The 144,179-nt window shown below is 34.7% G+C and overlaps 1 protein-coding gene and 1 pseudogene across 10 annotated transcripts; one reads left to right on the forward strand and one right to left on the reverse strand.

Moving 5' to 3' along the window:
• Nucleotides 1-764: 764 nt before the first annotated feature.
• Nucleotides 765-119,575, reverse strand: PTPRC (protein tyrosine phosphatase receptor type C). Of its 10 annotated transcripts, none has more exons than XM_001141776.8 (33): nt 118,888-119,544; nt 118,684-118,799; nt 65,713-65,739; nt 61,180-61,377; nt 58,385-58,525; nt 55,564-55,707; nt 54,722-54,796; nt 53,597-53,623; nt 51,144-51,362; nt 49,835-49,963; nt 48,271-48,408; nt 44,995-45,114; nt 41,226-41,384; nt 39,765-39,973; nt 35,617-35,677; nt 29,599-29,707; nt 28,876-28,910; nt 26,325-26,434; nt 25,665-25,755; nt 25,499-25,575; nt 23,823-23,859; nt 23,630-23,727; nt 22,799-22,924; nt 16,008-16,165; nt 15,668-15,803; nt 13,833-13,982; nt 9,862-9,952; nt 8,508-8,641; nt 7,425-7,559; nt 5,680-5,802; nt 5,279-5,457; nt 3,641-3,776; nt 765-2,141 (listed from the first exon to the last, which is right to left on the reverse strand). In XM_001141776.8, exons 2-33 carry the CDS (start codon nt 118,754-118,756, stop codon nt 1,866-1,868), a joined length of 3,921 nt encoding a protein of 1,306 aa, XP_001141776.2. In that variant the 5' UTR covers nt 118,757-118,799; nt 118,888-119,544; the 3' UTR covers nt 765-1,865. The 10 variants fall into 10 exon arrangements, with proteins under 10 accessions (XP_001141776.2, XP_063650047.1, XP_009438667.1 ...); XM_063793977.1 differs by having other exon boundaries at nt 119,238-119,360; XM_009440392.5 differs by lacking the exon at nt 61,180-61,377.
• LOC104004692 (phosphatidylethanolamine-binding protein 1-like) lies at nt 77,237-79,007 on the forward strand (annotated as a pseudogene).
• Nucleotides 119,576-144,179: the final 24,604 nt, after the last annotated feature.

Below are 144,179 nucleotides of genomic sequence, written 5' to 3' on the forward strand. Positions count from 1 at the left end.
GAAGAAAAACTTTGCTTGTAGATTATTTAGACTTTCTGCTATTTGTATTTTGAAGCAATTAACAGATAAAGTAGGCATACATCATAATTTTCTATTGAACATGAGAACTGCAAATTTTAACTACATTATCTAGAAAATGGCAACTGATCAAGTTTCAATAAAAGAAAAGAATGCATAATAGTTTGAGTGACTGAAGAGGTAAGTGAAAGCAAACTTTATTTTTTGTGCCCATAATTGGTGATTCTAATCCCCTTTTCTCATTAATAAGTAAAGATGTAATAAGTAACCTTAATATAAATTAGAAACTGTGGCTTCATTGTAAAATTTACTTCTTTTCATCTGTTAAATAAGCATAAGGATCTATATACTACTATAAGGGTTAATTGTTAATTTTATATGTTACAATAGTGAAATAATTAGAAGTAGGGACACAAAATAAATGTGAGTTGAATGGACAATAATCGGTGCTGTATAGTTAAGACATATAAAATCAGACAAAAGAGTAAAGATATAGAAAACCAAACCAATCTAAAGGTTGTGTTTGACCTTCACAATAAGCTATTACAGAATTCACCAAAACGAGTTTTTATTACTTCATGAAAAATACCACTATTCTTGATTTTTTTTTCTAGATCTTAAACAATTATTAGACTATTGGATAATTGGGGCCTGTAAAAGTGTCCTGCAAATGTTAATAACTGCATTAAACATATTTCAATAGGTGCATACACATTTCATATTTGAACATATAACACAATGTATTATAAACAAGAAAAAAATAATGGTTGAATTTTATTATGATTAGCGACATCCATTCCTGGTAAAAACATTCTAAGCATTGGAGAAATTCAAAGTAAATGCTTTAATGAAAGTTATGAATGGGATTTAACATGGGAACTATGCATATGCAATATCATATTTTTCATATCAATGAAAAATTCCATAAAAATAGCTATATTAAATTTCATATGTAAATATTTAACAAATATGTTTGTATTCTTCTATTTTTATACAATGAATATTAATACATATTGCATTTATTTATTTTAATGATATTTATTTAAGTTCAATTGTACAAAACCTAATTTGTTGTCAAAAAAGTATCAAGCAATAAATTTTAAATATTGTACAGGGAATAATCGAGCATGCAAAATTGAAAACCCCATGTAAAGACAGCATGATAAGCTCACTGGAAAGTTTTTAATTAAATAAGCTTAAAAAGACATTGGACTAAATGCTAATATATGGAATATAAGATTTCCCAATGTTAATTTAGTTAACTTTTTTGTAGTAGCATACACACACATACCACCTTTATGTACTATCTATCTCTAGAAGTAAAATAGTAAACTATATAAGATAGATATATGTGAGTAGAACAAGGAGGACATCTTGAGGTCATTTCAGAAATGTACATGCTTTTATTGAGTCTGCACACAGTTTATGATTTTAAAAACAGATCCTTCAAGCTAAGTTAACACTTCTAATATAAAATGTATTTTTTCTTCATAAAAACAAAGGAAAAGCAAAAGCTTTTAGATTCACTTGAAAGAATTCTCTCTCTTTCTCTGTCTCTCACACAAACACACACCCATACACACATACATATACACACATAAAGATTACAAAGAAGTTGTTTTTTACTGAATAAGAGATAAAATTTTAAAATAAGCATACGTCTGTACAAACTGTTCTGGCAAAACTATCTTAAATATTTTTCCACAGTAGTAAAATAGAACCCTTCTACAAATATTGGTTCGCTGCATTTAATTAATCCACTGTATACCTATTTTCACTTCCTACTTCTACAAAAATAGAAATAACAGCTAACAGGAGGTTTGGAGTTTCCTCATTTATGTCTTTTCCTATGAACCTTGATTTAAAGCTGGACTTGCAGGACCATTGACAGAATGTTCTGGCCCCTCAGTGCCACTCGTGGGTTCAGAACCTTCAGCCTGTTCCTTTGCTTCAGGGAGCTTTTCTGGGGCACCAAGTGGATTAACACAATTAGCATCCTGCTTTACTTTGTCCACTTCATTATCAAATTCAATTTTATCTTCTTGATGGTTGTTTTTCTTTACTTGTCCATTCTGAGCAGGGTAGGTGCTGGCAATGACGTCATATAGGAATTGATATTGCTCCTAGTAAAGGAATTAAGTGGGAAATTACATGAAGAAAGTTGATGTCATTATTTTTATGCCAGATGAAGATTAGCAAGAACTAATGATTTATTTGTGGAAGTATTGGATGACAGAAAAGTACTTTGATATGTTCTCATAAAAACATCTAAATAATTTAGTTTCTTTATGGTGCTAAAGGGTTGACTGCAGGATACTTTTTGAACTTTACCTTGGAGCAACCCCAAACCGGTGTTCACTCCGCTCATGGGCCATTTCCATGCCTTTGCTCATGATGCCACGTTTTGTACTTATCCTCCTGTCTAATGCCTACACATTATTTAAGAATCAGGGCAGGAATCACTGCTTCGAGAAGCGTTTCTTGATTCCTAAAGTTTAAATTAAATGCCCTCATTCATGTTCTTCTTATAATTTTTCTGTCATTTTACTCGCTACATTGATTAGTAAATACCTGGCTTTCCCTCATACCAATTAGCTCTTTATAGCAAGAGCACATAGCAAGCATTTGATACATTTTTAAGTATCAAGATATGAAATCTCAATATCATACATGATTAAAAGCTTTATATATTTTAGTGAGTAATTAAGTTTACATTGTGAATAAGGATTAATTCCCAGATGACCATCTACAGTTACTACCACATAGAGGGTATACACGATAGATCGATTACAAGAATATAAAACTTATTTTCCTTCCTGTATCCACATTTCTTTGCAATGTGAATTTGCAGGCCCTCTCAAGAAGTGGAGTCTATTTCCCTACCCCTTGAATCTGGGCAGGCTTTATGACTTATTTATTTGGCTAATAACATACAGAAGAAGACATGTGTGTCACTTTTAAGCCTGGGCCTCAAGTGGTCTCACACAAGTCTTCTTTCCCTTGTGGAACTTGCTGCTTTAATGTGAATAGGCCTGGGCTGGTCTTCTGGATGAGGAGGGACATGTGGCCCACTCACTGTTGTTGCCATAGCTAAATGGCAGCCACATGCCAGCCTACTGGCAGTGTAGGTCACTTTAGACCAGCCAAACTCTAGGGCACACATCAGCTGAAGGCAGACACATGAGTCAGCCTGGTCTCTATTGGCTGAGCCTGAGGGCACCAGCAGAACATTCCAGCATATCATTAGACTACTGAACCATAATAAATGTTATTTGTTTAGGCTCCCAAATTTGGGGGTGGTTTGTTACACAACACAAATCGATACAGGAGTGAAGGAAAGAAAATTAAGAAATTCATGAGCATTTAGGGAAAGACTCTTCATGAACTGTCACAACAAAGTGCTAGTAAACTTTAGGCTCTTATTTAGACTTATAATAATTTAATATGAATTATCATGTAAAAGTAGAAAAGCTAAAAGAATAGGAAAGAAAATAGAGGAGAGAAAAGGAAAGGGGAAAAAAGAACAAACGAGAGGAAAGGAGAGGAGAAAAGAAAAAAGGAAACCGTCAAAAAGAAAAAAAAAATTCCGAGCATGTTAAAAGCAATGGTGAAGGATACTTACGAATGTGGAAACCATGCCTGGCCTAGCTTTGCGTAGAGCTTTTACCACTTGAAAAATATCCACTACCTCTTCTGTTTCCGCACTTTCTAAGAGATTTAACAAAGCACAAAATATTCCCGTTTGCTGAGATCCATCCCTATAAAAGAAAGAAAAGATAGAAAATAATCCTACTTCTCACCAAAAAGGGTGATATTACAATAAAAACAGGAAGAGAGAGAATATATTTTTTGCTTCATGTTTATCATAATTATCTTATTCCAACCTCTTTCAAGAACCAAATTATTTACGCTAAATGCATTTTTAGGCAAATTTTTCAATTTAAGAGTGTGATAATCCTGGAATTGAAAACTTATTTGTCTTAGACTTTACAAATATATTTTCTTTTATTTAGTATTTTATGGATTTTAATGCATTTTTATTTACATCTGAAGTTGTTGAAACCAATATCAGAATGCCAGTATGATAGATAAGGAAACCAAGATTTGGAGAAGAGAAAGGTATAGCTTGAAGCTGATGTAATCAGAAATATTAGACCTAATATTTTGTAAATTACTAGAACACATGCTCTTCTTCACTCTTCTGCCTCTCTACCACGTTTCACAAATGTTTTCACTTCTGCATCAGTAGAAAAGTAATACCTAGTAGAATTATTCACTAAAAAGAGGGCAATCAAATAGTTTACCAAACAATGAGAAGTATAAAGCATTATCATAAAGATTCAATTTAAACAATATGTTATCAGCAGGGCACTTTAGTTATTGTACATAAATCATATTCTAAGAAACATATATAGTTTTACAGTGTAAACTTCCCTTCCTCAGCTTTCTTTCCACATAAATGCTGAAAATTCATATATTTCTTAAGGCTTGATTCTAGTATATGCAATTCCAATAATAACAATTAGACTTTTTCAAAAATTCCAAAAGTTTTTCACTAGATAAACATTTCTCATTTTACTTTACTATTTTTCATTTCTCATTTACTTCAATATTCTTTTTCATGTAAACTTTTATATTATATATCTTTCTTTCAATTATATTGCTTATTTAAGGTGAATAAGCACCTATCACAGATGAAGAAACTAATAAAATCTAGTAGTATTGATATTATCACAATCTTTGCCTTTGGTTCAGTTTAGAAAATTAAATAATGAGTTTCAAATCAAAATTGCTAAGCTTTGTGATTTCAGTTAATATTTAACTTAAAATATGTTTAATAAACTTTGTGTTCATTAAACATATTAGGTGTCTTTGTGACACCTAATAGAGTAGATCAATGTATATGGGTATATGTGTAAGGTGATACCCATCTACCTATCTGTTCACACACCCTTCCATTCATTAATTCATTCACACAAATGACATTCCTGGCTCAATGTTAGCTACCAAGGAATCAAAGATGACATGACACCAAGTATTAAAAAACACAACTTAAAATTATTGCACTATAATATAATCACTTCTATTATATTTCTACAATAGTTGTGTTGTGGAAACAACCAAGAGAGTGACTGACTCCATAAGAAGTTTTTACTGTGGTTATGTGTTTCATATATGAGGATAACTAGATAAGACAACATGTGAACCGAGAAGTCAAGCATTCTGATTTTGAGAGCACATTCTACCAAATCCCACGCACCTGCAGTGAATGAGTAGAGGTGTACTCTTGTGATGCTTGTTCCCTTCAGAGGAATTCTTCTGGGGAAGTTTTTGTTTGACGACCTGAATCATAGAGATTAATTCCTTGGGTTCTGCAGGAAGCTGCTCCACACTCCAGTTAGTATATTGGTACTGGTACACAGTTCGAGAGTCTTTCCTCTAAAATCAGAATTGAAGAGAGCATTAACTGGAGTGAAGTTCAGCTTATTTTCTAATTTGATAGTCATATTTTCTTCACAGTTACTTCTATTTAAATAATTTTAAAATGTTATTCTGAAACATTATTTATATGATGGCCTTGCCTGCATAGAGTAATTTATATTCATTTTGCTACCAGATCCATTATATCAAAGAAACATACTCCCCAAATTGTTTCCATACCTTGGAATGTCTCAGTTCAAAGACACGAAGGGTATAAGTTGAAGATTTGTCTGTGTCTTTCAGGTCAACTTCGATATCTCCATATGTTTGCGTTCCTTCTCCCCAGTACTGAGCACAGATTTCCTAGATAAAAGAAGACAATGCAACAATTTGTTTCCTATTTGAAATATGCAAAGGATCAGTCTCCCTCTTTCTCCCTTTCTTTCTCTGTCTGTGCCTCTTTTCTATTAAATGAAAATTATTGTGTTCTAAAATTGAAACCTACTTATAAAAATCCAGAATCTATTTAAGTGCTGGGGACCCATTTAATAAATATGTGGTGTTTCCTTGTGTAAGAAAAGGGAAGCTGAGCACAATCGAGGTGACTGGGACACCCCCGGAACAGCTGTTTTCCTTAATGTAGGTCTTTGAGGTTTGCTCCTCTTTTCCACATGCTTATCATGACCTCTTCAGTATTTATGGCTGGCATGAGTCAATGTTATTCATGACCCTTTCAATAACTCAGGTCCCACTGTCCCTTCAGTGGTTCTTGAGGAAGGAGGCTGCATCTTTTGGAGCTTTGTCTCTGTCATCTTGTTGACCAACACCATGAGCAGCTTTATATATTTTGTCTGCATAGCTAAGGAAAGGGCCAGATTGAAGAGAAGATGAACCACAAAAGTGTTTCTTCTTACTACAAACTGTTGTCTACCAACTACAACCCCACAATTTCTGACAAAGACAGGGAGTCCTGCCGGTACTTCCATCCTGTTTCCCAGCTTTCACAATTTATATGAAGGAAAGGATTGTGGGAATTCCATGCTAGAAATCTGGACTTATATTCCTTTAAAACAAAAAACATAAAAAGCAACTTTCCATGTACAGGGGAAGGGGACCAGGTAAGGGTGAGAAAGAGTGAGATTTAGGGGAGAGAGAGGGGCATAAAAAAGCATAAATCTTTTGCATACTTATAAGGTTATTCACTGAATAGGCTTGAACATATGTCAGATAATGTGGTTGGTGCTAAAGCTGAGTGAGATCTACCACCAGGGAAATTTTAATAATAACTGAAGACATTAAGAAAAGGATAAAATATCTGTCACAAGCATTAAGTAAAAAAATCAAATTATAGCTTAGATTCACCTTCAACTATAGACTTTTATGGCAATAAATATTATATGGGAATAAAGAAAGGACGATATAGATACATTTTTCAGGAGTTTGGTCTTGTTAAAAGAATAGGGTCAAAACTGGAAGAGAGCACACATTTAGTTACATGGAATATCAATAAGTTTAGACTCAGTGATGACAATGCAAATGGTGTGTTTAGGCTTGGGCATGAAACCTGCTTGTCCAGAGTGGAGAGGATGGAAAACAGAAAAATGGGAGGAAGATGAAAGACACATGAGGGGGTGATTGTCCAGGGTGCTGGATATCACAAAAAGATCTTGGCTTTTATCTTGAGAAAATGAGGAAAACAGCGTGAAAATGCAGCTGTTATTTGCTGTGACGCTGACATTGCTGCATCCTGGCTAATCTGTGAGCAGCATGCAAGACTGGAGGGGGCAAACAGGAGAGACTGTCAGAATCCAGACACAGCTGATGGAGGCCAACACCAGGGTGAAAGGGGTAAGACTGAGCAGACAGAATTATGTGATGGAGGGATAAAAAAAGACGTGGGTGTGGCGATCAAGCAAGCAATCCAAGACTAGAGAATGACGTTTTATGACAGAAAGGCTTAAAAGAAAATCCTCAAAAGTACAAACCTGGTCTCCATGTTTCAGTTCTGTCAGCATAACAATAACTTTGACTTTTCTTTGGAAGATCATCTGCCAAAAGTCACCAATGGTCTCCTTCAGTGGTCCCTGAGCAGCAATCATCACTTCAGGTTTCCAGTAGCTCTTTTTAGACAAAAAAAGGGTGGGACTTCGTTACTACAGAAGAGAGCTCAGTAGATTCTTAAAGTAACCATTTGGAAATATAGTCACTTAGTTTGATATCAATGCTGTTACATACAAATAGTAATACTCTTATGTTTCTTACAAGAAACAATGTAATAGCTATATGTAAAATAATTATACAGATAATAGTAATTCTTAGCTAATAATGTGAAATCAAGATTACAACATATCTTGCGAAACAAGTTTTCCTTTCCACAAAAGACACACATTTTTGTTTCTCTATAAAGGTTAGTGTGATTGTAAAAAGGAATTACTTAAGCATTTCAAATTACCTTCATCGTGTCTATACTAATTTTAATTAGTGTCTTTACATTCTTATTATATTTCCTAATTAAACTAATATTCTATGAATGTGTGCTTTAGGAAACTTTGGAAAATAAGTAAATCCAACTTAGTGTATAAATAATAAATATTTAATAAATGACTAAAGTTTCATTGTTTGAATTCTCAGTTAATTAAAAAAGCGGGGGGATATGACACAGACTCACCTAATAATTCAGTTTATCTGAATGAAAAGTTTCTAACCATACAAATATACAAATTTGGCATTTCCTACAATTTGGGTATCTGAGTATGTATAAACATTTTCAAATACTTGTATTTGCTCAAATTTTACTATTTTTAAAATTGATGTGATTATAGCTATATTTGTCATAAAATATAACCAATAGCATTATCTTATTTTATCTCAGGTTATTAGGTTATAGTATTTTTAAATCTTTCATTAAGTTAAAATGTAGCATTGAAATTGAAACTCTCATGTCAATCTACATGTAGTTATGACCAAGCTCATTATTCTTTTATAAAATCGCTTAATGAATGGCCCTAATAACATAGATATTATTTTAAAATGTTTGGATCTTGGGTTTTGGCAATTTAAGTACCTACCATTATAAAAGATGCATTGATGTATTTGCTTGGTTCCTCTGAATCACTGTCATCATCAGAGGATTCATCTGAATCATGCTCACTCTCTTTACTCATTTCCAGCTCATGTTTAAGTGGCACTCTGTTATAGTCATCTATGTGAAATAAATCAGTAGTAAGTAAGTCTTCCTTGAAAAAATTAAATTTCTTCTTCATTGTCATGTGGAAATTTGAAAGTATTTAAAAAGGGACAGATTGTATTATGAAAACGTACTGATCTACATGAAATAAGATCCTATATAAAATTCAGTACTTGTTGATAAACAAATTATACAACAAAAGTCTAAGAAAAAGGATTCCAGGAAAAAACATGGAACATAATTCCATGTCAAACAACAAAGAGATATCATATCATTATATATGATTATTTAATCTTTGATACATATACTTTAATTTCCCATGGACTATTATAATTCTGCTTGATATAAGTTTACAAAATACATAGCGTAGATTTTTTCCCTCAATTATACTCCAGTAATATTAGATTAACAATCTTATATGGGTAGCTTTGATTAATTATTCAGCCCAGAAAATTATTTGACCTATAATTTCTCACTGTTTCTTAATTTCTATAATTTATAATAACTTGGTCAAATGATTTGATTAACCATATCACCATCAATTCCATATTTTAAACTACATTCATAAGGACTCCTGTGAAAATTAACTAGGTCAGCCATGCACTGATCTGATTTATTTGGTCGTCTAATTTATCAACTTGTGTTATATTTTATCCATGCTAATTTTAGTTTATGCAGCTGAATAAAATTACCATATGTGATCATTTTAATATGCTTAAATAGTAGAATTCAAGTATTGAAACTGTGCATATTTTGATCTGTTAAATTTGAAGATTTAGAATTTATAGAGTATTTTCCCCTTACTTTCAACCTCCCAGTTATAAGGGATAAAAAGGAAACATAAAGAGAACAAATGGATGTAATTTTTACTATTTGTCAATTACCCTGGAGTAAATAACTGAAATAAACTAAAAATGAAAGAAAATGGGTAAAAGAGACTTGTTCTTTTTTCTCCCAGCTTTAAATATTTCTCTTTTATGACAACCCATTTCTGAAATAATTGGTAAAAAGAAAACACTGAATACAGTCTACCCTCCAAAGCCCATTGTAAATGTTCAGGATTATAAGTTCTTGCAATAACTAGTATTTTAATACCTAGTAACTTCTTCCCTATTAACAACCAAATGTTGAAAACTTGCTTCAAGATAATTTATATGACTGTGTATCCCACATTAAACAAATCCAAAAGAGCTTAACTTTATCTGATACAAAAAATAAAAAAATAAACTACATACACGGGATGACATTAGAATTCCTGTTTTTACTTTTATTTTCTTCTTGATTTCCAATGTGCTGTGTCCTCCAGCTCCTATATGAAGGAAGTCTCTGAAAAAAAAAAAAACAGAAAAACTCCTTTAAAATGTAAATATTGGCTTATTGCATCATAAGATGCTCCCTAAGGAAAAGCATTTCATTAATTTTTGTGAAATTTGCATATGCTCCCTATAGGCCATAATTTTTCGGTTTGCCTCTGATTTTTTTTCTTTAAATTGCTCAGGCATTTAGTCCTTTTGACAGGGCTAGTATGCACTAAAGATATATATGTAACAGACTATGTCTCCTTCTTCAGAGCTGCTTGATAGAAAAATAATATAGTTTGTTCTTATATAAATTGAAACCACTAGACCGATGTTGATCTATATTGCAAAAGCAATGGTAAGTTATTTTAAATGATCAGAAATAAACTTTGGAGACAACACATTCATAGGAGACTTGGCACATGTTTTGAAAGTTGATTCTTAATTTGTTTACACCTTCCAGATTGCTTTCCTCTCACCCACAGTTCCTAATTAGTCAGAAAAGATCCATCATTTCTATACACAAATCCTTTTAGTTTTCTTTCTTCCTACTTAATCCAGTCTGCCTTCATTTCTCGCTTGTAAAACATCAACAATTTCCTAACTGGCCTCTTTGTCTTCAATCTCGCCTGCTCTAATCCTTCTAAAACACAAAACAGAAGATGCTCTTCTGAAGATGAACAGCTTTCCATCACTATAAGAAAACAACAAACCTCAAAATAGCATAAAAAGTCTTTAATGATATGCCCCTGACTATTTCTCCAGCCTTACACCTTACTGGGTCCCTCAATACTTCTACCAAACCAGCTTCCTCAATTCTTGGAAGGGCCAAGCTGTTCTTTAACTCTTGGCAGATAAACACTTTTTTTTTTTTTTCTTGCTTGAACTACCCTTTCCCCTTTTGGTTGCTCTAATAACTTTTCTTACCCTCTAGGTATCAGTTTAAATACCAATTTCTTCTGGAAGACCTCCCTGCCTACAGTCTTTCCACTAGTCCCTAAATAAGTATTTGTCAAGTGAATAATATTTAATGATAATAGATAATGTTACAAATAACTGAAACTGAGAAGGTTCCTCATGTACAATTCGGTAAGATTTTATATACACACACGCATGTAGATACGTGTGTGTATATAGACATATATTTTTTCAGCATAGTACCCTCATTCAAACTAATTATGGCACCCTGTTTCAAACCTCATTCTTAGCTACGTAATTGAGTGAAAGAAAATATCATCACTGAATTTTAAGCCACTTGAACACCACCATGAGCTGCATGAAGGACCAGATGTTTTGGAAACTATTACAACACCTTGTGCTCTTGTGAGTGTAGTCACCGAGGCAGCCTATGCCTTGTAGCAATACTCAGGATTATAGGTGGAATTAATGGCTCACCTTCATCTAAGACACAAAGGATCTGTCACTCTTAAATCTCTACCTGTTTCACTTGCCATCACAAGTCTAAGCTTCCCAGTGCATCCACATTCCCCAGATTTTTATTCCTGAATGGTTATTTGTATCCTCAGATACAACCCAGTCTCTTACATCTAACCCATCAGTGCCTTCCTCCCTGCCCTCTGATGCCCATCGTCTGTCATCTGTGAACTCCCATTTATCTTAATCATCTTCTCCCAACAGTCACTTCACCCTTTTTTTTTTCTTTCCACCAATTAAAACCTGGATGTCAGCTAAGGACACCACCAATAACTCAGCAGCCCTTTTAAGAAAAAGTTGACTTTCCTCCTCACATCCCATTTACCTCACAGCTTCAAGAAAAGATACGTGTTCTCCTTGATCCCTGATTCTACTTGCAAACCATTTCTACTCATTTGCTTTCAAATCAACCAAGCACTTTGATATTCCTGCCATCATACTATACTAGCTTCTATCCACCGGCTTCACTGGGAAGTGTCAGGTATTGATTTCTGAATCACTCCACCTCATTTAGTTTTAGGCTTGGCTAAGTATATTCTCTTCTTTCCAAGGTCTGTCATCATTTTTGGTTAATTCAACATTGACAAGAATAATCTATCCAACACTCTAGTCTCTTCATTTCTTAGCTTCTTCACCTCCCATGACTTTCCCTCCACTTCCCAGTCATCCACTTTCATCATTCCACCTTTGTAGGTTTCATTCCAAATATTACATCACCTCTAAAATCATAAGTTCAACTATCTGTGCTATTGAAAATTACCCCTATTATTCCTAGTCATTTATTCTGATATGTTCAACCTAGCAATCTGTAATTCTATCAAAGTCTCCAACTTATTATCCTTACTACTTTCTCTCACCTCCCTCATGTGGCCAATTTGCTTTTTATTTTCCACCTCAGTCATCATTCATTTGTAAACACCCTCAACTCATTTGCCTGTCACTTTTCAAAACCTAGATAGGTTTAACTCAACTATCTGCATACACAGCCTCTACCCCCAAAGAGCTCAATGCTGCCATAGAAAACAATACAACCAACCGACTAATTCCTCTTTAAACTCATAATCATAAATTTCAGGTGATCAAATGATAACTTCTGGCAATCTTACTGCCTCTGCCTAGGGAGATTGTTTTTATACTTTGAGATAACTAGTTTATACCCTTCAAGCATTGAGCTCTTCTTTGCCCTACTCGCCCTGTATCTCTCAACTCTCAACTGATGACCTAGCCTCACATTTTCTTGAAAAATGAAAGATCATCAGGCAAGAGCTGCCTCAACTTCCCAATACCAAATTTACCAACTGACTTGCATCTCTACTCTCATCTTCTGTCTTACTGTCTGCTTAAATGGAATAATTTCACAGCTTCCATCTGTGATCTGGATCACATCCTCTCATCCTTCTTCCCATGTCCACTTGCAGATCATTTTGACTCTTGTGCCTAGAATTGTACTTGGCACATAGCAGAAACTCAAGCACATTTATTTAGTGAAAAAATTGTCTGTCTTTTCTATAGTAAATAAACATTCATAAGAATGTTTAACTTAAATGTATAACTGTCTCTAACAGCTTATGTGTTTATGTGGATTAGTAGGGCAGGTATATTGAATAAGGTTAATTTATTAGCTAGAAAAGCAAGAAAACAACAATAAAACACTACTCTGTTTGAGACTACCCTGTGTCTGCTAGTTCTTCCATTATAAGTACAGGTCTTCTGGGGGATTGAGTCACTTGGTCATTATTGCATGCTCCACCTCCACCCCCACCTTAACCCCACTTTGATCCTAAACATTAAATGGTTCTGCATGTGATTAAAAGCACACTCCTGGTCTTTAGAAACTCTGAATTTACCAGTTTGGTAGATTATGGAATGACTCAGTAACCTGGAAATCATAGGTGGAACAAAAAAAACACAAAACATTTTTTTGACAACTGAGCAATTTGAGGACAGCTATGCAAACTCTCTGAAATTATAGTGAACTACATGCTAGGTTAGCTGTGAGAATAATTGCCTAATAAATAGGTTAAGACACATGTACTTATCCTTTACTGTGTGTCTACCAGCTCCAGCCAGTTCAACTTCCTAAGCAGTCATAAACTCTTCTAATGATTTCCTTTACAAACCAAAACCAGATACGATTTTTAAAGGTGATATGCTGTATTGCCTTTGGCAGACCAGTTTTGTGGCTATATACTGTTATTTTGACACATCATTTTATACCAGCTTAATGAGGAATGGCTAAAAGTATTAGCAATAGAATCAGATTTCTGGGTCTAAAGAAATCTCCTATGTAATAGTTGTGTAGATTCAGGCATTTCTTTTAACTCACTGTGTCCTAGTTTTCTCATCTGTGCTCCATTGGTTCTGGTGAAGACCAAATGCAAGCACTATGTCAAGTGCATAGCAAACACCTAGAAAGTAGATGACACTGAATAAAAGTTATCTGTAATTATTATTATTGTTGTCACTATCATTACCTGGAATTCAGCCTCTAGTGGAGACGGCTCACTGGGTGGATCCCTTTTCTTCATGTTATGTAGATATGGATGTAATTCAGACAAATTCACTTCTGTTTCTCCAAACTGATTGTATTCCACCAAAGCCTGATGGATCAAGATGTACTGGGCCTACAATTTCAAGAACAAATACAGATAGTTAACTGATAATCTAGAGTCCTCCAAGTCATATTTAAATAAAATATACATTCCCCATAAATTTGCTCATATTGGAACAATTCATGGCAAAGTAAATTGATATCTATAATATTTAAATATTCTGGAAGTTCACTCTCAGAGTTTCTGGAATATGAGCAAATTCTATTTTCAGATTATTTTTTCAGAAAAGAATTATTTTGCAAATAGATTGTCCATGTACTCTGTATTGCACAACTTTTATTCCTAAAAACTAAAGAACATTGTATGTTACTTCCTTTAGTGATTATTGGGTCAGTAAGCCAAATTACTGAATGTAAAACTATAATAAATTTCACAGTATATTCAAGAGATAAAAAAGCAAGTTGTTATTCCTTAGAAAACCTTTTTTTATAGTTTTTAGAACTTTTAAAATAAGAAAAGTATTCTTTTAATAAGAAAATTATTTTTTGTAATCCAATGAGCCAAACCCAGATTTAACCACTCTTTACTGCTTATTTTGTTTGAATCCAGTATTTTCAAGGAAATGGTATACTTCTGATAATCCTCTTTAACCGCCACCTTTAGTTCCCTGAGTTTGGCACTGTCTTTCCACTGTACTTTATTTTCCACTGTAAATAATTTCTTTTTACCTGGTTAACAATTTGTTTTTATGTTTCTACACTGCTATCTATGTATCTGTAATCACAAGCATTGTACATTTTCGTGTTTTTTTTTAAATCACATAAATTATATCTTGAATGTTTCGTATGGCAGCTTTACTCACTCATTGTTTTCATCTGAGCATCTCTCCAGACAGACACAAACCTAGATCATTGCTTTCTACCACAACATAGCATTTGTTGTACAGAGAGTTCACATGTCCACATTTTGTTTTCCTATTCCCCTATTGATACATATTTACGGTGTTTCCATTCTTTCATTGATATGTATTTCACTTTTTTTTTTTTTTTTTTTTGCTATTTTGACAATGCTGAATGCAATGCACATTCTTGCGAATGTTTCTAGTTGATGCTTCTCTTGGGTATATGCATATATGTGATTTTGCTGGGTCAAATACAGACATTTTCAGTAATTACCATCACTTACAATCACCAAATGCATAGCATGGGCCAGGGACTTGTTTAAGTGCTTTACTTGTATTACTTTTGTGGTTATAAGTCTGTGAGGTATTATCATTGTCTCCATTTTACAGATGACTTAACTGAGGCGCAGTCAGACTAAAAATACTTAATAAACAATACCACTCACCCTCGTATTAATAATTAAAAGCAAGATTTGAAACCTGTAAGTGTAGTTTCTAAAACCAGGCTGTTGACTACTATACTATTCTGTCTCTTCAGTTTAATTTTATGAGATGATGCCAAATCTATTTTCAGCATTTTTACTTTTTTTGCCAATCTGATATATGTTAACAGTAGTTCATTATTTTAAAAATTATATATTTTGTGGTCATCTTTCTTCCACAGTACTTTTAGGCACTAATGAAAAATGCTTCTAAGTATTTCTGGTGATTACCACATGTTTTAGTTTTCAGGAAATCATCTACTGTTTGAGGTTGTGAAGAATTTGGATTTTTTAAAAATATCATTATTATCACTTGGAAAAGATTTAAGTCCAAAAAACCAAAGTGAGAATAATCACTAAAGGTTAGAACATACCTCTACTTGAACCATCAGGCATCTCTGTCGCCTTAGCTTGACAACATAACCATAAACATCCACTTTGTTCTCGGCTTCCAGGCCTTCTAACATGGCATCAATTCCGATATAGGTTCCTGTGCGCCCAACACCAGCACTGGCAAACCAAGCAAAAAAAAAGCAGAGGCATGATCATGGAAAAGCTGTCAGGTGTGAAGCCAATATAAGAATCTAAACTTCTCCCATAGGTTGTTTCCCAAAATAGCAATTGCCAAAGGGAAAGATGTCTCTAACAGCCCTAGGCAGGTGGATTCTGTTGGAGTTTTTTTTTGTTGTGGTTTTTTTTGTTCGTTTTTCCTACCTGCAGTGCACCACAATGGGACCACTGAAGAAATTGCTGAAGGCATTCACTCTCCTTCTCAGTTTGAGGAGCAAGTGAGGATCCTCAGGCACCCCGTGGTCTGGCCAGCTGGTGAACTGAATGTGAGTCACCTCTCTTCCAGTTGCTTTTTCTTTTTTCTAGTCAAGAGATAATATTTTCTTTGAGATGATTTTTTAAAGCAAACTATGAAACATAAATAAGTGGAAGGGAGTACCAGTACAAAGTCTCCTCATGTAAACATAAACTACTCAAAAGAGTTCATAGTTTCCTCAGGTGTCTTATATATTTTCTCAACCATGGTTGTGTTTTCCTTTCTAATCAATAACTAGTAGTTAAGATATTGTGCAGGACTTGCATGTACTACCCTGTAAGCAATAACTTAACAGTAAGGTAAGTAAGGTAATACTTTCTTTAAAAGTATAACCAAAATTTCTAGGAACTTGCATGCTGTCAAGCAAAAAAAACCCAAAATAAACATACACCATAAAAGGGGGGTGCATGGGTGGAAGCTTTTTGGATTTGTGTTTAAAATGATTTGGTAAAGGTCATTCTCACAACTGTTTAAAATACTTCTGCTTGATAGGCCAGCAAACAGGACTAATTCATATGTGAGCAAAGTCTGATTAATTATTTGATGAACATTGTATTCCTTAGGCCTTCACATGGTAGCATTGTCAACACAGAACGTAGAGAGACGACTGAGGAAAGTCAGCCCCAGATTAGAGCTCAGGTTTGTTCTAATTTCAAGGTAACCACCATAAGATGCATAAGTCATAATTCTATGGCCAGGTATAAAGAACCATCTACATTTAGATAACAAAAGAAACACACAAACTGAGTTAATTAACAGCAGTAAACCCAGACTACAGAATGTAGCCAGATAGGCATCAATCTAGAAATATATCCTCATATCTATGGATCAGGTGCCTTTGTGGCTTAGTCAAACAAGTGTTTAGCCAGAAACTATTGATAGGATTGTTTCAAAGCACTCTATAGACATAACAATTAATACCATGGAAACCTAAGAAGACCTACGGAGATATATAGACTAAGTCTGTTTCTCCTGTAGAAAATATAGCTAGACTATACAAAAATAAAATTTAGATTACTAAAAGCCCTACAATAAATGAAATTAAGAGAAAATCTTAACCCCCATGTAAAGACTTGTAGTTTTTTAAACAGCTCTATCAAGAGACATTTTACAATCTTGATAGGTTGCATGTATCTAGGAATTTATCCATTTCTTCTAAGTTTTCCAATTCATTAGCATATAACTGCTCATAGTAGCATCTCATAATCTTTTAAATTTCTGCAGTATCAGTGGCAATGTCTCTTTTTTCATCTCTGACTGTACGCATTTGAGTCTCCAATCTTTTTTCCTTAGTCTGACTAAAGGTTTGTCAATTTTATCTTTTTTTTTGAGATAAAGTCTCACTGCAAAGCCCAGGCTTGAGTGTAATGATGCAATCTTGGCTCACTGCAACCTCGGCTTCCCAGGTTCAAGTGATTCTACTGCCTCAGTCTCCCAAGTAACTGGGATTACAGGTGCACGCCACCACACCTGGCTAATTTTTTTTGTATTTTTAGTAGAGACGGGGTTTCACCATATTGGCCAGGCTGGTCTCAAACTCCTGACCTCAAATGATACACCCGACTTGTCCTCTTAAAGTACTGGGATTACAGGCATGAGCCACTGCACCTGGCCTGTCAATTTTCTCTTTCTAAAAAACAACATTTTATTTCATTGATGCTTTGTATTTTTTTATTTCAGTTTCATTTATTTCTACTTTGATCTTTATTATTTTTTTCTTCTAATTTACAGTTCAGTTTGCTCTTGCTTTTCTAGTTCTTTGAAATGTATCATTATGTTGTTTATTTGAAATTTTTCTTTTTGAATGTAGGTGCTTACTCTTACAAACTTTTCTCTTAGTACTGCTTTCACTGTATCACACAGGATTTGGTTTGTTGTGTTTCCATTTTCATTTGTTTTGAAAAATTTTTAAATTTCCTTAGTGATTTCCTCATTGAATCAGTGGTCATTGAGGAATATATTGTTCACTCTCCATGAGTTTGTATAGTTTCCAAAATTATTCTTGTTATTGATTTCTAGTTCTACTGTAGTCAAAGAAAAGTTTCTATAATTTATTTTTTTTTAATTTTATAAGACTTGTTTTGTAGCATAACATAAGGTATGTCCCTGAGAATGATCCATGGGCTGAGGAGAAGAATGTGTATTCTTCAGCCATTGGTTGAAGTGTTCTATAAATGTCTATTAGGTTCATTTGGTCTACAATGCACATTAAGACCAATGTTTCTTTGTTGATTTTCTTCCTGGGTGATCTGCCTAATGCTGAAAGTAGGGTGTTGAAGTCTCCAACTATTATTGTATTGGAGTCTATCTCTCGCTTTAGCTCTAACAATATTTGCTTTATATATCTGTGTGCTCCAGTATTAGTTGCATATATATTTACAATTGTTATATCCTCTTGCTGAATTGACTCCTTTATCATTATGTACAGACAATCGGTGTCTCTTTTATTAGTTTTTGTGTTGAAATATACCTGTGTTATATAAGTATAGGTACTCCTTCTCTTTTTAGGTTTCCATTTACAAAGAATATAATTTTCCATCTCTTATTTTGAGTCTATTTGTGTCTTTACAGGTGAAGAATGTTTCTTGTAAGCAACAGATTGTTGGGTCTTGTTTTATTAATCTATTCAGCCACTCTATGTATTTTGTTTAGAGAGTTTAGTCTACTAATAATATTCAATGTTATTACTGATAAATAAAGACTTACTCCTGCCATTTTGTTATGTCTTTTATGGTTGTTTTGTGGCCTCCTCTTCCTTCTTTCTTTTCTTCCTGTCTTCCTTTAAGTGAAGGTGATTTTCTCTGGTGGTCTGTTTTAATTTCTTGCTTTTTATTTTTATGTATCTGTTGAATGCTTTTGGATTTGGGGTTATCATATCTTATAATGCATTATTTTACACTGAAGACAACAGACATTGTGTAAACAAACTAACAAGCAAAGTGTAATATAATGAAAATGCTATATTTTAACTTCATTCCTCCACATTTTGCCATTTTCTTGTTTCAATTCATGTGTTATTTTGCTCTCCATGTCTTGAAAAGTTGTTGTTGCCATTATTTTTGGTACCCAAAACCTGAACAGACAACAAGTAATGAAACGGAGGTTGTCATGAAAAGTTTCCCAGCAAAGAAAAGCCCGGGACCTAATGGCTTCATTACCACATTTTACCAAACATTTAAAGAAGAACTAGTACCAATTCTACTCTAACTAACTATTCCAAAAAATGGAAGAGAAGGAAATTCTTCCAAACTCATTCTGCAAGGCCAGTATTACTCTGATACCAAAACCAGACAAAGACACATCAAAAAAAAGAAAACTACCGGTCAATATCCCTGATGAATACTGATGCAAAAATCCTCAACAAAATACTAGCAAATTGAATTCAACAACACTTTAAAAAGATCATTCATCCTGATCAAGTGGCATTTATCCAAGGGATGCAAGGATGGTTCAACATACACGAATCAATTATTGTGATACATTATATCAACAGAATGAAGGACAAAAGACATGATCATTTCAATTGATGCTGAAAAATTATTCCATAAAATTCAACATCTCTTCATAATAAGAAACCTCAAAAAACAGGGTAACGAAGGAATATACCTCAACAGAACGAAAGTCATATATGACATACCCACAGCTAGCATCATACTAAATGAGAAAAAACTGAAAGCCTTTCTTCTAAGATCTGGATAAAGACAAGGATGCCCACTTTCACCACTGTTGTTCAACTGGAAGTCCCAGCTAGAGCCATCAGACAAGAGAAAGAAACACAAGGCATCCAAATTGGAAAGGAAGAAGTCAGATTATACTTGTTTGCACATTCCATGATCTTATATTTGGAAAAACCTAAATACTCACTCCACCAAAAAACTATTAGAACTGATTAACAAATTCAGTAAGGTCATGAGATATAAAATCAACATTAAAACAAGCAGTGTTTTTATATGCTAACATTGAACAATCTGAAAAAGAAATCAAGAAAGTAATCTCATTTGCAATAGACAAAAACAACATAAATACCTAGGAATAAACTTAACCAAAGAAGTGAAAGATCTCTACAATGAAAACTATGAAACATTGATGCAAGAAATTGAAGAGGACAGAAAAAAATGGAAAGCTATTCCATGTTCATGAATTGAAAGGCTCAGTATTGTTAAAATGTCCATACTACTCAAAACTATCTACAGATTCAATGCAATATCTATCAAAATACCAATAATGTTCTTTACAAATAGAAAAAATAATCCTAATATTTATATGAAACCACAAAAGACCCAGAATAGCCAAAGCCATCCTGAGTGAAAAGAACAAAACTAGAGGAATCACAATACCTAATTTGAAATTATACTTCAGAGCTATAGTAACCAGAACAGCATGGTACTGGCATAAAAACATACATAGAGCAATGAAACAAGTCTACAGTGGACTCATTTTTGACAAAGGTACCCAGAATATGCATTGGGGAAAGGACAGTCTCCACAATAGATTGTATTGTGAAAACTGGATATTCATATGTGGAAGAATGAAACTAAAGCCCTATCTCTTGCTGTATACAAACATTAAATAAAAAAATGGATTAGACTTAGATCTAAGACCTTAATCTATGAAACTACTAAAAGAAAATGTTGGGGAAACTCTCCAGGGCATTGGTTTGTGCAAAGTTTTATTCAACAATACCCCACAAGCACAGGCAACCATAGCAAAAATGAACAAGTAGAATTACATCAAGTTAGGAAGCTTCTGTATAGCAAAGAAAACAATCAACAAAGTGAAGAGACAAGCCACAGAATGAGGGAAAATATTTGCCAACTATCCATCTGACAAAGCATTAATATCCAGAATACATAAGAAGCTTACAGAACTTTATAATAAAAAATCTAATAATCTGATTTTTAAATAGGCAAAAGATCTGAATAGACATTTCTCAAAAGAAGACATACAAATGGTAAACAGATAAATAAAAAGGTGGTCAACATTATTTACTATCAGAGAAATGCAAATCAAAACTACATTAAGTTATCACCATGCTCCAGTTATAACAACTTATATATAAAAGATAGCCAAGAATGAATGCTTGCAAGGATGTGAAGGAAAGAAAACCCTCAGACAATGTTGGTGAGAAAGTAAATTAGTACAACAACTATGTAGAACTGTTTGGAGGTTTCTCAAAAAAAACTAAAAATAGCACTACCATATGATCCAGCAATCCCACTGCTAGGTATATACCGCAAAGAAAGGAAACAGTAGATTGAAGAGATAATCTGCACTCCCACGTTTATTGGAGCACTATTCATAGTAGTCAACTTTTGGAAACAACCTAAGCATCAGTTGACTGATGAATGGATAAACAAAATGTAGTACATATATACAATGAAGTATTATTCAGCCATAAAAACGGGTAAGATCTAGTCATTTGCAACAACATGGATGGACCTGGAGGACTTACGTTAAGTGAAATAAGCCAGACACAGAAATACAAACTTCATATGTTGTTACTTATTTGTGGGAGCCAAAATTTAAAATAACTGAACTCTTGGATATACAGAGTAGAATGATGGTTACCAAAGGATTGGAAGGGTATGGCAGGGGTGGAAATGGTGATGGTTAATGTGTACAAAAATATAATTAGATAAAATGAATAAGACCTTGTATTTGATAGCACAACAGGGTGACTATTCAACAATAATTTATTATACATTTCAAAATAACCAAAAGAGTATAACTGGGTTGTTTGTAACACAAAGAAAAGATAAATGCTTGGGATGATGGATGCCCCATTTACCCTGATGTGATTGTTATGCATTGTATGCCTCAATCAAAACATCTCATTTACCCCATAAATACACACACCTACCATGTACCCCAAAAAATTAAAAATAAAATTCATTTGTTGGAAATAAGAGATACACATTTTACATACCATAAAGTTCACCAGTTTAAAATGTACAATTTGGTATTCGTATTACATTCACTAAAGGGTACAACCATCACCAATATCTAATTATAGAACATTTTCGCCATCACAAAATGAAAGCCTGTTCTTATTTGCAGCCACTCCCCATTTCTGTTTGACCTCCTCAGCTCCAGGCAACCACTGATCTACTTTCTGTCTTTATTGGCTTGCCTATTGTGGATTTTTCATATAAATGGAATTATATAACATGCATGACAATCTCTATTTTAACTATTATCTAAGGCCACAATGACCTCCTTATTTTCTGAACTAAACATTCTATCTCTGCTGCATAGTTAGAACTTTATACTTCTTACAGTGTTCTCTAATGCTGTCATTTCTCTTATGGAAATAATATAATTTTTTTTCATAGAAGTAGGAACTCACTGACAATAAAGACAAATTGCTTATTCTTTTAATAATTTGATTATATTTTCAACACATTTAATGGACCTTCCCTCTTTTTTAAATAATTAAAACAAATAATTAATTAATAAATACAGTATAATTCTTTCGATTTGAGTTGGACAAAAATGTCTTGACCAGTGACTTAAATTTGACCCTATTGATTTTTGTCATTGTTCTAACCACAGCTTTCATCCTAAAGGTTATCAAAAATAATTTTTCCTGATATATTTTATTTTCTCACTTTTAATATTCCATAATTATATTTTTATAAAAACAGTATCAAAACAAAAATTATGTAAAAAGCAAACTCACATTTACAATGTTCAATTTCTGAATGATGTAATCTGGACATCTTTTGTGCTGGTTGATCTTTACAACAACATCTCCAAAAGCCCGAGTGCCCTCTTCCATTGATGGCCAGTATTCTGCACACTTGTTCTATATTTTAAAAAATTATTAAGTATTTCAATTTTTAATTTAAGCCAATTTTTTATCAAACTTTCTTTAAACAGTGAAAACAAAACCTATACTCATTTGAAATTCTCAAAACAGTTGTATAGTTTAAGCACATATAAACCTTAAGCTGTGATGCTTGAAATATATTCTATTTCCCACTAATATGTCCTGAAGAATTTCCTTCATACTTTTTAGCAGGATGATCTTTCCAGGCTTAGATGCATGTTAAGAGAGGACATAATCAGTTGTCAGCAAAAAGGATATGATTGCTTGTGGTTAATTTTAGGTAGGGGGACAGAGAGGCTTTTATTCCTAAAGTCACATTACATGACTCACCACCTATCTGCCCAAGGTCAGTTTTGTTTCGAGTATTAAGGTCTTGTGAAGTTAAAACAGTGAAATATACTGAACTTATAACAATACTGCAAAGAAACAGGAATCAAGTTAAGAGTCTAGCAATTAATCAGAAGCATTGAAATTTTATGCATATAGACATATATTTGTATGTTAAAAGTAAGTTTTAGTTTTCTACATGTATGAAAATTTTAAATTAAATGTTAACACTGATTAAAATAGAGAACTCTCTGTTTTAGTCATCAGGCAGATACATGTGGCTTTTCAAAATGCCATTCAACACCTTGTTTTCCTAACCCCAAGACCCACACTATGAATCTTCTTGGTTCTTACCCTGTTTCCTTCTTCACATCGAGTGACCATGACAATAACTGTGGCTTTCTGTTCCCAAATCATCCTCCAGAAATCATCAACGGTTTCATCCCTGGGACCTAGGAGGTAAACAAATAAAAGCTGATAAGAAAAATTTTCTTAAAAGTGCTATAAAAATTTTTCAAAAAGAATATTGGATTATCAAAGAAATTACCTTGTGCAGCAATGTATTTCCTGGGTTCTTTGAAACCCTATTGAAAACACATGCAAAGATATGTCATTTGCTGAACATTCAATTACTCATTAACAGGAAAAATTGTGAGTTAGAGGAATTGCTTCAGATCCATCATTTTGTGATTGTGAATTTCTCTGGGCAGTTTCAAAGTATTAAGGGAATCTTATTAATTGGTGGTCAGGCATTTAATTGTGCTAAACATGTTAGCATTTGCAAAGAATATTCATGACTTTCATGTATCTTTGCTGTAAACTTCAAACAATTTTAATACTAGGTTTCATCTTCATCTGTGATGCTGTGGTAATTTACAAGAGTGCTCTAGACATTTCAACATTTTATATCCTGCCAACTCTTATAGGATCATCTACCACTATTTAAACAAGCTCACCAGCCATGTAGTTACTTTTGGGAGTTTTACTCAATTTCTTTAAACAAATCATTCTTAGATTTTACCCACATTTTCACCTCTTAACTTCTGCTGGAATATGATTCCCTAGACTTCTTTGCCATTTAAGATAAGAGATATAATAACTTTCATTTCATTACCTACTATGTCTGCTTTCTCTGCTCCTGTTACCAAGATAAAGGAGTACAGAGGCAGATAAAATATTATACTGGCTTCTTCCAGAATTATCTCAGACTCCTAAATTCACCTCAGTAACTAAAGGAGCTCTTCAGAAAGGGATGACCTTTGCCATTGGATTAAATTTGAAACATGGGTCACAAGAATTCAACATTAATTTAAGTAACTTCCTGAAACTTCTATCTCATAACACATTATTGTGCATACATTCATTTATTTAGTAAGCATTTATTGAATAGCTACAATATGTCAATCACCTATCTAAAAGCAGAAGACACATGCTTTCAGGGAGCTCTAAGTTCCATTGGGGAAACATAAGTAACCTGATACCATAATTACCATATATATTTGAATAGAAAATATAGTTATTTCTGGTAGGTGAGAACACTGGGAAAATGGCAGATTTGGGGAGACAAAAAGAATTTTTTCAGTCTGTATATATTTTTATACTGTTTAAAATTATTTAACCTATGTAATACATTAATTAACATTTGTATAATAAATTAAATTTTAAAATATTTTAAATAAATTAACCACGTACAGACATTTACATTTCTGCATAAATCCAATGGATAGATGATCATGTTGATGAGGAATGTCTGCTGAAATTTAGTGTGATGAAATTAAAGCATAACATTTTGGAGTCAGTCAGACTCTGGTTGAATTTCAACTCAAATATTTACCAATTGTGTGAACAACAACAAGGTAATTAACTAAACTGAGCCTCCCAGTCCTCACCTATACGGCACATGGCTGAGGCAAATATGGACTTCTTGTGAGAAATATATGCATAGAATATTTAGTCTAATATCTAGCACATAATAGACACCAGAGTATATTAAATTAATTCTTAATATAATTTTGTTTGTAGAGGAAAATTCTATGTTATACCTAATACCAATAGTCACATAATAAATAACTATCCTTGCTAATATTGATAATTTTTTGTTTATATCAGTGACATATGGGCTCACTTCAAAATATTTTTAATAATATTTCTAAAATTTTACCAAGACAAACAAGGAGCTGAATGAAATATATAGGTATAAGAAAAATGCAAATTTTTACTCACATCAATATAGCTGGCATTTATGTAGTTTGACCCTGCATCTCCATTTATCTCAGAGAGTTCAACGCGGTTATAATCATCTGTTTAAGGAAAAGAAAAATAAACAAGTGAAATAGTGAATAATCAAGTAGCCTAATATATGGGAATTCAGCACTCAATAAATACTCACAAGGAAGAATGTCAACATAACGGTTTTTATTCTGGTTAAAGGGCTTTCGAGCTTCCTTTATAGGAAACTTGCTGAACACCCGCGGGATGCTCTGAAAGAAACAACGATTTCTTGGATCACAGCAGATTCAGGAAAAATAATTTCCCCCTTACCAATGACCGTTTTGAGTAAATGAGATATCCTGTAAAATATTTTCTTCATATTGATAAAAAATTTGCTTAGAGTAATCGAAATTAAGATCAGGAATTATGTTAAAAAAACTTTTTTCTTACAAATTAATGATTGACAACTTTCAGAACAAATCTCTTGAGTGGGGACAAATTTAGGATTAGTTGTTGTGTCACTATCAAATTCATTTAAAAACAGATACTTGGATGAGTATCTAGAGTACAACTACAAAATCAGCCAAATACATTTTGTGACACAACTTCATAATACAATAAAGCACTACATTAAAATATTTACTAGCTCTACACTATAATCCCATCAACCTCTATGAGTCTCTCTTCTGGTTCATAGAGATCTGCTAATAATATCTACTTTGCTTATGTTGCAATATCAAGTGGGATAAATTATAAAGGCAAATGGCAATATAAATACACTTAAAGTGGAACTATCTTGATGTCGAATTTATCATCATATAACAAAAGCAACACACACCTGAAATTCAGCCAGAAAAAGTCTTCCTTCATCAGCAATCTTCCTCTTATAAGTTTCCAACAAAATATCTGCATGGATTGGCTCCACATTCATCAGTTGTTTTTCATCATCTGGAAACATATTAACGATTCAATACTAGTTACATGTGTCTTTCAGGTGGGCATACACATTTCATTAAATTTACACCGTGTACTCAATCCTTTAGCTTCTTTCCTCCTCGTACACATTTCATCTGAGAAATCTCACTCACATACAAACATTTACCTATAAATCAATGACTTTTCAATCTTGTACTTCAGATCTCTTCTGTGCTTTATATTGTTCTCTCTACTAGAATGTTCTTCCCCATTTTCTATGCTTAAGAGAAGGGATCCCAGACCAAACATCACCATTATAAGGACATTCACGTTTGATTATATGCATTTTATAGCAATTACTATAATTATTTATTTATAATACAATATTATTTTTCTTTGTATTTTCATTTTCAACTTGTGAAATACTGTAAACATGCAAATGAAATAAGACAATATGATTAATACCCTTATACCCATGACTCAGCTTAATTTGATCATCTGTTTACACTAAATGGTGAAACAAGTTGTATTAATTTGTTATGCTTCAAGTCTATGAAACACATTATATACCATGTTTGTGAAATAACTTACTGAAGATTAAAAAGTATACTAACCATAAAAAGCTATAATTGCATATGGAACTTGAAAACCAACAGCTTTAGAAAGGTAAGAGAATTTAAGCTGTCGCATATGTAAAATTATGTTTCTCCTACTCTTCCATGTACTACTGATAGTGTTTCTTTCAGTAATCATATTAATTTTACCAGTTTATCAGATAAAGAAAGAAGTTATCCATGAGGGTGACCCATTTATCTTATTGCCCATGGAAACTTTCTATACAATCACAGCTCTCAAACTGGCTATGTGCAATTGTTTCTTTAGGTTGTTGGGAATACCTGGTATTCATTCATTCTGAACTGAGGGCCACATTCAGGGTTTCATGGGGTCTGAGTGAGTAAATTCTACTGCGTTCCCAGGTGCAATCAGTATCAATTTTGAGATAAAATATTTCATTGACACTTTCCAAGTCCACCTTAACTCCTTGAGATGGATTTTCCTGTTCTGCTCAGGTGTTTATTACTGATTGTACTCTTCATTCCTCCCTCAGCCTATCAAAATGAATCCTCATGATACCCTATGTCAGTGTTATTTATTCACTAATATTTATCAAATCCTAGGTACTCACTTTGGTACTGGGCATAAAGCAGTGAATAAGAAAAAAAGCCTCCACACTTTCACAAAGCTTACATTCTAGTTAGGAGAGGATAGTCAATGACCAAATGAATAAATATGTAATAAGGGATCAGATAGTGTTACATTCTGCAAAGAAAAATAAAGCCTTTTAAGGAGCTCCAAAGATTCAGCCCTAAAGTTTCTGCGTAGAGACCTGGTACCTGCTATTACCAGAGGGAAACACTTCCAACACAGATTAACACAGACAAAGGAGTTCTGAAATTATTCCTGTCTTAAGCATGAGAAAGCAAGTAAATTTCTTTATTGTAAACAAAGGTTCAATTTCTGTAACTGTCCCCTTTTACTGGATCAGAAATCACATTTTTAAAAAATTAAAGAATATAAATGTTGAAAAAAAAGATAAACAAATGTGTTTTCTTCTCCCAAGTCAAATTGCTGTTCTTTGTCCAATCCATAAATGTGTCTTTAGTGGGAGCAGCCACCATTCCACCCTGGCAGGGACTTGAGACATCCCATCTCCCCATCTCTGTGACTTCCATCCACTCGTCCCTCCACCACTTCCTCATTTGTCCATTGGTTCCCCACAATCTTAACAGACCAGATTTCTGCCCTTGCACACAGTTTTCTATCTTCCATATATCTATAGAACCATACACATTCAACTACCAGGGCATGTATCAAATTACCATCATATTTGTTGAGATATCTGCTTTCCTCTATTAGATTCTAAACCCTTTAAGGGCAGAGTCTGTGCCTGTCACTGTAGTACTCTCAGTACCTGGCACAATGCTTGGCGTACACTGGGAACTTCACAGGTGCTGAGTGAGTAAAGGAATTTAAGTTTTATCACTGTATCAACAAAAGTCCAAGTTAAACTAAAAATGCCCAATTCTTATTTAAAATGAACGGGGACGGGCGCAGTGGTTCATGCCTATAATCCCAGCACTTTGGGAGGCCAAGGTGGGTGGATTACTTGAGACCAGCAGTTCGAGACCAGCTTGGGCAGCATGGTGATATCCCATCTCTACTAAAAATACAAAAATTAGCTGGGCCTGGTGATGTGTGTCTGTAATCCCAGATACTTGGGAAGCTGAGGCACATGAGAATTGCTTCAACAGGGAGGCGGAGGCTGCAATAAGCAGAGATTGCACCACCACACTTCAGCCTGGGAGACAGAATGAGACTCTGTCTTAAAATAAATATAAATAAATAAATAAATAAAGTGAATGGATTCAAATGCAGGGGAAGGAATAGTCATCAGCAAAAATATAAATACTTACCCCTTTCAACAAGCTCCTGCTGTTCATCTAAATTGCTGTGAAAATAGGAAAAATAAGTTTCTATATTCTCAAGAAGCACAGAATTCAATTGGTATTTTACTTATATTTAATGAATATATTGAAGGAACAAAGGAAGGAAGTCAGGGATAAGAAAAGGGGAAGAGAGGAGAGGAGAAGAGGAAAGGAGGGAAGGGAGGAAGAGCCTTGAGCAGAGGGAGGACAGAAGGATGGGAGAAAGCAGAGTCAGAGAGGAGAGAGGAGGGTGAGGGAGGAAAGAAAACAACCAAGAATTGTCTGCTAAACTCACATAAGTAGCTAAATGATTTTATTTTAAATCTTCTGTTTTTCATAAGATGTGGTTGTTTCTGACCAAAGAAACACATTAACTTCCCCAGACATCTCCCTCCTTCCTTTTTCTTTTGACACTCCTAGATCCCTCTGACCCACTTTGTACTAAAAACCACACACATTCTTTTCACTGGTTATTATTAAACAAGTCCACAACATTATTAGTAAATTTAGAAAATAATATTAATGTTTAATTCAAACCAATAAAACCATACTAAAAGTTTTTGATTAAAAGTTGTGTCATGAAGTGGGCTGTATGCTGTCTTCTCTCTAGTTCACATATTTCATTTAACTGGTTCCATCACTGCCATATGGATAGGCGTTTGCACCATTACTAATACCATTATTATTTAAAAATTTATAATCAACTCTTACCAGGATCTTTTCTTATGTAGATCATAGATTTTGTAGAGAACAACAAGCAGGGCTATTGATGTCACAACAATCAGAAATGCCAGAAATGCTATCAGTGCCTTAGAATTATCTAGAAATGAAAAATAATACATTCAGAGAACGATTGTCAAATAACTTGCTAGACTGGTTGAATAATCACCTCCAAAGTATTTATATTTTAATATTTTTAAATTTATTGTGAGGTTTTAAAAAATAAACATTTTAGAATAAGGTCAAATACAATAAATTTCTAATTCTGTGATTTTGGCTATATTGTTCTGAACCAATGAAAACATTTTATATTTAAGGAGAGTAAGAATAGAAGAATAATTCTCTTTCTTTTGATTAAATAATGTTCTTTCATAAGACACATTTAAATTTAATTCTCTTTTTTTATCAGACACTTCATTTTGAAGGGATCAAGGAGGTAATCCAGTTATTATAAATTTTGGAGACAAACTCATATAGTTTAACTTTATATGCAGAAGTGGGTAGCCTCTTAAGGGGATGAGAAAGACTTCTACTTCACAAAGATAAACCCTCTTACCTGTTCACTGAGGTGTAAGATCCATTCACTAAGAGACAAAAATGGTTTCATTCTATAGTTAGGATAAGACTTACCCTGACTTAAATAGTCACTAAGTTTCATGTGAAATCCTGCCCTTTCCTAGGGAAAGGGCATAGAAGAGAGGGTGTGTTGGAAATATCTCCAGTATATTCACCTTTTCTTATGTAGTGAAAATGCAGCAAAATAATGCGGTGACTTAACAGCCTCAGCTCCAGAGCCCGACTGCTTAGCTTCCAATCCTAGCTCTAGCACTTCTTTGTTGGGAACTTGGCCAGATTCCTTATTATCTTTGTCCCTCCTTTCCCACAATCCTAAAATGTGGCTAAAGGTGTTGATTCACAGTAAACACGTAGCACGGTGGCTGGGAAGTAGTAAGTACTAATTATTCACTATTCACAAAAAAAATATTTTTGGCTTTTGGTCATCTGCCAAACTCAGCTCTAGGTACTTAGGATATCTACAAAAAGAAAAACAAGGGTCCTGTCCTCATGGAACTTACTCTCTAGTGAACAAAAATAGATAATTAATAATGAACAGAAGAAATAAGTAAATGGTCTTGTAGGTGAGAAGATAATAAGGGCTGTGAAGATAAAAAGGAAGACAGTCCATGGAAATGCTACAGAATATAAGGCAGAGATAATATTAGTTTTCAGGAAATTTGCATTCTCTTTGGGAGAAACAGACACTAGAAAGGTAACTGAACAGACAGGCGCAGTGGCTTACCCCTGTAACCCCAGCACTTTGGGAGGCCGAGGCATGTGGATCACTTGAGGCCAGGAGTTTGAGAGCAGCCTGGCCAACATGGTGAAACCTCATCTCTACTAAATATACAAAAAATTAGCCAGGCATGGTGTGTGTCTGTAATGCCAACTACTTGGGAGGCTAAGGGATGAGAATCACTTGAACCGAGGAGGCAGAGGTTGCAGTGAGCCAAGATTGCACCACTGTACTCCAACCTGGACAACAGAGCAAGACTCTGTCAAGAAAAAAAAAAAAGGAAAGAAAAGAAAAGAAAAAGAAGAAGAAAAGAAAAGAAAAAAGAAAGGTAAGTGAACAAATGAAATAATTATGCATTTTTTCATATACTCTGAAAAAAATAAGTAGGGTGATAAGGAAGTAGAGGGGATGTATTTTCTGTATGGCGAGTGGAGGCCTTGAGCATGAGACAGTTTTTCTACAACTGGAAAGAAGGAAATGACTCTATCAAGCAAACAGCTGCCAGAAACAGTTCATCTCATGATCAAAATTTCTGTAACTGGAAACTCATACAAACAGGAATATTGAAAGTAATTTCAGATACAGACTGTAAGACCTGAGCTTGAATTCAGGCTCTGTCATTTCTTTGACTCATAAGGCAAATAGATTAAATTATCCAAACTTGAGTTTCCTCATATATAAAATAGAAATAATTTTATCTCCTTTAAAGGGGTATTTATACTGCCGGCATATATAAAGATGGATGGGATAGATGAATGTGAATATATAGGTGGATTGCAGTGAACATTTTTAGGGAAGAAGTTCTTATTGCAATAGGCTCCTAAAATGACCCAAAATATCGCTATCTGAAATTCCTTTCACTGAAATTGTCAATCCATACCAGTGATTACTAGTATACATATATCAATCAGCATGATTGTTTCCAGATTTTGAGAATAAAAACCTCATCAGAGGCAACATCTAACTTCTAGAATACTCTGAAGTAAGATTTTGCAAGAAACTGCAAATGACTGTAAGTTAGCATTCCAATCCATAATAATTAGATTAAGTTCTACAAAAATATTAAGCAGCATCAGACTTTTCTCAACAAACTTAATAAAATAGCCAAGTCTTCAGATAAAGCTTGCATTCTAAGCACACATGTGTTTCCCCCTTCTTTCCAGGAACTCTGCTAATATTAAAAAACTGAAAATGCCATAGATTTATAATGACAGTGAAAATGAGAGAAGGGAAATTAGAAGTAGAGCAATTTCAAAAAGTTGTAGAAGGTAGAAAACAAAAGAAAGGAGGCCACAGCCTAAATCAAAGGAATAGATTCCATTTACTCAGAATGCCTGAGTCTCAGGTTTGAAAGTGACATATGCAGTAAATGTGAATCATGGGTCAGAATATGGAAGTCAAATGTCTATTTACAAAAACAATAACAACAACAACAACAATAACAAAAAATATCTTCTTGAAAAAATACTACCAGGGAGGAGAGGACAAAAGGAAAATTAAATGAAAGCAGTGAGAGACTCAGAATAAAGTCAGGCTCAGTACAGGGAAGGGATGAGGCGCAGGACTAAAATTAGGAGGACAATGTAATTGTCCACATATGCAATAGTTGGACACCTATCTTCCTGTCCTACTGTGAGAAGAACCACTTTTTCACACTTTACCATATGACAAGGAGTAGGGTAATTCTGGAGATTAATTTCTGGAGATTAATTAGTTTTTGGTGATAATGAATGATATCAGAAAAAAATAAATCAGCAATATCATAGGAAATCTCCTCAGTCACCAAGATCTTCTAAGGACCACAGAACATCTAATCAACCTTTCCTGTTGTCTCACTGTGACTATGACTAGACTACCAATAAGAACCAAGCTTTTAAGGAAAACATCAACACCAAAGGGGAATGCCAAAATAACACTTATGAGTGTTATGACTAATAGACTCAACCAAAGACTATGGGAAGAAAATGGAGCAAAGAATTCTCAGATATATAAATCTTCAGGTTACAAAGGTCAATAGCATCCAGAAAAAATGAATGAAAAAGATTCAGGGCCAGGCGCAGTGGATCACACCTGTAATCCCAGCACTTTGGGAGGCCAAGGCAGGTGGATCATTTGAGATCAAGAGTTCAAGACTAGCCTAACCAACATGGTGAAATCCCTTCTCTACTAAAAATACAAAAATTAGCCAGGTGTGGTGGTTCCTGCCTGTAATCCCAGCTACTCGGGAAGCTGAAGCAGGAGAATCACTTGAACCCAGGAGGCAGAAGTTGCAGTGAGCCGAGATTATGCCACTGCACTCCAGCCTGGGCAACAAGAGCGAAACTCCCTCTAAAAACAAAAACAAAAACAAACAAAACAAAACAAACAAAAGATTCAGGTAAGACCAAGAACAAAGACAGAAACCTAGTATTTCCAGGGGAGGAAAACTTGGGAACAGACCAAAAAAAAAAAAAAAAAAAAAAAAAAAAAAAAAAAAAAAGAGAGAGAGAGAGAATCAGGATGGAATTAGAAAGTAAAATTGGATTCAGGAAAATAAGACAGAAATAATTTTTAACTTCTAAAATTTTTAACTTAGAATTTTATACCTAGTTGATACACTGAACAAGTGCCAGAGTAGAATAAAATTTTTTTTTGTATGGGAGAATTAGAATTATTTTTCTTACACTAGAGAACATATATCAGTGAACTCAGACAGAAAAAAAAATAACTATGTGTGATACAGAAAATCTAAACCAGAAAACTGATGGGGGAATATTTCAAGATGGTATGTGAGAGTCCAGATCAGAGCAAGAAAAAAGGGTCCCCAGGAGTTCAATTGACAATGATGTCAAAATACAGGTGGTGGAATATTATGCCGGGGAAACCCAACAACACATCCCTAGTAGCTGTACCCTAGCAATTCACAGCCCAAGTCCTTTCCTGGAACAGATATCACTATTTTAAAAGAAACTATATTATTTATCTCTTAGGATAATGATATTGTGAGCAGAGAGTGAATACAATGTTGTCTCCTTTGCGGAAAAAGATGAGGGCTAATTTTTTGGCTCCATTGACCTGGAAACCTGATAAAAGTGGAATATTAGCTGGTTACCAGACAACATTGCTAATGGCAAAATGACCCTTGATTGCTAAACTACACCTGAACAGGGAGTGCTATATGTGAACTCTATTGTCCTCATGGGAAGTACCAGCTTTTGGTTTCCCTGAGTGCAGTGCCCGCTCATAACTGAGCACACCCCTGTTGGCATGTCTGGAAGCTATGCCCATGGAAATAGTATAAGAGCTACTGATTCCTTTGGGAATGCAGCTCCTACACCTACACATGTGGTCTCATTCTCTCATATCTCAGTTGTCTTTGAGAGTGTCATAAGAAAAGTAGCTGGATTGCTGTGTGCACTGCTGCAAGGATTCCCGCTGCAAGGATTCCCGCTGCAAGGATTCCCACTGCCAGGCTCCCTTGCTAGCATGCTGTGCTTTTTGTTCTGTGTCTTTCCAGGTGAAATGTTTCAGATCTGGCCTATTAAGATGTGAGTGTGAATGTTCAGCTGAGTCTATGACTGCTATAAATTATTTACAATTTAATAGGAAAGAGTCAATGAAGTCATTTTTATTATAAAGATATTATAAAAGAAAAAGTAATGTGGAAATAAAATCAAAGCTATCTTGCTGGACTTTTTTGACATTTAACACAGGGAGTTTTTATTTCATAAATCTGAGCAGAAAGAACTAAAATTTTGCAGAGGGCTTAGTAAAGCAGTTTGGAAAATAAGCTGTTTTTATATTTTCTCTTTTGACTTTGCATTCATACCAGTGATTGTGCACATGCATATGTGCATATGTAACGTATGTAAGAGAGGAAGAACTAGAAGTGGCAAAGAAAGAAAGACCTAGAAGTTGCTGACAACAAAGTACATACAGGCTTAAATAATTCTATTTACAATGTTAACCGGTAGAGAAAGCCCAAAGTAGAGTACTAGGTCTCCTTCCTCCATAGGCTCAGATCAATTGGTAATGTTAGTAACTCTAGAAAGAGCAGTATACAATATTGTGTGTATATATATATATATATATATATATGAAGGAAACTATAAGGAGACCCAAAAATAGAAATGGTTAAAAGTGGTTGCCTGGCAAACAGAATCGTGGGTGGGGAATGTAACATGCAGCTGTTATTTTCATTATTATAATGAAATTTAATTCTAAGTAATTTTTCATGTACACCTTTACTTTGATGAAAATATTTTAAATATCAGTGATAAATATTTACATAACTATATTGTTATTAGGGAGTGCTTATATTAGCTTCCATTAAGTAAATCAAGACAGATTTGTATCTAAGGCCCACTTCTGCTAAGCATATGCTGAAGAGACAGAATAAAATAGATAATCTAAAATAGTACACGAAAAATGTTACTAACATGACGATATTTCATAAACATAAACATAATTTAATAGTTTGGGTATATAAATCCTCTTATGAATTCAACAAACCTTTAATAATTGAATCTCCTAACTTGAATTTAAGATATTGTATTTAAATATATTTACATATATATATATATGGTTTTACTGACAATTAAAAATATTACATTTACAGAAGAGATATTATTTAAGCATTTAACAATCAAATGTGATTATAAGTGTAAAATAATATAGCTTTATAAGCATTAATATATATCTTAATATATATAATAAATAGCCCAGTGATAACTTACAAGATGTTGATTGATGTAAAATAAAGGGTTCTCCAGGATAGTCTCCATTGTGAAAATAGGCCTGAATTTCAGTAACAAAAAATAAAATAATTAGTTTGCTAATGTGAATTTATATATCACAATGTAAAACAATTATATTATCTTTCATACCATGCTGTTTATTTACAATAAAAGTATGCTGATTTGCTTTAAACTTCAAGGCTATGTCAGTATGTTGTCAAATATATTTGAAAAGACAATCAAAAAGATATCTTATCTCACTTAGCAATAAAAATATTTATAGTTATAAACAATTATTAAATAATTATTTAAAATAGTGAAACTGAAGAAATAAAATCCAATACATCAAAATATTCATAAAGTTAAAATTCCCTATTAATAGGCTAATATTTAATTAAAAAAGGAAATTCAACCATAAGCTGTTTACTAGAATTATGCATAAAATGCACATACATTTTTTTAAGGGCAAATGGATATATAGTAAAATTTACTATATAGGCATAATGCATAAACACCTGTGTCTCATAAAATGTAATACAAATGAAGTGAAAACAATTTATATATACAGGGAAAATGAAAAGAGCAAAAGAGCAGTAAGAATCCTTGACCAAAAAAATTTAAGTAAAATATATTTGAATAATATCATTAAAAGAGAATAATAAATATAATAAATCTGACAAATATATATCTAAGCTTTTATCCTATGGAGAATATATAATTTACCCAATATTCACAGAATATTCATAAATATCACACATAGAGCTGTAAAAATTATTCTACAAATCCTAAAAGGCAGAAATTGTAAAAGCCAATTAACTTTTATCAGCTAATAATTAGTAGCAATAAGAAATTAAAGCACCAGAAATGTAGAAAAACTCTCTTAAATAATGGATATATTAAAAACTCTCCCAAATTATAACTACAGACTCATTAGAAATCATCAATAATCAAAATGTTTTACTTTAAGAATCATTGATTACATTTCATGTGAAGGCCTTCAGAAATTAGTGAAAAACGATATAGACATGAGTTACAGTCAAAATTTTACCAAAGTACAATCCATAGCCTTTTTTTTCCCTTTAGTTTATAAAAATGAAAAAAAATTACAAGGAAGAAAACACTTTTAATCCGAAAGCCACCTGAAGAGCATCAAAATAAATCTATGGAAAAGTAATACTAATAAATCAACTTCATTAATTTATTAACCAGAGATCACAATGGTGAAAAAGCTGAAATGACTGCTCTCTCATGAAGGAGTGAACACAAAACATGACAGTGGAGACAGAAATAAGCAGAATAAGAAGGTATGGCAAGTATAATAAAGAAAACAAAAACCATCTTTTGAAGATTGGGGGAAGATAATTCGAAACTGAATAATTATCTCCTACTTTGAACGTTAAGGTTGTATTTTAATATGATGTACACCTATATTTTTCCCTAGTAACTTATACGATTTGAAGAGTGGGAGAGGCATATTCTAGGAAGTGGGAAGAGCGTGGAGGGAGGTGGCTAAAAAGAGTAACACCTAGGTGCCTCTGAGAAATTATAGAGAAACCAGTGCACCTGGAGCTTAATGGGCACTGGAGAAGCAGTGGGGAATGAAGTATAATACGCAATGATGTGACAATAAGAAAATATTTCTTTTAGGTTGACTATTCTTTGAAAAAATATATATAGCACACTCACTCAAAAAGAGTAAAATATCTGAAAAGACTAATCCTATTGAAAGAAGATATAAATGAGTCTCAAAGAATTTCTCTGCATGAAAGGAATGAAGACAAATTTTTCAGGAACAAATCACTCCTATACTATTTAAAGTTATATAATATAGGCCTGGCACAGTGGCTCACACCTGTAATCCCAGCACTTTGGGAGGTAAGGTGGGCAGATCACTTGAGATCAGGAGTTCTAGGCCAGCCTGGCCAACATGGTGAACCCCCGTCTCTACTAAAAATACAAAAATTAGCCAGGCATGGTGGTGCATGCCTGTAATCCCAGCTTCTTGGGAGGCTGAGGCAGGAGAATCGCTTGAACCTGGGAGGCGGAGGTTGCAGGAGCCGAGATCACGCCACTTCACTCCAGCCTGGGTGACAAAGCGAGACTCTTTCTCAAAAAATAATAATAAAAATTTTTAAAAAAGTTATATGATACAGAAAAACAGGAACATATAAGCAATGTGTTTTATCAGATCAGTGTAACCTTTATACCAAATTTAATAAGAATGATGTCATCCAACGCCTATGCCAACACCATCTCTACTCACTGAATGATCTCCTTTTTGAATATCTACTAATAAAGACAATAATACGCTGTTGATTTCAATAATACTCTGAGAGAATAACACACAATGACAGAGCAGGGGTTTTTCTCTTAGAATGTGACAATGGTTTTGCATCATATAAACTAATCACACCAGGGCATCACAACTATGGCATCATCTATCATAATGCCCTAAAAATCGATAAAATCCAACCTACATTTCCAGTTCAAAAACAAAATCAAAAAGTTTATAAATATGAAAACACTTCTTTAAGTGATAAAGAATATGGGCCGGGCACGGTGGCTCACACCTGTAATCCCAACAATTTGGGAGGCCGAGGCAGGCGGATTACTTGAGGTCAGGAGTTCCAGACCAGCCTGGCCAACATGGTGAAAACCTATCTCTACTGAAAATACAAAAATTTGCCAGGTGTGGTGGCAGGTGCCTGTAATCCCAGCTACTCAGGAGGCTGAGGCAGGAGAAACATTTGAACCCGGGAGGCGGAGGTTGCAGTGAGCCAAGATCACGCCACCACACTCCAGCCTGGGTGACAGAGCAGGACTCCCTCTCAAAACAAACAACAACAACAAAACAAACAAAACAAAACAAAAAAAGAATATGAGGCCGTTTGTCAACATCATATTAAAAAGTTAACTATGGAAATTTCTATTTAACAGGAATAAAAGTGACAGATACATTTGTTTAAAAATAAAAAGGGGAATTATGTAAGACAAAGTGCTGTGAAGAAAACTAAAAGGCAAATTATAAACTGATAACATTTTTACGCATGTGACAAAGAGTTTAATATCATTAATATTCAAGGCATTTCTCCAGAGAAAACTGGATAAAAGAGGCAAAGAATAACACAAAGAACAATAAGTAAAGAAACTTCATTAAAATAAAGATATCAATACCATATTTCAACCTCCAAATAAAGAAAAAGAAAGGCATATTCAGTGTTGGTGAGCCTCTCAAGAAGCAGTCATTTCATACACTGATACACAAGGGCAATTTGTTAAATTTTATAGAAAAAAAAGTTACATATCCAAAAAGTCTCAAAATACATTTTGACCCAATAAATGCATTTTTAGGAATTTATGAAACATAAATTATTAAAGACATTCAAAATTTTTGCTTTACCAATAAGTGTGTTATCGGAATGTTGTTTATATTAGAGACCAACATAGTTATAGTTAATAGAATGTGATAAAGCCATACATAGAATATTATACAGGCATTAAAAACTACATAGTAGTTAAATATTTAACATAGAAAGGTGTGTGTGATATAGTGATATATTAAAAATACAGTTTTAAAACTGTATTTTGAAAACTGTGTACTCAGAATGTTGATAATACATGTGTTAAATGCATATAAACGTGTATAATATATTATGAAGTTACATGTACAAAATACGATCAGTAGACAGTGAGATAATGAGTGTTTTAAATTCTGTATGCTCACTAGTATTTTCTAGTGTTTATTTCAAATATTTTCTAACCTCAAGGTACCTGTGAAATTTTGCAATTGAAAAATTCCACATTAATAAAGATAAAAAGCCAAAGTAAAGAAAAGGTAGATTTGGTAAGGTAATAATCTGTTGTGCATAAAGTGTTGTGCTTCTTAACACAGAAGCAATAATTTAGCTATAATTAAGTCATATTGAAGTTCTAAAATATTCCAATGAAACATTTGCTTTAAACCACTGACTTTAGCTATAGGAATAAAAATTTTAAAGTCAAATATTTGAGACTCTTTAAGTGTGATTCCATTACACATCAGAGCTTCTCAATCTCATGTGAGCAGTGGTCTTAAAGTTATTTAAGTACTATGAATCAATCATTATAATGTAGTTGGTACTATAGTAATGTAGAGAGCATACTTTTACCTTAAAAGTGTAGTCTGTTGAATATTGAAGATCTTTTACACGGAAATCGCAATTCTTATGTGACTCATTTCTAACCAGAGTATTTCCAGCTTCAACTTCCAAATGGTAACGTTCATGGGGGCCATTACGGTCCCTGGGAGGCCTACACTTGACATGCATACTATTATCTGATGTCATGGAGACAGTCATGTTCCAGACCTGGCTTGGAGCTATCAAAATGAAGAAAGATTTGTTATTAATAATTTAATAGATGCATATGTAAATTACTTGACAATACTTGGATATAGTATAAAGTATTTTAAGTGTTAGCTTGGGGGTTATAAATGAGGAAGTTATGATAGTACATAAATTAAAAAAAATATCAAAACCCTGAGGAATAAATCACTCATTTATTCAGTAAGTATTAGCATATAGGTTGTACATGAAGCCATGAGAGTTATTGCAATCCCTGAAGGAGAGTGTGTAGAATTAGAGAATAGAGAAAAAGGGAGGGTAGTGGGGAAGAGGGGGAAGTTTGGGGAGAGGAGAGGAAAAATGTTGTTGATTGGGAAACCTCCAAGTCCTATTACACAATCTAGACCCTCCTTTCCCGGAGTGCTAATGTTATCCTGGTAAACACCTAGATGGGTTCTTCAGGAACAGAAACAAATTGTCTTCTTTTTCTGTGATACAGAAACTCAGGAAAACAACAAAAGCCTAGAGCTCCAGGACCAGAACTTTTCAAACCAAAACCTAAATGACCTTAAAAGTGTCTTACATTCAGCCCCAAATAGCACAATATTTCTTTACAAGTCTAGTGCCCGTTAGGGTCTCTGGAGCTATAGATGCTGCCTTAAAACACGGCATTTCTTCTTCCCTGTCCTCGATGGAGGTTAACATGTGCCCCAGAAGCAGATCTAACTTTGGGCCTGGAAACTATGCAGAGATTATACTAGTGGCAAGAGCCAAATGCCATTGAAAGGAAACCTTAAATGGATAATGTGACATAAAATAGAATAGTAAGTAGTTGAGGGTAACGAAGAGAAGAAAATGCTAATAAAATCTTACATTTTATGAAATGTTTTATCAGATGAACAGAGGTTAGTAGGCTAATGCTTTATGAGACATTGTTAGGTTTCTGATTACAATTAATATTTCCAGATAGTAAAGACAACAGCAAACAGTGAATGTTTTAATCTAAGTTGGTTAAGTACTTAACTGCATGAAATTGTACAAACTGATGCCAATTAAGATGCTTTTATGCTTTGTCCTTAAAATTCTATGACTATATCTGAAGAAGAGAGAGAATCCAGGATAACGGTTTTTAAACTTTTAGATTTTACATGTTTATAAGCCCTAGATGTTAACAAATGTGCCAGGTAAATGTGCTTGCTAGAATAAAGATAGAAATATTGTAGGCTAAAAAGTTCATACTTTGCTTTTTACCATTTATGGAAAGAAGCATTAAAACATATAACTTACGAGCACTTTTAGTTGTGAAATGACACGTTGCAGCACTTCCATTACGTTGCACTTTTGCAACGATGTAGGCATGTAATGATAAAACATATTTCGTATAAGGTTTCAAATTTTGCAAATCATATTTGATCAGGTTTTTATCCAGATTGAGGCAATTTTTTTCTGAGGAAAAATGTGAAAAAAAATTAGTAAGTCGTTAAAAGTCAGTACTACCACATACCTAATTAATTTGGTCTCTACATCACATTGTTCCAAGTGAACTCCAAACTATTGAGTGATTGAAAAATAAGTACATCCTTGATACTCAAAAGTACCTACAATTATCAGCCAGTGTATTGAACAAACTCAATTATCATTGGTAAAATTAAATATTGAAAAATTATGGTTTTATATCATTAATTTGGTACATAAAATATTTAATAAGTTCAGATTCATTTGTGAAGATGATCTCTTTTGTTTCTGAGAAAACACAGCCCCCAGTGTATACTGTAAGTCTTGAGTTGCATGTTTCAGAATGATTCTTTTTTAGAAAACCTTTTCTGATATGTAACCTCCAAACTTTGAACATCGGTATTAGCTACTGTTTTGAATGTTAGATGCAGAATCCATTTGATCATCAGTCATTGGGTTGATTCTATCATAGTAATTTGGACACTACAGTAATTAATGGGAGCTGTGAGAATGAGGGAGTTTCATGCCGGAAGTGGAATTCAGCTGTTCATTGAAAGGTAAGTGGAACTGAATACATGTAAGGGAGAAAAGAAAATATTACAAACGGAAGAAGGAATGTTTTTGAGTTTAGTGACAAACCTGATCAGGACAACAGCTCTGGCTGGGGAGGCATATGAGAGGTAGGACAGTGTCTAAGTGTGTTTTCACACTCAGGCAGAAGACTTAGCACTTGTTAAGTAAAAAAATCACCAACTGCTGCTATTTTTGAGTAGCCAAGTGACATCAGGAAAGAGGATGATTAGAGTGGCAACATGTTTCTGGATAGCAGCTACAGTAATAATAATATCAATAACGATTTTTAAAAATAATAACTCACTGTATGTGCCAAGCACTGTTTCAAGGGGTATACATGAAATAATTAATTTAACCATCACTGCAACTATTAGTTGGTACTCACTATCATCTGATTTTACAGATGACAAAACTGAGCCACAGAGAGATTAAGCAATTTGTTCTGTTTTTTTTTTCTTAAAAAAATAAAAGGCATTACACAAAATAATTTCCAGCAACGTCATGGTGGTCTTGAAAGGTGCCTATTGCTTTCAGTAACTTTTGAAAAATAATCCTTTAAATCCAATAAAGCACAAAAGATCTCTTCCCCAATTCCCCAATTACCAAGAAGCTTCACTGTCACTTGCCATCATTAAGTTAATGAGATAAAACTGCAGTTCTCCAAAATATCTTAAGCTAAAAATGTGAGGAAAAATAAACAAACACACTTTGGGAGGCCAAGGCGGGCGGATCGGATCACGAGATCAGGAGATCCAGACTATCCTGGCTAACACAGTGAAACCCCGTCTCTACTAAAAATACAAAGAAATTAGCCGGGCGTGGTGGCGGGCGCCTGTAGTCCCAGCTACTAGGGAGGCTGAGGCAGGAGAATGGCGTGAACCCGGGAGGCGGAGCTTGCAGTGAGCTGAGATCGCATGACTGCACTCCAGCCTGGGCAACAGAGGGAGACTCCCTCTCAAACAAACAAACAAACAAAACCAAGAGCAGAAAGGAAACAGATCAAGCTACTGAACTTGAACATCTATCACATTTTCTGTTAACCTCAGTTTCATCATATGAACTATGAAGATATGTATGCACATCTCCACTGAGTTGTTAAAATAGTTGATAAAATCTTTAAATAATACATACTTTTAAAAACCTGCTAAACGAATAAAACTAAATTAATGTCAATTGCATTTTTTCTCCTCTTTTAATCCCTCTCTTTTAGAGACACTGAAAAAATTAAATTGTGAAGTAATGAAGTGAAATTTAATATCTGATTAAAAAGTAAACTGCAAATTTCATAGACTTTCTTCCTGTGGATTTTTAATAGTAATTTTATTTAAAATGGTGAGAAAAGTTAAATTGCCTTAACGATACTATAATCCTATCAACTCTCTTTGCCTTAGGTAACATGGGAGAGGAGACAGGTATATGTTTGAGATGAAGGAGAAAACAAAAGCGGAGCACGCTGTTTAGAGTAGAGCTGGCTCCAAAGAGCCCTTTATGCAGTGTCAGGGCATGGTCCAAAGCTGCATTCAGTCACCAATCGGCAGCTTTGGAGAAAAGAAAACACACAGCCTGATAGCTACCCTCCCCTTCTCAGCCATTCAATCCCGTTTAAGTGTTCTATGTGGACAGCTGTTAAATTTGGGTAACACTATTTAGTTGCCCAATAAGAAGGACCCATGCTAGTTGCTGTAATGAGTTGCTACTAACTCATTACATCCTTTTTACCCTAATTATGCAAATACAGTGGAAATACAGTTTAAAAAAAACAGTGTAAAAATATAAAAGAGCCATAAATGCATAAAATGTCTACCATATACTCTGACATCGACAATACTCCCTAGTAGAGAGAGTGTAGACATTGAAGAATGCAGCAAGGGATAGTGAATAGAAGATTCAGAGAAGAGAAAAAAAAAAACGAACAATGTGTTCCCATAGAAGCTACACAAAGTGTTTGTAAAAGAGGTGTCCAATGAGGCAGACAGTACCTCTGCTGTTTTATCTTCCTGGAATTTCCATTTTTCCTTCCACATAGACTTAACTTTTAAATTTATCATAACCTCAAATATATAGTATATATTTCTTTTCCTTGGCCTTTGAATGTTAATTTGAAAACTACATGCATATTTAACTTTGCTTTAGTAGTCTGATTATTAAGACCTAAAGACACTAGCAAGAAAAGGCCATTAAAATATAAAATAACATAATGAAGAAAAATAGCCTTTCACTTTTCAAGTTTTGAAGTGTATGTCTGGTTCCTTCCCCACAGCACAGAGTGACAGAATTCTATGAGGTTCACTTCATTCCTATTTTAACCTATGGATAAAAGAATAGAGAAAGGGCTATCCCAGGCATTGAGGCTGCTCTGAGATACTCCACTGATGTTACTTTCTACAAATAATTTAGATCCTTTAAATTGTCCAGAAGATATTTGTTCTCTTAAATAGCATCTCATTTGAACATTTCATGAGTGAACTAGTCATAGCACATTTCTTTCTTCTTCTTCTTTTTTTAATTGCATTACTTCTGCAGAAGTCTAATTCTAAACTTAGAACTATGCTCCCAAGATTACACCAAACTGGCCCCAGCGGCTACATGGGCCCATGTTCATTTTTATTCACCCAACATTTTGTCTGTATTATTAGCTGAAACAAGTTTTACAAGGGGTTTGCTTGTTTGTTGGTTTGTTTAGGAGGCTGAATGATGAGTTCAAAGTGAGTCAAATCACTTACATAATACTTGCAAGACAGAAATGAGTGTTGTCATCCAGAGGTTTTCTGTCTCTAGGCTTTGGAGCACAAAGATTTAAACTAAGACCAAGAAGGACAAGCCAATATTTAGAATGTTCTGGATTTTAGTCATTTCTGGGGCTGGAAAGCTTTGAATGAGTGGAAGCAATTCTAAGATCAGGGAGTATACTATGCCTATGCAGTCTCTAAGCAGAGAGCTTTGTGACTCACTGGCTCAATAAAAATTTCTAGTACTTTCAAATTCTTGATTTCTCTTTTCTGATGAAATTAAATTCTACACAAATTACCTGTCTCCTTCATATAACAGAGGGTAAAATTATGAAATGATCTTTGAGGGGGATTCCAGGTAATTACTCCTTGATGTGCAGCTTCACTTCTACAAGTAATATTCTGAGGCTGTCCTGGAGCTGTTAAAAGAATAAGAATGTTATGTAATATGAAAAATAAGACATGGATAAAGCATTCTTCATATTATAAGCATGCATTATTGATAACCATATTTTGACAAATGATGAATTCAAAATAAAATTTAAAGAAATGCATCTGGGCTTATTTAATTTGTTTTAGAGTAAATTCCTTTAACAAAGTAAATGTCACACCAGATTGGCACTGTGAAACCTAAGCATTCCACTGACTTGAAGATATCTAAGAACCCCCTCTTCCTTTCATATACATTATTCATATATATTCTTGCCCAGATACTGCCTAAAATTCCTGGAATTTGTAGGTTTTGCTGTGCTGAAAATCTGGCATTCATAGCACCAATAAATTTAGCAGTCATTGAGTAGCACTTGTCATTGCTTCCAGTAACTAGTCATTTGAAACTGAGAAAAACTGATAAATGTTTAAATAAAATGTATGAAGTAAAATTTACATTAAAATGTACCCATTTGAGGTACAGTTTAATGCGTTTTTAACAAATGTATACATCCACATAACCAACACCACAATCAAGATAAAGAAAATTTCTGTGATCCCAAAATGTCCTTCTGTGGTACTTCCCAGTCAACTCAGCTCCTTTGACCAGACTCACGTACCTTCTGATCAACTTTCTGTTAACTACAGATTAAATTTGTCTTTTTACCCATTGCATGTAAATAAAATTAAACAAACAGTAAGTACTTTTTCACTCCTAACATATTGCACTCAATGTAATGTTCTGAAGATTCATTCACTTAGTTGCATGTGTCATAGTTAGATTTTTTAAAAATTATCAGTAGTTATTGTAAAGATACACCACGTTTTACCTAGGATTCAACAGTGAATACACATTTGGGCTGTTTCCAGGTTTTGGCTACTATGAATGCATCTGCTTTGTCATGTTTCCTCTTTGGTAAATACCTGGAGTGAAATTCCTGGGTCACGGCTGCACATCCTGACCAATAGTTAGTAGTATCCATCTTCTTAAGTTTAGCCATTTTAATGGATGTATAGTATTATCATCTCAGTGTTGTTTTAATTTGTATTTCTCAGTTAACTAATGATGCTGAGCATCATTTAATGTGCTTATTAACCACCTGTATATCCTCTTTTGTGAAGTATATATTAAAAATGTTTGTCCATTTTCAATTGAGCTGTTTTATTCCTTATTTTGCAGCTGAAAGAGCTCTCTGTATATTCTGGAAAAACTTCTGTTGTTGAAAAAATTAATTTTGATTTTTTACAAACTATTTATTGCTTTTTTATTTCCTTAGTTGCCTCATCCAAAAAGCAGGAATATTCAATTTTTATGCACTCCAATTCATCAAAAAAATTTTATGTTTCTTGCTTTTGTGCCCTAGGAAATCTTTGCTAAAGCTACACATTTTCTCCTATGTCTTTGATTAGAATTTTTTAAATTATAGCTTTAGTATTTAGGTCTGGAATCCATTTTGAATTAATTTTTGTGTTTGTTGAGAGGTGAGAGCTGATGTTCATTTTTTTTTCTACAGAGATACCAGGATCATTAGTTGAAAAGACTATTTTTCCCCCACTGAAAACATTTTGTGCTGTTTTCAAATATAAAACATAGTTTTCTGGGATTTCTATTTTGTTGCATTGATTATAAAGAATGTAATAATTGTGGTACTAATAAAAATACATTAAAATTTTCTAGTTATGCTGAGGATATAGTTTTTACATAGTTTTATTTGCTGTTCTTGTAGCTATATATTATTTTGGAGAAGTATGAGGAGACAAGGATTTAGGCAGCCTCTTTAGCCTTCAACTATCCTTTTTACATAAAACTTAGAATCACGGGCTGGGCATGGTGGCTCACGCCTGTAATTCCAGCACTTTGGGAGGCCAAGGTGGGCGGATCATGAGGTCAGGAGATTGAGACCATCTTGGCTAACACGGTGAAACCTCGTCTCTACTAAAAATACAGAAAATTAGCAGGGCGTGGTGGCACGCACCTGTAGTCCCAGCTACTTGGGAGGCCGAGGCAGGAGAATTGCTTGAACCCAGGAGTCAGAGGTTGCAGTGAGCCGAGATCACGCTACTGCACTCCAGCCTGGGCAACAGAGCGAGACTCCGTCTCAAAATCAAAACAAAACAAAATTTAGAATTACATTTATAAGTTTTGTCAAAAATTTCTCAATATTATCATTAATAAACAAATTCAGTAATGTGACAGACTGCAAGATCAATACAGAAAAATCAATTGTACTTTTGTACATTAGTAACAAACCTGAAAATGTGATTAAGAAAACAACAGCATTATAACCAGGAATAAACTTAAACTAGAAATTAATTTAACAGAATTATAACACTAATGCACTGAAAACTACAAAACATTTTGAAAATAAATTAAAGAAGACATAAATTAATGGAAAGATATCTTGTGTTCATGAACTGGAAGACTAACACGGTTAAGATGGCAATATTTCCCAAATTGATCCACAGATTCAATGCAATCCCTGAAAGAATCCCAGATGGCTTCTTTATAAAAATTGAAAAGTTGATCCTAAAATTCATACAGAATTCCAAGTTCCCTTAGATATTCTAAACAATCTTGAGGAAAAGTAACAATTTGGGGGAACTTACAGTTTCCAGTTTCAAAATTTACTACAAAGCAGCAGTAATCGACAGTGTAAGCATGACATATAAATCAATAAAATAAAACTGAAAGTTCAGAAATAAACCCATCATTATGGTCAACTAATTTTTGATAAGAATGGCAAGACTATTCAGTGGGGGAATAAATAGTATTTTCAGCAAATGGCGCTGGAAAAATTAGATGGCCATATGCAACAAAATGAAATTAGACTGTTACCTCACACCATATACAAATATTAACTCAAAGTGGGTAACAGAGCTAAATTTAAGAGCCAATGCTATAAAATTTTTAGAACAAAACATATGGATAAATCTGCATGACTTGGCAATGGACTTTCATATATGACACCAAAAACATAAGCAAAAGAAGTAAAAATAGATAAATTGAGCTTCATTGAAATAAAAAGCATATGCTTAAAAAGTATCAAAAACAGCAAAAAGACAATTCATTTCCTATGATTCTCAAATAATTATAAGAACATGAAGAGGGAAGCAATTTTACATATAAATGCAAGTAACATACTCACTCCCAAAATCTGTTTTAATAATTTTACTTGCGTTAGTATACTTGTGGTTATTATAGAGTATTTCTGAGTCACACTTATACTCATGTTCGGGGTCAAGGTTTTGTAATTTAATTTCTTTATTATCAGATGTCGTATTACCTGAAATAAAGAAATATTTCGAATGAATATATCGATGCAATATTTCACGCACACATTTATTTTCTAATTTCACATTTATAATTCTCTATTTAATATTTATCAGATAGAAACATCTGTGGAAATTACCAAAATAATAAAAAACCCTAAAAATAATTTTTACATTCAACTTTTATGAAAATACAGGCTGAGTTTCCCTTATTCAAAATTCCTGGCACCAGAAGTGTTTTGGATTTAGTTTTTTTTTTTCAGATTTTGGAATATTTGCATATAGATGATACAATATATTGGGAATAGGACACAAGTTCAAATGCAAAATTCATTTATGTTTCATATATACCTCATATACATAGCTTGAGGTCATTTATTTTTCTCTGGGGATGCTGACTAAATTCTGTGTTATGTTTCTGCATTTTGACTATGACCAGTCACTTTAGGTCACGTGTAAAATTTTTCACTTGTTTGAGCCGCATCATGTTGGCACTCAAAAAGTACTGGATTCTGAGAACATTTTGGATTCTGGATTTTCAGATTAGGGACGCTCAATCTGTATATAGCAAATACAACTTAAAGTTGAGATTGCACCTCACCTAGTCTTTATGTAATAGATTGTCTAGAGAGAACATTTTATCATTGGTCTGTCATGATTGCTCTTCCTTTCCTTGTCTGCTTGCCTGATGGCCATGAATCTATACTATGATGATTAGGTGATGATTACACCCAGCGCAATGCTCCATCCTCTATGTGTGTAGCTGTGGATATGCGTGCATGCGCATGCACACCTGAGCACATCTGTCTGTCATGCCAGCTATGGCCTGGCAGATGGCTTTAAGTCAAAGGGTGGGAGAGTTCACCTCATTAAATTCAAATACACTTTAAAAATACTATCTCAATTATTAGTTGCCTCAATTCAAATCCAAACATATCCCTAGGTGCACTTGCTGTTCTTTTTCTGCTTTCTTCTTATTTAAGTGTTCTTGAACTTGTGTATGAATTTTGTTGATGCAGGATGGAAAAAGTAAACTCTTGAACCATACAATCCTGTATTTTTTTTCCTTACTTCATAACAGAGTTTGTGTATTATCATTTCCTTATAACACCCTTCTTTCATGATCTCTTCAACAATGCCCGTGTATAACAATTGCCAAGAAAATTATTGTAAATTAATTGACTTTCAATTTTTAGATATTTATTTTTCATGAAAAGTATTCATTTATTTTGTGAATTTGTTTGAATTGTATAGGTAATTTAATTATTTGACTCTAAGTATACCACAGACCAAGAAAAAGACAAGAAAGAAAAAAGACAAACAGAGGGAGAACAAGAGAGGCAGGGAGGAAGAGAGAAAGGGCAGAGAGTAAGATTAAATAATATCTAGAAGAACATTGTGCCACAAAAAAAAATTCTCTGGTCAATGTTATATTCTTACCACATTGAAATCTGTAGGTAATATTCTGTGTATCACAAGTAAAGGTTTCAATATTTTTCCATTTTAAACAAATAGTAGTATCTGCTTTTTCAACTTGTGTACAATCATGTAACTGAAACTTTTCAACCCCTGACAAGAAGATACAGAAATAAACTTGATTAGTATTTCATAATGTGTATCCTAAGCCCTCATTCATTCCTAACATGTCAGTTAAAGCCACTGAAATTATGCTAATGACATAGAATTTGGCAAGGATTGAGATTGCTATGGGAAAAGTCTAATAACTCTAGGGATTTGTTTCTTTTATTATTTACTTTATTATTTTTAGCACCATATATTTTGGTAGTGTTTCATTTATAAGTTATACCACGTTAAAAAATGAAATGCAAGCAAACATATTGATAAAATTGTAGCTTTCGCACATTTTAAAAAACACTCATTCCATTTTGTATTTTTGTTTTTATCTTAAATTTTTTGTTTACTCTTTACTTACTTTTAATTGAATGATTATTATAAAGTGTATTGGGAGTTTCCCTATTGGGAAATGCATTTTTAAGTATTGTCATCTTCTGTGTTTAATTGGTAATTTATCTCAGTAATATTTAGGGAAAATGAATAAATTAAACGGATTTTATTTTCAAAATACATTTGATGTTAACATATTTAAATGTTAACAAATTTATTAATAGTCTTGAATTATTAAATGATATGACTTTTTAAAAAAATTACACGGCTCTGGAATCCCTTTTCCAGAATGCATTTGGCTAAGAGATGCTTCCCCAGAGTCTGCCCGACGCCTGTCACCCCCTCCTCTTTCCAAGCAGTAGCTTAGCTGACAAAACCAACTTGATCTCACTAACATGACCATAACCTTCCTTTTTATTAATGTATTTTGGTTCTTCCCATACACATCAAATCCTTTATGTTTCTCCCTAATATATTTCAGATAAATTTGTACTTAAAAGAATAAATATATGTACATATATAATTAATACTTCATTTAAGTAGAGGAGAATAAAGAAAGCTTGCAGACAATCACTTAGCAGGATAAACTATATTTAGTGCACATAAACATCTCCCTGTTAAATAAGTAGAAGTGGTGATTAATGGATGTAAACAGAAGGCTTATTTGACTCTATCATTTTTACTTGGTTAAGACAGCGGAAAGTTCACCCACTTGTTTCCAAGGAATTTCCTTTCCCTCAGCCCTGTTCTCTCACCAGACCAGCTCCTGTGACCACTGGAGAACACCACACACAAAAGTGTACTGTTTTTATAAATTTATTAAAAGAAATAAATTGATATTTACCTGGTGGCACATCTAATAGTAATGTCTTATCAGGAGCAGTACATGAATTATGAGATATGGAAACAGACATATTTTTACATTCTGTAAGGTTATGCACCTCATTGTTTGTGCAAGTATTGTTTCCACATTCCACATTCTCATTAACATTTAGCTTTGCTGTAAATAATTTAGTTTCCTTGTTATATAAGTAATCCACAGTGATGTTTGCATATTTTTCATCTAAAAGAAAATAGAACATTGAGTGTTATTTTTCCAGAATAAATAAAACTACATTAATGCAAATGCCAAAATATCAAATCAACTAACCAAATATCCCCAAAAAACATGAAAAAGAAAAAACACATTAGGTGCCTCCATATCATTTTTTTCATAATTATCTGTGCTTTACTGCCCTATCAAGGACCTCAGCTTGTAAATTTATATTTGGATGATTACCAGATAAGTGTCTGTCTTCCTAGCTGGACTTGGAACTTCCATGAGAGCAAAGTCTAGGCTATTTTTATTATCACTGTAAATTCAGGAGTATGCATAATATTTATCATTAATGGGAACTCACTAGTTACTTGTTGACTTGATGCACAAATAAATGATGCATTTGAGAAATTTATTCTTGCTTTATAATTTTCTTGTTTTCTAAAATGTAGTTATTAACCACCTGTTTCTTTATATATGTGGGGCATTAATTACTCAGAGATCAGAAGCCCTCATTCTTTCCTTAACTTGGGTAAAATTATGATTGATAATATACCTCCAAAGCACCTTTGTTTAGTGTCAACAATTTCTGCTGACTGATAAAAATATCTTTACAACAAATATAAATTTATTCATTTGTTTTTATTCAACAAAAATTATTAAGCCCTTGTCATGTGTAAGACATGGTCACCAATACTAGGAATTCAAAGGCAAGTTAGATATAATCAGCTTTTAGAAATGTATAATCCAGTGTGGAGGCAGACACAAGCATGAATTGCAGGAGACATACAAACGTCTAAAATAAGATTATGCAGGAAATAATGTGGCACTAGAAAGAGAGAGATCTGTTCCATTTGGAGGTATAGGACAGGATTTCCAGAGAAAGTGACTTAGTTTGTGTTTTAAAATATGAGCAGGAAATAGAAAAATAGACATGGGGTTTGGGGGATGAGGTTGGAGCAGAATTCCAATTGTAGAGGAAGAGCAGGAGTGGCCACAGAGGCAGGAAGGAACAGTATGTGTTTAGAAATCTGTAAGTGGGCCAGGCATGGTGGCTCATGCCTGTAATCCTAGCATTTTGGAAGGCCGAGGCAGGTTGATCACCTGAGGTCAGGAGTTCAAGACCAGCGTGGGCAACATGGTGAATCCCAATCTCTACTAAAAATACAAAAATCAGCTGGGCTCGGTGGCATGTGCCTATAGTCCCAGCTACTTGGGAGGCTGAGGCAGGAGAATCACTTGAACCCAGGAGGCAGAGGTTGCAGTAAGCTGAGATTGTACCACTGCACTCCAGCCCGGGCAACAGAGTGAGAAAAAAAAAAAAAAAAAGAAAGAACTAACGAATGAAAGAAAGAAAGAAAAGAAAACTGAAAGTGGTTCCATATTACTTAAGTGAAGAACATAAGGAGGCAATGATGCAAGAGGCGGGGAGGAGAGATGAATGACAACCGGATTACAAAAGATCATATTAATTAAACAGACATATGAAGGCCACTCTTTACACTAAATGTATGGAAAGCTACTGAAGGCAGTGACTCCAGTGGTTAGACTTAGAAATGAATGGAGGAATAAGCCCTGACCATGAAGAACCGCTTTGCTTCAACTGAGAATCAAGGAAGAAAATGAGGAAAAAAAAAAAAAGAGACAAACTGTTTTCAAGTATCTGCTTTGAGCCAGCCCCTAACAAGCAAGACAGAAAGAGAGAGAAAAAGAGAGATTTTTCTTCTTGATAAGCTTTGAAGGTATTATCCACATTTTATATTTATCATCACACTGAATCCTTGTCCCCCTCCCCCTCACCAACAAACTTGCTGTCATTCCATTTTTTTTCCAAATACCTAAATTAAACTAAGTGGCTTTACCAAAGTTGTCTAACTGGAAAATTTAGTTTTCAACTTTTATTTTGGATTCCAGGGTTATATGTGCAAGTTTGTTACAAAGGTATATTGCAGGATGCTGAGGTTTGCAGTAAAATTGAATTCGACGCCCAGCAAGTAGGCACAGTTCCCAATATAGGTAGCTTCCCAACCCTTGTCTTCCTCCCTCCATCATCACTCTTGTATTTCCCAGAGTCTATCATTCCCAACTCTATGTCCATGTGTAGCTAGTAATTTTTTACTAATTTGAGACTAGTCATCGGTGAGAAATTAGAGCCAGTGAGTTTAGCTTACTAGTGGGTCCTGAAAGCTTGGAATAAAGAAAGATGTAATTAAAGTGCTATTCCAAAGTGAGGTATGCTGATTCTAAGTAAATAAACTTACCACATGTTGGCTTAGATGGAGTAGTAGCTGTAATGGAGAAAAAAATGTAAATTATTAAAATTTTGCTTTAGAATATCTGCCATGTCATTTTTGGGAAAGCTGATTTACAGTACTTCTACTTCATAAAGTCTATCTAGTTAGATTTAACAGAATATGAAGGATTTGCCTAGTACAGGTTTTCATTTCAAAACTTAAAGCATTATAAAGGAATGAGCTAATTCTATAAAATTTTTCATAAATATACCCAATAAATACAATTAACAATATTAAGACTTTTAGGTACGCATCTAATTGGCGGTATGGCAACATGGCTGAAGATTCACACAGCCAAAAATATTTTAAAGGTCTTCATTTTTTGATTAATCTCAATGTCAATTTATATAATTATAACCCCCATAGTACGAAGTTTATACTTTTCATTTACATAAAAAAAAGTCAGAGAAAATGCAAAGACAGCTTCATTCTCTAGATTAACTTTTGTAAGCTCTTTGCACATCTACCAGATCCAGGGTAACAAATTGCTCTTTCAACAAATTTAGCAGTATCTTGTGTGAGTGTAGGCATTTAAGTTGAATAATTGGGAGAACATGTGCTTTGTGTAAGCTAAGAGATCTCTGCTCATCCTGATTTTGGGTTGGAAGAATTTGAGGAGAATTGTGGGCTTGCAAGCTCTGATCAGCTTACTTGCTGATTCACAGATACCACCATTGCTGCAGCCATTCCTCAGTTTCTCTTTCCTTTATCTCCACGCCTTCTCACTGCTTAACGGGAACTCTGCCATCAGCCGTCTGATGCTCACCACTTGCAATGGACAGCCCCTTTGATGGGCTTGTTCTTTTCCTTACTAAGACCTAAACCCCTGTGAGAAAAAGTTCTAGTAGATGTGGTTGTTTCTCACACATGCTTTCTGATGGATTATGACAGTAACAATTACATCCTGATCTCATCAGCTGTTGCACTGCTAAGCAGAGAAATATCTTCCTGCTGTTCCATCACCCTCAGGATTCAAACACTTAATGCAACTTAAAGAAAGGAGCCTGAGGTAGAGTGGGTGGAAGGCCCTTGTGAGAGCACATCACCAGGCACATGGGGATGGTGTGGCTGCCTGACTGAGGGTAATATCACCTATTGTTGTGGTTGAAATGACAGCGCTTCCAGAAGGGCTCAGAGTGGTTGTTTCAGAGGCATTAAGGTAGGCATCTGCAAGAAAATGAATAGAAGAATAAAAGTTAATTCGTTTGTTATATTAAAAGGTGAAAGAAAAACTCTTTTGCAAAGATAATTTCCTATTGGCATCTTTGCTCTAGGAGTCCTCGTTTGATTTGACGTTCGCTTGTTTTTAAAATAATAAAGTGAATCAAAGATTTATTTCAAGTTATTTAAACTAAACATTGTATAAATTGAGGGAAAACTATTCATTCCTTGATATAATTCTTAGTTGATGATATGCAATCTTCCTCAAACTATTCATTTCCCTTTCATTCATGGCTTTCCATACTTGGATTCTAATAAGCGTCACAATTACTCTTTTAAAATATTTATTACATACCAGATTTTTACATATTCAGACATCACGTTAATTATTTTGACATAATTTAAAAAGGAGTGTTATTATGTCCATTTTTACAGAAAGCAAATCTGATATGCAGAAAGTATTAGTAATTTGCCCTGTAATCAGCTACGAAGTTGAAGAAACTGGATTTGATCCTAGAGCTATATGACATTAAGGCCTATTATTGATTCTTCTTTGCCATGGACTTTTATAATATTAATAGTAAAATAAAATACGCCCAGAAAAAGCTTACTGGCAAGTTTCTTTTGCATAATTTGGTGTTGATACGTGAACATTTGTAAAATGGGAAACCTACAAATAATATCTGGCACAAAATAAAAGAGCTGCATTAAAGTTTTGAGTTTCCATTTCATTATCTATAACTGAAGACACTACTAGAGCAGCATAGTCAGACCTGAGGTGTTCGCTGTGATGGTGGTGTTGGAGGTGCGTGCAGGTAAGGCAGCAGAGCTGTGGTGTGCAAGGCTGAGGGTGGTTGTCAATGGGGAAACTGGGTCTGTAGGAAAGGTGCTGGCTGTACTCCTCTCTCCTGGGACATCTGCAATCAGAAGGGCCATCAGCACTGTCACTTGTGTCTGTCACGCAAGGGCAATAGCCAGATAGCCAACATAAACACAATTACTAAAGATAAGGCAGAGAAACAAATCTTCAAGCACTTCTGCTACACCACGACACATGCATTCTACAGAACTGTACCAAAAATACCAGGGCTCATGGGAAAGATGCATTTAGGGGCAGACAACTGGAAACCTATGCAGCTTCATAATCAGAGCACAACTTAAAATATATATATAGTTTGGACAGCCCAAGAAGCCTAAGACTCTGGGCTGCAGGCTGCCTTAGGCAATATAAAAAATGCATCAAAGCAGTAGAGACTGGTGCTGTCTTAGTGGTGCTGAGACCATGTAGATGGAGGTAGAGCTCTGAGTGTAAAAGGTTGGCACAGGAGGAAGTGCAACTTGATACATGCTGAGAGCCTTGCAGGCACACACCTCTCTGGGGAGGGATCCCTGGGTGCAGGTGTTCAGTTTTAATTTTCTTAAAATAGAGCTGAATGGGATCCTGCCTGGGCCACAGCATGAGCTCAAAGGTTTTCTTTTTCTTCCTTTCCAGCTGAAGGTTACAATTCTACTTTCACAATTCAGGCTTCCCTGGCCAGGAAAAATCAAATTGGCTTGAAATCCAACAAACTCCACATTACAGTGGCATCATTCTCTTATTTTTCAATCACATAGTTGCTAATTGGTATAGAATCTAGTGTTGTAGCCAAAGAAACTGCACATTGTACTAGGTTAGAACTTTCCATTTTCAGGCTTCAAATTACCTAATGTATTTTACACCTTTGCCCAACATCACATCCAGAATTACAGCACAGGCAATCAATGTATATTCATTTAGTGCCTATTAGATGACTAGCACTATGCTAGTTGCCATGGAAAAAGCAAAAGAAATATGAGCTGCCCTCTATTCAAGAGCTTGTTGGATTATTTTCTGTCAAGATCCCTGGGGTCATCAGTTCAATGACGTGAGATTAGTCTCACATTTGCAGGCAGAGTCTGTATTTCTGCAGTGATACATGCATGCATGTTCTGAACATGGCTTTGATTTGAGCTTGCAGGTGTCTACCAATTACAAATGCAGTACAGTCTATAATTTCACACATACATTCCATTAGAATTGAAAATGCATCTTCCAAATAATTGAGCATGGGTTCTCAGCTCAGTCTTCAAAAGCCACTAAACCACGAAATTTAACTAAACCATAGAATAGAATAAACAACATAAACATGAGGTTTTCCACTCTGGATCCCCAGAGGAGGGCTCCAGCAGAATATGTAGAAGAGTGAGGAAAGCTCATTTATTCATCCTTTAAAAAACTCATTCAGACATAGAACTGGCCCTCTGCAGAGTTTTGAAATCAGCTTTTTTCCACCTTCTTTTCCACACTCCTCTCACTCACTTGATCTGTTCTCCCCTCTCTAGCAGACCCTGCTCCCAAGCTGTTTTGAGGCTTCCACTCTCAACCTCCCGAAACTTCCTACCTTCCCTCCTCCTCACTTGAAAACTTCGTTTCCCTTGTTATGTAGGTACTCTCAGTGGTGGTTATGGGTGGCATTTACAATTTTAATTAGGTTGATTAATCCTAATAGATTTTTCATCAGTGGAATTAGCCACTTTGAGAAGAATTCCTTGATCAGGACAGAGCAGACTAGTCTGTGTGACAACTAGCCCCAGGGGTCAGTCCCCTTTTGTTGTTTTACAGTTTCTGCCCCTCCACTATTTCTGGATCTGTGGGTTTGCTAAAAGCTCCAAATATTTTTATTGTGGTTCCCATGGCAGCTGGACGAGGTGGAATGAGGCAGGTGAGGGCGGCTCCTCTCCCACTTGTTTAAAGAGTGTGGATTGCCTGGAATGATTTTTATGCCAAGGGCACAGTTTTAATACTGCAAAATAATAATTATTCTATTTGATGTGTTTGATTCCTACCTAAAGCAAGACGATGTTCCTACCAGCTACATAGGTCTACCATTTATATCTTTAACTTTCAAGCACTCAGATCACTGAAATTATATATGAGACTGTGTGGATTTGTGATCTGACAAAAGACATACTTGTTTTTCTTGCATATAAAAGGACACCACGAAGTGATTTGGACACTAATTTTGAAAAGAAAAGGGAGGAAATATTCTGCATTGTTGTTATAAACACAGAGATGCCATCCTGAAAGATTCTTAATGTTTGAATGGGAAATAAACCCATTCCTTTCTTTTTTTCTCACTCTTTAAATAACAGTTTCATTGTGGTTACAATTTCTCACTGCCCTTCACTGATAATAGGAATCACTCTTCACCCTTTTCTTTGTTGGTACAAAGTCTTTAAGTAAAGATTTATGCATATTATTTCTTACTTCCAACAAAAAGTTTTCCCTGTAGAATGGTAATTGCCTGAAATATATAAAAAATAGACTATTCCGAATAACTCTTTCCTCCTGAGCAGATTTTTGCTGTAGTCCCGCAATTCTCACTATTATTTCATCTCTATTAAAAGGACATTTGTTCTGTGGTTTCATATTCCTAAGAGTGACTGAAATTCCAAATTCATCAACTAGCAATAGCTGCACATTGAATAAGTGGTTAGATTTCCTCACACCATTCTTAAATACAGGTAGTCGTCATGTACTTTTCATATTTGCACAAGTCTAAAGGACCCTCAAACCTGAGATAGCATTGCTGCCTGGAGTAGGGTTGAGTTTTGCATTGGCGGCGGAGCCGCTGAATGTCTGCGTGTCAGTTCCAGCAGAGGGCGTCTGCGAGTCTGCGTGCGTGGGAAGGTGAGGCGTCTGTACTGATGAAACACCTAAGGTAGGAAAGTGAGATCATTACATCAATCTTCCCCCACTGGAGATGAATAATTTACTAAGAGGTTATAAGGAGCAAATTGCGATTATAGTTTACCAAACTGTGAAGTGACTGAATCTGTTAAAATGTGTCTGTCAGTATTTAAATTTGGTTGGCTGGAAAGTGACAGGCACCTGAGTCCTCTATTTACATAGCCTTGGGAGTTTTCCTGAGCTGGATGCAACCATAGAGAATTCGTGTTTCCAGGTGGCTTTATTGACTTTCACATCACTATGAGCTTTCTGAATTCTCCATCAACTCTACAAACTGACAGATGGGACATTTCTTTGTAGGGAGAATAAGAAAGGAATCTTCCAATGTACTAGTATCTCTTACAAATTACAAAGAAAAGAAGAAATTTAAAAATGGACAAGAGATGTGACAGACATCTACCTAATATACAGAAGGGCCAAAAGGTATATGAAAAAGTGTTCAGTGTTAAGAACAATTTTTTAAATGTAAATCAACATGAAATATTTCTAACTAGCATACTGGCAGAGTTTTAAAAGGTTGATAATATCTAGTGTTTGAAAACATGTGGAAACAATCTCACATGTCCATGCTTACATACACGGTCTCTTGCATACTCACAAAATCATATGTTGAGAGCCTGGAGGATATACAACAATGGTTAAAAAGGTATCTTTAAGGAACAGAATTTAAAGGGTATTTTCATTGTGTGTCTTTTAAGTACATATAAAGTATACACTTTATATACTTTAATCCTATATGTATATATGTATATGTATGTATACATAGGATTAAAATATATACACACAATACATACATATACTTTATATATACTTAACAGTATATACAAATATATATATACACACATACCCATCTATATTGAAAATGTTTTGAAATAGTCATAAACTATCTTTATAAAATAAAATTACATAATTAAATTTAATGTTATGCACATGGATGGTCATTGTAACCATTTTCAAAAATGAACAATTTTGAATAGTGTGTATAATATTCTTAGAAATGCAGATTAAAGGATTTCCCCCCAATTATATCAGTAAATGAAAAAAAATTGACTGCATTCAGCAGTATAAATCAATCATAATCATAAATTAAATAACTCATATAGACTTTATTCCAATAGATAATTGAAGTATCACCTGATGAAAAGATTATTTTCTAGAAAAGAAAGTGTGTTTTTATTTGAAAGCATGAACTTTTCAAGGCAATTTCAACATCAGTATTATTTTGCTAGAACAAATCAGTATTTTAAAATTATTCATCCTTATTTTCAATCTATTCAATTTTAAACCTTTCTCATACTTTGCTCTACCTGTAAATGTATGGCTTAAGTGGTTTTAGGTTTTAAAAATGTGGGAATGAAAAGAATGTTGCATGTTTTTATTTGTGCATGTGACGTGAAATACAGAACCTTCAAAAGGAAAACTCAATGTGACACTACTCAGGCAATAAACAAAATAATAAAATAGCATGAGATGTTCCACCTAGTCATCGGCACCTTCATCCTTGCATTCCTTTTGTAAAAATTTTGGGCAATGTGTTCAAATTTTTACAGTGTTTAAACAGGTCCTAGTCACTACTCTGCTACGGTGACAGGGAAACAAATGGAAGATTAAATACACAGTCTTGTACTTGCTGTAGGAAGGCACTGACCATTTATTTAACTGCTTACTATATCCAATAAACTTCATCAGTATGGTACTCAAAATACTTTGATGTACCCTAAACAAAATTTCTGTGATGGTATTATATATGCTTGTTTTTCAAACGAAGATAAATGGCATTGTTAAACAGTTCAAATAGCTTAGTATCTTTTATCAGAGTATGTCTATAAACCTGTTTGCCCACAAAAAAGTCAACATAACACATTATTTCAGAAAAGCATGAACACTCTACTGATGGCAAATCTGAGTCTGAATACACTGGCAGACCTATTGCTAAACATTAAATGAGCATATACATATATCAGTATTCTAAGGAGCATAGTGCCCCTCCTTGGCAAAAATATCTCTTGCATCAATCTGATTTTTCCCGGGAACATGGCTACATTGCCTTTAATTTACCAGTAGAACTCACAACCTTAATTAAAAATGTTTTCAATGATGCAAATGCTCTTAAAAGAAACTCAAATAACAAAATTGGGTTGTCGATGCTCAGAGTGGATTTAAAAATAATACATTCTCTATCTTCAACAATTTTTGGATAAAGAGAATCTAGAATGAAACAAAGAAATGGGAAGACTCCCATTTAAGACACCTTCCAAGGAGAGCAGAACTGATAATCTCTGAACTAGGGAAATTCTCATCTGTCCAGGTGGCGGGAAGCCAAGCGGGAGAATCATGGCGAGTGTGTATAGATCAGAGGATACTAGAACAAATTTCCCCTCCTGATTGTCCTTGGAGATCTTGCTTCCCTTCTTTTCTCTCTCCACTCCCTAACAACATGCATTAATTACTTCAGTCGATCTATATTTCACAGATACTAATTTCCTGCAATTTCTGCACTTGAATAAAATCACATACTTAGAAACTGTGCAAATAATTTAAAGACAAGTTGTACTGATAACTTTAGAATTTTCTAAATGACATTCCCTGATATTTAAGTTAACAACTTTTGTGTGCCAACCTGTGGTATTAAAAGCACTAGCATTATCCAAAGAGTCCGGGGATACTTGGGTTGAAGTATTGTCTGGACTAAGAGAAGTTGTGGTCTCTAGGAAGTCATTTTCTCTTTCAAAGGTGCTTGCGGGTGAGAATGCAGTGGTGTGAGTAGGTAAGGGGTCACTTGAAAGTGGAACACTGGGCATCTTTGCTGTAGTCAATCCTGTTAATTAATGGAAAATGGGAGAAGGACAAAATAAATACGTGAATCATACCCTAAATGTATGCTCATCCCAGTATACTAACTCCCCAGTCCATTATAGTGTGTATGTACATATATCTACACATACATATGCACACACCATACATAAGTGTATGTATATGTTGTGTATATGTATTCATAAATATACATACACATATATGCATGCATATATACAAATATTGATGCATACAGAGATACATATAATATGTAGACACAGATCTAAAACAAGCTACAGAACATTAGCTAAAGATAAAAATGGGGAAATGAAATTGAAAGCAGCTTCTCGCCTATCCAAAGCAATTGAGTTCAGAAGGATGAAGCATAATGGTAAAGATGATTAAAAAAATTAAAAAACTGTAGATAAAGAAAAGGACAGAGAAAGGTAAAGTTAGAAGGTTTTTAGCAGAGCTAGGGTTCCAGGGGAAAAAAAAGACAAAACTTCCATTTACTCATGGATATATATATATCCATGAAAAAATATCTATCTATATATATATATTTTCTTTTTGAGACAGAGTCTCACTCTGTCACCAGGCTGGAGTGCAGTGGCACGATCTTGGCTCACTGCAACCTCCGACTCCCTGGTTCAAGCGATTCTCTTGCCTCAGCCACCCAAGTAGCTGGGATTACAGGCATACACCACCACATCCAGCTAATTTTTGTACTTTTAGTAGAGATGGGGTTTCACCATGTTGGCCAGGATGGTCTCGATCTCCTGACCTCGTGATCCACCCACCTCGGCCTCCCAAAGTGCTGGGATTACAGGCATGAGCCACCACGCCTGGCCTATTCATGGATTTTTAAAAAAATAAATTAAATGCAAACAAAGCAATGAAAATGTGTGTAAAGGACTGAAAAACAAAACTCACAACTAGGTTTACAAACAACCAAAGTCTACAAAAATGTCTTTGACGTCATGATAACAAAGAGATACAATTTAAAATACTGAAATAATTTCCACAGCTCAAGTTTACTTTAAGAAGAGGAAAATATGTGACAAAGTAGCAGTGAAATAAGTTTATGCACAGTTGACATGAGTGTACAATGGTAAAAAAAATTCTGCAGGGCAAATCAGCACTGTTGATTAAAGTCCTTTAAAGTTTTTTTTATGCTCTTTTACTGAAAAAAGTGATTTTCTTAATAAAAGAATAGAAAAATATACCAAATGTGTTAAAAAAAAAAAAAGCTCATGTGATCTCTGGAGGTTGGAATTATAAAGATGTATTTAATTTTTTTTTTTTTTGCTTAACATATATTTACTTTTTGAAAAGCAAAAAAAAATTTTTAATATTTAATTAGGTAAAAACTGAACTATATATCACACAACAAATAATAATTAAATCAGTTCAACAAGATTGGGCAAAAGACAATGGCACAAATATGGAAAAAGGGAGAGAATGAGAGAAACTAGAAAAGGAGTAGAAATGATAGGACAGGAAAGAGTTAAGAATGAAAATTGCAATATTACTAGAGAATAAAATGGAAATAGTATGATAAATAAAAAACCCAGCTTTATTCATTAGTATCAAAGCTAAAGTTAATTTTTACTAAATACAGATAAAATTCAATTGAACTTCAATTCCAATATACATGAAATATTGCAGAACTATTCTGTGATTACGGAAATGCAAAATGATCATAGACTTGTTATGTGTGTTATTTTCTAATGAAAAACTTCAATCTCTAGATTTTTATAACCAAATAACTCACAAATAAATCCATCAAACTTTTACCCATAATGACATGCCAGCATATCCAACTAAGTACAGTAATAGGATAGTAACTACCTCTAGTCTTCAGTGTAAAATCAGGTCTAACTTTAGATTTTTTCAACTACTATGCATTGAATAAAAGAAAGGGAGGGAGAGAGGGTGGGAGAAAAGAAAGGAAAAGAAAAGGGGGTGGGAGAAAGGGAGTGGAAAGAAAGTAGGAAAGAAGGGAGGGAGGAAGGAAGGAGAGAGTTTAGAATTCTTTCTATTCACATTAAGTCACTGTCATCATTATAGACTTGATAATTATTAATTTGTTATTTTTAGGTTAAACCAATTCTGGTGTCTGCCTGCTTCCAATGATCCCTTTTGCTTTGAGAGAAATGTTTCAACAAGTTCCCTTTATCGTCCACCCTCACTCTTTTATTAGATGTGAATTACAAACAGACTAGAAAGAAAATCATGCAACATTCTCTTTATAATAGTATGTGATGGTTAATATTGAGTGTCAACTTGATTGGATTGAAGGATGCAAAGTATTGTTCCTGGGTGTGCCTGTGAGCGTATTGCCAAGGGAGATTAACATTTGAGTCAGTGGACTGGGGGAGGCAGACCCTCCCCAACCCCCCCACCCCCACCCAATATGAGTGGGCATCATCCAAGCAACTGCCAGCACGGCTAGAAAAAGCAGGCACAAGAAGGTAGGAGAAGTGAGCTTGCTGAGTCTTCTGGTCTTCATCTTTCTCTCGTGCTGGCTGCTTCCTGCTCTTGAACATCAGACTCCAAGTTCCTCAGCTTTTGGACTCTTGGACTTACTCCAGTGGTTTGCGAGGGGCTCTCGGGCCTTTGGCCACCAACTGAAGGCTGAACTGTCAGCTTCCCTACTTTTGAGGTTTGGTGACTCGGATTGGCTTCCTTGCTCCTCAGCTTGCAGATGGCCTATTGTGGGACTTCACCTCGTGATTGTGTGTCAATACTCCTTCATAAACTACCCCTCATATACACATCTAACCTATTAGTTCTGTCCCTCTAGAGAACCCAGACTAATACATAGTACCACGCTATTTTGATGAGTAGCATTCCTAAAGATTACTTCTAGCCAAGCAAATTCAGTCCCAGGGGTAGGGAGAAAGGTTTTCAGAGAACTACTCTCCTTCATATCTTTGCACACATCTTAAGTTCAGTTCACATTCCCTTTCACAAATAAGAATTTAAAATTAGAAAACCTGACTCAATTGCCAATTCCACATTGTTCTTGAACCTCCACTTTGCAAATTCTCCTGGTTTCCATTGATGACATTGTTGTGGCTAATATTTGGGAGAGACCATTTTCCTTTGCATTTTGGTTAACAGTTTTAACTTACCTGGTTTCATCACTTGGAGGCTTGTCATAATAGAGTCAATTCAGAGATAACAGAAACTCCCTCAATAAGGTGATGAGTCATGTGTCATTTTAAAGAATCACTCCCCATTCTACCTTATACCTATCCCTTTCCTGCAAAAATAACCATCTGGTATGGTTGAGATGAATCTATCTTCTGTAAAAGTTGGAGATACTAAGTTGCATTTGAGTAGCTGGCATAAACCAATCACAATCTACTATGCAGGAATGACTTTTATTTATTTATAAAACATCACTGCCATGCTAAAAGCTGTAAAATTGTGTTAGACCTTCTTTAAAAATAAGGAAATATAGTTCTTATGCAGATTCAGAAGTGTTTTTGTTACTATTTTCATGGTTATTTGTTTTCTTCATTTGGACAGAATTTTTATTTAATGACAAAAATATTCATTTTAATAACCCAATTTCATGATCTGTTGAATGTACGTTAGTTGGAATTGTGCATTACCATATTAAATCAAAATTGTCTTCATCGTTTTACTTACCTTCTTAATGCATACTGTCAACCATATGATTATGCAGGAAAATACATTTTCAGTAACATCAGTTAAGTGATGTGATATTTAACCATCTGCAATTTAATTTTCTCTCTTATTTTGTATGTACTATGTATGAATTTATTTGCAGCATCTCTGTGTTTTAAATTTATCTCATGATTAAGACATTTATAAGGACTATTGAAGTGTTCAGTAGAATTTGAAAATTATTATTTAAAAATATCTTAATAATCTCAAAGGTTTTGCATACCATTGAAAAAAGCAACATACTCTTAAAGAAATATAGACATATGCAAATCTGTTATCTACATATCTATAGCATACATAGACAGCTCTTAACCTGCTTTCAGACTATAAAATTTTGTGATCTAATTTAAATGCATTTTTTATAGTCTTAAAATATTAAAAGAGAGTAGAAACCTGTTGTGTGATTTACTGTCAAGTTTGGGAAAAGTTACTATTTATACACAAAATATATATACAAATTTAATAACATGTTTAGGTAGTTATTAAACTCTATAACGTATAAGCAGAAAGTTTAAGAACAAGTGAATGTCAAGAATCACTCATGATTATAAAATTTATCCTTAAAAATAATTTCAGTGTTAATAATAGAAAATTGTAGTTAAATATATAAACTTTGCAACAAGAAAATAAAATTAGTAAAAATATAAATATTAATTCTTACCAGTGGGGGAAGGTGTTGGGCTTTGCCCTGCAAAGAAGAAACAAAAATCTCTTAGAAAATTTCAAATTTCATTCATATTAATGTAAACATATATTAGATTTTTATATGTACCTCAAGTCTATGATAGAACATTCACCAAGTGGCAATTTTCAGTAGCTTTTACCCTAATGAAACTATATTTCCTCTCTTAGTACCATGTTTACAAAGCCCAAATATATCAAAATTATGTTATTTATTTTTTGAATCCCCAGAAACATAACAGACTAAAGGATCACTATTGAGATTAATTTCAAGCCTGCAAAAGACTTTTGAAAAACTTTTGAAAGTTTTTTTTCCCAAATGCATTATTTATTTAGATAATGATGATTAATTGAGCACCTATTTTGTGCTAGACATTATGCCACACGCTAGGGATATAATATGACCAACATATAAAAATTCCCTGCCCTCAATGAGCTCAATTTAGTGTGAGATATAAACAAAAACAATCAATCAATACAGTGTGATGACAGGTGATACAGAATGTGCTAAAGGAGCACATAACAGGATCATCTTATTTATATTTCCAGGGTTGGTGGTTGGCTGGTAAAGGAGTTGATACAGAGGGTTTCTTGGATGTATTTAAGCTACAACCTAAAGGATTGCATATAGCTAGCTTGGTCCCAGAAGAATAAGAAGCTGGGATTTATCTTACAGGCTTTAGATATCCATTAAAGGGATGTCTTTAAAGGGAGGCCTAAAGGAGAAACATTTGAATTTTAGATCAACCTTTCAGGAAATGGAAAATGGATTATTAAAGAGCAAAGGTGGGGGCAGGAAAATCAGGAGACCAAAACCAAAGCAAAACAGACAGAGATGGTGTCCTACATAGGAAGAGCATACCCCAAAAGAAAGGTTGGGGGAAAAGGACCTATGAAACACTCAAGAATCACCAAGACTTTGTAAATCCTTGCAAGTGAGAATAAAGGAGAAAGAGTAATAAGGAAAATATCTAGATTGATAGTTTAACATGCTAGTGAGTTGTAGTTTCACTGAACTTGAGAGTAATAAACAGTGAGTAGAGAGAGGTGAATCAGAATTTGCTTGAGATTTCATGTGAAAATGTATAATAGCATTTGAATATAGAGGTTTGTAGCTCATGACATACATCTGGGCTGATGCTATAGATCAGCATACAGATACATTTTGCAGCTACAGAGGCGAAGGAGATCACCGAACTACATAAAAGAGAAGTGTCCAAGATAGAATCCTGAAGTTCAGTGAATATTAAGGAGAGAGCCAGCATAGGTAATCAAATTTTCCAAGTAAGAGGAAAACTGTAGCAAACAAGAATAAAGAGTAGAGGGTGTTTCAAGAAGGAAATGGTTGAAGTCAAATAATATGGGTATTCACATGCAGGATAAACATGGTGGATTAACATGGGTCAACTGGATTTATCATCTGGGTTTGTGGAAATGTTGAAAAGAGCAGCTTTCTTGGCATGATGGGAACTAGATTCAGTCTACAGTGAAGTGCAATGTTTTCATCCCTCATCTTAGTAAATGCCTATTTAAAAGATTGTAAAGTTCTTTTCCAAATGACTGCAAACTCAGGTTGTTAAAGAGAATCAGAGATCAGATGGGAGAGTGAATTAGCTGGTACTTAAGGTGACTTTCTGCCTTTATATTTTATCTTCTGAGAACAAACTGATGTGAAAACATTTTCTTCCTTCAGAGTTGCCATCCAAGGAGCATCACCCAGTATTCTTCAATGACATTCCCTGGCTTATTCCTTGAAGTAAAATGCATTTTTGTTATATATATTTTTATGTCATTGATGGGTGATACATAATTATTAACATAATGACTTTCTTGTTTTCTCATTATATTTCTCTTTTTCTTAATAATTCATACTTAAATATTGTTTTTAATTGATATTGTTTGTACTTTTGTCCCTTTTCTTATCTAGTTAGCTTTTATCTTTCTGTTTCATGTAAACTATTGTTATGTTTATGTTCCCATTAACAGCATTCCGCTCTCCTTATTTGTTCTTATTTCCTTGTAAATTACAGTCTTAGAATTGTGTTGATTTGCAAAAGAGGTAATAAGAAAAAAATATTAGTATAGCAATAACTAATAGCTCTCATGTTTGAAGTGAAAGGAAAAGTGTCCTTCATTGTTTGTGAAGAACAAAACATATCACCAAATTTAAAATATTCAAATTGTTTTTGAGTGTGTGAACATACTTTATACAACACATATCTCTTCTTTATCTGAGAAATACATGAGCTCTTACATATCTAAAATTAGGTTGATATGCCCCTTCTCATGCAAGCACCTCATTCCTTGGAACTTGAAACAAGTTAATTTAGTTCACTTAGGTTCAAGAAACATACATTGTTTTGCTGGTATGCTGTTGGAGACTAGGTTCAAACATGATAAAAGCATGACCCTTGCCCTGGATAAGCTTATAACCCATAAAACACATATATCTAGTCATCTGCAAAGACATTTTAGTCATGGATACACCTGATTAAGACTAATAATCAAAATTTCTCCCATCAACATCAGCATGAATCACATAATAAGATGAGAAAGAGGAGAAGAAAGAGAAATAGCTGTAGCAAAGAGTCTTGTGTATAAGAAGTGATTGATAAGTAATTGCTGGATTCTTTTAAGCATGAGTAAGTGCAAAGGAGAAATCAAACAGATCTGATGATAAGAGCTTTAGGAGAAGAGCCAAGGAGCAAGCATTGTAGGCCTTGAAAAGGAGCTTGAACTTTTTCCTCAGAATGACGGAAGCCATTGGATCAGTTAATACAGAGGAGAAATCAGAAAGCAAATTTGATGACAGAGAAAAGAGAAATCTTAATGTTACCTGCACCACTAATTCCACAGACCCCTATATTCTGTTGTTCTGATTTACTACTTTGTTGTCACCAAAATGTGTAGCACCAACTATAGATAGAGTTTCATAAAAGAAAATTATAATTCATCATCTGTTTACCATAGAAATGAGAAGAAAAATGCTGGGGCACTATGTGAAGCTATTTGTTTTTTAACAAAAGAACTGTGAATGCCTGAGTAAATATACTAGAACTGTTTCCAACCAGTACACTATTCATCAGACTACGTATATGTTCCATGTCTCAGAGAGATTAATAAACTTCCAAGTGGTCCAAAGGCAATACGTTTTTTAAAAGAAATACATGATGTATATTATTTTAATCTAACTTCTGAAAAGAAGGACAAGAGGTAAATTACCAAAACGGAGAAGACTGTTTCTAATGATTTACTTTTTTAAAGAATAATTTAGAAATGATATTTTATTGTTATTAATTGTTAATATTTATTGAGTGTTTACTGGGTGCCAGGCACTATACTAAGTCTTTTGCTTATGTTTTCTTTCTTAAACATCACAAAAACCCTAAGAAGCTTAGAAAAGTCAAGTGTCTTGGCCAAGTTCACAAGGCCAGTCTAGTATATGTGAGCCAGACTTGAACCTGAGCCTGTCTGACTTTACAGGCCATGCTCTCACTCATCAGGTGTCCCCTTTTCCCATCAACTTGTCCTTACAGCCTTTCCTCTTCATATGAAATTTTAAGCATGAGAATTCTTTTACAGAAGGTGTTTATTAAAAACTCATGAGCTAAGTAAAAATGCATCTTAATCATAATTTGGCTGCAAGTAAATTACTAGTAGTGCTACAAATGCTAAAATAACCTTGACCCTAAAAATAGATATGCAGATTAAATCACAATGTGCTGAGTGAATGCTCTATAATGGTACAAACAAATATTAGAGAAAATTTAGAGGTGTGTCAAGTTAATTTATTACAGAATACTATTTTGACAGGAAAGTCAACCAAACTACACTAATATCAAGCACAATTATTAAAATTTACAGACCTTTTGTTTAGATGTTAAGAGGTTTCTGGAGCTAGAGGACAGAATAATGAGCATACATATACATTTTTTTCTGATCTCATCATCGCTCCATATTCAAAATTTCCTCGAATCTTTTCATCTTTAATGCAGCAAAATTTAATATCCTGGAAAACAGTATAATATCTAAAGAGCCAACATTTTCCTTTCTTCTATGTTCATGCTTACTTCCCATAAAGGCCTCTTGAATTGAATATGTGTTTGCTTGTACACTGATTTATCACTGGATATGATTCTAAATTCCTCCACTGAGTGATTTTTAGGTGACACTAAAACATTGTAATCTATGTTTTATTTCATTTTTATATACGATTTCAAATATGTGCGTGCACACACACACAGACACACACACACACACACACCCCACACACCATTTTATCTTTTTAAAGAAAATTCCAAGACTTCAGCATCACTGTTTAGACTTAGTGTAAGACTCAATTTGCTTGTTCTCATGGTCATAAAATCCCTATAAACAGATTTTTAGTTTTGGTAACACCTTTAGTCAACATGACAAATGACATAAAAATGTTTTCGTGCCTGAAAAAAACACATAGAATCTATTTAAAATAAAAATTTTAAATTAAAAACTACTTTAAAATTTAAGCCAATGCCCCTAAGGAAATAAGGTATGCACTAGAGTGATGCAACTTAAAGCAACATATCAATTTTAATAAGCCATGTGCACTAGATTACATAAATCTATTTTTCAATCTTTTTAAGGTTAAACATTTTACCAGTCTTAAAGTAGGAACATGCTAAATGTGACCTATATAAAATAGCTTAGTTAAAACACCTACGTAACATCTAAAGGACATTCCCCGCACCCTGCCCCCCCAGTCATCTAATGATTTTTACATCAACGTTAGCAGAACACTAACAAATACTTTGGTGGAGAATGCCTTTATATATGAAACAAGGTAGGGAGTAGGTGAAGGTACTTAACTATTTAGAGAAAACTATACAACCAAATATCTGCAATAATTTATTAATTCTCTATCATATTTTAATTCTTCCTAAATTACATGAGCAATGACTTCAATTGTCTGTTGCACTTCATATGTGCAAACATTATTAAACATTACCAAAATCATAGATAGATAGAAGCCACTGTGCTGAATCTTCACTGATAGAAAAAAAAGACCTGATGAGATTGGTTGTGGCCAGGCGCAATGGTTCACACCTGTAATCCCAGAACTTTGGGAGGGAGAGGCAGGTGGATCGCTTGAGCCAAGCAATCCAGTCTGGGAAACATGCAAAACCTCGTCTCTACTTAAAATACAAAAATTATCCGGGTAGGGTGGTGCACACCTATAGTCCCAGCTACTTGGGAGGCTACGCCCATGAGTGTGTGTTGAGGCTGTAGTGAGATGTGATGGTGCCACTGTACTCCAGCCTGGGTGACAGGGTGAGACCCTGACTCAAAAACAACAACAACAACAACAACAACAACAACAAAAGATTGGTTGTATAACATATTTAACTACTTCATGACCTATCCATTTAGACTGGAGTATATGGTTAAGTATTACTGTGCTTGTCCAATGCAAAACAAATGAACTGATGTAGTTACCTAAGTTGTTTTATGTATGTAGACAGCCTTGTACTCTACCCTATTTCCTGTATTACTTAAAAGCAACAATATATTCTTAGTGGAGTCAAATAGATCTGGGAAAGCAAACAAAATTTTTGCATAAAGTATTTTATAACCAGTGCACAATAAATATTTAATATTTGGAGATTGTTTAATACAAATTACACTACAATATATGTAAACATTCTTTATGAACAATACTGGGAAAGTGTGGAAAATAGGTAAAGCAAAATATGTGACATAGCAATGGAAATTAAGAGGGCACATGTGTAGGTGTGTGACAATAAAGAGAAGGCATCACTATTTCTCAAAGTAAGAACTGCATTGAGCTTTCTCTCAAATTCTATAAACACATCAAATAAATATAAAATAAAACACAGTAATATATCTAGTGTTCCACATATTACAGTTACTACATTCTACACTTTGACTTTTATCTTCTAGGGATGAAATTTTCTACATTTTTTAAAACTTAAATGTCTTGTGTTTTCATTATTTAGTCAAAGGAGTATTTAGTAATATTTCAGTAGGTGGCACCATAGCACTAAAAATCTGTAAATTATCTAAGAGCTCTTTTTCCCATTATAATCCTGTTGTGAATCACCAATGGAATTGACTAGATACATTAAACAGATGAAAATGTAGATAACAGAACACTTGATCTTCAAAGCTGTGTTATTCTAACACATGTATTGTTACTGAATTTACCTTTCCCAATATGTTTCTTTTACAACTCAAAATGTTTAAATGATCACAAATCAAAGTTACCTTGAAGTCACACCCCTAAGTCCCTGATCAGAGATTTCAGCAAAAACTAGGAATCAATTTGAGTGAAAACGGCATTTCAAAAGACATACTTGGGCTTTAAATATCACCCGTTCTCCCTCCCCGCTAAAAAAAAAAAGAAAAAAAAATGGGATGCTATTTCCTAGGGAATTTAAACCTGTCTAGTTCTGCAAATCTGGGAAAAGTACAAGGGCAGAAGGGTAAAATAGAATAGATTAAATAAATACTTATTTTCAGCATCTGCCCTAAAATGAATGATAGCATGTTTTGAAGGTTGAGAATGCATACTTGACCTCCATAAACATAAAGCCTGTACAAAAGTGGAAAAAAGCAAATCAAGACAAAAAATAAGGGTCAGCTAAAACAGATATGTATGGCTTTCCTTTCTTAGCAATGCATGATAATAATAAAGTGCACAATAAAAATAAGAGAATTGCACTTTTCTTTATGCTAGAAATCTGCTATATGGTCCACAGACAATAAATCTAACAAATCATATTAAATTATTAAGTATTTATGGAGTAAGCACTCTGGGCAGCGACAAGCCAGGTATTATGATTTCAGAGAACCACAGGAAACAGTCTTTTCTACCCTCCATTAGCTTATCAGTAAATATAATAATGATAGCAACAGTTTACTGAAATGTTATGTAGCAGACACTATGCACACCTCTTTATATAATATATATGTATTTTTTTTTCTTTTAAGCATCCCAGTAAGCCAATGAGTTAGCATTATTTATCCTTTTTTATAGGGAATGAAACTGGGACCTAAAAGAGTTTAGTAAATTGCTCACAGGCACACACGAGGAAAGTGCTAGATTTGAAGTAGTGTCTATTTAATAATTTTCTTATTCTTTATGTAGACTTTATGTTAAAATATTGGGTATATTAATATTATTTTTGGAATCTCATGAGTAAAGGACTTTCTGCTTATCATCAGAAAATAATTCCAAAGATTTCTACTCAGACAGAAGCAAAGGATTTTAGTGATTATTGACATGCAGTTCATTTGATATATAAGGAAACTAAGACTCAGTGAGTGTAGTGCCTTTCTGATTTCATTCAATCTAGTTAAAGCACATGAATTTATGAGCTCCACCAATGTCCAGAGAATTTCAACATCCCTTTATTGAGGCCTTTTGTTAAATACAAATGGACATCCAAGAAACAGTAGAACAAAGCCTCTAATAAGAAAGAAAGATAGAGCTCAAATAAACAAAAGAGGCACTTGGGAGAATGAGGCAATGCAAGGAGCAAAAGAGAGGATAACCAACTACAATTCATATTTTCAGAAATGAGAAAACATTGCACCCCTGAACAAAGAGCAAGAGGTTATAAAAAGCAACATCTCAAGATCAAGAGAAGAAGTCAATAGATACTGGCAAAAATCTTTCTTTTTGTTTTAAAGAAACAGCACTACAATAAAAGATAACATTTAAAAATCACAAAATATCAAGGGAGGGGAGAGTCGTGGGAGCAAAAGACTGTTCTTACTTACTCTAGGCCTTATGGTACTATTTAAACTTTCAAATTATATACACACATTTTAAATAATAATGCAAATAATAAAGAAAAATATCAGTATGTAAAGCAGTATTGAGGATAAAGAAGGCAAATTTTTGTGGCCATGAGAGGAATAAAATCAAATAATTAAAAAATTTTAAAGATAGCAACCATATCTAGCTGTCTCCCAATGACTTATGGTGTCCAATATTTACAATAATGTTTTTTGCTTGTGAATACATATGACTTTGCCAACACACACCTCAAAACTAGGAATGCATTTGTAGGTATTTTATATTTGGTTTAAAACATCATGTTATATATTTCAGGCATGTTGATTAATGAAACAATTAATGACAAAAAAATTAATAAAGGCTACTAGATAACCATTTAAGAACAATCAGTTACACTGCTTTTTTTCTGTCTTAAACTATTTATCTACAAGTCAGGGGGAAAATTTTATCGCTTCCTGTGCAATGATGGTCAAATTGAAGTCTTTGATTTAGATTTGTGTGCCTTTAAATGTCCCATAGTCAAATTTGTTTCAGAAGTAATTCATGCTACATGCCCTTTTGAGATATTTATAAAGTGTGTTAATATATTAAAAGCATAGAGAAACTTATGTCACTTCGTTTAGCTCAAGATCTCCTAAAAGTATTTGCCACAAACCCATTTTTTTCCCATGGACGTAATATAGGACATTTGTACAATGTAACTGCTATGTTTCTGAGAACATAGTTTACAAAATTCTGGCTTGTTATCAGTTATGTATATTTATGTGTGTGTAACCAGTATTATTATCCTGAGGAAGATAAAATATCAATCCTTTATTTGTATTAATCCTGACTGGGAATTAGATTAAAGGTGACTATTTCTGGGCTCCAAAGCTGGAAAATCTGATTTAGTAGGTTTGTGGGGTAACGTGATCTGTGCACTGGTATTTTCTTAAAGCTCTGATGGTGATTATGATGGAAACAAGGGTTAAGAACAACTGAGAAAGATGCTTCCTTACCCATATTCTCTTTTTAAACATTTTCCAGAATAGGTTTGTTCCCATATTAATTATCTTTTTGCTTCTTATGAAAATGTCTGTTTTCATTTACCTAAATCCAGGGATATATACCTGATTTATGCAATATACTTCAGATAGCAAAAACCATTTAATTATATTAATCCCTTAGTAAGTGTATGTTTTTGTAGCTCTTTGCTTCCTCTAGGATAGGTTACGATCATCGTTAAAGAACAAAGAATCATCAAAAGATGTTTGCATAAGTGGTGAAATCTTTTATTAGTGTATTTGGTGCTATCAACAGTGTTTACTATTTAATAAGTGGGTACTATGTGAATGGCACTGTCCTAAATACTGTTACATATTATTTTATCTAATCATTATAGAAATCCTACAAAGTAGATGGTATTCTCTTCTTTTCACAGATGAAAGCTCAAAATCATAAAAACGTGTATGCAAGGCTAAATAAAGAGCTTGTAGCAAAATGAGTCTAGATTTAAATGCAGATCTGTCTGACTGTAAAAACCCCCATGCTTGTTCAACTGCATTGCACTGTAAGGAAAAAATATTTAATGCTAAATCCAGTATTTGTGCTAAAGAGCTATTAGGGACTCAAAAATGAGTAAATTTTATGTATAACCATCAAAATGGGATTCAGAGTACCACACATTAAAACTTATTGTTAAAAAGTGTAAATTGCTGGACAATGACTACAAAAGGGGTAGATTCTTATTTTTCAGAAAAACGGGAAGAAAAGTGAACAGGCCTATGCCTAACAAAAATGGTAGCATGAACTTGTCTGTCCTTCAGTATTTTTACCCAAATCTTTAAGGAAAGAAAAATAGTAGAACATGCAAAAAAAAGTTATGATTATATTATGTCTGTGCTTTGAAACAAAGGAAAACATACAAAAGCCTTTGCTGATCAACCTATACCTTGTAAAAGAAGTGGGGTGAGGGAAAGAATAGGTAAATGAAGCTCCCCATAGAAAATAAACAGTGCTAGGACAGTGAGTGTCTGTGAATTTAATCTAGTTATGTAGAAAAGTGTTTACAGCACCAACCACAACCCTTTCTAAATGAGCCAGGAGATGAATTAAAATTGTACTTTTTTTTGTGAACTAACTACAATATAATAAAAAAATAAATAGCAGAAAATAAATGCTAGATTATAGGGAGTCCACCTAATAGAAACTAATCTCCCATCTCACAAACAGAATAAAATGTCCACTGAGGCTACACAAAAGCCTCCCACTCCTAAAGCTGAGGACAATAAAAGCAAAGGCTGATAAATGCACTGCTTATTTCTTCTTATTTCCCTTTAATGAAAACTCTGAACAGAAACACTTGGTTTACTTTCAAAATCATTAAAGGAACCCAGGCATAATGGGAAAAGCTACACTTTCAAATAGAAGAGGTTTTCAATGTGTTGTTCTCATAAGACTGCTGTTTGCACAGCTAAAAGCTAACAGCAGTGTCTTTACTGCTCTTGTGGTTTCTTCTCTTCGGTGTACTTCTGTTTTTCTTATTCTGAGTCTTTATAGGAAAGGAAGAGGCGCAGCTCATGCGGTTAAGCACACAGGAGCTACCAAATGGTGCAATAGGTTGCCATAGCACCAGCATAATCAGCTCTATCTCGGGGTTAAAACCACAACTTCTCTAGTTGACGTTGAAGCTGCCTGACTATACATTTAACTGCTACAAAATGCTGAATTTCAGATTGATTTGTGTTTGCTTCAATAAAAATGTATTTCAAAAGTAAGGTTAGTTTTATTATGTGATTTATTTCAGAAGCACTTCATTTTGAAAAGCACCCACAAATGATATTTTAATGACAAAAATAAGTTAAACCTAATCTTATATTTAAAAACATAAAAAGTCACCATTGATTTGGCCAGCAATTAAACTTTATTAATTCATTACATTATGCAACTTGGAGAAAATAGATCACAAAGAAAAAAGTAAGACAAAACGTTTATTTGTAAATAGAACTCACATTCCTTTACCACTAGATAATGAAATGATAAAATATAGTCTAGGCAAGGATATTTCCTATTTGTTCAGCGACATTATCATCACATATGAAATACGACCCTACCAGTAGGAAACATCACATTGCACCCTTTGCAAGCAAATGCACTGAAGTAAGTTGAATGGCTCCTTAAATACACACTTGATAGTCTCATGAAAGATAATGCCTGAAAAAACAGACATGTGTAGAAACATTTTGCTGCCTTGTCACATTCCCTGATACCCTGCAGCTCTAGTTGGTAACCATTTTCCATGCTGTATATTCCTATCAATTGTCTTATGTTTTGACTAAATAATTATTTCATAAGATAGAAAATATTAAAATAATATATTAACATTCATAAATAATAAATCCTGAAAAGGATCATGAGATCCTTTTCATTTAACTTCTTTGGGAAAATTCATATTGGGCCAGCTCTTCATCCCTTTGTACATCAGAAAATGGTTTCTCTATCTTTAGTAAAGAAGGAACATTTACCGAATACCTACTATTTGATACATTGTCTTATACAATCCTCATAATATCTCTATGTGATAAGCATTATTATTCTTGTTTTATAAAGGACAAAAGGAAGACACAGCTGGTTTAAATATATTGCTTCGAATATAGAGTAACAGTGTAAAAGCTCAATCCCAGTTCTACTAGAATCCAAAGCTCCTGCATTTTCTCCTAACTCCATAATGCTGCCTCCTGGGAATAGAGGATTCAGAGCATCTATTTCACATCATTCTCCTGAATTTCGGTACACAGTCCTTGAATTCCACCTATCTGTGGTCTGTGGCTTCCTTTTCCTTTCCATTGCCTTTACTCTGGTCCAGGTACTTATCATGGCCTATTTCAATAATGTTTATACTCAGTTTCTAAACTGACAACTTCCTCCATCCCTTCCCCATGCATGCTAGATACTGCCACATTGATCTGCTTGTAAAATGCACTGATGTGTCTCTTTCCTGTTAAAATATTTTAGTAGGAGATTCCAAACTCTTTACTATTCACTTTACATCAATTCCTCTGAACTTTATATAACTTTACATCATTCCTCTTCAGTTAAAAGGAGATTGTTGTATCTATTTGTTTTGTTTTGTTTTGTTTTGTTTTGTTTCTGAGAGAGTTTTGCTCTGTGGCCCAGGCTGGAGTGCCCTGGCACTATCTCAGCTCACTGCAACCTCCGCCTCCCGGGTTCACGCGGTTCTCCTGCCTCAGCCTCCTGAGTATATGGGATTACAAACATGCGCCACAACACCCGGCTAATATTTGTATTTTCAGTAGAGACGGGGCTTCACCATATTGTCCAGGCTGGTCTCGAACTCCTGTCCCTAGGTAATCCGCCTGCCTCGGCCTCCCAATGTTGTGGCTATTAAGACAGTTTGTGAAGCCTTTAATAATATTTTTAAAATCCTATAAATGAGCCCCGGCTTCCCTGGCTAGTTTTCAGAGGCTGCCGAGTCGCCGCTGTGCCTGCGCCTTGCCTAGTGGCACTCCCAGCTGCGCGCTGCGTTCTTGCACAGCCATGCCAGGGACCTCAGCAAGCGGTCCAGGCCCTTGAGCCTGCAGGAAGTGGATGGGCAGCCGCAGCACTCGCTGCATGTCACCTACGCCAGGGCGACGGTGGACGAGCTGGGCAAAGTGCTGACGCCCACCTAGGTTAACAGACCCACCAGCATTTCATGGGATGATCTTGAGTCAAGGAAACTCTACACCTTGGTCCTAACAGACCCGGATGCTCCTGGCAGGAAGAAGCCCCAATACACTGAATGGCATCATTTCCTGGTGGTCAACATGAAGGGTAATGACGTTAGCAGTGGCCCAGTCCTCTCCATTACGTGGGCTCGGGCCTCTGGAGGGCACAGATCTCCACCGCTATGTCTGGCTGGTTTACAAACAGGACAGGCTGCTGAAGTGTGACGAGCCCATCCTCAGCAATGGATCTGGAGGCCACAGTGGCAAATTCAAAATGGCATCCTTCTGTCAAAAGTTCGAGCTTGGCCGGGCAAGGTGGCTCACTCCTGTAATCCCAGCACTTTGGGAGGCTGGGGCGGGTGGATCACGAGGTCAGGAAATCAAGACCATGCTGGCCAACATGGTAAAACCCCGTCTCTACTAAAAATACAAAAAAAAAAAAAAAAAAAAAAAAAATTGGCTGGGCGTGGTGGCACGGCCTTAGTCCCAGCTACTCGGGAGGCTGAAGCAGGAGAATTGCTTGAACCCGGGAGGCGGAGGTTGCAGTGAGGCGAGATCAGGCCACTGCCCTCCAGCCTGGCGACAAGGCGAGACTCCGTCTTAAAAAAAAAAAAAGAAAGTACGAGCTTGTGCTCGTGGCCCCAGTGGCCAGAAAGCGTTACCAGGCTGAGTGGGACGACTATGTGCCCAAAGTGCAGGAGCAGCTGTCTGGGAAGTAGGGGGCAGCTCAGGGACCTGAACTGTCCCAGAGGCCCCAAGCCGTGTTCTCCAGTTCAGTGTTGCATGTATAATAGATTTCTCCTCTTCCGGCTCCCCTTTGCACAGGCAAGACCTGAGCAGTCAGATGGTTTAGGGTAAGTTTTCCTGCTGCCTGGCCTTTATAATTCTAGTCACTCACTCACTCTGGTTTATGTTTTGATCAAATTGGAACTCTATTTTCAGGAATATTCTGGTACTGTGATGGGGTCATCAAATTAATATGAAAATAGCAATCCAGAGTTTAAAGAAGAAAAAATTGGGGGGAAAAAAAGACCAGGCCTACAGTAATAGAGCAAAGCATCAAAGAATCTTTAAGGGAGGTTACAAAAAAAAAGAAAAAGAAAAAGGATTTGTCGCCTCTCTGCCTTTGTGATCCTAATACCAGAATTGTACGCAGAGTGTTTTTATGGTGCTGTCGCTCACCTAGACAACCAGAGGCTGGCTGGCATGGAGGCTAAACCCCAACACGGTGCATCTCAGATGCCTTAATAGGCGTCAGTATCTCGCTCTGGTCCCTTTAAAAAGCAATCCTGGAAAAAGCATTAGGGAGAGTGGCTTTGCTTTTGTTGGGGCATGGCCATCTAGACCGGCAGCAGTGCTCATTGACAGCTTATTAGGAATCCTTACAACCGTGGTTGTTAAATTGATAGCTCTTCATGGGGGTAAGAAAAGCTGATCTGGAGTTGCTGAATGTTGGGTTAATTCTGCTGTTTGCTTATAATTGAATACAAATAGAAACGTTGAATGAGCAACATCAAAAAGTTCTATAAATGGTAGTAATTATTGTTACCACCATCTGGATTATGACCTTCAGTCATTTTGACTTTTTAATTTGATTTGTCCTTCTTAAAGGCACTGGTGAAATCAGCATCCCTTGTATCCTACACAGTAGTTAGTTTATAGAAGAACAATAAACATTTTTGGATTTACTCTTGCTATAGTTTGTGCCTATGGTTCCACAGTAAAAATACTTTGAGCAATATAATTTTGAAACTCACTGTAAGATATGTGTAATTTCTCATTTCATAAGATGGTATTGCATTTCCTCTTGGCACTTTCATGTGCTTTCGAATTTTCATATGTATCTATATTTATGTTCATACAATAAAGAACAAAATGTAAAACTATACCTGGAAATATACATCCCTATGTGGAAAAAAAAAAAAGCTGGACTTTATATTCTCCTCAGAATGACCTAGTTTTGAATCCTAGCTCAGCCAACTAGGTATTTCCGAGGTTTAGTCTCCTTGTTTTTAGAGCCATAATCATAAAATCTAGTTTATATATGAGTTGATATGAGGATTAGACATAGTAATACATGCAGGAGGCTTTGTAAAATGGATAGCAGCTTGTGAGTAGCTGAGAAAAATTTGAATCCACACAGTATTGTTTAGATTTAATTATTTTGATCATACTATAGCCACATTACAATGTGTAAGTGCAATAGTTTCCTACTTTCTATGGAAGCAGGGAGGAAGAATGCTTACCCTATTCTTAGGGTAATCATGGAAGACTCCCCCAAAATAAGTAATGTCTAAGTTAAGAGGGATATGTTTGAGTTAGGTAGGAAAGGAAGATGATGAGTCTTTTAGAAAAAAAAAATAGCAATGTGGCCCAACATTGAGAATCTAGTACATTTCAAAAAGTAAAAGTTGTTCTTCCTGGCTGAAAAGCAAGATGTAAGGTAGAGGGGTGCGAGAAATCTTTCTGGAAAATAAATGTGACGCTGATAATGAAGGCCCTCTCTCACAAACTGAGAAGTTTTAACATTATCCCCAGGTGACAGGAATTATTATAGAGCTTTCAGTAGGTGATTAATCCCATTTGTGGAATGCAGAGTGGAACTTAGGAATGCAAGGTTGGAGATGAGGCTATGTATTAGCAAGCTGTAAAGTGCTTTTAGAATTTAAAATGGATAGCAGGCCCACGGGTAATGTTGGATAAATGTTCATTACAGTTAACACCAGTCTATCCTTCTGCTTTTTTCACTCAGTGACCATCAATGGTAGTAATTTTCAAAAGAGATTCAGAAATCCAGTTATAGATAAAACTAATTTAAGAGGTTATAAGGACTGAGCCATCCATTCTCTGAATCGGGACACAAAATCTTATTTTATTGTTAATTATGAATAGGGTAAGAATCTAAATATGCCTACCCTCTTGACCTTGATTTCTGACTTCTACATAAATCTTCTATGATCATGCAACTTATACTGAGCAAAGAAGAAAAGAAATCTGAGTTATGCTCCCAGATTACAGTATTTAGTGTGCCCCTTAAGTTGAATATGCTTATCTCATTCAATGCTGCACTTTATCGTATTCCTTTTGCACTTCCCCTTGTTCCTTGGAGGAATTTAAAGAAATGTTATCAAAAGCAAGGCTTATGAGGGACCAACTCTCAAAAAGATACCAACTCAAAATAAAGATACCCACTCTCAAGAAGTGATTTTCCAATGACCTGTCACCTGTGATTCTATCTCTATGCAAGGCAATGGGAATGACTACTCCCCCTCCCCTGGGTTCTGAATGCCAGCCCTCACTTCACTAAACAGCTCAGAACAAATCCAGAGCCATGCAAGTCTCAGAAACCCAGTTTCTTGGCATTCATCCAGAAAAGTACTTCAGAAACCCCTCACTGACTGATACAGATCTACCATCTGTTTCTTAAGTTTAACAATTGTACAAAGAAAGTTTTTCACAGTTGGATGAAAAAAAGACATGGTCTCTTTCAAGTTCGTATTCAATTTACTATTCCTCCTGTTGATTGGCTGATTCCCAAATGTCAAAAGAACACCTAATGCTTATGTTGAATCTATGCTAAACTAGTCACCATTTTAAAACTCAGAAGCATGGTTCCTAAAGATTGTGGCATCCAATACTACCTTCGGCATTCATACAGCACATTAATACTCCATGTATTAAATTAAATAAAACTGGCTTGACTTAGTTATTAAAACAACAACAACTTTTACAAGTCTTTTAGCACATTTGGAGAGTAGGTCTAAGTAAAATTATTCATTATTGGTTTGGTTTTCATTTCAAACATTTATTTTACTGAGTTTTAAACTTAATGCAAACATTTTAATTCCAGATAGCATCCAGAGCTTCGATCTTGAGGTACAGTCTAAGGTAGGAATGATATTTCGGTCTTTGACACAGTTCTACAATAATGCTTCCAATATTCTCTAGTTATCTTTTTAAATGAAATTACTAGATACAACAGAAATTACTTATCCCTTCCGAGAATATAGCCCCTGACCTGATAAAGCTAGATATTAGGAAAAAGATGCTTGCCTTTCTTTTATGAGAAACTCTTCCAGGGAAAGTTGACTTTATGTTTTCAAGTGATCAGTTTACCAGCATACTTTTATAATTCATACCCAATTTACAGAGATATAAAAATAGTCTTATGTCTCATGTATGATGAAATTCAGTTCTTGACACAGTATGTCATTTCATGGCATAAAATAAAGAGCACATTTGGGTTGATCATTCTATGGGAAACCTTAGGGGAGGCTTATAGATTTATCACTTTTTGCATTATTTTGTCTCTTCATGATGATTTAATCCAATCAAACCTAGTCAGGGGGAAGATCAAGCTAAAATTAGATGGATTCTTATTATTAATGATATATTATCATTGGCATATGCTTTTTAAAAGAATAAAAGCTAAATATTAGTAATGAAGTAAAGATAAAGCACATTTAATGAGAAAGTTTTGGGAATTTTTTCTATAATAAATACATTTTATTGTCTATTACCTCCCTCAACAAAACTATATTTTCTTTTAAATTTAGATGTTTGCTTCTCATCAACATTAATTCCATGTTGAAAGAATACAATTATTATTCTAGTAAAATGTTTAGAACTGAGAAAAATAGAGTCATTTTTTCTTTCAAATTCTTAAAATCAGGGCTTTGGATCAAATAAACTTTTTAGTTAGGTGAAATTCACATGCTATTTTACTGTGAATAACATCTCAGAGGATCATGAAACTAACAGAGGCAATGAACAGTCTTCAAAAGAAAAAAGACAGAAAACCGTCACAAATCCTAGGGGACTAAAGATACATAAGAAATAAATGCAACATGAGGTCCTAGATTGGATGCTGTAGCAGGAAAAGAACAATATTGGAAAAATGGGCAAAATTCAAATGAAAGCTGTAATTTGGTTAATAGCATTGTACCCATGGTTACTTCTTAGTTTTAACAAATGTAACCTTGGCAAATGTTAATATTAGAGGAAGCCAAATGAAGAGCAAGTGGGGACTTTCCTTACTATCTTTGCAACTTTTCTGTAAATCTAAAATTATTCCCAAATTGAAAGCTTATTTTTAAAAGGTTTGTTTGTTACTAGTTCAGAGAAAGATGAAGCAAAGCATAGCATAGATTCATTTTCTTTCATTTTTAAATTGAGTGTTTTTGTGACTGGGACATTTTCATACCACATCTTATAAATGTTTGAAATCATAGCCCCAGTTATTATGTTATAATTATATGTTATTATATATGTTATATATTATGTTATATATATAAAATATATATGCTATATATATTATTATATGTTATTATTATACGGTCATAATGCAGACAGTGAAGGCTACCATTACTAAAAAGGCAATGTTATCCATCCTGACATTGTAAAATTGTAAAATTGTAAATTTTCACAATTGTAACATTTCACATTTAAAAAATATAATAAAGCTTACCTACCTATCTACTTAATACTTGAAACTGCTTTATAAAATTCTCACTCACTAGTTGTGAATTTATTGTTAAATGCCTTCATTGGACATGATCTCATGAGTCTCTGTGACTGGACAGCATTCCTTATCCAACTGAAGTGATGAGCATGAGACGCCGCTCCAAGTGTCGTAAAAAGGAGGCACTACCTCTAAGCCAAAGAGGCTGGGTCATTCTACTGCATATGAGGAACAAATGCAACTACAACAAAGGTCTTCATTTTAAGAAGATAAATCTGGATTTAGTCAAAATACGTAAGATAATTTGTTTGGAAAACTTTTTGATTGCTGCTTTATGCTGTACAAAATGAACAACAAAAGTCAACTAAGAAGAAGCTTGTTTTTATGGTTTTTAGCCTATAGATGCATATATAATTCATCCATATGGCAAAAATCATTACATTAAAACAATTTGGGGAGAGAAGTACATTATTAATACTTCAAAATTTCAATTTCTTAAATTTAGATTAGCTTTCTACAACATACAAGCAAAGTTAAGAAAAAAAAATCAGAAACCAAAAGGCTTATTCTACCGCATTTCTTGGGAAATTGTTTCACTTTGAGAGTGTATGATTCTTTAATCATTAATCACACCTTCTTTATTTTTCTAAAAGATTGTTTTCCATAGTATCACTGGAGGAGCAGTAAAAATGTACTCTTGCATTTTTCTGAATAGTAAACTGATTATGCCTCTGTAATGGAAATAACCAAAACAATATGTTTGAATGTATTGAAAATAAACACTTTCCTCTTCATTTACTCAATAAATGTTTTCAAATGACCATTATTTGACTGAGCATGTACACAGCACTTATTATGTATCATGCGTTATACTAGGTTATATATATGTAAGTATACCATATACATTAGCTTCCTGAATCATTGTAATAATATGAAGTATGTATAATTATTACCTCTATTTCAGAGAAAAAGAAAGCACAATAAGGTGCAATAAACAACTTGTGTGAGATCATTCAGCTTGTGAGTAGCTGAGAAAAATTTGAATCCACACAGTATTTTTTAATTATTTTGATCAAACTATAGCCACATTACAATGAGTAAGTGCAATAGTTTCCTACTTTCTATGGAAGCAGAGAGAAAGAATGCCTACCCTATTCTTAGGGTAATCATGGAAGACTTCCCCAAAATAAGTAATGTCTAAGTTAAGAGGGATATGTTTGAGTTAGGTGGGAAAGGAAGACGATGAGTCTTTTAGAAAAAAAAAAAAGCAATGTGGCCCAACACTGAGATTCTAGTACATTTCAGAAAGTAAAAGTTGTTCTTCCTGGCTGAAAAGCAAGATGTAAGGTAGAGGGGTGCTAGATATCTTTCTGGAAAATAAATGTGATGCTGATAATGAAGGCCCTCTCCTACAAACTGAGAAATTTTAACAATATCCTCAGGTGACAGGAATTATTATAGAGCTTTCAGTAGGTGATTAATCCCATTTGTGGAACACAGAGTGGAACTTAGGAAGCAAGGTTGGAGATGAGGTTATGTATTAGCAGGCTGTAAAATGCTTTTAGAATACAGTTAAAATGGTGCCGGGCACGGTGGGTTGTAATCCCAGCACTTTGGGTGGCCAAGATGGGTAGATCACCGGAGATCAGGAATTCCAGACTAGCCTGGCCAACATGGTGAAACCCCATCTCTACTAAAAATGCAAAAAAATACAAAAAAAAAAAAAATAGCCAGGCATGGTGGCGTGCACCTGTAATCCCAGCTACTTGGGAGACTGAGACAGGAGAATCGCTTGAACCCTGGAGGTGGAGGTTGCAGGGAGCCCAGATGGCGCCTCTGCACTCCAGCCTGGGCAACAGAGCAAGACTCCATATTAAACCAAACCAAACCAAACAAAAAACAACAGTTAAAATGGTTTCAGCTACAACTAACAGAAAAAAAAGGAACTCGAACAGAGTAAACAGTAAGGAATTTATTATCTTACAAAACAGAATTAGCTCAATGGTTTGATGATGGTATCGGGACCCAGATTCCTTCCATATTTTTGCTCTGACATCCACAGGGTGTGGGCCTAACTACCCCACTGGTCTCAAAAAGACTAGGTGCCATATTCTCATCAAATATGAACCGGAGACAGGAGGGGGGTATTGTTTCCTTTTGTCTCTTTTTAAGACTGAGGAAAAAGCTTCCCTAAAACTCCTTCACATTTCATTGGTCTTAATTGCAGCACTATCAAAGGGAATGCAGTTACTATGCTTCACTTTGACCAACCCAGATGTAACTTTAGGTTACAGGAAAAAAGCAAAACCCAATGGAATTTTAAGTCATATGGAAAGGCATGAACTGCTAAATAATTAAATACTTACAAAATAATTTTAATGACGGTCTCATTAGCAAGAAAAATGCAGAGATACGGATGATAACAATCTCAGAGACTACTGCAGAAATGTGAGTGGCCCAAATCAAAGCTGTGGCAATGGAAGCAGAGGTGAATATTTTAAGACATGAAGAATACAGACTTCCTAGCATGTTCTTTGTCAGTCAATGCTGAGTTAAGGGAAAAGGAGAATATGTCCTAGGTTATATTGGCTCAGGCAAGTGTATGGAAGCTGATATAATTCACCAATACAGGAAATATGACAGCAAGGCAAGTTAACAAAAGAAGTTTTTGAGTTCAATAATGTTGAATTTGAGATACCAGTGGGATACTAGTTGGAAGTGTCTAGTGCATAGTTGGAGAAATTGGTCTTTAATACAAAAAAGACAGCAGAACTGGAGCTATAGATGTAGAAGTCACAAATTTATAAAAGACAAATTAAGCAATGGGAGTAGTTGATTTCACCCTAAATGATAGCATCACAGTAGAGGAGACAAAGTTCTAGAATGGAATACATACCAACACCAATAGGTAACAAGGGAGTAGAGAAAGAGGAGCCAGAGGGCTGAGATAAATAAGAGAACTAGAAGGTAGTTTCATGTTTCATGAAAATTAGGGGAGGACAGAGTTTTGAAAAGAAGGAAGTTGTCAATAGCGTTAAATACCTCTGAGAGGTGAAGTATAATAAATGCTCTAGCTTGGTCCATTGGGTTTAATTTATTGGAAACAGGGGGGTGAGGGGGGTGATACTGGTGTATGCATGGAAGTTGTTTTTGTGGTGTGCTCGGAGAACAAGCAAGAAAGCAGTAAATGGGTTAGTGAAAAGTGAGAGTGTAGACTGGGAGGCTAGAAAAAAATTTTTTTTTTTTACATTTCAAAAAATTTAAATTATTTTTAATTGACAAATAATTATGAGTATTTATAAGGTACAATGTGACATTTTGATATATGTATACACTATGAAATGATTAAAGTTTTTGTACATCACCTAAGTATATTTTCCCATATACCTTAAATCATCTTTAGATTACTTATAATACTTAATGCAATATAAATGCTATGTAAATAGTTGTTATACTGTATTGTCTTTTAAGTTGTATTATTTTTATGATGTATTGTTGTATTTCGTCATTTTTTCCTAATATTTTCAATCCATGGTTGGCTGAATCAGAGGATGCAAAACCCACAAATACAGATGGCCAGCTATATTGTATATTTGAAAATTGCTAAGACAGATTTTAAATATTCACACCACATGAAAAAATCTTTTAAGAAGTTTGTGAAGCAGGAAAGAGCAATAGAGAGTATGAATTAGAGACTTGTAAAGAAAAGTGGGTATTTTTTTTATCTGCTAACTGCACTGCCATTCCAACTTCTCTCAAAATTGTGTTTCGATGATAATATATACAAATAGTTTTGGAGTCTATGGAAGAAATGCTCTAGACTTTGAAAATATAATGTAAATATTTCTGGGGTATATTATATATTAAATCTATTAGATGATTTAATTTTTAAAATTTTTTGTGTAAGTTATTAATGTGTCCCAAGCTATTTTGTCTTCCTTTTTCTATGTATTTCGTCAATGGTGTCTTCTTTTATCACAAATCTTTAAAATCAGAACTAATCACATTTCATATTTAGGATGTTGAATATAGTTTTCATACATAATAAGGTCATATAACAGTGATTAATAATTATAAATATTTCATCATGGAGATTTTTGGCTTCCAGGACTTTCTTTAAAAATGCTAAGGAAAATAAGAAGCAGAAACATTTATATTCAGTACTTAAGGACAAATCTGTAAAGTAGGCCCTAGTCAAGCTATACCAGGCCTATGTTTCACTCATGATCTATTTCACAAAATGTCTATATCACTATAAAAACTCCTGAGATAAGTATAGAAGTTAATACAAAAAAGAAGCTAGTAATACTTACATGCTTCATTTGGCATTAAAAATAGTAATTATTCTTACAGTTCCGTATTAAGGTGCTCACAATAGAAAATAAAATTAGTATTAATTTTCTTTACTAAGGTCCTTTGGGTGATGCCAAAGAAAACCTGATATAAATTCATTTCCTTTCACAAATGTGATTTTCATAATGATGAGAGTAATAAGAGAAGTGGGTAAGAAGATGTCGCATTTTGAAAAAAATGACTCCATCATTCAGTTGACTTTACAGCCCAGGACTAAGTAAGCTATTCAGTTAAAATAAAACCTGATTTTAAAAAAATTTCCTGATTGTATCTCTTTGCACAAAAAATATGTTCTTCATTTTCTTTGGGGGAAACAAGGGGTCTGGGAGTGGCTGGCAGGAAGTCTGGATTAGATTCTGGCTCTACTTCTAGTAGGAATGGGTAAGTCAGGGATTCACCATGCCGTGGATTCCATGTCGGTGGGATTCAGCAGTGGGATATTAGGGAAGCTTAAAACATAGTATAAAAATAAAGTGAAAACTTTAAAAAGTGAAGGGAAATATAAATATATATATTTAAATCTAATAATACATTTTTTTCAAAAGAAGTAAGTAGTTTTGTGAGTATATAGCAGATTAGGTAGTATGGTGGACCACACAGTACATGAAAGGAGGCCAGAAAGCATAAAAGGAGGACATTGGGTGCAGGTGGGTGCCTGCGGGCACCAGAAAAGGCTGGCAGAAAACAGATGTGAGCATGACCAGTCAGAGATAAAGAGCCTTATGCAGGAATGTGGTGACAGGGTAAACAACACTAAGCATTAGTCATTTCCAAACATACTCTCAAATCTACCACGGTTTGAACTCTGAAAATAAGTGTGTTCATTTTTGTGGTTACTATGCAACCACTTAGATATTTCTTTGTAATTTTTGCCCAATGTGCTAGTTTTGGGTACTATTTCAACCATCTTATTTGCAAAGAAGTCAATCCTTTGTAACTATTACCATTAGACTGAATCACATAAAATCATTTCTTTTGTAGGCCAGCAATGACCAAATATCATCACTTTCAAATGTTTGAGCCTATATGTTACATTACACCTACTTTATGTGTTCAAATATCTTCAATTTAATTGTACCACAGCTCTCAGGTGGTCTTATTGCTGCTTCCATGGATAGATGGCAGGTAAAGTGGGGTTTTCTTATGCTCTCTTAATTTCCCTTCGATACATATCTATTTACCTGAAGACTAATCCTTCCACAGGAAGAAATGGATTCCCCAACTCTGAAAGGCTAAAACATTCAGCCATGCCCTTTTGGGATCTGAAATCACCTTTCCTTATACAGAACCTACCTAATTCCTTATCAATCATTCTTACTTCAAGCTTGGTCATGTATCTTTTCTATAAACTATGTAATTAGAATTATCAGCACCATTTCATATTTACTTTCCAACTACCAAGGGTGTTTATGTAAGTTCTCAGGCCCCCTTACTTATGCTATCTCATACTGTTAATTCCTTATAGTGTTATGAAAGGTGCTTGGCAAAATTAAAGCACTCAATTTGTATGCAAGTCCATAACACGCACATTTTAATACTTCCTGTTCCTTTGTGTTATGCCCTTCCCTCTCTTCTTTATCTATCTAACTCCTGTATTGTCTTCAAAACCCTAATTTGGGTGACATTATTTTTTGCTACCATGTTACTCTGTGCTTATGTTCATATATAACTTAGCTGGGCATGGTGGCATGTGACTATACTCAGGAGGCTGAGGCAGGAGAATCACAGGAGCTCAGGAGTTTGAAACCAGCCTGGGGAACATAGTGAGACCCTGTCTCTAAAACAAAAATAATAAAAAAAAAGACATCACACCATGATACCACTTTGGATTTGAGTAGCTGGAATGCTCTTCCTCCAGATAGCCATATGGCTGGCTTTCACTGTTTTTGCTGGTTGTCCAATGTTTATTTCTATAAGATCATCCCTGCCACTCTAACAATCATTATTCTACTGTTAGGAGAGTATATTTTAACTCTCACATCTGTATTCAGTTAGCTACAAGCTAACATTGTAAGCTAAGTTGTGTATACAAGCTAACACATGCAATTTTCTAACATTGCTTTGCAGAAATATGACTGATTGCCTACTTCTTTCAAGTTTTTATCTTTATCTCGATCTTTTCTCTTGCTGTGCACTGCCTAGAATGCCTGAGACACAGCTACTACCTATTGAAATTATAGGATTAAAATTCTATCAACTGCATGGAAATTTCCTTAAACACTCCACTTTCACTGATACCTTCTTTTATGTTTCCATGACATGTTATGAATTGACAGTTTGTATATGTGTAGATGTCTTGTCCTACAAATAAAATAAATATGTTTTCAAGGCAGAGGCTGTGACTTTCTTTTCTATATTCTTACTAGGATCTAGCTCTGTGCTTTGCAGTTAGCAAGTATTCAATAGCACAGCTAGAATAACTGAATGAATGGATGAGTGCCACCTACTCCTTTATTGTCCATCCATAATGCACCCAAGGCTAAATCTTAGCTTTCCAAACTCACTTGGCCAGACCAGTTGACATTCTTTATTCCTGTCTGAGGCAAATTGACTATTTTTTTTTTAGTCTTTGTACATTGGGAAACTTGTCAGATAAAAGGCCTAATATAGATTCAATCATATAAAATGACTATGAGCTATGGCAACTAGAAGACATGATAAACATTCCAAAGCTATTCATAATCCCATTCTTCCTTGTTAAATACTACAATAGAGGCTGGAAAACAAGAATAATTTCTTTCTCAGGGACTCCTTCCCACCTCTGACAGCAATGAATGGTTATATGTTAAATTTCTGGCCAATAAGTGTAGACAGAAGCTTCTGGGGAAGGTTTCCATCCCTGAATAAAGAGGCAAAACCTCACTAGGAAAAATATATTACCACTTTGCCTTCCCTTTCTTTTTGCTGGAATGTGATGAAAGGTGTGGACGCATAGCATCCCAAATGAGATAGGAGATGCTGAGCATGAAGACAAAAGCCTATCGAATGGGGTGTCAGAAAAGAAACATCAAAATATCGTTAAGTTGCTTAGGGCATTATTATGTTTTTGTACTAGTCATGGATTTCATTCCTTTAGATCTTTAGTTGTAGAACTCCAATGTATTTGAACCACTAGTGATCACATTTTATTTTGTTTGATAGCTGAATACAAAGCTGGCTGATGCAGTGATCTACAAGGTCATGACTGAGGTATCTTATACTCATCCTCATTCAAGCAAGATTATGTTTAACTTAAAAAGACAAATGAAAAGGAATCTATTTTAATAAATATATTATTGGTGGAAATATTCATAGTCTACCATGAAAGGAGTGTTATGTTAAGATTGCTTTGCTTGTAGAGTAATTTATGCCTTTAATTTCTGTGTCTAGTCTTTCTAAGCCAGAATAAAAGTCTGTTCGTCATGATCTCTGTTATAGCCCTCCACATATTTGAAGGCTGCTGTTATATCACATCATATATTAAGCTCAGTTAATAGATTAACAGACCCTTTATTTTTACATTTACTATAGCATCTAACATGGTTAGCAAATGCTTTTATTATTTCTTTATTTTCTTTATAAGATAAATGGGTATTACATATACCAAAGCATCTGTTTTGGAGCCACTATGATCACTAAAAGAATCTTTTCATTGTTCCTACCTTCTCCTTCCTACATGTGTGGAAAAAACACATGATTCCAGACATACACATGGTTGTCTAATTCTATTGTTTAACCCTCCATGAGTACATGTCCACAATGCTCCCTATATCTCTTTTTTTTTTTTTTTTTTTTGAGACAGGGTCTTGCTCTGTTGCCCAGGCTAGAATGCTGGAGTGCAGTGGTGTGACCATGGCTCACCACAGCGTCCATTTCCTCGACTCAAACAATCTTTTCACCTCAGCCTCCCAAGTAGCTGGGACCACAGGCACTATACCCAGCTAATTTTTGTATTTTTTGTAGAGATGGGATTTGCCATGTTGCCAAGGCCGGTCTTGAACTCTTAGGCTCAAGTGATCCTCCCGCCTTGGCATCTCAAAGTGCCTATGTCTTTAAATGTGAGTATTTGAGCATATTGAATGATGATGACCTTCCCTTTGCTGGTAAAGATATACTAATAACATAATATAAACAATACGTACACTTGGGATGTCTTTCCCGGGCTGGGAAGAGAATCATATTCTGTTTTTCCATGTTCTCATTTTATCCTGAATGTGCCAATTTAATTATTTGCCAACACGTTGCCAGACATGCTCCCTAGTCTGTGCTAAAGCATTTGTTACCATGTACTACATTGAACATACTTGAATGTTTCTGTCATGTTTACCACCCAGATGGTGAGAATCCAAGGAAAGGAGACACTTGTACTAAGTTCACAGTTTATCTGTTCTTGGAAACATATAACTGCATGAAGAGGTCAGGATGAAAATATCGTTATAGTTACCCCAATTACCTCAACGTGGAAGTCTGGGTCAGACAACCACGGGGACCTGCCATTGCAAAACTTCTCTGTGTATGCCTGGGGGACCTGGCTGTTCTGGTTTTTCACCATGTTTGACATCTGCTTGTTCTCACTTGTCTCCTGCCTTACCCTCAGGGTCTCCATAATGACTTCTTGACTTTGACAACTTTGACAAAAATGCATTCATCAAAATTACAATACAAAATAAAATCTATTTTTTAAATATGGTATTTAACTCATGTATTAAATTGCTTTAAAAGGCTGCAGGGCGGTGAAACCCCGTCTCTACTAAAAATACAAATAAATAAATAAATAAATAAATAAATAAATAAATTAGCCAGGCGTAGCGGCGGGCACCTGTAGTCCCAGCTACTCGGGAGGCTGAGGCAGCAGCATGGCGTGAACCCGGGAGGCGGAGCTTGCAGTGAGCTGAGTTGCACCACTGCACTCCAGCCTGGGCGACAGAGCGAGACTCCGTCTCAAAAAAAAAAAAAAAAAAGGCTGCCGGGATGTTCTAAAAACACCCCCCACACCTTGTACTGACTCCAATCCCATTCAGATCCAAAGGGTAACTCTCCAGATTAGGATACCTGGATTTTTCATGGTAGTCCCCGAGAACATTAGCCTTAAGGGAAAAAATATAGCATATTTGTCCTTTTCCTGTCATAAGCCATTTTTAAAATGGGAGTATCACAAAGTCAAAAAGAAAGAGCTCTTAAAATATTTCTTCCAATGCTAGAGTCTATGTGGACATAAGGGAGAGGCTCAGGGCAGGGGGAGAATAAATCATTGATTTCAAATCTAGCAACTATCAGGGTTATAAGGGACCTCAGAGAGGAGATTTTGTAGTCTTCCCAAACAGCCTATTCTAGAGCTTCACACACAGGTCTGAAGAGGAAGTAGACATCTGAGATGAAGAGGAGAGCAGTTCCTGGTATATTTCGGTTAGAGTTTTCCAAATTTTCAAAAATCATTCACTATATAGTATTAAAGGCCACTGTATCGGATTTTGTCATCAAGTAACATGACTATTAAAAATGGTAGTTGAGAAAGAATTTTAAAAAAACAGTTCTGTTTTCTACAGGGAAGTAGGAAGGAGTGTCTGCACTGGGGCACAATAAGATTGCTACAGACTTACAGGATCACATCATGTCCTCTGAGACGTGCTCTCAAAAAGATAGTAGGGACTTAGTTTTTCTCCCACATAGCATCGTTAAGTCTCTTCTTCCTACCGAAATAATTCGTTTTGCTGCCAAAACAGTTTGCAATTATGACAAAATTCACATCCAAAAGATATTTAAAACAAATATTTTCCCATTTTTGTATAGTTCCCTCTCAAATGTGGGAAGATGGTCTGTTCCTTATTTCTCACAGCCACAGGCACCGCCTTCTGGAAACAGAATAAAAACCCACACTGTCCTCAATTATTCAAAGACCAATTTTCTGAGAACACATAAACTTATTTGATATATAAAAATAATAGCAAACATTGTCTTAAATAATAATATTTATCATTCTCTTCACCCCCATAGCATCTTTAACATACTTTTCTTTCCATGAACTAAAGGCATGTAGGGTTAAAAAAAAGTATAGTTTGGAAACATTAGTGGTGTTTATTATGATTATTAATACAGAAAAAATATTTTGCTTTTGTCTCAATACTCTGTTGTTAGGCAGGTAACATGATGTCATACATTAATAATAAAAATAATAATAGCATAACAATGAAAATAATTACTAACATATATTCAATAATGTTTATTTTCCAACCATTTATTCTTTAGTACCTGTGAGGTATGCACTCAAATTATTTTCATTTAAAGATAAGGAAACTGAGGCACAAAGCAGTTAATCACTCTTCCCAGAGAAAAGCAGTAAGTGGCAGAGTTGGGATTTAAATCCAAGAAATCTAGTTATTAAAGCCTGCAATCTTAACCATCACAAAACTATCCCGCAATCAATATTATATATCAAGGCCACTAGGTCAGCTGTGGATTCAGAGGGTGGCTACAGGTCTCCAATGTCCAGGTCAGGGCTTTGTCCATTTGACCAAGCTTCTAACTGAAGTCTTCTTCAACTACTTCCAGAAGCTTGCCAGTACCTCAATGTATTCAGGCTCAACATTGCTTCCTTCTATTTCCACAAATGCACCTGTGCCCTTTTACACTTTTCATGAAGCTTAAAGCTTATTTAATTGGATGAAGGAATCTTATAGCTAAAAGTGCTCCTGAGAATTCTATTTTTCAAAAGATAAAAAGTTAAAGACTATTATTATTCAAATTGTTACCACCAGCAGCTTGGTTTGGCTCCATTAACGCACTGAAAAGAATGAACTTCAGCAAGGAATAGAGGGAAGCAGGTGTACTCAGCAGGGTTCAGGTCTAAGAAATTCAAAATTACACAGAAGTAGTGGTCATAAGTTCAGTCTTGCCTGCAGTGCAATTGTGCAGGGAGATTGTTTTTATTCATCAGTGGGTAATCATAGACTCGTCAGAAATCTATTGCACTTCCTAGGTGAAGAGACGTGGGAAGTACAACACAGATGCTCAATCTCCCCTTTGGCCAGTAGCTCTTGCTCTGGCCAGGGGTCAGGCGTAATTCAGCTCCTCCCTCCCACATGTGTACAATGGTCACATGGCACAGTTACATCAACTGCAGAGAGGGAATGGTTAGTTCAGAATGAAAGCGTGATATGAGATCCTTACGTTGGAGGAAAAACTATAGTTTTCATGATTCCTATGAAAACATTTAAGTGTGACAGTTATAGAAGCAGACATGTTAAAAGAACAGAAACATAACTGTCAAAGAGCTAAGGGTATCTATAGTATCTGTAAACTATTTTAGGAAAGGAGAAAGGAATACTGGTCAATGTGTGGAAAGTGGAAGAAAAAGGCAGGAGTATCCAGAATATGGAGAGAACTACATTTTAGGTTTTTCAATATTCCTAATTACTTTTCCCTTTTTTTGTCCCTTTCCATCCTCCTCTATTTCTCTTATTTCTATCATATAAGCCACTCTATTAAAACATTCCAGTTTAAAATATATATTGACATTTGTGTATATACTAATATGGTCTCATGTTTATACACACACACTCACACATGCACACACACACACACACACACAGCTCTCAGAAAATTCCCAGCCAAAATGATCCTAGAATCAAGTTGTTCAGATCAAACATTGGCTCTGCCTCTTATTAGCTCTGTAATCTCAAATAAATTGCCTCCATTTTCCATGCCTCAGATTCTTTATCTATAAAATAAGAATAAGAAATACATATACATTATAAAGTTAAGAATTAGAAGAGTGAATAAATGTATGCATTAAACATAGCATCTAGCACATATGAAGTCCTGAATATTATCAGTTATCTTAATGATTATTTTTATTGATATTACTATTAATAAAATAGCCAATACATCAATACATCATGGAAGTGCATTGCCTAAATCTGGTTAGGTTGACTCTGAGATTGCTGATTTGTACAATATAAAAACTGGCTGACCGGTTGGACATGGTGGCTTCTTAATCACCATCGTTTGGAAGACAAGTCTTTGTTGATTCAAGATACCAGGTCCCTGAAGTGCTGTGTCCAGTCCAGAATATCACACATTATAAATGAAATTGAAATCCAAGAGTATTCAGAGGAGGCTAACCGGAGGTAGGTAGTGGGGAAAGGAGCAAGATAATGTGTCAAATACGGAAAACTTAAAGAAGTCTATTTTGTCCTAAAAAATAATAGTATAGATGAAAATACAATAAATACATTCAAATACTTGAAGTATTATTATAAGGAAGAAAGTATGGTCCTATTCCATTCTGCGGTAAGGATAAGAATTTTATCTTGTTGGCGTATCAGTGGTTCTCAGTGTTTTCTGGAGACTCAAGATAGTCCCCAAGAACCTTTTAAAGATTCTTGAAGGTCAAAATAATACTAATTAAGTGTTATGAGTATTATTATTTACCTAACAGTACTAAGAAGTTATTTTTCTTCTTCTCTCTCATTCTCTCATGAGTAGAAAATTAATGATTCCAGAAAGTATATGGTATATAATATTACAACAGATAGAGAATATAAAAGCATATATGAGAATCCAGCTATCTATTATTCAGACAGACATTTAAAAGATTTGTAAAAATGCAAAAAAGTGACACTATTCCTATTAAATCTTTGTTTTGTAATATCTGGTTGTTTTTCATACAATATGTGCTATTTATATTAATATATTGATTTATTATTATTTAATAAATAATTAAATATTTTAAAATTCTATCTAGTTTATTTTACAATAAATATATATAACCCACATAAACAAAACCTCTTTATATTCCACAATTATGCTAAAAATTAGGTTTATGTTTAAGAACCTTTAAAAAGGAGTCCAGAGACTAAAAGGCATGAGAAACGTTGGTTTCGATTAACAGTGTTAAGATTTTGAAATCACAAATTTCAAAATATTTCAGCAGTTCAGCACTAAATTAGGCTTTTCTTTTTTTCTTAATGTAGCTTTTAGAAAATATTCAGTGACTGTGTGTGGTAAGAGGGATATATATACATTGATCCTAGTCACCTCTAAGGCTTCTTTCAACTCAAAGATTCTGCAGCTCCATTGTGAAAGGAATTGAAAAGAGAGCTTACTGAAAATACTGTTCTCATAAGCCTGGTGTGAAAGTTAGCAGCTAAGCATGTGGTTAGGAGCGGCAGTTTTGGGGTGAAGCAAAAAGTGAAGAACCCCAGTGCAAGAATATAATGCATTTTTGGATCATTGTGTTGGTGGTAGATTATCTAATGAAAATGATAAGACTCAAGGGTTTGCTGTCAAAGTTACTTAGATTTCATAATGGAATGTCTTCTCAGGAGGATGGAAACTGGAGTCCATGTTGGCCTTACAAGTCTTCTCTGAATATTCCAGAAACTAATAGTTAAGATTCTTTCAAAAAGGTAAGTTGATAGATGCCCACACAGTTTCTCCTCTAGACTGTGTCACAGATGACAACCTCATAACCTCTACCTGTTGTCCTGGTTCTACCATTTATTTCAACACAGAATACACGCACACCACACACACACACACACACACACACACATATATTTGGGTGTGTTTATGTAAATTACATATTTTCCTCTTTCATATAACTTTATATTCAAAAATTAAACACTTTATATTCAAAATTTAAAAGATAAATGTGCAAATCATAGGAACACAATTCACAAAGGAAATGTAAATAATAAGCATATGATAAAACCCTAAACACAGTAAAAATTAAATTAATCACAAAATGGTAAATTGAAGAAATACCAGTTTTTATAAAAGTAACACTTTTGAAAATGATAAAATTAAACTCTGACAAAAGTATGTGAAAGGAAACTCATACAATGTTAGGAAGAGAATAGAGGAAACAACTTTTCTGAAAGCCATTTGTCAATATATATGAAGAGACTGAAAATGTTTTCATTTTTTAACACAGGAATTCCAGGTCTAGGACACTATGTCAAAAAAAAGATCATATATATATATATATTATATATATATATATATGGACATATATATGGACAAATATATATATAAAATATATTTATATATATATAATCTATTTATATAGATATATATGTCCATGTACGTGGACAATGATTTCTGTATGATGATATGCATTTTAAAGAAAAACTACCAAAATATCTTTCTTTGAAAACTAAAACAACTAGTTTTACAGAAAAATTAAGAAAAATATTCTTGGCCAGGCACAGTGGCTCACGCCTGTAATCCCAATACTTTGGGAGGCCGAGGCGGGCAGATCACCTGAGGTCCTGAGGTTGGGAGGTCGAGACCAGCCTGAAAAACATAGAAAATCCCTGTCTCTACTAAAAATACAAAATTAGCAAGGCATGGTGGTGCATGCCTGTAATCCCAGCTACTCGGAAGTCCGAGGCAGGAGAATTCCTTGAACCTGGGAAGCATAGGTTGCAGTGAGCTGAGATCATGCCAGTGAACTCCAGCCTGGGCAACGAAAAAAAAAAGCAAAAAAATATATATATATATTCTTCAAAGCCATGTTGGTTTGGTCATTAAACACACACTGTCGATTTCCTCAGACAGTCCGAACTATCGTGTCCTCAAAATGAGCACTGGCCCCCTCTGTCCCTCCACTGCATGGGGCCTACACAAGAAATCCCACCTGGGGAGGGGCCACATGTATCTTTTTCACAAATTTGTCTTCTGTTCCTTGGCATAGAGCAATACCAACATTTGTGAAATATTTGTAGAAAACACAGCTGCCTTTTCTACAAAATATGCAAGTAATTACTATAAAATAGTATGTGTCTAGTGGCGACAGACAAGAGAACAAGGCAGAAATCAAAACATGAAGAAGCTGGTGTCTCCTTCTTAGAGACCAGGTGTCTCCACTAGCCCATTAATTGTCATAATGGCCTCTGAGTTCTAACCTTAAAAAAAGTATATTCTCTTATCTCTCAAAATTTTAATTTTACTTGAAATAAGTTGGTTCTCAACTTCAAATTCATCATTAAGATATTTTTAAAATATGATTTTGAAAAATCGTGTCTGGAAAGAAAATTCTTTTCCTTAGCAGAACACCACAGAAATGCAGATACTTCCTGCGCATGTCTGTAGGGTAGTACCGTATCAGTTATTCAACTTAACGTTCTCAAGTGATTTGATGAAAGCACTCTTTCTTCTAAAGATTCTTACTCTAAAAGGTTAGGGATAGCTGGATTTTTTTTTTTTTTTTTTTTGGATTATCATGAGGAGCAACCAGAAAACTGTACTATACTCTCTAAGGGGACACAAATTGTCATAATTTTCCAGAAAGGAACATAATAAGAACAGAAGTGCAATTCCATCAAATCTTGCCACATTTAGTATTCTGGGTAACAAATGCCAAACTTTTAACCACTTTTCAGGGGTGAGAGGAGAGGAAAGGACAGAGCCGGCATAGAAAACTTGTTAATTAGTCTGTAAAAGAGCAAGCAAAAGACTTCACCAAAGTTACCACTTCAGGACAAGAAATATTTTTCTTATATAGGAGAGATTGATAAATCATGGTAAACATTCTACGTTATCCTTATCATTCCGTCTCAAGGAGGTATGTATACATTGTTTCTTTCATGAGCACAATTACAGTCCACATCGCTTTATTTTATTCCCTCCTTGTATAAGAAAGCAACATAATAAAATAATACTCAGGCTCAATATTTTGCCATTTTTACTATCAGATTACCAGTCATAGTGTCAGTCTATCTATACAAAACATGCTAAAATATTCCCACGATACCAGATTATCTCATAGAATTATAGAGCCTCATCAGTTCATGTGTATCATTATTAATTCAACAAATATGTATTTAAAGGCTACTCTGTAACGATAGGCACTGCCTATACAAAGACAAAGGAAAACATCTCTCTCTCTCTGAAAGGTGCTTAAAGCAGAAAGAAACTAAAAACCAAATAAGGAAGGGTATTCCAATGAGACAGACCAGAAAGATGTCCCTGTGGGCATGTAGGATGGCTGAAATGTATATGTGCTCCACACCTCTCCCCTGGAAAGGTGAAAAACCTGTACTGTTGCACAGAGCTTGGGCACAGTTTAGTTTAACACACATTCATCGAGTATTGAATCATAATTATACTATTTTTGTCTGTGGAAGAGATGCCACAAATGCATTTTTTATGGGCTATAAAGAAAGCCAATGTCAACAAGAAACCTAAAAAAAATGTGTTTGTGTTCATTCAGGAGTAAAGCAGAGACATTCAAAGATGAACAGCAATTCTGAATGGAAAGAGGCCAGCTGTAAAACGTCATAGAAGACCTGCAGTAGAGACACAATCCTGAGAAGGATATTTAGCAAGAATGGGGTTTCAGATTTCTGGTATTTCCATATGGGTGGAGATTGAAGGAAAAAAAGAAAAGAGCAAAAGTTTTCTCATAATGTTTTGCAACTTCTGCTTCCGGGCCCAGTCAGAGCCCAAAAGCAGCAAGAGAAGTAAAATGAAAACATTGAACATTTTTTTTGTTTTGTTTTGTTTTAAATAACAATTGATTTTTCACTCACAAAACTGAGTATACTTAATTCAGGTATGTTTGAGATTTCAAATGAATATCTGTAGTGAATGTATTTTTATTTAAAAGGAGAAAATGGTTTATTCTTGACATCCTTTCTTAGCTTAGAGAGAAATAAAATCTTCAGAAAATAGTGGTGGCTTACAAAAGTTGGATTTTTTTAAAGGAATAAAATGGAAAGCACCAGTAATCTGATGATAATATTCAATAACAGAAAAAGTTCTTGCCACTAACACTTTATCAACTATAAACAGAAAAACCTACTTTCTTAAAGATTAATTATCTACACTGTGATCAGCATAAATGCACAGCTAATTTTTTTCTGCTCTAGTAAGTGAATATTTTGGATTTCAGAATGAACTTTGCTTTACTAGAAAGAGGTAAATCAAAATATTTAATCTACATAGGAATACATACAGTGTGTGTGTGTGTATATATATATTTATATATATACACTATATGTATTTTTAAAAAAAACCTCTTGATTCCATCCTACGGTGGAGTTAGAATGTTCTATTAACACAAGTATTTATATTTCGTTTTAAACAAAACTGATTTTTTTTTCCTACACTAATTTAATCTCCTTGTCTAATGTTCTTTAGTCCTCCAACAGGTCTGCCTACTTAAACAATTTCTAGTCACAGGATGTGGCTGCCACAGTTTTATCTCCATCTGGCAGAACATAACCAACCTGCTTGAGCTCTCAGCTCCCGTTTTATAGCAACTAAAGTTTCCTTGTTCACCCGCTCCCCCACGCCACCTCCATGACGTGCATTTCTCGTAAAACCACAGATCAGTAAACTTCCTCAGGGAACTTGCAGTAATGTATGACAAAAACAAAACAAAACAAAAAAAAACTAGTAGCCCTGTGATGTGTAGCAGAATTCATCAGACTAGCTGTCTGGTCTGGCATTGATTGCCAGGCAAGCTTCCATTGTGCCTTCATAGCTCATACACAGTGCGCTTTCCCTGTATTAGGCCCTTGTAGGTATCTGGATCCATGGGCAAAAAATTGAGTAGGGGAGGGAAAGAAAGGGAAGCAACAATACCTTTTAAGTCAAAAACTGAGAATAGTAGATTGCTATTTCTTCTATATGCAAAGGATGAAAATATACCTATGACCCTTTCCACTGTGAAATGCTTAATGTTTGTTGTAGCAATTCTTACTGGAAATGACTGCCTTACACAGTTGCAAATGTTTTAGAATAGTATAGTGAACACCTATGATTGGAAATGAGTCCCTGCTAATCTTTCAAATAATGACCAAATTTTTGTAACCTCTGGTAGGTACAATTCGTAAATACATGGATAACTCTTACAGGACAAAAATTACATCCTACTTATAGTGAATATATTTTTATATCATTTTGTTAAAACTTCTTAAATTTTTCTAATAGTTAATACTTAATTGTTACTACAAAATTCTCACCTGTGAATCTTTTAAGTTTTTTAAAAATTATATGATATCTCCTTTGTTCATTGTATAGAGTACCCAACGAACTTCATGGTGAGTGATGCTTAGTGGGTGCTTTCTGATGAAGCATCCAGTAGTTTAACCAACTGGTCTAGAATAGCACAGTGTTACTGCTGGGAGCCATAAAGAAATTATTTCAATGAAGTTTGTAGTTTTCAGTTAAGGTGGCTAGGGTAGGCAATTTTGCCCTCAGTTGACATTTGGCAATGCCTGGAGACATTTCTGGTTGTCACAGTCAGAGCAGGTTGGGTAAATGTGCTGCTGTGTCTAGTTTACAGAGGCAGGAATGTTGCTAAACATCCTACAATGCCCAGGTCATCTCAGTTCTCCAACTAGATTGTCCACAGGGTCAAGATTCAGAAACTAGTCTAAGCTGTAAATCTCACTGAAAAAGAAACTAAGGCTTAAAGAAGTCAAGTCACTTATTGAATACCACATACCAGAATCTCAGTCTAGTGAGGAGGAATTAGTAATAGAGTTAGGATTCAAAACTTGTCCCAAAATGCCTAATCCAACATTCATTTCATTGTATCAGGCCACAGAACAAATACCTCATAATATGCTGGAGGAATTCTAGACCAAGTTCCCTCATTTTTGGTGTAACAAAGGACAAGTCACTAAATATCTATGAGTTTCAATTTTCTTATTTGTAAAATAGATGGGTTGAAATAGATTATTTCTAAGGTCTCTTGCTTCTCTAAAATTAATTGTTGTATAAATAATGCTACTTTACATTATAGTAGTTTCCAAATTCCTTTTCTCTTTCTTTAATTTTTTTCTCTTTTTAAAATGTTTTGTACAGGAATTCTAACTCAAATAAAAGCAGGAAATACGTCAGCTAATTAAAAAAAAAACAGCAACTTGAACAATACTTGTCTCTCAGTAAATAGTAAAGACCATCACAAAATAAAAGGTATTCTTATTTGTTATTATTTAATAGAAGACACATTCTCTGGTCCATTTATATCCTGTATACAAATTAACTTATTTTGATTGTATCCATGCAATCTAAGACAATAAAAATAGAAAAAAACAGCCACATAAACAGCAAAGTGTTATTACTGATTTAATTGAATTGATTTGACATTCTCAGTCCACTGATATATTTCCTGAGATAAAAGTTGCCCTTAGTATTCATGAATCTGTAGTTCATTCTTAGTAATTTTAACATGAAAAATTGATGTGTTTAAATTTTCACTTTAATATTCATGTTTTCTATAAAATATTGTAAAATTCTAAGATATTATTGTTATACATATTTTACTATTATTACATATTAATGTGAATTTTGAGAAACTTTCCTTTGCATGATTTTCTCAAATTACAAAATATATTATTCTCTTATAAAGGACAGCAGGTTTAAAATGGAGCAAGGAGCATTGGAAATATATTTAAGGGGAGGGAGGGGCCAAATTTTGTTGTTAAATACCATATTTTATTGATTAAAGAGTTTGGCAGATTAATAGCTACAATTGTAAAATAGGACAACAGATAAAAAGAGAAAATATATAGTTGTCTTTTCTTCACCAAAAAAAACTAGTACTTGTAATCTGTGTATATAAATTTTTGGTGTACCATATAATCCCTAATTTTAAATCTCCTTTCATTATAAAGTGAGAGAATGAAATCTTAGCTATCACATTGTTGTTTCAATCCACTAGCTAATTTTTTTAAATCAGAAGAAAATAAGCTGTCATTTATTTATTTATTTGACTCAAAAAGAATTTTAATCTGACCCATGTGCCATTGTTATTGTTAACCTCTAGACATTTTAACAGCATTTTGATGGACCTTAAATCAATTAACACTATAAAGGAAAACATCTGTGGCTCTAATACATTTTAGAGTTACTCTTAATATTTTTTGTAAGGATTTTAAAATGCATTTAATTAAATAAAGCCACTGAAAATTCCATAATTCACAGTGTGTTAAAATACCAGATATTAAAATCACGTCAATTTTATTAACAAACATGAGGCATGCATATCTGTAAGAGGGAGTTATTAGAAAAGCCAGCGGAAGGAAATGTTTTCTTGCCATCAAATCCAGATGTTCAGTTCATAAAATGGAGGCCTAGAAAAAAGGCAAGTTATGGCACTGAATAACATTAAGAAGCGTTACCTCTGATAAAATTCATGGACAAAATAGATTTTTAAATAAATAATGCTTTACTTTTGTCTTAAAGTAATATTTTCTACTTTACATGTGGAATAGAATAATGGGTGAATTAAAATAAAAGGCACATAATTTCCTTTTCCACAAACACCTTTATGTAAATATTCATATGTTTTAAAATGTAAAGAATACTCTTTAGCAAAAAGATGATCAATGGGAAGTATTTTCTTCCAGACACTGACAAAACTTAAACTGGAGCGAAGATTCCACAAAAATCATGGCTCTATGGATGGCAAGGATTATTTTTTCTTTTCCTTGATCTGTTGCTCTTTAGCAAATACAGATGTTTATAGAATAGATTAATTACAAAATAGGAGTTCATGTTGACAGTGGTTGAACATTCTGTATTTCAGTATTTCAATTTGTAAAATAATTTGTGAATCATTTCTTGTTTTTTTAATCAAGATTTCAACTTTTATTCCAATTCTTAAAGTGAAAAACCAAATGAGAAACTAATCATAGTAGTGGTAACAAAATTTCTATACTCCTTTATAGTTTTCCAAATGCTTAAACAGTATAACAATTCCTCATATTATTTTGTTTTGTTACACTTAATGAAGTGATTTTACATTCATTTTCTATAACCACCTTATACGTAGACATGTAAACTAAATTAAAATTTAGTTTAAGAGAAAGCATTTTATTAAGGCTAACAAAAAAGTCCTTTGGATGCTTTGAGCATAACACATTTGTTCTTGAAAAGTGACTAATTAAGATAGATGGGAAGATATGTACAGTTAAATTGATATTAATAGAAAATACCTTTACAGTGTTCCTGAAAAATAGAATGTGACAAAACTGGCACAAATTTTACATTTGACAACTAAAGGTATTTTTATTATTCTTATTTTCTTGCCTTTGAAGTACTTCTTATATTGTATCTGACTTGTTCTACTTCCAGAATTTTGAGGTTCCACTTGCCTTTGATCTCTCAGTAGCCATTCCCAACAGTTCTTTCATCCACACCATCGAGCCGCCCTTGACATAACACCATCTTTTATTCTTAGAAAAGGGAAAATCTTTTATTTCAAAGGCTTTGGTGATTTTCCCTCATGGGTCACCCTGAAAGTATTTTTCATCTTCCTATGGGTGAGAACCTCTTATTCCTTGAGCCTCTGGATGGACTCCTGGGTTCCCTCTCTTCTAAAGTTACCATTCAGCAAGGAGGAATCACAGCTATTCACATTTCAATGATGCTGATTCCTCTTTTACCTAGATGGAATGCTATTTCTTTCATTTACACTTTATCCTTGAAACAATGACCAAAAAAAAAAAAAAAAGGGTAATATTTGTTTACATAATTGGATTAACATCTGAAAATGGATTACTTAGGTTTGCTAGGCTTTTATTATCTTTTATTGGATAGGTATTTAAATATCTCTCTGGTGCTTACACACAACTAGATTATTCAGCATTGGGAGTAAATTATGCTTTCTGATTTCACAAATGATAATGCCTACATGCACGATTATCTGCTTCTCACACACTAATACAGTGTTTGTATTATATGGGAGAGATTTCTCTCAATCTCTTCCCCCTTCCCCTCCTCTCCCTCCCTCCCTTTCTAGTTCTCTCCTAGTCTTTTAAATAAGGATTAAGCAGATGTGCTTAAACTGCGGCTTTATATCTACATGAAAATTAAGCAGCGACAGGAAGAGAAAGCTGCACAGCTTTCTCCTGTACTGAGATTTTTCAATACATTCTCACTATTGAGATCACAGTAAACTGCCAAAACACCTGATGCGCCCTTTTTTCAACTTAAGCAAAATATCATAATACAAAATAAATACCAATAGATCATATTTAAGTTACTTACTCTTTTGTTTTAACCATAATTCTGTTTTCCCTATTAAGACTAGTGACCAAGGATTGTACATTCGTTGAATAATCTGTAGAACTAGAAGCAATGTAGAAATAAATCTGAGGCTGAATAGCCTGGTGTGCATTAAAGCATCATATGGAGTGCCAGGCACATGAGACACTCAATGTTACTTCCCTTTCCTGACCCCTTCTTTCTCAACCTTAGTACTGTATTTAAAATTAGAACAAGGAAAATTAAATTGAGCTATTCCCTTTTAGGATATGACAACCAGTAAATTTTATGATAAATATCAGGAAACACAAATTAACAAATTTGCTTATGTTAAAGACAAGTATAAGCTAGACTATACAATGACATGAGCTTGTTAAATGAGATAACATTTATAAAATGTTAACAGAAGTGCCTGGCACAGAGTAAGCACTATTTTTTATTAGCTTTTTCTTTTTAGCTAACCACCAGTAAGTACAAAATTAAGTAGCTCTAAAAAAAAGTTTTAAGGAAACCTGCCAAGCCTGAGATCAAACTTACACACAGAGATATACACACACTGACAAAAGGATTTATCTCTATTTATGTGCAGTTTAATTTTCACGATATTAGATTCTACCTAATATCTGCCACATTGATAACAACTACTTTTTAAATTTCTCAAAGAAATGGAAGGTTTAATTTCAGTTTAAAAATAAACCAGTTATTTAACCAATACACACACACACACACACACACACACACACACACAATCCCAATCTGTTCAAGTATTGTCTTAAACAATATTTTAAAATATGTATCAAAACAAAACATAAGCCACAAAATGGTTCAACAGAGCATTACCTTTGCATGAAATTTTCAGTTAAATTTCTAATTCTTTAGTCTCTCAATATATTCTGTAGTTTTTATTAAAACAAATTATGTTAAGATGTACCTCTTTCTTTTTCTAATTGTTAAGCTAGCAAGGGATATATTAGGTAAAGACATCTAATTCTTCCAAATATTATAAATTCCTTAATATTACTTTTGTAACAATATTAAAGTTAATAGAGATATTTACCAATTGCATGTTCACAACCAACCTTTCTAGGGGAGACATAAATTCAGATTTTTATGTGGAATTTACTGAATTCTCACTATAATGCCAACCCTTTTCAACATTCAAAGCAAAGTATAGTTCTACTTTTTTTCACTGGCTACCTCTTCTCACTATCTTTTCCTAGCTCCTCCTTGTGTCTCTTCCAAATATGAAGTTTCCCAAGGCTCAGAAACCAGTCATCTGCTCCTCTCTACATGTTTATTTACACTGTCACATGCAGTCCCTTAGCTTTAAGCTCCATCTGAATGCAATGACTCCTATGTTTATGTCTCCAGTTGAGACCTACTGAATGGGCCTCAGCCTCTTATCTCCAACGGATTTCTTGACATCTCTACCACCTAATGAAAATCAGACATCAATAACAGCCCAAACATAACTCTGGATTTCCGACCCCCTAATTTGGCTCTTTCCCATCCCAGTGCTCATGGGGAAAAAAAGTCATTCTCTAAAATGTCTGTCTTTTCCATGCAGCCACTTCTCTTAATTCTATGTCAGTCTTTCCTTTCTTTCCACCTGCACTGCCAACACTTGGTCCAGATCACCATCCCCTTTCTCCATCCTCCCATTCAGTCTCCTCATAACTGCTTCCAGGCTTTGCCTTACTTCCAATCTATTCTCTTCATAACAGTCAAAGTGATCTCTTCAACACAGAAAGAAGATTAGGTTATTCTGTACTTAAGAACTTAAAATGGTTCCTTCCCTTTATACTTCAGGTAAAATTCAAGCTCTTTCCATTTCCATCAAGGCCCTGTGGGACCTGCCTTCTGCTTATCTTTCTAGCCTCACCACAACCTGCTCAGTTCTTACTCACCATACTACAGGTGCCTGACCTTTCTGTGCCTCGAACCTACCAATTTGTTTGGTTTTGCCAGATAACCTTTACTCTTGCCAGTCTCCCTCACATGGATCCCCATATTCTTGTCAGCCAACAAGTAGCTCAATGACTCTTCTTCATAAGGATCTTCCCCGATCACTCTGTCTAAAAGTGCATTCACCCCTAAATCTGGGTCTGGCCAGATTAAACTCTACGATATTACACTACTTAATTTTCTTCACAGCATTTATCTATAACTGAAGTTATCTCAATTTGTTGTTTGTTTTCTTGTTATCTCTCACCAATAGGAAGTCAGTTTCATAAAAGTAGTTACACTGTCTGCTTTCTTTACCACTGTGTCAACACTTAAAACAGTTTTTAGCTTAGCAGGGGCTCTATAAACAATTGATGAATCGATGAGTGAATCATCTCATTTAATATCTCTTGCTATTATTTCCATTTTACACACGAGGAAACTGAGGCTTTGGAAGGTAATTCTTCCCCAATTTTTCATCATTGGAAGTCTCCAGTGATGAAATTGGAATGGAATCCAGGCAAGATTTCAAAGACTGACTTCTTTAAGTACTTTAAAAGTAGCGATTGTCTGAATCCAACATTTGCACTAAAGTTTCTTCAAGTTACTTTTATCAGCTCCCTGACCTTTTCCTTTTTCTTTGGTTTATCTGTTTCCTTCATATCACCACTTCCTTCCCGTCAAAACTCTCAACTGATGTCTTATGCTTCATTTATGTTTCCTTAGCCATTACATACCTTTATCATACCTAAAGCATCAATAAGTAAATTCAGAAAATAAGAACATGGGTCATTGGAAAGTAGAAATACATAGAGTTTAGTAAGCATAAGTTAAAATCTTATTTTATAAACCAGACTATCTGGAAATCTAAGTCTAAGAAGTCAAAGTAGAATATTTGGCCTAAATTATATGATTGGAATCCACATTTATCAAATGAACCAAACAATAATTTTGTTCTGTTTTGTTTTAGTCTCCTCAAAGTTTAGCCAACTTGTCTCTGGAATAAAAAGTGTAGGATGGATTTACCTGGTTCACTTAATATGCTTTTTGGATGACTATGAAAAGATTATCTAGTGTCTACACTTCCTGGAATAAGATGAGAACCTTATGTGTTTTCCATGATCAAAGTGTTTAACAAAGGTCAAGTTACTTCCCTTGCACTTCAAAAACAAAAAAAAATCTAGATACTTTGGTGAATTATTTAATGTTTTTCACTTTATGTAATATCAAAAATGAGTTGGGTGGGGGAAAATCCATTCTTTCCATCATATCACTCACCTCAAGACAGACTCAGTCCTGTCCTTTGTTAGCCTCCTTTTCAGGATGATTGTAACACATCACATCAGTATTCATAGTGAAGACAAATTAATCAAAGATGTCTTTTTGTTTTTTATAAAAGTCATACAATCTTATGTGAATTTTACATAGATATAGAATATGCTAAAGATATAGAAGCAGCTCAGTGCACAATGGTTCATGTAAGTAGCTAAATCAGGTGAATGAACTTACATTCATATGTCACACGAACAACCTCTGAGAAATTACCAGCTCCCATTCAATCCTGCTGTGATTTGCCCATCATCACACAGTCATGTCTTAAATTCCAGGTTATTAAACTGACCACAAAGAAGATTGAGCAACCGAGTGGAAAATCTAGAATCTGGTCTATCTAGAATCAGATAGACCCCGATTAAGACCCCAGCCTTCACCCCACCCCCTACAACTCTCATTTGCTATTAGCTGGTGACCTTGGAAAATTAGAAAGACTACCAAAAAAAAGTAAGAATTTGTTTGTGTGCTGTGTATTTCTGTATGTTTTCCCTTTTCTCTCCACATAAACTTTTTTCAGAATAAATTACAAAACAAACAAACCAAAACAAAATAGGACTATTGTCTAGTACCTCTTCACATCTACCAACTTTATTTATTGAATATCTAATAATAATCTACACAACTCAGTGGCAGCACCAGAACTTCTATAATTTAAAAGTCTGCAAAGAAAATCTGGTTGTAACAGGGACCTGGAGGAAGTCTTGTAAGAATATAAGTTTTACTTAATAGATTATATATAGATCTTAAAATAGTGATTTTTAAATTTATAATTTATAAAACATTGATAACACCAATAATTATCTGTAGCAAGGTATACTGTTACTTTGAGGAGGAAGTTTTGGGGTGCTGATGAAGATTTTGGAAGATTTAAAACACCATCTCCAAGAAGCCACTGATAGAGAATACGGGCTTCATGGGATAGGTGTCCTCAGCCCAAATTACATGGAAAACACTCACAAAATAGTTGTTTATCAAATGAACTAATAAGTTAATAAATAACTGAATAGATCTAGTTGTCCTAGTCAAATGAAATACTCAAAAAGTTTTTAGATCCTGAGAACTGGAAACCTGAAATTCTTATTTTTCTATTCATTTCTATATTTTTCAAATTGTCTAGAATAATCAAGGTTTACTTGGGAAAAAATTGAACATGAAATTTCATACACAGCATGTGATCAAAAGATAGAGGAAGAAAAACAAAATGTTAGCATGGGCTCTAAGCAATTTCTTTTTCCTTCTATTTCTTGACATTTTCCAAATTTTCTATTATGTAGAAATTTTTACCATAAATAATTCCCATTAATAACAATAAAAGGACAGAATCAAAATTGTTTTTAAGAATTATTAAGTGCCTTCTACATACAGAGTTGGGTTAAGCTGACAGACCATTCGTTTGTTCAGCAAACAGGTACTGAGGACCTGCAGGCACTGGCAAATAAGCAGAGACCCAGTGATAGCCTACATGAGCTCACCAGTTGCTGCAAGAGAGCCCGGTAAAGAGAACTCCAAGAGAATTATTCAAAGGATCATCAGAGCAGAAGAATACCTATGCAGGTGTGAAAGGGGCTGAAGAGCAAGGGTTATACAAGTGGGATGGGGGCTGTCTAGAGGACATGATCTTTACAGTAAATTTGAATAGAATTTATAATTTGCACCATTGATAAAAAGATGTGGAGAGAAGGAAAAACAGCATGGCCAACAGTAGGAAGACCAAACAAGGTCACATTTTTAGAAAAATGCAAGTTACAAAAAGAGTCACAAAGTGGTTAGAGATAAAGCCAGACAAATCTGAAGAGATTCAATTACATATGTGTGTGCAATGCTAATTGTTTTTATTTTTCCTAAATGCACAAAGACCAAAGTAGGATGATTTGACACTTTCCCCACACACCATTTTACATTGAGAAGATTTAAAACTTATCACCTTGATTCTTCTCTTTACTTTTTGCTCCAATAATGAATAAGAAATTGGTACTAAGTGTGAAAGCTAATAAGAGGAATACCATACAAACGAATGAGAATTCAAACATAATAATTCCAGGCTATCAAGCAGTCTTAAAAGTGTTTCTAAAGTTTCTATTGGCTAGATAAGAAATAATCAAAAGTCTTAAAATTTCAAAATGAATCTAGCTCAAAGAGCTGTCAATCTCCACATTAATGTCACTGATAGAAATTTCAACACAACAAAAAATTGAGAATGGTTAATATTGCCCGATTTAAGTTTGACAAAAATGAAAAGTTACATAAATTATATTTTTTGTAGCATTGAGACACAAAACCAATTAAAAAAACTAAACTAGTGGTAGCCAAAACTACACACAGAAAATGTTTCTGGCCAAAGAGAAGAATTTAAATGGTTTTGGAAAATTTAGATCTGTATTGTTTGAAAAGAAGAATTACCTTTAGAAAAGTAATAATCACAAAGGAAAATTCCAAGCATAAGCTATATTCAGTAGAACTTGACATGGGTAAAATGGATTCATGAATCTAATAGTTATTGTAAAAATTAAATGAAAGTGATGCTGCTAAACATTAGTTCAGTAAAATTAAAATTAAAATGGAAAAACTGCCAAGGATTTCACTAGGTAATATATATAATCATCAGGGAATTAAATTGGTCTAATGGAGTTTTTTTCCTCCCAAATTTATCTTTAAGGAAAACTCATAAATGTTGGTATATTCTAATTAAATATTTGTTTTCATAAAAGTTGAGCCAAAACATACTTGGTATCAAATCACGGGTTCAGTATATTTTCTACCAATAGGAGCTTTTAAAAGAGGAATGGACAAAGGTGAGTTCTGCCTTTTACAAAGATTATCCTTGTAATGGTGGGTATGGACACAGTTAGGATTGAAGGCAGGTGAGACTTCAGGATATTTTTACACTAAGAAATCCCTGGCAAAGTAGAAGTGTGTGGTTTTACAAGCTATTTAGACTGTAGAATCTGGAGAAGCCTGAAAAATCTCTGAAATAAAGAATGCAAAGTTAAAAGAATTCAAAGGCCTATAAGGGATTATGCCTCTATCACTTAACCTTAAACTATCCCTTTATCTGCTCACAGTGTCTGAAAGGAAGAGATATCATTTGGAATCAAGTTTATGCTAAAGGGCTATGTGCTCCGATTTCATGGGCTCACATGAAAAAATTTACTTCTCAGAGTATCACATAATTTCAAAGCATTTTCACAAATATTATAACTTTTAATGCTTACAACACTTTATAGATGAGGAAATTGGGTCTCAAGGGTGAAAATTGATTTAGCTAAAAATCACAAGATTCATAGAGTTAGATTTTCAAAATATTTATCACTACAGATGTCATGATGTTTCCCAGCTTGGAATGGTTTCTGCCTCATTTTCTATTATGCTTAATACGTTTTATCTATAAATTATTATATTTTTCATCAAGTGGATGTGTTTAAAATATAGTGGCCACACTGTATTGCCATGATATTTATTGTGATTTTGATATTGTCTCTTAGCATCATTGTTATTTGTATAGGTTTCTCTAAACTATCTCTTGAATGCCCACAGACAAATTGTACTGTAATTTAAAATGCAGAGAATGTCTTCTTGTCTATCAGCGATTTCTATCAAGTTCGCTATACCAGCTGTTCATATCCTAATACGTATGACTGTGTTACCTGAGTTACCCTCAACTTTTGCCTTCTACTCCTACATTAGCAAATCCCTATTTTGGAGGGTGGATGGTTTTCTTCCAGGTATGCAAATTTTGATTATTTTCTTAAATAAATGAATGATGATCATTTATACTTCAGTATAATTGCATTGTAATTACAGTTTTATAATAAATACCCTGTATAGTAGAAACTGAAGTTTCAGTTAGGTGGCTTTTTCCTTTCAGACACTTGACTCATTTTTAGAGGAAATAAATATTGAATCTTTAAATACTATAGAGTTAAGCACCATAGAATATATTTGTTTAAGCTCGGTCTCTACTAAAAACTCTAATAAAAACTGATAATTTTGCTGATTGTCTTTTAAGAAATCAATCAATTGAAGGTACTATGAATGGATATAGAAGATGCTTGTTTACTTCACTAATATTGACTTTATGTGTATTTATTCTTGTCCTGGATGAAAGAGTAGGAAAGCTTTTGTTTCTCTATTTGTTCTTGTTTTTTGTTGTGATTCCTGAACATATAATTCTCTGCTTATAGTAGTCATTCCTAGACTCTTTTAACAGACTGATATTGAAGTAGCACACTGACATACAAACAGGAATGAAGATTAAATATTTTAGATAATAATTAGGTATTTTCTAATATAAATATTGGTTAGAGCCATGTACACAAAATCCAGTGATGGCCATAATTTTTATTCCTGTATATGTGGGTATTATATAGAAATAGGCATCAAATCATATTGCTAAAGTCTTGCCATATTTTTTTCTGGTGTATCATGTCTTGAAAAGTGGGGTCTTTATGTATGCAAAAGTCATAGCACTAACCCTTTGGTAAAAGGCCACTGCTATGGGATTGAGTGTCTAGTACTTACAAAGATATTTAGACTAGACAGAAATTAATTTTAAACTGAAGATATGTTAAATTTCCATTCTAATTGTTTCCCATGTAAATAACTACATAAATCTATAAGATGTCTACAAAAAAAATCAAAGGTCAGCACTGATGAAAAATTTCTCTCTCTGCACCAAGGTGACTTATACACACATGGTCTGAAGATGAAACCTTGCCTTTGTGAACATTGTGTATTTACGAAGAGAATGAATCAACCTCAGTACAAATCTCTGCCCCTTACCTACTCAGATTGACATTCATCACCACACTATCTGAAAAGAAATTATTCCCAGCTCTCTACAAACTTTTGGCATGCAAATAATGCAACACCTAGGGTGCACCATATTCCATCTGCCCTTGCAAGCAATCCCAGAGCATTAGCATCAGTGTTCAAACCAGCAATTGCCATGACTGGACCTGATCTGTTTGTGTTACCACTCTGCTACATTTGTATTTCCCTCCCATTCCTTGCTTTTTCTCCTATGGCTATGTGTATCTGAAAAATAAAATTGACCCCCAAATTACATTACCTAGAATGTCCAAAGAGCAGATCAAAGAAAATTTAGGAAAAACATTCTCAAACTATGAACTTTTAGGAAGTCAGGAGGATCTTTCCAGACGAGAGGTGAGATAAGGAGAGTAAGAAAGGGAGCAAAGAAAAAACAAACAAACAAAAACAAAAAGGCAAGACTGTAAACATCTAGATCCAAAATCAACTTAATTTAATCTGGACAAAATAGTCCTGCTGTCTTCATCCTCCCACTTTGCCTCTGGTTAATTTTTTTATCTCATATTCTCCCTCTTTTTGACTTCCCTCTTTGAAAATTTTCCTTTCCTTTGTCACTACAATCTGCAGTTTTATTTTTTTTAATCTATGATTTATTCAGTGTCTGGTGAAAAATTAGATATGGGAACTATGCGTTTATGCCTTTTGTGTCTCCTATACCTGATTTCATGTAGGTTACAATGTCAAGAAATCTACTAATTCACATGTTATCATCATCATCAATCATCATCACAAAAAAGAGCAGATTGAAATGACTTGAAAAATGCCAAGAAAAGGTGATAAAAAGTGTGCAATTCAATGGAAATATTTTGTGGCAAAAGTGACATAAGAGAACATAATAGAAGAAGTAGGATTTGCCCAGAACCTTAAACACCTTGAGAAAGTATAGAGGTGGGTATTAAAACTACCTCCTGTTTGTTTTCTTTTAATCAATCATAGAAGAGAAAGAAAGAAAGAAAGAAAGAAAGAAAGAAAGAAAGAAAGAAAGAAAGAAAGAAAAGAAAAAAGATCCCTTCCCAGCTCCAGGCCTAGCCCCCAGATCATTAGTGGAACCAGTTTCTCTGGCAAAAAAGATTAGAATTTATACCAAAGGCAATGAGAAGAAATCAGTAACCCTTCACTTTTTATTTTACTTTTTAAGCTGTAGATTACATTAAAAAAAGGATGAGACTTCAGACTGATTAAAAAACTATTACAATTTTACAGGTGAGAAATAATAAAGCCATGAATTAAGATGATGGCAATGGAGGTGTCAAAGCAAGAATTTATTAGAGATTATTACAAAGCAAAATTTCAGGACTTGGGGAGCATGTTAATATCTGGATTTAGGAAAGGTAGTAAGTTCCGTGTTTCTGAGGGATGAGTCTAGAGATGGAGAATCAGAGTGATCAACACATAGTAGGCAATGATACGTAACCAAATGGAGAAAAGAGAACACAGGCGAAGGTCTGAAGTTCATGGGAATGCCAAATAGACAAACATGGAGAACCGATAGATAGATAGATAGATAGATAGATAGATAGATAGATTGATTGACTAGTATATATAACCCACAAATATATAACTAGTTTATGTGTGAGTATCTACATAAAGAAATATATGTTCAAGTATATGAACAATGTAGAAACATCTATATTTCTATACTGGTTAATTGTCACTGGTGAGAGGATAGCAAATAGTCCAGAACAAAGAAAGAACTAAGTTCAAGCTAACTACTCTGCCCCTATACTTACTTACACAGACCAAAAGAGAAAAAGATAATATAGGCCCTAGCCCGTAGTCTTTCCTGTAACAAAGTACATTTCAAACTTTAGCAATGATAAAGGTCACAGGCAGGTTTTTAGTAGGACATTTTTTTTCAAATTAATAAGTAATTCTAATCACATTCCCAAATCTCTAAATTATGGAGTATTTAGAACTTAATAGGACTGTTTACCAAATTCAATTAAATAATTTTCATTGAATGTCTGTGATGTGCAAGACACAGTCCATGTTTATAACATGAGATATATATTTTTAATACAGATGGAAAAATGAAGAATTATGTCCAGGAAATGAGTCTTAACTGTTATGACTCATAACAAAACTCATCATATACCTCACATACCATAACTCATATACTCCTAACTGCCATGCTATAGTGTGGTAGATCTGCCTGGCATTACAACTTTATTAGAACCAGAGAACACTCACCCTCACCTGCCTTCTTAAAACCATCATTGTCCCCTAACATTATTTAGAAATTCTAAACAAAGTTTGGCTTCCAGTTGCCATGGCAAAGAGGCACAGAGCAAGAGGATTAGGAAGTCTTGAGTAAAACTGAACCCTGCCTGGTTGTTGCCCTGGCAAAGATTAACTTTGGCCTTGTCCGTGTGTGCATTTTAGATATTAAATAAAATATTTGAATTGTGCATAGAGTTACCATTGATGGCTCTCTACATTTGGCTCTATTTCTTTATGCCTTTACAGCATACAATATAAATTTTGTTCCCCAAAAGTTTATTATTTCCTGTAGGCACTAAACTAATTTTAACACGTTAAAATGAAACATAGAATCCAACTCATTTGTTGCTAAAAAAGAAAAATAAATAATTTAAAGCATTAAGAATTTTCCAAATTATACATTAAATCACAAAATGTTTCTTGCAACTTGAAAGGATTATAAACAATATTTGCAGATACAAATGATTATATCTGTAAATGTTTTTCCACAAATAAGCATATATCTCAGGGAGTCTACAAATGTCTTTTAGAAAAATGTTTGCTCTCAATATTTATGTGAGCAACTGAAGATAAACTTGAGTTTTCAAAATAAATTTATGTATATCCATTTATTTGCTATGGTATAAATCATTCAGCAAAGTTGATATAAAGGTTTCTAGACCCCATCATATTATTTCAATTATAAATTCAAAGATGTGTCTTATGGTTAAAAAAAATCCTGTAATAGAATGAGTTGAATTTTTATTCACAAAGGAAATATTTCACACTCTGATTTAAGCATATAATAGGATATTTGGTCTATTCGGGAGGTTGGGAAGTTTGCCTGGAATAAAAAGCAATGGAGCTAGACCTGAAGAAAATAATAGAAGTTAAATGAATATGAAGAGAAGAAAAATATTCTGGCTTACAAAATGTCTCAGTATTTCTTTATGCTCATTTAAAAATGCTTTTCGACATTTCCTGAGTGGGAATTTTAAATGAAAATCTGTTCTGATTTGTGATAATATACATATATCACTTCATTGAGATTATTATTCTTTATAATTTACTTTTTATTATCATAAGCTTTAAAGGGATGGTAATTTGATAAACATTTTCTGTACTAAGACAAATGCTGCAACTATATAGATTTTTAAAAAATTCACCTTTGCAATAAAAAGCAAAACAGCCACAACAACAACAACAAAAATCTTATGTTGTTTTTCTTTCCTCTCTCTTAGGTTACTCCAAATAGAAATTGTCAATGTAACATGCTCAAGAGGTAGCTACTTCCCTGACTTTCAGAGGAAAGAAGAACGGTAAAAGTCAAAAAAAGACTTCAAAGTGAATTGTAATAAGCAAGTTGTTTTAAAATACTTTTTATACTTTTTGGAATTTCTATTAAAATTTTATTTTCAATGTCCTTTTAGATACTACATCATAAAGAGAAATATTAAATATTAATTATTAGTTACATTCTATAATCTATTGAAATGTACTCATGATTCATATTGACGCCGCTCAAGAACTATCCATTGAATAGACCATAAATGTGCAAAGATTTCAAACTTTAATAGGCACTGGAAGTCCAACTAGTTGCATTTTCCTACTGAATACAGCATTTGCATGATTTTTAAGAGTTTAAATATTTCTATCTCATCAAGGCTGTAATATTTACCCACCACCCAGGAAGGGCGGTGGCTCCACAAGAATTTCTAAAGCAAAAATGTATTAAAACTATTAACAAGAAACTAAAAACTTGATTTAAAATACATTCTGTGATAAAAATTGCAGAAAGTTAATATTTTACTAAATATCTCAATATATTTTTGAACTATTATATACCCAAGTATTCAATAAAATATGCCAATTAAATTCAAAATTTGAGGAAGCAAACTTCAGGTCTGAAAAGAGGGAGTGGCTTACATACAACCAAAGCTGTTTTATGACTTTTTAAAAGATCAAATTTGTTAAAAGAATAAAAACTCACTTATTTTATCATTAAAAAATTCTCAGGCTTTTATAAATGTGTGTTATTGTCACTTTGGAAGTTAAGTAATAATGTTGCTTTTGTAATATCTTTGAACAGTTGTAAATAAAGATACAGATAGACATTGCTTTCCTTTTAAAATTGTATTTTTTGTCCCGAAACATTTATGTCTTTGTAAACAGAAACAATGTATTCTGTCACACAACTAGCTACGTCTCCCTGAGACAACAATCTTGATGGTTTACAGCAGGCTTCTCACTTCCAGTTACCAACACATTTAAATTATTTTTATGTCTATTTCAAACATTCCTCCAAAAGAGAAAAAATAATTTAAAAAATATTAATATCCTTGTACTTACCTGTCACAAATACTTCTGTGTCCAGAAAGGCAAAGCCAAATGCCAAGAGTTTAAGCCACAAATACATGGTCATATCTGGAAGTCAGCCGTGTCCCTAAGAAACAGCATGCGTCCTTCTGAAAAGCAAAATAATTGTTATCTCTGTAGAAGTTTTTCTCTGTAAAAACGAATCAAAAATGTAAAAGTAAATAAATAAATGCATACTCTCCACTGTTGTCTTATCAGACGAGGAACAATTTCCTCCTCTGTTACCCTAAGAACAAACCACTTGCTAGCTGCATGAACTGCTAGGTGATGATGTCAGATTCGGTTTTACTAACTTCTCCAAAAATACTGTAAGGGTCCTCTTTGCAGGAAGTCAAAAAAGTTGTTCTAAGTCAGTAGAATGGCATTGCACTTCCTTAATTCAAGTAATTACACCAAGTTAGAAAGCCTTTTAAAAGATTTTCCCATCAAGGAAGATGTTTTTAAACCATCCAGATAATGCTCCTTTACAGTATCCATTACCATTTTTTTAAATTAAATCCCCACAAAATAATCAATAATTTTCTTACTTAAGAGATGAGAAACAGATTCAGCATAAGTATAACAAAATGGGGGTTGGCAAGATGACTTAGTAGAAAGTATCAATATTTGACTTACTGAGATGGCCAAATGAATGAAAAAACTACTAATCTGGTTATTTTTGGCAACCCAGTATCATTTACCATTAGGGCATTCAAAACTCAGCAATATGACAGTTTTAGCAGTAAAACCCATTTCTTATGCAAAAGCACTTTCAGACAGCTTAACAGTTTTGCCCCAAATCTTTCACAGATATCCTTGTGAAGCTAGGAGTGGAATCAGAACGTCATTTCTACTATAGTTACAGCAAACCCTGCTTCCAAAAACTAATGTTTCTGTGACTGAAGATGTTCTTGGCGCTACTGATGAGGGAAAGGACAGTGAAAACCAAGAGATATCTTTAACAAAAGTTAACTTGTTTCCTTTTTCTCAGCAATACTTTTTCAACTTTTTTAACAAATAAGACAATGAATTGTATTAACACAATGCTCTTCACCATTCTGATGTTCTTAGTTAAGTCCATCTATTAGGAAAATGCTTACTGGCAAAAAGTATAAATTCAACAATACAATTAGATGAATTGGTTTTATTAATACAATATCTATATGCCTTTAAAAATAAAAGTACACACATGTGCAACTCATTTATTTGAACAATAGATAATGCTTGGGGGACTTTTAGACAGACAGAGCCCTTGTGGTAATTCTGCAAACCCTAGTTTGGAAGCATTATTGTAGGGTTCTTATATTTAAGTAAATAAATCTTTTGATACTTACAAACTTTTTTGTTTTACTCTTACATTGGCTGCTAGGAACTATAGAGCCAAATTTCTATCACACTTTGTGCAAATGGAAATAACCCCACAGCTTAAACTCTAGGTAATAACCTTTTAATAAGATTGTAGTTAAGAATATTATTTTACTATGATTATTATTACATTTAACTTATGGAGCGCTTACTATGTGCAGGAACTATGCTTTGCACTTTACATATATTGTATAATTTGTACGATACCCTTGAGCTAGATAATGTTATTATTCCCCATTTTATCTGTGATGTTCAGAGAGGTTAGCTGAGTTGTCTAAGATCTTGCAGCTAGGATGTAGACAAGCTATATTTAGAACCCAAGTCTCCAAGTTTCATTTTGTTTTCCTTACTCACCTTACTATTGCCCTTTGTTTTTCTCATCCCTTTTACCAATCTTTTTGTACTATGTAAGTTTATAATACTCTAAAAGATAGACCTTTGAATCAGTGAAAATGAAATTATTCTCTTTTTGCAAATGTATTTTTAAATAAGATAACTGTGCAAGTAAGCACTAATTTTCATGTGGGTAGGCCTAATAAAACATCAGTGTCAGAACTCATGGATTTGAATACTCAGCTCCTCAGCCTATGTCTTAAAATACATTTGCAACAGAAAACTCTTTGGGGATTTGCTTTAAATATCTTTAAGCAAATACTTGTGTTCTGTGAGCTTGCTGTTATGGCAGAATATTTGGCAAAATTAGAGGCCAGGAGAAAAGTGTATATGATCTTTTAAAAGGAAGAAAAGTATATAAAATATACTCTATAACAATGTGAGTTTAGCAGCCTTAAACAGACATTTTAAAAGGGATTTGTGGCTTTAAAAAAATAGTAAGAAGTTAGGAGATTCAATTCCATTTCAGACAGGTGAGAAGACAGATTCTACCCAAGGAATCCAAGATAGATTAGCAACAAATGAGTTGCATTATATGTGTTAATCCAACACATATATAATGTTTTAACATATTCATTGTGTTAAAATTGAGTTTAGTGTCTATAGGAAATACTAGAATTTTAAGTAGCAAAATCTGTACTGTATATTATAAAGGCGTAAAGACATACAGCTTGAAATACAGAGACATCAGCAGATGAATGTATATACAATTCTGATGGCTCAGAATGGAGACAGTGGCAACCCAGAGGTTTGTTAGCCTGAGGTCCAGGCTGTCAGGAGGGTAGGCAAGAGGGAAGGCCCTAGCAGCTTGTTAGGAGACAGAGCCAGGTTGTCCTTGATGGTATACTACACTAAGCCAGACATCCAGGAAGGACTCCGGGTAGCAGCTTGTCTTTCCACAGGGCATCTGGGGAAATTTCTACTGTATCACATACAGGCCTGGCATCCAAGCCTTCCGCTTGCATCAGCAGAAAACTCTCAAAGAAAACAGGAGGAGTATTTATGACATACTGATGTGATCCACTCTCACTGATTCCCAGAGGGAGGGTGGGCTGGTTGCTGATAAATGGGTATTTTGCAAAGAACAACTGAGTCTAGGAAATGGGCAGGAAGTAACACCAGATTTCATACATAGTAAATATAATGGCACTTGTTGAGTAGCTGAAAACAGTATGTATCCAAAGTCATCTCAAATTTTGATGAAGAAAATTTCAAAATAATCATAGTTAATCAACTTACAGTAGATTTTTAAAAGCTTAAAAACTTAATATTTACTTAAATCAATAAAGTCATTTTCCAGATTTTTAAGGTTACATACAGTAGAGGTTATACAAAGACAGAAACAGATTACAAGTTAACTACAGAGGCAGATGTTACTCATTCGTTCATGCATTCATTCACTCATTCATTCAACAAATGCAGAGCAAGTTCCTAATGTAATCCAGTCATTTTACCTGACATGAGGAAAAAATGGTGAGCAAAAACAGTCATGCTTTCTTTCCTATCTACACTTTAGTGGAAGACACAATAATTAATTATCCAGTCATCATGACACTTTCATCACAAAGGCAATACTTCCACACTGTGATTTAAGCATATAATAGGATATTTGGTCTATTCTGGAGGTTGGGAAGTTTTCCTGGAATAAAAAGCAATGGAGCTAGACCTGAAGAAAATAAGTTAAATGAGTATGAGGAGAAGGAAAGTATTCTAGGCAGAAATAATAAATTTAAAGGAGGAGACTGTGTTCAAGGAACAGGAAGAGATGTGAGGCTGATGTAGAAAGAAGCAGAGCCCGGAAAATAAGGAGGTTTCAGAGGGAGATGATGGCCAAATCTTGCCAGGCCTTGCAGGTTCCAAGAATATGTATTTACCCTAAGAGCTATGAGGAAGTTATGAAGCATTATAAACATTGTTCTTGAATTTTCTTACCAATCGTCTCCATGTTGCCAGATTTTATACCGTCATTTGTTTCTCTACCCTCATATTATGTGACTTCTTAGTAGCATTAAACAAAATCTTTCCTTCTCTAACCATTATGTTTTGTCAGCTTCCAAAACATCATTACCTACAAATTTAAATTTCCTTAACCCTTATTGGCTTTTCCTCAACAGTTGCCGTATTGGGTCCTCTTCCTCTGCCTGCCTTTTTTGTCTCTTTGAGACAGTCTCAGCTCTGTCGCCCAGGCTGGAGTGCAGTGGCACTATCTCAGCTCACTGCAACCTCCGCCTGCTGGGTTCAAGTGATTCTTCTGCCTCAGCCTCCCCAGAAGCTGGGACTACAGGCACGCACCACCATGCCCAGCTAACTTTTTGTATTTTAGTAAAGATAGGGTTTCACCATGTTGTCCAGGCTGGTCTGAGCTCCTTGAGCTCAGGCAATCTGCCCACCTCGGCCTCCCAAAGTGCTAGGGTTACAGGTGTGAGCCACCGCGCCCAGACGACTTTTTTTTTTTTTTTTTTTTTTAACCAGGGTCTCTCTCTGTTACCCAGGCTGGAGTGCAGTGGTGCGATCAGGGCTCACTGCAGCTTCTACCTCCAGTGCTCAAGCGATCCTCCCACCTCAGCCTCCTGAGAAGTTGGGACTATAGGCGTACACCAACACGCCCAGCTCAATTTTTTGTAGAAACAGAGTTTTGCCATGTTGCCCAGGCTGGTCTCGAACTCCTGGACTCAAGAAATCCACCTGCCTCAGCCTCCCAAAGTGCTGGGATTACAGACGTGTGGGCTACCTTGCCCAGTCTCTACCTAACTTTTAAGTACTACTAAGATACATTACAAGCTCAATTCTGTACCCACTTCTCTCTTTCTGTGTGAGCTCCTTCGTGGGAATAACTAACGAATTTATATTTCCAATCAGATCTATGATATATTTGAGATCTCTAGATTCACATTTTGCTACCATATTCTTAACTAGTCTACTAGATTGTCTCAGAGCCAACTCAACAGAACATAGAAGTCTTGACCCATTCTTTCTTTAAACCCATCCCAATTCTCAATCTTATTTATATCTGTAAATGCACCAGTATACACACAGTAACTTGCAACAGAAGCCTAATTTTTATTTTTTATTTCTTCTTTCCTGTTACAACTACTAAATCATTAACAAATCCCATTCATACTCTCTCCACCATCTATCTTGTGTTCTGTTTACAATTGTACCACTTAGAATCAAACCATCATCACTGCTCAGGCTTTTGACTAACTTCCAAGCCTCCATCTTATCATCCTTCAGTATTTCCTCCAAAGAGAAATCAAACCGATTTCTGTCCATACAAATCAAGCTGGGATAAGTCCCTACTTAAAATCTATCAGTATTTTTCTTATTTGCATTTTTAATAAAATCCAACCTCTGTATTATTTCTCAACCCATTTAATACACTTCCACCTGGTTCACGTTATGATCTGGCCACACTGATTTTTTTCTGTTCCTAGAAATGTCATGCTTTCCTATTTCAGGGCTTTAGCTCTTCATTCTTCCCAAGATGCTTTTCTGGTTCACCCCCACCAACCACTCTACATAACTTCCTTCTGGTAACAGCATAAATGTCACTTCCTCAATGGAGTTTCCCTGACCATCCTACATAAAAGAAGCCTCTCTAAGTTACTTTCTATCTCAGAACCTTGTTTGTTTTCTCCAAATTCTGGGATATATCTGTATGTTCATATCCAACTCCCCGCCAAGAACACAAGCCTGTCCTCTAGATAAGGGGTCTCCAACCCCAGGGCTGTGGACTGGTATCCATCTGTGGCCTATTAGGAACCAGGCCACACAGCAGCAGGTGAGCTGCAAGCCATTGCGCATTACTGCTTGAGCTCCACCTCCTGTCAGATCAGCGGTGGCATTAGATTCACTTAGGAGTGCAAACCCTATTCTGAACTGCACATGAAAGGGAACTATGTTGCATGCCCCTTATGAGAATCTAACTAATGCCTGATGATCTGAGGTGGGGTAGTTTCATCTGAAAACTATCCCCTGACCCAGCCCATGAAAAAATTGTCTTCCATGAAACCAGTCCCCAGTGCCAAAAAGGTCGAGGACCACTGTTCCGGATGATAGACCATGAGGCTTAGGCAGTACTTAATATAATGGTTGCCATATGTGATACATGTTAAATAAATGGAAGAATGAATGAGAAGATTTACACATGAAGCTGTGGCGTGGTCAACATATTGGGGGTTGGCAAGAGTAAGAATTGGGAGAATGGTGGAGAAGCTTGTGCTGTTGCACAGGCAAAGAATGATGACAGTAGAAGTGTTTACCAGTTAAATAAATTACCAAATTACTTAACTCTAGCAATTACAAAATTGTATACACATCCTTATCAATGAATGAAAATATAGGGGCACAAAGGAGAGACTACTTCTACATCTCTAAGATTTGTTCTAGAAATACATTTTTTGCATTCTGTCATTTTGTCTTTTGAAAATTTAGGCATTGAGGGCTGGGCATGGTGGCTCACGCCTATAATCCCAGCACTTTAGGAGGCCAAGGCAAGCAGATCACTTGAAGTTGGGAGTACGAGACCAGCCTGGCCAACATGGTGAAACCCCGTCTCTATTAAAAATACAAAAATTAGCCGGGTGTGGTGGTATGTCCCCAAAATCCCAGCTACTCAGGAGGCTGAGGCACAAGAATCACTTGGACCCAGGAGGCGGAGTTATGGTGAGCCAAGACCATGCCACTGCATTCTAGCCTCGGCAACAGAGTTAGACTCCATCTAAAAAAAAAAGAAAAGAAAAAAGAAAAGAAAATGTAGGCATTGAGGAAAGAAATATGTGGTACCGTGTTTGGGTAAAATGCAAATACAGACAAAGACAAGTCTTACCACTGGCAAATTGACCAAGGTGGGAGGTGGTGCTGCTTTGAAAGTTTTTCTCATTTTGAGCACTAGAATCTTAACTTTCCTGGTCATCTTAGATACACCCAGTGCATATATACCTATGTCTCAATGATCAATGCCAACACTGTAGTTCTTTAATATGGTGTTTTAAGAAAATATTTTTCCTAGTGGCCAAGAAACATGGTTAAATCCTAGTTCTAGCAATGATCTCATCTCTCTAATATGGAGATAATAATACTTTTAAGTGTTGCCATGAGAACTAAGCATATTAAGCAAACATTCAATAAATGGTATAAAGTAAACACACTTGGTTATAATTAAACATACACCAACATAGCATACATCCTATTCCTCTTTCTAATCTCAACAGAAGAAGTATAGGGAGGGAGAAGAGTTCCCCTAGGACCTGACCAGGAAACATTTTTGCATTCTGCCATTTTGTATTTTGAAAATTTAGGCATTGAGAAAAGAAATATGTAGTACTTGATAAAACATATCTCTCTGCCTTTGTGTAAAATGCAAATACAGACAAAGATAAGTAGAAAAGAAATATGTGTTCCCTTCTGCAGATGTCACAGGCGAAGTCCTGATGGGTACTAAAGATAAAGAAGAGGTGAAAGAGTTAAACTAGATATGAAAGTAAAGTATTCAACTGGCCTGAAATGAACTTTGGGTTGTTTTTACTCAAAAGTTACTAGGAAGTTGTGGGACCTGCCATATATATTGTTAAAAGATGGAAAGAGGAAATTAAATATTCTTAGCTTTATTAACTTAAAGATACTTGTTGGTTTCAAGATGCATCGTGACTTCGGCAACCCTAAAATATGTTTTATAAAATGTGCATCTTAGAATCAATGAAATACAGAAGCATAGCTGACCAGTGGCAAGATAACATATGATGTTTAATATTTATACCTGATTGAATCCAGACTGCTTAATAAGCCAGTAATAAATACAAAGAACTATAAAGCATAGGTAATGAACTCTGAGACCAGTTTCCAAATCCATCTTAATGAGAAAGTCTTGTAACTTTTCACACATGAAGGGAGTCTTCCACTCTGGAGTGGCCTTCTGTGGATTTCATATTTTTCTTGTTCCATGAGGTCTAAGCTGAGATGTATGTGTTTTACTTCAGGCCTCACATTCAGTGTTACAAACCATGTATAACATTTGTCGATTCCTTTGATGGCTGCAGGTTGCTGAAACCTCGGTCTCTCTGTCTCTCTCTGTCTCTGCATCTCTTTCTGCACTGGCTTTTGGCAATGACTTTCCTGTCTGGGTTCTGCCATTTGCATATCTTGATGCATAAAGACAGCATGGAGCAAGTATAGCAGAGGGTTTAAAATAGCTTCCAAATTCTATGAGGATACATAATGTTGGAAAATGTAACAGTATAAAATAGATGTCATAAATCCATCCATGGTCTATTATATATGCTTAATTATAACCTAGTGTGTTTAAACCATTTATCGAATGCTTGCTTAATTAACTAATTTAGATTTCACGACAATGCTAAGATAGTATTATTGCCTTTTCAACATAATAGAAAATAAAAACAAAACATCATGCACACTTCACTGTATCTCTGCTGTCAGTGATGTTTTTCTCACACCATGTCTACCCAGCTGGTGTTCTGCTCACCTGCATGAATTTGTTTACCTTCATGTGCAGTTTTTCATCACTTGTCATACAACTCACATACTCTTTGTCATCAATTTGATGTGAAGCTGTATTTCGTAGTGGTTTCTTCTTTGGTAGCTCTGATTACTTGAAAATATAATGGTCTGTGTTTTTTGTTGTTTTTTTTTTATCCACAAAAAAAATTTCTAGAAGTCCATCTCTGAATCACACAGTGGTTTGAATACACTGTGGAACAGCAACATAACATCAATAACTAATCAGTGGACAGTGTTATCAATGTTGCAAAGGGTGTACTTTCAAATTAAAATTTCAGCATTCATCTTGTAATTAATTCCAATAGAAAATGATCACACACACACACACACACACACACACACAAAACAAAAGCTTCTTTGAAAAAGCTAAAGCGAATCTCAAAATTGAAAGAACATAGATGTACTGATGTTCCAAGTTTGTAACAGAGTCACAAGGTAAACAGTGACAGGTTACTTATGGATTGAACCCTACTAATCTAAAGTAAATAAAACTGGCCAGGCACAGTGGCTCACGCCTGTAATCCTAGCACTTTGGGAGGCCTAGGCAGGCAGAATGCCTCAGATCAGGAGTTCAAGACCTGCCTGGGCAACATGGCGAAACCCTGTCTCTACTAAAAATACAAAAAAATAGCCAGGCATGGTGGTGCACACCTGTAATCCCAACTATTGGGGAGGCCGAGGCATGAGAATCGCTTGAACCCAGGATGTAGAGGTTGCAGTGAGCCGAGATTGATCATGCCACTTCACTATAGCCTGGGCAACAGAACGAGAATCTGTCTCAAAAAAAAAAAAAAAAGGTAAATAAGAATGAACTAAATAAAATGAGAGCCAAACACATGTAAGAATGTATAATTTTGATATAATGTATTCCTAGAACTTCAATTTGTTGCAAGTCTCAACGATCACACTCTTGACATCTCAAAGTCATTATATATTGCTTTAGCCAATAAACACATTAAAAAGATTCATTGTCTACTCTGATTTGTCTAAAGTTTTTATCATATAAATTCTGATTATGCTGGCTTTAGTTCGATATGATCTTGAGTCTGTCTCTGGGTTGACAAAATGCAATGTAACAAGGAGGTTTTCTTATCCATTTTATTCTTAAAAGCAGCAGCCAGTATGCCGAGTTAGGTAGGTTCTTGCAGCTATTTCAACTCTCTTTTCATCACTCTGTATCATTCTTGAAACTTACTTCCTCCAATTTATCACTAATACCTCTTCATGTTACTTTCTAAACGTATCTTAAGTTTATGAACTTCTTCCTGTCTAGACCATCACTATCTTAGTCCAAGTTACCAACATCTCAAATAAACAACTGAAACAGCCTCTTAACAGTTTTGCCCATATTTCCTCTAATATTATTTCTCACTAGCCAATCCATTATCCACCTTCATCCTAAGAAGTCTTTTCTAAATAAAATCATATAGTGTGTACCATACCCCATTCCATCAAATTTAGGATTAAAAGAAAAATGCCTAAGAGGACCTCAAAGGGTCTGCATCAATGCTGAACTCTCAATGAAGCCCCAACTTTCACCATATTTCTTGGCTCCTCATCCCTGTCACACAGGTGTTGGCTTAGACCCTGCTTTTTACCATGGTCCTAGGAAGGTAATTGATTTTCTGTCTAGTGCCTTCTTCACCTTAAAAACTCTGCCCCCACCACCCATAATCATCTAGTAATATTCTTCCAATCCTTCAGGTATGAGCTCAGTTGTTCCTGTCCCCAAGAAGTCCTCCTTGTACTTCTCTGATTAGACCAAATACCCTACCATGGGTCTCCTAGTATTTTTTTTTTTCATTTTCTTTATGGCACTTGTCAGATTAATTGGGGGATTGTTTGATTAATTTTTGTTGCTTTCAGAAAATCATACATTCCATGAAGTCTAATACTCTAGCCCATAGGCAGAGGTGTACTACAATTAGTTGTTGAGTTGAATGAATAACCACAAAATATTTGCTGATGCTTTGGGGCTACCTAAGACTCTTAGATCTTTTCACAACTCTGACATAGAGAATAAATTTCCTGGGAAGAGGGTTAGAATTAATTTGAGTTGTAGAAAATAAAGGAGTATGATAATTTCTGAACACCTGAATTGAGGTTACAAAACTGTATCTGCTAACTTGTTTAGTAGAGCACCTTTATTCTTCCTACTTATAAATTCATTTTCTACCCTGCATGCAGGAAGAAACAAAATGTGCATGTACAACAAAAGTTATCTCCCAAAGATATAGTTCTATTTTAATGGAAGATCCCATTTCTCTAAACACTGTTAACGAGGGTTAATGTTATCTGCTGGAACAATTAAATCCTCAAATTTACAATGACTCAAACATAGCAGAAACTTATTTCTTCCCTCACGAAACAGTTCAAAGTGGCGTTCCAAGGTGGGCAGCTGATCTTCTCCATATAGGGATTCAATTAATAGTATGTTTCATTCTGAGACTCTGTAATCTCTTGGCTTTTCTGTTGTCTGCATTTAGCGGCAGAAGAAGAAGGAATGTGTGCATAAGGCACACACAATTCTTAAAGGCCTAGGACTGGAAGTGACACACATCAACTTGCCACCCATTCCACTGGCAATAACTACTCACATTGTCCAGACCCAGATACCAGGGCATGGAGGTGATGGGAAATGTATTCTCCATTTGGGCATTCACTAGCCAATCACAACTCTAAACTGTGGAAGGGAAGCATAAATATGAGTTTTGGGGGACAAGTAGCATTTCTGCCAAAAATAACTTGAGTTTGAACAAGAAAAAAATTGTCCAAGAGAACTTGATAGTAGAAACAAGAAAGTGCTGAATCATTCTACTATATGTAGAGTACAGTGGGAATAAAAATAAGTAATACCTTATCTGTGTTGTCAAGGAGTTCAGTCCAGGGAGGTAAATGACAAAAGCACAACTACCTGTAATATAATATTATATGTGATAGATGTATAAACAAATATATGTGTATGTATGTTCAAGTTTTGATAAAATATAAGTCTGTTTGAGCCTTCAGGATTTGCTTAGATCTTTAACATTTCCTTAGTTTTCTCTTAGATGAATGCCAAGCATTGGGTTTTGTTGGTGCCAAAGGGATATTACTTTTAAAATGTTACTTGTTTTATAGACGTGCAGCATTTGTGATACCTTATTTCCTGTCAAATAATCTTGGTACTTTCATTTTTATGGACTGTTACTGTGTAAGGTAGTAATTTTTCATGTTACAAAAAATCTTGTAAACTAAACAATATAACAAAGACATCACAGAAGTGAACTGAAGTGAAAATAGAAAAATATCATGTGCTTGCACAATTCTATGGGACTCACTTACCATTTAAAGTACCAAAAGAGGAGTTTCAGTTTTAATTACTTGTGTTTTTCTCAAAAACTACTACTAGTGGTAGTATAGTCCTCACTACATTTCAGGCACTGTGCTGAGAATTCACATGAATTTTCTCCCTTAATCATAGCACCAGGATGAGGTAGGTACTGTTAGCATCATCATTTTTGCAGATGAGTGAACAGGTCCAAATTAGTAAAGAAACTTCCCATAGCTTATTTATACTATAAGAAACAGAACTTATGTTTAAACCCAAGTCCCACGTTCAATAATATGAACCCTAAATATTCTACATTGAGGAGTTTTCACTTACAAATAGATCAAACTCTATGTAACTCAAATGGCCGCTGAAATGACACAGAATCGAATAACATTCTAAATCAAACATACTTCCCATCTCTAAGAATAAACAGTGTAAACACATGCAATACAAAAACAAATATTTTTAGGGAGTTGATATCTAATCTCTTCTATCTAACTTCTAAAAATTACCATTTGGGGCCCTCTTCTTTCTCCACATTTTCTCTTAAGATTTTATTGATTCCCACCAATTGAAATACTATAGATTTCTAGGGATTCAAATATCCAACCATATTTTCTACCCTTAGCCCCAACCTCAATGCCCCTATTTTCTACTGCCTAAAATGAAAAGGCACTTGGGTGTTTCAAGGACAACCATATCCAAATCTAAACTCTTGGTTTTCTCACTTTTCTCACCTGCTTTCCTGCCCCAGCACACTCCCCTACCTTGATGAGGACACAGCTACTCAAGCCAGATACCTTGATGTCATCTTGGATCCTCCTTTTTCCTCATTCCCCATTCTCATTTCAAGCATCCAAGCCCAATCCAGAACCAAGTTCTCTCCATTCTGTCCTCTAAAATGTTTATCAATTTCATCTTCTCTTTCCCATATCCAATACCTCCATGTCCAGGCAGCACCATTTCTCTTCTGGGGACTGGTGCAGCCTCCTAACCTGTCTCCCTGCTTCCACTTTCACGCTCCTCTAAGCCATTCCCACACTGCAGCAGAAAAGAGTTTCTTAAAATGTAAACAAGTCCATGCTATTTCCTTGCATAAAATCTGTTCAAAGGTTTTATTTGCAATTTAAATAAAATTCAAACTCCTTATCAGAGCCCATAAATTCCCGCGAGTTCTAGCCTTCACCTGGTTCTCACACCTGATCCTGCATGACTTTTCCACATTTGTCTTCATCCCATTACATACGCTGTTACTTCAACAGTTATCTTTCACTACTACTTCTCATCACTGGATCCTTCTCAGTTTTACATCACTGCTTCACTCTCACCTTCTCAGCAACATTTTCCTTGATCATCCTTTCTAAAGAGCATCCCCAACTATTCTCTATCTCATCTGAACTCCCATTTATTTCATAACATTTTTCAATAATTGTGAATTTTTATTTTTCACTTTATTTACTAACCTTTTTTCCATCTTCCCACTTAACAGTAAACTCCATAAGAGCAAGGGCCTTGTTTATCTTGTCCATCAAATCACTTGTGCCAGGAACGGTGCCTTTTTTTTTTTTTTAACAAGATGCCCAATAAATATCTGTTAGCAAAGAAGATAGTGATGGTATAAATGAGTAAGTAGATAAATAAAAGATGTGCATTTCTTTTTTCTTGTGAGAGGAATCTCTAACATGAATGATTTTGTTAGATAGAGAAACAGTAAAAATTTAACTCCTGCCACAAAGTTTTGAGACCCTTATACAAATAATTTACATTTTCTTGGCACAATATCCTCAAATATAAGATGGCAGATAGTATTTTACAACATTAGAAGTGAGTTAAATTAAATGACATATCAAGCATCTAGCACAGTGTTTTATATGTAGAAGGAGCTCAAGAAATCTAAGCCCCTTGTAGAACATAGGCTGTGATCTAGACATTGATGCAAGAAGCAAGGGGAACTTATTTCTGTTGTTGGTCTTGCCACTTAATTTTTCTCTGACCACTTAACCACTCTTTTTATTTCCCTATTTAAGGAAAATTCTCTACCTCTTCCTACCTACAAAATTCTCTCTCACATTAGCTTCCTCAGCTAATGATTGGACAATCTATCATCGCCTCAACCAGAAAAATTTAAGATAGTGTCTTTTTGAACTTTAATAGCAACTAAAGGGGAAAAATTAAAATGCTAACTTTTTTCAAATGATATCCTACTCCAATTTCCAAAATATTTCAATCTATAATTTTTAGCTATTTTTGAACATGAGTTTCAAAAAACTACAAGCCCATCTTTTCCAACCCCTTACTTAACAATTTGATAACCAGTTACAAGCCTGTGAGAATCACCTACATGAAGGACCCTGCCATCATGCCTGCAGGTTACACTTGTTTTGGATCAATGGACTTTGTTTTCATATGTAAGCAGTTGGCTTAAACTAACTGTTAGGGGTTTGAGACCTTTGTTTCCTTTGAGAGACACATGGTGTTTTGGGGAAATGGTCAAAAGAAGCTGACCATTCCACTTTATGGTCAGCACACTGGCTAATAATCACACAGGTGCTTCATTCTCCAGCCTGAACGCAAGAAGAGTTACCAGCTAATAATATTTCATATTGTGTAATTTGGCATAAACTAGAAAATCAAGGGGACGGCTATTTAATAACAAATAACTTCTTCACTAGATGAACCATCAGTTTATCCTAGTTTGGAAACATCTAGTTGAATAATAAATCTAGGACAATAAGAGCTATTAGCATTCTAAAATCTTCAGTTCTCATTTGATCCTTATTTTTAAACTAAAGGTGTAAATTAGATAAAACTAGCATTTTTCCCCCAAGTTTGAAATAAAGACATAAATTTTATCATATTGATAATTGAACCCTAATTGTTAAAAGGTCCACTGACTTGGAGGAAAACAATTCAACAAAACCCTCTGCCCTCCAGAATTTCCTGCTGTGGGTAAAGTGTGTGAGGTTAAGGATGGCCACACATTCTTTGACAAGACTTGAACGATAGAAAGAGACTTGAGAAAATGGCAGCTTTCCATAAGGAAAGAATATGCTTGAGGTGGTGGACATGCTAACCACCTTGGTTTGATTGTTATACAGTCACACTATACCTTATAAACAGGTACAATTATTATGTTTCAATTATAAACAAAAGTGGCAGCTTATATGTCCTGTCTCTTGCATACTCATTCTTGAAGCCTTGAACCTTCAACTAAGAAATCCAACTACACTGTGGCTTCCACGCTGTGAGGGAGCCCAAGATAGCCACAAGGAGAAGTCATGTAAAGTAGAGATCAGCAAATTTTTCTGTAAAGGGCCAAATGGTAAGTATTTTAGGTTTTGCAACATATATGGTTTTTGTTGCAACTTTTCAACCCTGCAATTATAGAGATGATAGGGTATTTAAACAAACATATGTGGCTATCTTCCAATAAATCTTTATAGACACAAATTTGAATTTCATATGTTTCACACCTCATGAAGAAGCAGTCTTCTTCTTTAGATTTGTTTAAACATTAAAAAATTTGAAAACCTTTTTGTTTGTGGTCTGCACAACCACAGGCTGCAGATGGGTTTTGGCAGAAAATGAGAGAGAAAACGAGAGAAAAGAGATACTCAGCCAGCCCTCAATTGTTCCAGCCTATGGACATTTATGTCATCTCAGCTGTGGTCCCGAGCATCAGAACAAGATGAGTCATCTGCACTGGGTACTATCTAAATTCTTAGCCCCAAGAATCATCAGATATAATAATAATAAATTATTTTAAGCCCTAATTTTGGGAGTCATTTATTGAGCAACAGTAGATAACTGAAACAACTCTTAAAGCAAACACAACAATGAAAAGCTACATTTAGTTTTAACTCTGTGACCACATCACTAGTATTACCTCTCAGCCTTTATAAATATACATGTAATATATAAAATAATTTTGGTTAGTAATTGATTTTCTTGGTGTCATTGATACATGCCATTATCAAAATCAGCAAAGTTTTGTTACAAATCATATTGAAAGGTGTAAGTCATAGTAAAACCAAATAGGAGATGAATTTTCTGAGTTTGCCATTAGAAATTAGGTAATAAATGAAGCTCTCAGTGTCTCAAATATAGATTTAAAGGAATAAAGAGTAATCTACTCTATAACTGACCTATTCATTTGTGCCATTCAACTGCAATTCCTCTCTCTTCTGGTAACCCTTTGAATACATCCTCCTCTGCCACTCTCATTCCCTGTAATTCCAGAAAAGTTGTTTATAGAGGTGGGGCACAGGTCTAAGCCCATAAGGATACAGCATTTACCTGACCAGAAAAATTGGTTCTACAATGGACACATACCCCAATTGTAGTCATTGTAGTCTGGGCAATTTTAAGTGGCATTTTGCAGAAAGAGATTCTCACTTCTGTTTTTTGTTGTTGGGTGTGTGTGTGTGTGTGTGTGTGTGTGTACATGTGTATTTGCTGGACTGAAAATTGGAAAGGCTGGGGTTTGAGTCTTCCCTTGCTACCATAGAAAGTCTAAGTCTAAAGCCAAAGCAGCTTAAATTCAACCATGGGAGTGGGAACTAAGAGATGTAGAGAAATATGATATTGTTTGCATACTTAATCTAGTATGTCTAATCTAGTTATATCCCTAAACGTTTTCTCTTAGCCAATAAATTACATCTTTGCTTTAGATTAAGTCAAATTTTGTGACAGAAAGTGCAAAGTCCCCACATGGGAAAAGAGTTTCTTCCACTGAAATATTCATTTACTTATTCTTTAACAAATATTTTTAGACTTATATCTAAGTATATTCAAGGCACTGGCAATAGGACCCAAGAACACAAAAATAAGTAAGAACAAAGTGCACATTCTACAAGCAGAAGCTCAGTACCAAGTAGTGAAACAGACTTATAAAAAATAATGAAAATGGAGTGTGATTAAATTGTCATGGCATTGAGACCTAAAGGAGGAAGTGATCATCTATGCTTGAGTGGGCAGTAGAAGGTGCACAGGGGACACCTGTGAGCTGAGTGGGGGAAGACAACAATTAACTTCCAAATAGGGGGTTAGCAGGTAAGAATGCAGGGAGGTTTCCAAAAGAAACATCTCATTTGAACAACTGTAAGTACTTTCTTTAGCAGGCACATAATATGCAGAAGAAGAATTTGGAGAGACGAGCTATACTCAGGCACTGAAAGATCTTGAATGGGATCCTCAAAGATTTGGATTTCAATCTGTGAGCAATCAAGGATCATAAGGCATTGTAAGCAGGAGAGGCATAGGGGAAAATTTATTTTTAATAAAAATCACTCAGTCAGTAGCACAGGATGGGCTTGACTGAGTGAGAGGACAATAATCATGACACCACGATGAGGATAAGAACCAAGGAAAAAGACATAAAGCTGTAGTAGGAGCCAGAGGTGAAAGCTATTAAAAATGCCTCATCAATATGTTTGGGACTGTCAGCAGGAGGGGAGCAGTGAAAAACTCCCAGATTATCCCCAAGCATTTAGAGTAGTCAAACTGGTAAGATACAGCTGATGTGGATAAATGTAATTATTTCTCCATTCTTGCTTAAGTCTGATTTCTCCTGTTTTGCATCTTAAAATGCTTCCTTTTTCTTCCTCTCTGCTACCAATTCATCTCTATTCTCCCTCAACAAAGAATGTACAGCTTGGTAACAATCTAATTTGTTTTTTTCTTTCATCTTCTTTATGTCAGGACTCTTTCAGCAAACTTTTAATTGATATACTTTTTCTCTCTCTCCCCCTCCCTCCCTCTTCTCTCTCTCTTTCTTTTCTTTATTTTGTCCATGCACTCACAATGTGTCTCCTGACTTAAAATTCCAGGAGGGGTGGGATGTGGAGTAGAGATGTGGTGGAGATTGCTCAGACTTAAAGCCTGAGCATTTTTCGGGCTGGGTCCTCTACAACATTTTGTCCATGTGGTATCTCACCAGCACATAGTGTAGAAAGTGTCATCTTGGCCTACAAGATGTAAAACAGCTAATGGAGGGCTCAAATGTAGCTCTCCACAAACTTCTCTCTTACTTTTGATGTGGGCGGAAATGAGTTCTGCCTAAAATGCTCCATTGGTTTCGCCCCTCCTAGCTGGGTGGTGCAACTGCAAAGAATGTGCTGTGAACCTTGTGAGCGAACATTTGAGCACCACAGATCCATGACCTGTGGCAATAACTTAGGAAACTATAAAACCAGAAGCATAGTGACGCTAACAATAGGAACTTGGCCTTTCCTTCGTCTTACTATGGAATGCCTTCCTGGCCCACAACTCAAAGGTGCCCTTAGAGTAGCATCTTCAGGAGTGCTGATGCACTTCCTTTGTGATGAACTAAACAGCCTCTACTGTGCTGCAGAGCAAGAGTGAGACAGGAACATGTGCTCACAGGAAGTCAGTGGTTCCCTTTTTAACAATACCTGCGCCCAGTTCAGCCTTTTATAACTGCCTTTCAGAACTTTTATGTGTTGGACAGAGAAGCTGGGCTCTACTCTACTGTCCCTCCCCTCCTGTGGGACTCCTTTCCAGTGGCTGGGTAGAGGGGAGTTTGCTGGGGCAGGAAGCAGCAGAGGGAGTTCCACAGCAAAGGATGAGACTCAGCGCAAGCTCACAGCTGTGTGAGCCAAGTTCAGTGCCTAGCTTAGATTCCACCTGTGGTTGTGGTAGGGGAGGCCAGCGGAAGTGTAATTCCTTCCGCATGACAGCCGATCAAGGTTCATATGTATGTGACATGCATATTAGGGCCAGCAGTTCCTCCTAAACAGGAGAGGTCCTCCCCTCCATGACACACACACATCCTGCCCTTAGCTAATATTTACATGCTAACTCTGGACAATTCTTCATTTAAATAAAAAATGAATAATTTGAGGACACCTGAAATGGGTTGAAAATGTCTGTTATGCTTAGAGATAAATGAGTGATGACACCATGCGGTTGATTATCTCCACAATGGTAAAGAAATAATTTAAGAGAGAAAAACAAGGTGAATAGGACCAGATCAATGACAAAACTGACCTTATCTTCTTAAGTATATTATGAAGGAAAGTACATATTTTCATCTTGGCCACCTGAAGTGAGCTCTGAAGGAACTCCATTCTTTAGATCTACACTTGTGATCCCACTGATCCCAATGAACAAAATTCCTTGAGGCCTGCTCTTTCATTTGTTTCTCTGGAGCACAAGAACCAGGTCCATGTTTACTGTGTTGGAAGACAGTGATCCTCGGCCTGATAGTCTGTGCTGATATATTTAAAAGAATGTAAGTAAATCTACACTTTTCAAATAGAAGAGGAAGTATTCACGCAAACGTGTAGTGCCTCCCTGTAGACGGATATGATCAGCTATTTTAGCTGCAAGTTTACAATTGTTGACATACTATAGAGACCATATTCTCAAGAAAGCATCAGAAAAATTCACTAGTAGTGATATAGTGAATGGTAGAACTAAAAATCAAAGATCTAGGATCTAGTCTTTTTACTGCTATTAATTAGCTGAGTGGTGTTCTACAAATTGCTTGACTTTCTAATCAAGTTAGCAAGTCTCAGTTTTGTAATTGCCAAAACAAATGATTTAAACTTCAGAATCTCTAAGGTTCATATATGCCAATATTTAAATATGGAAAACATTATCTTAGTGTAAGGGCCCATTTCCCCTGAATGAAGGCATATAATGCACAAAGACAATAACAGCACAGCCAGGTTCTGGAGCTGTTTACCAGCCAAGGTGAATCCATCAACTTCCTTTGACACTGTAAGGTGTCTTCTTCTATATCAGTATCCGAAAAAACTCAAGGATCCCTCCTCTGTGGTCATTTGCATCAGTTACATAAGTAGCCTGGTTGAAATCAGCACATTAAGGTATGACTTCCATCTCCATTTGAAATTGTTTCTCCTCCTAGCAGCTTATGAGGTTTTCCATCCCTCTCTGTTTCTGGTACTCCTGTATCTTTCCTTCTCTCTGCAGCCAGTTTTTGCCTCTCTGCATAATATCTCAGATCTAGCTTCTGTAACTGGTAAGAGGATTACAATTAAACATGCAACTGAAATCTAGAAGTGTTTTGGTACAAGGTATCAGAGCACTGCTGCAGGTAGCTTCTACAACAACAGGATATGGTGTAGATAATTCTGTCAAAAGATGTATGGTCCTTAATGTAGACATTAATGTCCTCAACAGTGCACCTCAGCTACCTTGCTGTGCATATCAGATTTCAGCAGCAGGGGCAAGTGGGAGTAGTATTGGCACCTTCAGCAAGTTTTGGAATGAGAGATGCCATCAGAGCTGTAAAAAAGAAAGACCAAGGATGGTGAGGGGTGGCATGAGGATGAGTCAAAGGTAGCATACGTGAAACTATCTCCTCCCACCTCATAGGTGATACTCAAAACTACTTGAGAGAAACGTGAAGAAGGCTGGAGTTCACAAATGGCAGAAGGGATACTGTGAACCTATTCTTATCATCTATTGAGAATGGAATAGAAAACATATTTGGCACATATTTTAATAAGACACTTTTTAAACTCCAACTGTCTGCAAATCATTTATGGCCAATCTAAATCATTTATAGTTAGCATCTATATTTTCCACAATTTCCAGACTCTTAACACTAATACAATGTTCCATGTTGTGGTATATGCTATTGGAATAACATGTCAAATACACTGAAACTCGAAAGTGTAAAATATAGGGTATTATTAATCAACTGATCCACATTTATTTAACCCACAAATTTGCATTAAACGTTTACCCTTTATTAGTTCAATGTGATGTTATGATAGTAACGGTATAATAATGATCCAGTAAAAATGTACATCAAAATTAAGAATAATTAAGATAAATTTGGAGAAAGCATGATTCCAAACAATAGAAAAATGATGATACCATATTAATAACCCTTATTTATTAGTTGCTATTTTCATAAAACTCCTACATACATTACTTTATTTAAATGTAAGAATCAATACTAAGTAGTGTATTATCTCCATTATAGAGCAGGTAGAGGGATTTCAAAACAATGATTGCAAACTTATGGCTGTTTTTTTTTTTCTTTTTGACTCACATTATTGCTGTGGCTCTTTTAATCTGAATTAGCAGTATTCAAAAACAAGAAGAATTTACATAAAAATTTATATAAACTTCCCTTTAAAAACAAGGATATTGTACAACACCAGAGTCCACATTCTTAGCATGACAATAATATGCTGCTGTTGAATAATGTATGTTCCTTTAAACAAGGCACCCAACTAGTCACCAATATGTTTTTTGTTAAAGATGTAATTAATATGTAATACACATATGGAAAAATGCAAAGAAAAAAAGATTATTTTTATAAAGTTAACACAAAGTTAATTTTTACATTAAGAAATACCCAAATCAAGAAACAGAACATTATTAACACTTCCAAAGCCCCGCTTGTGTTCCTTCCAAATGACTCCCACCACCAAACATCACCCCACTATCTTGATTCCTTACACCATAGGTTATTTTTGTGTTTTTTTTGTTTTGTTTTGTTTTGTTTTGTTTTGAGATGGAGTGTCGCTCTTTCGCCCAAGCTGGAGTGAAGTGGCACAATCTCGGCTCACTGCAACCTCTGTTCCCTGGGTTCAAGCAATTCTCCTGCCTGCCTCAGTCTCTGGAGTAGCTGGGATTGCAGGTGTTCGCCACCATGCCTAGCTAATTTTTTGTATTTTTAGTAGAGACAGGGTTTCGCCATGTTGGCCAGGCTGGTCTTGAACTACTGACCTCAGGAGATCCCCCTGCCTCGGCCTCCAACAACCACACCCGGCCAACCACCACACCCGGCCATTTTTGCTTGTTTTTGAGCTTTACATAAGTGATACACAATTTCTTTCTTGTGTGTGGCTTCTGTTCCACATCATTTTGTTTGTGAGATTCATTCATGTTGCACTGCATATTTGAAGCTTGTTCATTCTCGTTGTTGTATAGATTCTATTCATGAACATATATCAATTTTATTTATTCATTTGATTTTGCTATACATCTGCCTTCTTTCTAATTTAAGTTGCAAATAGTGCTGCTGTGAATATTCTGCTGATGAATATCTTTTGGTGAATGTATATACCATTTCTCATAAGAATTCACCTAAGAATAGAATTGCTGGGTCATATGGTATGCATATATTCAGCTTTAGGTAGATAATGCCAAAAATATTTCCAAAGTGATTGTACCAATTTGCACTTCCACCAGTAGTGTATGATCATTCCAACTGCTCCACTTTCTTACCACCACTTTCTTCTCTCTACCTTGCCTTATCTATTGTTATTCCAATGTGGTGTAATAGTATCACATCATAGTTTTAATCTGTATTTCACTGATTATGAATGAAGTTGAATACTTTTCACAAGTCCATTGGCCATTTGGATATCCTATTTTGTGAAGTGCCTGTCAAAGTCCTTTGTCCATTTTCTTTTCTTTTGAGTTTTCCCTCCTTTCCTAATTGATTTGTAGAAATTCTTTATATATTCTAAATACAAGACTTTGTCAGACTTGCAAATTATTTTCTCCCACATGTGGGCATGACTTTTCACCTCTAATATGGTTTTTCATGATCAAAAGTTCTCAATTTTAATGTGGTCTAATTTGCCTTTTCAAAATTTTTCCTTCTAAGAAGAGTAATTTTTGTACCCTGTACAGAAAATTGTTGGCCATCTGAAGTTCATGAAGATATTCTGCTATGATTTCTTTTTGAACATTTATTATTTGAGCATTCATATTCAGATATACAATCCATCTGGAATTGATATCTGTCCGTGATGCTGAGGTATGGGTCGGGATATGTATTTCCACATAGTTTATCCAGCTGACCCAGCACCATTTACTGAAGAAAAAACAACAACAACAACAACAAAAAACACTCCTTCCTCTGGTGAACTGTAGTGGTATCTTTGTCATAAATTGTAAAACAATTTATGTTTAGGTTTGTTTCTGGATTCTATTCAGCTCTTTAGTTTATCTATTTTTACACCAACACTCAAAATTACTTTACCTTTATTAATACTCATAATTACTGATTATTATAGGATTTTACTCTCTCATTCTTGCTTTTATATATTGATATATAAAAATGTAAGCCCCCCAGCATGGCTCCTCAACATCATCTTGGCTAATCTTGGTCCTTTGCATTTCTTTATACATTTTGGAAACAGCTTGGCAATGTTCTCAAAATATCTCCTGAGATTTTTATTGAGATTGCATTAGATACAGCAATTTAGAGATAATTTATTTATATTACTTGTCTTTCAAACTATTAATATGGTATACACTTCAATTTATTCAGGTATTCTTTCATTTTTCTTGGGAAAGTTTTATTGCTTTAATTGTAGATGTGTTACATACTTTTATTAGATGTATTCTTAAATAGTTGATGTTGTTTTTGTTTTTTTGTCTTTGTTTTTGTTTTTTTGAGACAGAGTCTCACTCTGTCACTCAGGCTGTAGTGCAGTGAAACAATCTTAGCTTACTGCCACCTCTGCCTCTCAAGTTCAAGTGAACTGTGCCCAGCCAATAGTTCTGTTTTTGGATACTATTATAAATTGCATTCTATTTTTACTTTCATTTCCAATTTGTTTGTTCCTGATATAAAGAAATGTAGGCCAGTTGTGGTGGCTCACACCTGTAATCTAAGCACTCTGGGAGGCTGAGGCAAGTGGATCACTTGAGATCAGGAGTTCGAGACCAGCCTGACGAACATGGTGAAACCATGTCTCTATTAAAAATACAAAATTAGCTGGGTATGGTGGCACACACCTGTAATCCCAGCTACTTGGGAGGCTGAGATAGGGGAATCACTTGAATTCAGGAGGCAGAGGTTGCAGTGAGCCAAAATCAGGCATTGTACTCCAGCCTGGGCAACAAGAGCAAAACTCTATCTCAAACAAACAAACAAATAAACAAACAAAAAAAAAAAAGAAGAAGAAGAAGAAGAAAAGGAAAAAAGAAATGTAATTGATTTTTGTTTAATGACCACATGCTATTGTAATTCAATGCTGCTAAAATCACTTACAAATATCAGTAATTTGCAGATTAATTTGGATTTTCTATGTACATGGCCATATTTCTGCCATTCTTTGCCTTATGCCTTTTATTTCTTTTTCTTGCATTAGTCTACTAGGATGGGCCTTCAGTATCTTGTTGGGAAGCAGTGATGATACTGGACAACAACTTCTCAGTCCCAAATACAGACAAAAAGCTTTCAATAATATCACATTTACTATAGGATCTTCTGTAGGTTTTTACAGAAGCTCTTTGTCAGATTAAGAAACTACCTTTCTCTTCCCAACTCTCTAAGGTGTTTTTCTTTTTTTGAATCATAAATGTGTTTATATTTTCCTGCACCTGAGGAGATGATTATAGGATTTCTCTCTCTCATTATCTGTCTCTTTTTTTTAAATTACGTGGTAAAATTGCATTGATTGTTTTTGAATAGTAAACTTTCCCTTTCATTCTTGGAATAAAGTCCACTTGGTCACAATATATGGTACTAGGTAGGTCTATTATTCTTTTTACATTTCACTAGTTTTATGTACTCATATTTTACTTAGTATTTTTGCATTTTTTTTGTAATTTGCTAAGAGTAAATTTTTGATAACAAGATCCTGCTAGGCCAGGCACAGTGGCTCACACCTGTAATCCCAGCACTTTGGGAGGCCAAGACAGGTGGATCATTTGAGGTCAGGAGCTTGAGACCAGTCTGGCCAACACGGTGAAACCCTGTCTCTACCAAAAATACAAAAATTAGCTGAACCTGGTGGCTTACGCTTATAATCCCAGCTACTCAGGAGGCTGAGGCAGGAGAATTGCTTGAACTGGGGTGGCAGAGGTTCCAGTGAGCTGAGATCGCACCACTGCACTCCAGCCTGGGCGACAGAGCAAGACTCTGTCAAAAAAAAAAAAAAAAAAAAAAAGAAGAAAAAGAAGAAAAAAAAAAGATTATGCTAACCTCTTAAAATAAAACAGAAGTGTTTCCTTTTCTGAGTTCCCAAGAACAGTTTATACAAGTGAATGTTACTTCTTACAGTAGAGGAGAAAAAAGTTGTATGTTTTCCTCACCCATTTCAAGATTCACAGGTGAAATATATATATAATGAAGGTTTTATGTGACATGGGATCCTTCAGAAATGAAAACCTAAAGACCCAGGGAAGACCATCTGTTTCTTTGCTAAATCTAATAAAAGAAGCGGGTAATTTTATAGAAATATGATTGGACAAAAACATATGCTCTAATGGGAATAAACTGAGCAAGGCCTGTGTGTTCAGGCTTCTTGGCCTATGTGTGCAACATTTCTTTCTTCTTGGCACAGTGCAGGGCATCTGTCACAGGAGGGTCTTATGACCTACTTTCAGGAAAAGTAGGTCATAGACTGTTCTTTCTAGGTTTTATGGCTTGCTTTGGGGGAGAAAGTGGGGCAGGAGGCAGAAGGATGGAAGAAGGTCAGAGAGACCTCACTTCTGAGGCCTTTTGTTTTCTTGAGCTCAAAGACAGTCAGCATGGCAAGGCACGATACTTTGGGGTATGATGTTCTAAACCCCACCATTACAAAAAGCATTTGGGCCTGGAGGATTTTTGAGGGGGAAGAAGAGCAAAGATTTTTGATTTAAAAAAAAATCAATTTGTAAGTAAAAAAACTTTTAAACTTTCTAAGTCTTCTTGAGGTAGTTTTGATAAGCCATGTTTTCAAAAAAGTTATTAATTTAATACGAATTAACAACTTTATTGACACAATGTTACTCTTAATATAATTTTACTAACTCTTCAAAGTTTACAAGATGTGTAACAATATCACCTTTTAAGTCCTGGTATTGGCATTTTATATATTCCATCTTTTTTTGTTCGTTTGTTTTCCTAGAGATTTATTGATCTCTTCCAATAACAGGGTTCTATGTTTTCTTAATT

Source organism: Pan troglodytes, chromosome 1 (assembly GCF_028858775.2).
Source record: "Pan troglodytes isolate AG18354 chromosome 1, NHGRI_mPanTro3-v2.0_pri, whole genome shotgun sequence".
Taxonomy (NCBI): Eukaryota; Metazoa; Chordata; class Mammalia; order Primates; family Hominidae; genus Pan; species Pan troglodytes.

Bases quoted from the DNA above. Each gene is read 5' to 3' on its own strand.
- PTPRC (XM_001141776.8), bottom strand. From the start codon at position 118,756: ATGACCATGTATTTGTGGCTTAAACTCTTGGCATTTGGCTTTGCCTTT. The intron at 15,804-16,007 runs GTAGGAAAAACG...TTGGTTTGCCAG, and splicing joins CCCATTGTGGTGCACTGCAG to TGCTGGTGTTGGGCGCACAG. The intron at 9,953-13,832 runs GTAATGATAGTG...TTTTTTTTTCAG, and splicing joins CACTAGAGGCTGAATTCCAG to AGACTTCCTTCATATAGGAG.